This window comes from Panthera leo, chromosome C2, assembly GCF_018350215.1.
Source record: "Panthera leo isolate Ple1 chromosome C2, P.leo_Ple1_pat1.1, whole genome shotgun sequence".
Lineage (NCBI taxonomy): Eukaryota > Metazoa > Chordata > Mammalia > Carnivora > Felidae > Panthera > Panthera leo.
The window spans coordinates 117,129,109-117,263,477 of record NC_056687.1 but is presented as its reverse complement, the minus strand read 5'-3'; the positions used below and the strand labels follow the sequence as shown (position 1 = coordinate 117,263,477).

General features: G+C 37.2%; 2 protein-coding genes across 2 annotated transcripts; both read right to left on the bottom strand.

Annotated features, from left to right (window-relative positions):
• Positions 1 to 37,726: 37,726 nt before the first annotated feature.
• On the bottom strand, positions 37,727 to 69,315 carry LOC122230221 (phospholipid scramblase 2-like). Its single transcript, XM_042955968.1, has 7 exons — positions 69,228 to 69,315; positions 56,153 to 56,312; positions 52,155 to 52,197; positions 48,735 to 48,955; positions 46,710 to 46,871; positions 42,456 to 42,617; positions 37,727 to 37,798 (listed from the first exon to the last, which is right to left on the bottom strand). Exons 2-7 carry the CDS (start codon positions 56,255 to 56,257, stop codon positions 37,769 to 37,771), a joined length of 723 nt encoding a protein of 240 aa, XP_042811902.1. The 5' UTR covers positions 56,258 to 56,312; positions 69,228 to 69,315; the 3' UTR covers positions 37,727 to 37,768.
• An 11,416-nt stretch (positions 69,316 to 80,731) lies between these two features.
• On the bottom strand, positions 80,732 to 111,200 carry LOC122230220 (phospholipid scramblase 1-like). Its single transcript, XM_042955967.1, has 9 exons — positions 110,744 to 111,200; positions 105,248 to 105,271; positions 101,951 to 102,031; positions 97,140 to 97,447; positions 95,453 to 95,495; positions 92,335 to 92,555; positions 90,697 to 90,858; positions 83,475 to 83,636; positions 80,732 to 80,857 (listed from the first exon to the last, which is right to left on the bottom strand). Exons 2-9 carry the CDS (start codon positions 105,258 to 105,260, stop codon positions 80,819 to 80,821), a joined length of 1,029 nt encoding a protein of 342 aa, XP_042811901.1. The 5' UTR covers positions 105,261 to 105,271; positions 110,744 to 111,200; the 3' UTR covers positions 80,732 to 80,818.
• Between the last annotated feature and the right edge of the window lie 23,169 nt (positions 111,201 to 134,369).

Genomic DNA, 134,369 nt, shown 5'->3' with positions numbered 1-134,369 from the left:
AGGGCAAGTCGACGGTTGCATCTAATCAGAGACGCAGGTTCCACAGCCTGTGAGGAAGAGTTTTGCTGACCGAGATTACAGAGCACGAAAAGGAAAAACAAAAACAAAAACAAAAACACCCACTTCGCCCGAGCCCTGTTAATTTGACTCTGTTCCCACCACCAGACCCTTGGCGCGGGCCCAGGCATTTTGTTTTCTTCCCCCAAAGGGTTGGAGGAGGCCAACTTGATTTGAGAGGCAGGAAGGGAGGGACTCCGTGGGTGAAAAGGGAAGAAGTAGGGTTGCCAGTGTTTCCTGACACGGGTGGAGGGGGGATTGGGGAATGCCGTTGGTTAATTACCACCGTTCAGCACAAATGCTTTTTTCTAACTCTTGGGTTTCAGGTCTGTGGTGGTCATTGGGGAGGAGCACAATCCACCGATTGGAGCTAGAGGAGTCTAACGGCCCCTGACATTATACAAAAAATCAGAACTGGACAGAAGTAAATTAGATTAGGCACTGAGGCGTACTTGGCGGTGCTCCACTACGGGAGAAGTTTGGAAAGGGGAAGGCATATATGGGAGTGGAGTTCTGGAATTTTCCTTTGTATGTGTGCTATTTGTTAGCATGCGTGTGAGAATAAATTTTTAAAATCCCGTTGTATATGCCGTTAGCACAGGACATTTCTCAAATGTAGAGATGGCATGTTAATGTATAAAACTAAAAAATAAGCACCAAAGCTTTGGCGAGCCAACGTCAAGTCTTAAGGACATGATACGATGATGTTCCTACTTGAATATTCAAGTCAGGTGATAACTGCATTACTTTTTAAAAACTATTTTATTTTACTTGATGCTTTTTAGGTACATCTTTTCATATTTGTTGTTATTTTTAACTGGTTGCTTTTATGTTGCCACAATCCACTTAAAGTTAATATCACTTAGTAAAAAAAATAGAGATTTGCAACAGTGCATTTCATTTCTTCAATCCTTTGTGTCACTGTTCACATATTTTATTTATACATAAGATATAAACTCCATGTACATTGTTAAAATTTGGCTTTCAGAGTGAGTAGTCTTTTACAGATATTAAGGGAAGGGGGAAAAAGGATAGCTTTTATATTTACCCCTATGTGAAGGGAAACAAAAATAATATAAAAACAGGGAGGGGGACAAAACATAAGAGACTCTTAAATATGGAGAACAGACAGGGGCACCTGGGTGGCTTAGTGGGTTGGGTATCCTACTTTGGCTCAGGTCATGATCTCATAGTTCGTGGGTTCGAGCCCCCAATAGGATTCTGTGCTGACAGCCTGCAGCCTGCTTCGCATTCTGTGTGTGTCTCTCTCTGCTCCTTCCCTGCTCACACGCTCTCTCAAAAATAAATAAAATTATTTTTAAAATTAAAAAAAAAAATAGAGAACAAAAAGGGTTGTGGGAGGGGGTATAGGCTAAATGGGTAAGGGGCATTAAGGAATCTATTCCTGAAATCATTGTTGTACTATATGCTAACCAATTTGGATATAAATTAAAATTAAAAAATAAAGAAAAATAATAAAATATATTTACCCCTATGTGCACAATTCCATATGTGCTTCATTCTTTCTTGGACATTTGAGTTTTATATAGTGTCATCTCCCTTTGGGGTGAAGAATTTCCTTTTGGAGATCTTAAAGTGCAGGTCTGCTGGCAATAGATTCAGCTTTTATTAATCTGAAAATATATTTATTTTGCCTTCATTTTTTTTTTTTTACATGTTTATTTATTTATTTTGAGAGAGAGGGTGAGTATGAGCAGGGAAGGGCCAGAAAGAGAATCCTGAGCAGGCTCCTTGCTGCCATCACAGAGCAGGAACTAGGGCTCAATCCCAGGAGCCATGAGATCAATTCCTTGGGCCGAAGCCAAAAATCAGAGCTTAACTGACCGAGCCACCCAGGTGCCCCTTGCCTTCATTTTTAAAGGTCATCTTTACTGAATATAGAACTGTAGATTGGCAATATTTTGTTTTAATTCCTACCACGTTAAAGACATCATACGTTTTATCTCCATTTTTATCTGATGGCAGTAGGATATCACTGCCTTAAGATATCTTTTTCTGTTTGGTTTTGTGCAGTTAGTCTATATTATTTGGTTTCCTTTGTATTTTTCTAGTCTGGGGTTCTCTGAGATTCATGGATTTGTTTATATTTCAACTGTTTTTCTTTTAAATTTCTTCTCCATTTTTTCCCTTCTTTCTAAGGAATCCAACTGTATGTATGCTAGAACTCTCGGTATTGCCCAACAGATCACTGAGGTTTGCTTATGTTTTCATTCTTTTATTCTTTTCTTAGAATTGGATAATTTCTATGGTTCTGTCTTCAAGTTATTGACCTTTAAATCAATCTGCTATTAAGCCTGTCCCATGATTTTTCCATTTCAGAAGTTATATTTTTTAGTTCTGGTATTTCTATTTGGTCATTTTCTCCCCCAAATTTGTAATACAGTTTGATTGACTGTAGTTGCCATGCTTTACATTACACCTGCAGGACTCATTTATTTTATAACTAGAAGTTTATACCTCTTGATCACTTCCCACCATTTGGCCTACCCCTCAACCCCTTCCCCTCTGGCAAACACCAGCCTATTTTTTTTGTATCTATGTTTTGCTTTGCTTTGTTTGTTCATTTGTTTTCTTCCTTTAGACTCCACATATAAGTGAAATCATGTGGTATTTGTCTTTCTCTGACCTATTTCATTTAGCATAATACCCATAAGGTCTATCCGTGTTGTCACAAATGGCAAAAATTCATTTTTTATGTGACTGAATAATCCATTGTGTACATAGACCACATCTTTATCCGTTCATCTATCAGTGGATGCTTAGGTTGTAAGTAATGCTGCAATGAACATGGGGTGCATATATCTTTTCAAATTAGTGTTTTCACTTTCTTCAGATTGATGCCTAGAAGTGGAATCGCTGGGTTGTATGGTAGTTCTATTTTTAATCTTTTGAGGAACCTCCTTACTATTTTTCATAGTGGCTGCACCAATTTACATTCCCACCAGCAGTGCGCAAGGGTTCCCTTTTCTCTATATCCTTGTCAACATTTGTCATTTTTTGTTTTTGGATAACCACCATTCGGACAGGTGTGAGGTGATATTACATTGTGGTGTTGATTTGCTATTTTCATGATGATTAGTGATGAGCATCTTTTCATGTACCTCTTTGGTGGGCAAATGTCTATTTACATCCTCTGCCTATTTTTTTTAACTGGAGTTTTTGTTATTACTGAGTTGTATAAGCTCTTTATATATTTTGGATATTAATACCTTAACAGTTCTATGATTTGTAAATATCTTCTCCTGTTTAGTAAGTTGCCTTTTAACTTTGTCAATGGTTTCCTTTGCTATGCAGAAGCTTTTGAGTTTGATGTAGTCCCATTTGTTTATTTTGCTTTTGTTGTCATTGCCTTTGATGTCAGAGCCAAAATATATAAATCACCAAGAGAGATGTCAAGAGATATTTTCTTCCAGGGGTTTCATGGTTTCTGGTTTTATATCCTTTAATCCATTTTGAGTTAATATTTGTGTATGGTGTAAGATAGTGATCCAGTTTCATTCTTTTGCATGTGGATGCCCAGCTTTCTGTATATCATTTTTTGAATTGTCTTTTCTCCCATTGTATATTCTTGCCTCTTTGTTTTAAATTCATTGACCATTTATACTTGGGTTGATTTCTGGACTTTCTCTTCTGGTGTATTGGTCTGTGTCAATACAGATAGCTTTGTAATATAATTTACATCAGCAAATGTGATGCCTCCAGCTGTGTTCTTCTCTCTCAAAATTGCTTTGGCTATTTGGAATTTTTTTTGGTTCCAAACACATTTTACGATTGTTTGTTCTATTTCTATGAAAAATGACACTGGAATTTTGATAGGGATTGCACTGAGCCTGTATACTGCTTATAGTTGTATGGACATTTTAGCAGTATTAATTCTTCCAATCCATGAGTACTGTATATGTTTTCATTGATTTGAGTCTTCAGTTTCTTTCATCAATATCTTATAGTTTTCAGATTATGGATCTTTCACCTTCTTGGTTAAATTTATAACAAGATATTCTATTCCTTTTGATGCAACTATAAATGGGATTGTTTCCTTAATTTCTCTTTCTGATAGTTTGTTGTTAGTGTATAAAAATGCAATAGATTTTGGGGTGCCTGGGTGGCTCAGTCGGTTGAGTGTCCGACTTCAGCTCACGTCGTGATCTCGCAGTTTGCGAATTCGAGCCCCACGTCGGGCTCTCTGTGGTGACGGCTGGAGCCTGGACCCTGCTGCGGATTCTGTGTGTTTGTGTGTGTGTGTGTCTCTCTTCCCCTCCTGTGCTCATGCTCTCTCAATAATAAATAAACGTTAAAAAATTTTTAAAATGCGATAGATTTTTGTATATTGATTTTATACCCTGCAATTTTTCTGAATTTGTTTTTTTAGCTCAGGGTTTTTTTGGTGGAGTTTTTAGGGTTCCCTGTATATATGATCATTCATCCACAAATAGTGATAGTTTGCTTCTTCTTTCTAATATGGATGACATTTATTTTTGTTCTTGTATAATTGCTCTGTCAAGGACTTCCACTACTCTGTTAAATAAAAGTGACAAGAGTGGGCATCCTCGTCTTGTTCCTGATCTTAAGGGAAAAGCTTTTAGGTTTTTGCCAAGAAGTATGATGTTAGCTGTGGGCTTGTCATATATGGCCTTTATTATGTTGGGGTACGTTCCATACATACTCACTTTGTTGAGATCATAAATGGATGTCAAATTTCGTCCAATGCTTTTTGTGTATCCATTGAGATGATCATATGATTTTTATCCTTCATTTTGTTAATGCAATGTGTTACACTGATTGATTTGCAGATGCTGAACCATCCAAGCATCCCTGGAATAAATCCCACTTGATCATGATGTATAATACATTAAATGTATTGTTGAATTTGGTTTGCTAGTATTTTCTTGAAGAGTTCTATATCTGTGTTCATCAAGGATACCAGCCTGTAATTTTCTTTCTTTCTTTTTTCTTTTCTTGTACTGTCCTTAATTGGTTTGGGTATCGAGTTAATGCTGACCTCAGAAAATGAGTTTGGGAGCGTTCCTCTATCTTCAATTTTTTGCAAGAGTTGAAAAAGATAGGCATTAATTTTTCTTAAATGTTTGGTTGAATTTACCAGGAAAACTATTTGGTCCTAGGCTTTTCTGTATTGGAAGGGTTTCATTACTGATTCAACCTCTTTATTCTTTATTGGTTTGTTTAGATCTTCTATTTCTTTATGATTCAGTGTTGGTAAGTTGGATGTTCCTAGGAATTTAACCATTTCTTCCAGATTGTCTAATTAGTTGGCATATAATTGTTCATAGCTGTCTGTTATGATTCTTTGTATTTCTATGGCATCAGTTCTAGCTTCTCAGTTTTCATTTCTGATTTTATTTCCTTGGGTCCTTTCTCCTTTTTTCTTCATAAGTCTGGCTAAAGTTTTACCAATTTTGTCTGTCTTTTCAAATAACCAGTCTTAGTTTCATTGATCTTGTCTGTTGTCTTCCTAAAGTATTTCATTTATTTCTGCTCTAATCTTTGTTATTTTCTTCCTTCTACTCACTTGGGACTTTGTTTTTTATTCTTACTCTAGTTCCTTCAGGCGTAAACTTAGGTTGTGTGAGATTTTTCTTGTTTCTTGAGATAGGCTTTTCTTGCTATACACTTTGCTCCTTGTACTGGTTTGCTGCATCCCGTACACTTTGGTATGTTCCATTTGTCTCATGGTATTTTTTAATTTCTTTTTTGACCCATTGGTTTTCAGTAGCTTGTTTGATCTCCACATATTGATAATTTTTTCAGTTTTCTGCTTGTAATTGATTTGTAAATGTATACCATTGTGGTTGGAAATGATATTTGATTGACTTCAGTCTTCTTAAACTTACCGAGACTTGTTTTGTGGCTTAATATATGATCCATCCGATGGGAATGCAAGCTGGTGCAGCCACTCTGGAAAACAATATGGAGGTTCCTCAAAAAATTAAAAATAAAACTACCCTACGACCCAGCAATTACACTACTAGGTACTTATCCAAGGGATACAGGTGTACTGTTTCGAAGGGACATATGCACCCCAATGTTTATAGCAGTAGTATCAACAATAGCCAAAGTATGGAAAGAGCCCAAATGTCCATTGATGGATGAATGGATTAAGAAGTGGTATATATATACAATGGAGTATTACTCGGCAATCAAAAAGAATGAAATCTTGCCATTTGCAAATAAGGAATCTACTCCTGAAATCATTGTTGTGCTATATGCTAATTTGGATGTAAATTAAAAAAAATAAAATTATAAACAAACAAACAAACAAAAAAATACCCCAGGGACTTAATAAACTGATTTGTATTTTTTCAAATTAAAAAAAAAAAAACCTTAAAAAAATTAACAGTAGTGGAGTTTTTAAAGCTTGAGAGATACTTTTGGGTGAGGCTAGAAATTTGGCACAATGAATTTGTGCAAATAAAATATTGGAATAAAAAACAATGAAAATTATGACTTATGTAAAATGTGTACATACAGAATTTTTGAGAAGCACCATTAATGACTGTAGTATTTTGCAAGAACTGCCAACACATAGTAGATTAAAGAAGACAAATTACCATGATTGCAACAAAATATTGTCCCCACCCCAGAAAGCAATAAGAATTTAGCTGTAGCCTCTTGTCTATATCATTGAATTAAATAAAGGGGGGGGGGGTATTGAGAGTCTTTTAAAAAATGATTTGTCTAGTAATGTATATCTCTAATTATTAAAAACTGTTCAATTTTGAAAGCTATGAAATGACTGAAAATTAATTTTACTTCTAGCTTTAAGTTATTTTCTGTAATTTAATAGATAAGGTTCTATCCAAATTTTAAGAGATATCACATAATTCAATTACTGTAGTCAATGTCATTATTCCAAAAGGAAACTCATTTAATATAAATGTAAGGGTACTACATGCTTGTGCCCACACAGATATATACATCATAATTTGTTATTTACATCTAAATTAAGCCACTCCTTTGAACAGATGTTAGCAAAAGTATTGATATAAAATATATACACATATGCTGGCAATGAGCGATTTTCTAAGTTGAAGAGAAGGAATTAAGTAACAGGCAAAAGCTTTTCTTTCTAAATTTTGGAACTACAGTTTAACTTCTGTACAACTTAATCACATTGATATAATATCAATCACATTGATATAATATACAGATTTGGTAATTATTAAACAGTGTCAATAAGCCAAGAGACAGATACAACTGAGCTAAAATAAAATACTCTGATTCTCTCTGAAAAAAAGAAATAAATATGAATGTCCCTTTTTTATATTTACAATTTAAAGGGTATTTGTATTGGTTAATTAGTGAAAATATCTGCATTTCACTCATTAATTTAAGAATTTTAGGGAGGCAATGTTAGTTTTCAAAAAAAAAAAAAAAAAATAGAAGTCAGAGAGCTGAAGTTTCAAGTCCCACCGTCGTCAATTCAATTCACAGAATTCAAAGCCCTGTGAATTTTGGCAGATTCTTAAAACCTCACTGATGTCATTTCATTTAAGAACATACATCTAATAGTACTAACTCTATAGAGTTTTTAAAGAAGCAAATGTGTAACACTTTAAAAAAATTTTTTTAATTTTATTTAAAACCAGGTTGGTTGGCATGTAGTGTAATAATGATTTCAGGAGTAGAATTTAGTCATTCATCACTTACACGTAATACCCAATGTTCATGCCAACAAGTACTCTCCTTGGTGCCCATCACCCATTTGGCCCATCTCCCTGCTCAACACGCCTCCAGTGGCCCTCAGTTTGTTCTCTGTATTTGGGAGTCTCTTGTGATTTGCCTCCCTCTCTCTTTAAAATGGTGCAGGGGACACTGTTTATCTCTTAGCAAATTTTGGACATGTATGCTTGTGGAGTCATGGTTTTTTGTTCCAAGATGTTAATTCTTTAAATATATATAAACATTGATCAAGGTAATAAGCCTTAGTAGAATTAAAGAGTAAAATTAACAAAATAATTTATAAATAAAACCATACTCCAGGTATCTACAAATTGTTCTTTGGGCACAGACTAATAAGTTAAATGCTCAGGAAGAAGGTTGTTGCCAAAAGAATAGCTACCTGCTAATGAAAAATTAATCTGCTTTGTGATAATGTCTTTAAACATTTAAGCAATAACTTCATTAAGATTTCTTGATGGCCATCGTGTTCCTACCTTAAATATTGGAGCAAACATTCATCTTCTTAATTGGATTGACTCCTGTATGATTCTGTAATGCTCATTTTTGTCTTTTATTACAGTCTTTGTTTTAAAGTTTGTTTTTTCCTAAGTGAATCTACCCCAGCTTTCTTTTCATTTCCATTCGCGTGAAATGTCTTTTTCCTTCCCTTCTTTTTCAGTCTGTGTGTCCTTACATCTGAAGTGACTCTTTTTAGACAATATGTAGATGGGTCTTGTTTTTTATCCATTTAGCCACTCTGTATCTTTTGACTGTAAAATTTTGTGTATTCACACCTAATTTTTGTAGAGCTATATACTTATTGACATTATTTTAATTGTTTTCTGGCTGTTTTGTATTTTCTTTCTGATTCTTTATTCTTTTTTTTTTATTAAAAAAAATATTTTTTAACGTTTATTTATTTTTGAGACAGAGAGAGACAGAGCATGAACAGGGGAGGGGCAGAAAGAGAGGGAGACACAGAATCTGAAACAGGCTCCAGGCTCTGAGCTGTCAGCACAGAGCCCGATGCGGGGCTCGAACTCACGGACCATGAGATCATGACCTGAGCCGAAGTTGGATATTTAACCGACCAAGCCACCCAGGTGCCCCTGATTCTTTATTCTTCTCTTGCTTTTTTCCTTTATGGTTTGATGACTCAGTGATATTATGCTTAGGCTCTTTTTCTCACTATCCTTATTGTATCTTTTATAGGTGTTTGTTTTGTGGTTACAATGAGGTTCCCATATTCCAGCCTCTGTACACACATACATACGTCTTTTTTAAGTTGACAGCAAGTTAAGTTTGAATGCATTCTAAAACAATGCATTTTACTCCCTCCCTCCCATTTTTATGTTTTTGATGTCACATTTTACATATTTTTATTTGGTGTATGCCTTAACTAATTATTGTAGTTATTGTCATTTTTACTACTTTTGTCTGGCTTTAAAAATGATTAATGTAATTCCTTTACTATATGTTGACATTTACTAGTGAGTCATATATCTATATATATCTATATATATATATCTATATATATATCTTTTTCATATATATGTATATATACATATACATATATGTATATATATATGTACATATATATATATATATATATATATATATATATATACTTACATATATTTTCTTGTTGCTAATTACTACCCTGTCTTTTAAGCTTAAAGCAGTCCCATTAATGTTTTTTTGTAGGGCTGGTTTTATGATGGTGAACTCCTTTAGTTTGTATTTGTCTGAAAAAAATTTTTTTTTTTTTTTTTTTTCAGTTCTGTAATGGTAATCTTGCCAGGCAGCATATTCTTGGTTGGAATTTTTTTTCCTTTCAGTATTTGAATGCCACTCCCTTCTGGCCTGAAAAGTTTCTGCTTTGAAATCTGTTGATGGCCTTATGGGAGTTCCCTTATATGTAACAAGCTATTTTTCTCTTGCTGTTTTAAGATTCTCTTTTTATCTTTAACTTTTGATATTTTAATTATGTGTCTTGGTGTGGGTCTCTTTGGGTTCACTTATTTGGAATTTTCTAGAATTCCTGGATCTATATGTCCATTTCTTTCCCCAGGTTTGGGAAGCTATCAGCCCATTATGTTTTCAAATATGTTTTCTGCCCCTTTCTGTCTTTTTTTTTCTGGGAAAACTATGATACAAATGTTATTCTGTGTGTCTTCCCCTAAGTCCCTTAATATTCATTCATAATATATTCATTTTTTAAGATTCTTTTTCCTTTTGTTGCTTTGTTTGGGTAAATTCCACTGCTCTGTCTTCCAAATCACTGATTCTTTCTCTTGCTTCATCTAGTCAGCTGTTGGACCCTTTAGTGTATTTTTCAGTTTCATTATTTTATTCATCAGTTCTGTTATCTATGTTTCATACTCCTATATTTTTGTTCTCTTTGTTGAAGTTCTTGCTGTGTTCATACAGTTTCCTGACTTTGATTAACATCCTTATGACCATTACTTTGAGCTCTTTGTCAGGTAAATTACTTATCTTCATTTCATTTTTTCCCCCTGAGATTTTATCTTGTTCTTTCATTTGAAATATATTTCTCTGTTTCTTCATTTTGCTTGTCTCTCTGTTTGATTCTATGTGTTAAGCAAAACAACTATCTTTTCCAGTTTTGAAGGAATGACCCTGTGTGTGAGGTAAATCTTACTCTTTAACCATGCCTTAGTTCTTGGTTATCTCTCAGGTTGTCTCTCTGTTTCAGACCCCTGGGCTCCAGAAATGCATTCCTTCCTTCCACCAAAACATGGTGCTCAGGAGGTATCCCCTGTGTGGGCTACATGTGCCCTGTGACTTGGGGGGCATGGAGACAGGGTGCTCTCCCTTCTGTCCTGGGAGAGAGTCCCTATAGGCTTTTGCCCTTTTGGTAAATGCTTTAAGATTAACAAATGAATTTCCTTCACATGTGGTCTAGACTTTTCAAACTCTTGCTTTTGCACTGGGAGCCAGGATGAGTGATTCTACATATGAGCCCTTTATGAGAAGAATGTCTATTCCTTACCCCTTGTGGTTCTCTTGGGTGCAAGCTTGTTGGTTCTCAAAACTAGACATTTTGGAGGCTTATCCCTCCAGTGCAGGTCCCAAGTGTTGGGGTGCCTGCTGTGGGGCACAGACCCCTCCATTCCTCAGGAAGAAATTCTATATTTGTAAGATCCCTCTTGCTTGTGGGTCACCACGACTACTGTGGGTTTTCAGGAGATTATGTGTCTGCCTCTCCTATCTGTCTTGATATGGCCCTTCTGTCCTTTGTTGTGGAGAAGCTGTTTAGCTAGTTCTTGGTTCTTTTCAGAGGAAATTGTTCCATACGTAGCTGTAGATTTTTTTTTTGTCCATGAGAGGAAGTGAGTACAGGATCTTCCTGTGCTGCCATCTTGAACCTCTTCTTCTGCTTGGTTCTTTTTTGTATCTGCCATGTCTCAGCTGAGATTCCCCATATGTGTATTTAGCATGAACTTCTTTTCGTTCTTGAACATACGAAAAGTTTTACAATCCTTATTTGTTTTTTCCACATCTAAGTCATCTTGGCTGTATTTCTATGGGTCCTTTTTTCTTTTTCTAGATGACAGATCGTAATTTCTTGTTACTTATGAGGTATATTGAGTCAACTATGTGATGAAACACTGTTTGATATTAATGTATACTGTTAATAGACTAATTTACAGCCCTTCCCCTATTGCTGCCAACATTCCTCCTCCCCAAAAGCAAACCCACCCCCCACACACCCCCCCCACATCCCCCCCCCCCACAAGCCAGAGGTAGAGAAAAGGAATAGGAAGCTTAGACAGGTGCATAGATAAATGATAGATCAATAAATTCTTATGTGTGCACTGATATATTTGCCAGAATATTCAATAAAAGAAGTGATTGGCTAGAAGATCACTAGGAATAGAGGGATAATTTTCACTCTATGCCCTTATCTATTTTTAACACCTTTATTGAGATATAACTCAGGTGCACAAATCAGTTGCTTTTAGTATATTTTCAGGGTGGTACAACAATCACCACAACCAATATTAGAACATTTCATTACCTTCAAAGGAAACCCAGTATCCCTTACCTTTCACCCAGATGTTTCCCATTTTCCACCACCCCCAGCTCTAGGCAACTATTAGTCTACTTTAGATTAGTCTCTGTAGATTTGCCTATGCTGGACTTTATGTATAAATGGGATAATGCATTATGTGATCGTTTGTGACTAGCTCCTTCAACCTTCATCTGCCTTGTTGCATGCATCAGTACTTTATTTCTTTTTGCCGCTGAATATTTCATTGTATTGATATATCACAATTATTTATTCATAAATTGATGGATTTAAAATTTTTTACCATTTGTATGTATTATCTTTCAAAAAAATAAGGCATTATTATTGAAACCCAAGTAGTACAATGACTTTTATAATTATACTTTAAGTTTATGATCCATGAGCTTAAATTACTAATATACGGAACTCTGCAAGCTTTTAAACATTAAAAGCTGGGGGCGCCTGGGTGACTCAGTTGGTTAAGTGTCTGACTTTGGCTCAGGTCATGATCTCACGTTTTGTGGGTTCCAGTCCCGCATCTGGCTCTGTGCTGACAGCTCAGAGCCTGGAGCCTGCTTCAGATTCTGTCTCCCTTGCTCTCTGCCCCTCCGCCACTCATGATCTGTCTCTCTCTTTCTCAAAAATAAACAAACATTAAAAAATTAAAAAGAAAACATTAAAAGCTGAATGCTGCAATGAATGTTCAAGTGCACGTATCTTTTATCAAATGTGTGAATATAAGTGTGATGGTTAATTTTATGTGTCAACTTGACTAGCCTTGGTGCCCAGATTAGACATTTCTGGGTGTGTCTGTGAGAGTATTTCCAGATGAGATTAGCAGTTAAATTGGTGGATTTAGTAAATTTTCCTCCTCATTGTGGGTGGGCATCGTCCAATCACTTGGCTTGAATAGAACAAAAGACAGAGAAAGGAGGAGCTTGGCCTTTCCCTCCCTATCCACCCCCCCCCTTCATTACTTGAGCTGGCACATCTCATCTTTCTTTGCCCTCAAACTAGGATTTACACAGTCTGCTTCCCTCATTCTTCGTATAGATGGAATTACACCAGGAGCTTTCCTGGGCCTCCAGCTTGCGAATAGCTGATTATAGGACTTCTCAGCCTCCACAATCATGTGACTCATAATAAATCTCTGTCTCTCCCCTACTGTCTCTCTCTCTCTCTCTCTCTCTCACACATATCATTGGTTGTGTTTCTCTCAAGAACCCTGACTAATATGTATAGGATAAGTTTCTGATAGTTTAATGAAATGCAGTTGTATTGATTAATAATTTAATTCATCTTTAATTCATTCATATATCCACATAATGGGAACCACATATATCAGAAGGGAGCTTCAACACTTACCTTTATTAGCTTATGATAGTTTTGTCATTATTTGGTTCACATAGAGGCAGAAATGAAGGCAACCCAATAAGTTACCCTGGGCAAAAATGTGACTCTTCTTTGAAGTATGTGCTTCAAATATTTCCAGCACTTTTTAATGGACTCGGGTGGTAATGGATTTTAAATCACTTCTAACTTACTTTCCAAACAGTTTGTCAAAACTGAGTCTTATCTGAAAAAAACTATAGAAACACTTTTTTTCATTTTCCCATAATTTTTATTCTCCCTTCCATTTTCTTCAATTTCTTGAGCCAGAAAATTTCTTGGTCATATTAGAAGGCTTACAACTTGAAAGATACAATTGACCTTAAAACACAATGGGTCTGAACTACTCAAGTCCACTTACACATGTATTTTTTTCAGTACACTACTTTAAATGTATTTTCCTTATGATTTTCTTAACATTTTCTTTTCTCTAGCGTACTTCATTGTAAGAATACAATATATAATACGTAAAGCATATATGTGTTACTCAACTGTTCAGTGAGATTTTTGGTCAAGACTAAGCTATCAGTAGTTACTTTTTGAGGAAGTCAGAAGTTACATGTGGATTTTCTGCTGTGCAGTTAGTTGGTGCCCCTAACCCCTGCATTGTTCAAGGGTCAACCGTATAGTACTCGCTTATTCCCTTTAAAGTGTGCACCACGGGGCACCTGGGTGGCTCAGTTGGTTAAGTGTCGGGCTTCAGCTCAGGTCGTGATCTTGCAGTCCGTGAGTTAAATCTCTGCGTTGGGCTCTGTGCTGACAGCTCAGAGCCTGTAACCTGCTTTGCATTCTGAGTCTCCCTCTCTCTCTGCTCCTCCCCTGCTTGTGCTCTGTCTCTCTGTCTCTCAAGAATAAATAAATATTAAAAAAAAAAACAAAACAAAACTTAAAGTGTGCACCAGGTGTTACTTGGTTTTGTTATTTTGGCTAGACCATAACTATGTGAAATAATAGAAAGCTATTGGTAAGAAGCCAGCGAAAGCAACTGCTATATTTCATTATAGTTGTGGCTTACGTTTTTACTACTTGATCCTTCACTTGACAAATTTGTTCCATTTGTGGGCTTTTCCCCAACAACTTCCTGGCTAGCCCTTTCCTAATCCTTTGTTTATCTTCAGACTAAATGTGGGCCTAGATATTCCTAAAGTGATTCCTAAAATCTGTTCTGCAGATGGCTTTTCTAAATATAGTCTTCATATTTAGATTTTAAATTGAGCCTGGAATCTTTTATTTCATGTACATTTTATATTTCACCTATGTATGTACTGAAATATTGTACCGTGTACAATATAATCACATTACTGTATAGCAAGGGAAAAGATAACAGTTGTTTCAACTGAATATGTAGGGTATTTTGCAAAGAGGAAGTATCTAGAACTAGAAAAATGAAGTCATGGAAAATTCAAAGCTGAATTTATACAACTGAGAATATCAGCTAGGTCTTAGAATATGAAAAGTTAATAAATTCAGCATTTAGAGCTCTAATGGAATAAGGAAATTGAAGCATATCAGGTACCTATTCTGATATAATTTCATTCACCAGATAGTTTTAAGTCTCTGCTATGAACCATGTATTTAGGTTCCTTGGACATCACAAAGAGGATGAATAGTGAATAGTGTCTTCTTTTGAAAGCACAAACTTAAAAACATTTCTTTGGATCTGTGAAACAAAAATGAGTAACAAAAACTGACTCAGTAGCATGTGATCTCTTACACGCGTGAAGATCTGATTTATGGGCTGGGCTGGGTTCAAGTGATATACATTCTATAAGCAATAATTGCTGCCTACCTCCCTAGTAGCCACCACCTGTTCCCACTTTTAAACTGATTTTTTAAAGTTTATTTATTTTGAGAGAGAGTGAGAGCAGCACATGTGACTGGGAGATGGGCAGAGAGAGGGAGAGAGAATCCCAAGCAGGCTCTATGCTGCCAGTGCAGAGCCCATGGGGCTCAAACCAATGAACCATGAGATCATGACCTGAGCTGAAGTTAAGACTCAGATGCTTACCCGACTGAGCCACCCAGGCACTCCCTGCTCCCACTTTTAAAGATAAACAAAGCTGGACACTAGTTTAAGTGGTAAGATCAAATTTTAATTAGTAATATTCTATTGTAATAGGGAAAAGAGTTTAACATGACTTTAACTTCAATTTGTATAGAGGGAGACTGGGTGATACAAAAGGAGTACGAGGGAATAGGACAGGAAATGAGTGAGGCCTCAGTGAGTCAGGGAAGTCAAAATTACAAAAAGTTGGAGGGGGGATTGGTTTAGTGAAACCCCCTTGGGTTTGATAACCTGTGACTATTGACGTTAGGCTCCTAGTCTCCCACAGAAGCTAGAATACCATATCTCAAGTCTTGACCAGAACAAACAGTAAGTTCTTTTGGCAGCCTTGACTTTTCTCAGGCAGGTACTTTGAGGGGGCTGAGGGTCATCATCCTAGGGATATGCTCTTGGGCTGTTAGAGTTTTGCTCAAGTCTTTGCAGGCCAAGGTTGTAGTCCCATCAGGAAGAGGGCTGAGCAGAGTCTGGCTAGGGTTTGGCCAAAGAGAGAGTTTGTCATCACTGCATCTTGATATTTCAGGTGCTTTGACTCTCACTACGAGTTCCCAGTTTTACATCTCTTCCACATTATTACTTTGCCTCCCGCATACCGAGCTGCAGGATGAACCCACCATGTGTAGAAACAAAAAGATAAAAAGACATTCTTGATGTTGAAAGGAAAAATAAAAGAATTGTCATTATTACCTTCCATTTTTTGCCCATTTCTCAATCTTGCCACATGTTGAGGGTGGAGAAGAAAGGGAGAAGGTCAGGGAGTGAAGAGACGATATAAGACAGGATAGTGTGATGGGGCACCTGGGTGGCTCAGTCTTGAGCATCTGACTTCAGCTCAAGTCATGATCTCAAGGCTGGTGAGTTCAAGCCCCACGTCGGGCTCTGTGCTGACAGCTCAGAGTCTGGAGCCTGCTTCGGATTCTGTGTCTCCCTCTCTCTCTGCCTCTCCCCTGCTCATGCTCTGTCTCTCTGTCTCCCTGTCTCTCAAAAATTAACAAACAAACAAAAAAGACAGGGTAACCTGAAAATATTAAAATTCATCTGGCAACAGGACCCATAGCAATGTAGTAGGTGCTTAGAAAGCATTCTAATGAGGAAATCTAATCCTTTCTTTATGAATCTTAAAATGTCTTGGAAGGTAAAAAGTAATGCAGTTCATGATAATGTAGATATGGAACTCAATTTCATGAACCTAAGGCTCAGATTGGTATTTTGACATGTTCGCTACATTGTGTGAAAGAGGGTTTGGAGTGGGTGGGTAACAATTTTACAGTGGAAAGGAGATAATATATTTATATTGGGCCAAAGAATGGCTATGTCACCTTGTGCATGAGAAGTAGATTGATAATGCCACAGAACTGGGGACACTATAGCTTCAGAAAGGCAAACCCAACAGAGCCTGTGGCATGCAGCTTAGTTAGGATGGAATGTTGCTGTCAGATGCTCCAAGAGATGAAAACAGGGAAAGGATTTAGCAGAAAGAATATCCAGCTGGGTTCCAGACAGGCTGTACTGGTTCTTTCATTATCCTGGAAGAGGTTGCAGTACAGGCAAGCATAGTATATTTATTTATAAATTAATTATTTATTTGAAGAATGAAGGCCCCAAGTTTCCAAGTAGGGAACAATGGATTTTTTGCTTGGAGAAGAGATTGCTGCAAAATAGGCAATCAAGTTACATTAATTCAGAGTATAAATTACCCAAGTGAAAGGAATGAAAACAAATGATTCCATCTGTTTTATTTTCTTTCTCGGTTTATTCTTAATATCTTGATAGCATGGCTTTTTAAAAATGACAATAAGATTGCATCTTTATATATGAAAAAGCCCCCAAAAGGAATATGGAGGTATGAGTTCCAGTTTGGCCATGGACAAGACATTGAATCTTTATTCTTATGTATTATTGACATAATAATGCCAACTTGCATGTTTTAAATAATCTTTGTGAAGATTAAAAGAGAAAGGGCTGCAAACCCCATGAGGGCGGCTTTTTCAAATCTGTGTCCAGGGATTAGTACAGTTCTGGCACAGAAGGTAATTAATAAGCACTTGGTGAATATTTCACAATTGAATAGTTATTCGAATGAAGGCTTTTTTAAAGTTTTCTTTATTTATTTGAGACAAAGACAGCACAAATGGAGGAGGGGTAGAGAGAGAGGGAAGAGAGAGTTCCAAGGAGCAAATTCAATGCAGAGCTTGGACTCATGAAACCGTGAGATCATGACGTGAGCCCAACAAGAGTTGGACGCTGAACTGACTGAGCCACTCAGCTGCCCCTGAATGAAGGTTTCTTAAAATAACATTGGAAAGAACACTTTTCTTTTGGATTTTTCAGCCTGGCTAGTTTGATACTTCTGTGTTTTATTTGTTTAGATTACATGGTGATTGTTTCTCAGCTAATAGAGTCAATAATTTCTGCAATATAACACTTTTCCTCCAGTATAAGAACATACTAAAATCTTCCTTATCTATATATTTTGGACAAGTTCCAGGCTATTTGAAAACAGTGAATCTGTTTATAAGAAGATGAAAGAATTCCCCATCTGTCAATGTTTACTTCTCTAGCTCTTGGAAAATAAACATAAAGGTTTGCAGAAACTCATAAAGCTACTGACATATTAAAATTTCATCAAAAGACAAATTTCAACTCTTGGAAAATAACAAAAAAAAGTGGTATATATTTTGGGATATAAATCATTAGAATGAGGCAATGAAACAAAATAATAGGAAAACCAAAAGCCTTAGTTAGTCTATGCTAAAGAATTTTTCACATGAAAAGTAAAGTGGTACATTAGCCCACTATTGTGTTCTAAACAACCTTGAGAACTGAGAGAAAATTTTCCTTTGCTGTTATTCATGGAAGCTTCAAGAGAATTGAAATGCGATATTTAAAAACAACAACAACCAACTAAACAAAATGTACAACAACCGTATTTCAAGAAAGAACTGACTGTGATGATCCTGATTTCAATGTACAACATGTCGTAGAGAAAGTTGTTTAGTTATATAGACGGATAGATACACAGAGAGAACCTTGAAGGAGAAAGTAACTGGTTTCTTTGTCAACATGAGAAAAATTCACAAACTCATTAAACAATCAAGGCGTGGTGATATTTTTTATTGTTTGAATTAAGGAGATGTTGGATTGACTTACTATACCAGTATGATTATCTTCCAAACCCAGCAAATTGGTGGATGTAGACACAGTCTGAACTCTACGAAGATTCCCTTTGCGTGTATCACTGTAATTCGTCCTCAGCAGGGAAAGAGGGAAGGTGAACTACAACAAAGCTGAGTGATGCAGTACTGCACCTTCCTACTTTGGATGCAGAAAATTCTGGAACAACAGAAGGAGTTTATAAAAATAAGATAAAGAGAGATTGTGTCAAAACTGATTAAATCCTCTAGTGTTTATCAAAAAGCTAGAGCCAATGCCAGAAGAAATATATGACGCTCATCAAAGAATGAAAAAGATAAAAATTTGGCCTAAGGCTTGAAAGGGAAAAAAGAAGCCAAAAGAAATTTTCCAGTAAGTGTGACAAAATCAACACTTGGAAGATGATTCTTTTCAGAAAAGAGGTACATTTTAAAATAAATTTCTGATGTTCATTTCCCCTTAAAGTGTACTCAGTGAGAGTGCACATGGTTCCCAAATACAGGGTAGGTAAATTTGATGAAAATATGAGTTTCATCCACATCTGGGAAAGCTAATCACATGAAGCAATGATTGGCATTGGTCTCTGGAGGAAATATCATACTGTCTTCTACTCACGGAGAAAGCAGAAATGAATCGTTGGGGGAAGAGTCTCAAACTCTCTCATCTGTGTTGAAATTCCTTGGCGACAGATGCTCAGAGGGAATGAGAAAAAAATACTTGAAATTGCAGCTAGACAAGGATGATGCAAAGTGTGAAGGATAAAAGGTAGCTTTAAGATCCCATATATTTTAAATATATCTAAGTTTTTTTCCTAAGTTTATTTCTTTATTTTGTGTGAGTGAGAGCATGAGTGGAGGAGGGACATAGAGCAAGGGAGAGAGTATCCCAAGCAGGCTCTGCACTGTCAGCATGGAGTACGATGCGAGGCTTCAATTTCCCAAACTGGAGATCATGACCTGAGCTGAAATCAAGAGTCTGATGCTTAACCAACTGAAGCACCCAGGTGCCCCTATTGTATATATATTCAAATGAAGAGATATACAAACACTTTGTTATTAAAAAATTTGGATCAGATAAAATAGTATACATGAATGTATTTTGGAAATATATTGAGCCAAGACAAATTTGGATTCCTCATAGTTTATATAATCTGAAGCTGAATTCTCTGATGAGCTAATAAGGACCAAAGAAAATTCTTTTATTCACCTCTTGGCTCTTTGTCTCCTCATTTAACATTATGGCAAAGATAATGTGGATAGTGAATAAAAAAGCAGATAAAAATGTTGGTAAAAAATAATACAACACTTTCCCCAACTACTTATTTGCTACAACAGCCCAGTAAGGTAAAAGGGTTTTTGTTAGGACTCTGCCATTAACTTCTATTCTGTAAGCAGGCTTTTGTTTTGCTTTGTTTTGTCTATAACAATGAAGTTTAGCATGCCTTAGGCCTGAAACCTAGACTTCTAAAGAAATTCCATTATATGGACTACAAGGTCTTTTTCCTTGTTTTTTAAAACCTCTGGTCAAAAGAATCACACTGTAGGTATATGACAAACTTCTTTTTGAACTAACTTCTTAAGATGTAACATTGCATTAAAATGGTATATATTTGGGGCCCCTGGGTGGCTCAGTCGGTTAAGGGTCCAACTTCGGTTCAGGTCATGATCTCGCAGTTTGTGGTTTCAAGCCCCATATTGGTCTCTGTGCTGACAGCTCAGAGCCTGGAGCCTGCTTTGAATTCTGTGTCTGCCTCTCTTTCTGCCCTTCCCTCGCTCGCTCGCTCGCTCTCTCTCTCAAAAAAATAAACATTAAAAAAATAAATAAAATGGTATATACTTGCCGTTTGCTTTGCTATCTCTCTGCAGCACTCATGTTACATTCTAAAATTTTGGCAGAAGAACTATGTTAGTTAACAGTAATGTACTGAATGAATACTGAGGTATTTTCCAGGCTCCAGATGGGAAATGCGTTTGAGCTTCAGAATCTATCTAGAATCATTATTCTCAACCCTAGCTGCTGCTTAACTTAGTCTGACGGGAGTTTAAAAAAATCCACGCTCCACCCAAAGAGACTCTCACTTAATTATTCTGGGGTAGGGACCAAAAATTAAGTATTGCTTCTAGCTGTAGTATTTGATGGAACCATTATGTCTCCTCTTTCTCTTACTTGCCTCTCTGTATGGTATTTGTTTCTCATTACAGCCTGGCTTCCCTGATTTCGATGGTCCCTGAAGCAACTGACTGTGGAATGAGGGGGTGGTCATCTTGTAAAAGCCTGGCTCCCTCTGTCATAACCTCTAGATGAAATGTGGTCCATGTCCACGAGGGGATATGCAGTGTCTAGAAAAAGGGACCCGGAGCAGCTAATATAATAGCACCCGGTTATAGAGGAATTACCTACGGCTTTTACCTCTCTTTCCCATGCTGACATGTTAAATAGGGAGTTTCATCAAAACTCCTCTAACTACATTTTTTAAATAATATTGTTGATTGATTGTTTTCACTTTCCTAATGAAATTATTTTTCCTCTGAAATGATTCAGTTTTGTGTTTATTAGTTTTCACGAAGACTTTTTTCCTCTTCTATGCAGATACATGTATCTGCCACATGGTGGCAGCCAGCATGTTCTTGAACCTTAAGTTCATCTGCTGGAAGGGACTGCAAGGGGTGAAAAGATGGGGAGAAGGTGTGGGAGTGTTGGTGAATGGGATGGGGCATGATTTTCTTTTGTGACTACCTGGTAGGGAACCAAGAGAGCAACAAAGCCTCTCTAAGAATAAGCTCGTTGATCGTTCAGCAAGAATTTCATAATCTTTGAAAATTGACGACTCCCAGACTTAAAGTGGAATCACCTGCTTCCTTCTGTTCTTGAAACTAGTCCTTTCTTACCTTTTCCCCATCATGAAAAATGTATTCACGTTTAGCTGTTTAAAGCTTTTGAAGCTAAGACTTGTCCAGTTAGGAAAAAATAAACAAATATAATGTTTCGGGGGCGAGTTGTTTGGTTCTTTGCTACCAGGTGTGTTTTATCCCGCATATCTCTGCATTTATCACTCAGATAACGGGCTTGTCTGATAAGGGAGAGGGGGGTTTTGACAGTGTCTCTTCAAAAAAACATTGGAAAAAGGCTCATTTTGACATCAATTTGGGTCTGTGCTAACTCATAGCAGAAGTCATCAGGTCACAGGAGATTGGCGCTCCCTGCAATGTCCACACTTCTCAAAACCGCTAAATTTTGCTGTGATAAACAGTACGTGCTGGTTAGAACTGCAGCCCTTGGTAAATAAATTCAATGCACTGAAACCTTTTGAGAATGTGACACACCTTGACCAATAGGTCTAATTCTCATAATTTGGGGCCACTGTTAAACTAAGAGAATTACCACACCACTATGAGCCCATTGACACACACATTTATTTAAGAAACATTAACTTGATTTGAAGCATTTCTGTTTATATATAAGGCACACATTTTTTCCCACAGTCTTCCTCTATTAAAATTAAAATTAATTAAGAAAATAACAGGATAATAATACACAATGTCTGTCTCTATGAAATCCAGAGTGATGCTAATGCTGTCAGTGTGGGGATGCAGGATTGTGTAGTTTGATAACAGACTTTGTGTTTAGATGGTTCCAGGTTCAGATTTCAACTCTATCATCATGCAACATTGGGAAAGCTACATAACAATTCTGAATCTCACTTCTTGCATCTAAGAATGATATTGTGGTTTTTGATAAGAGTGTTTTATACTTTAGATGGGTTACTGAATGTGGCCAGGAGGTAACACTGGGCTGGGAGAGTTTTTATAATGGTATTTCTCTAGCAGCAATCTGATGCCTAACTTGACCTCAGAGTTCCTGTAAGGAGGCTCTAGGAGAAATATTTACACAAATCGTTTAAAAAAAATTTTTTTAATGTTTTATTTATTTTTGACAGAAAGAGAGACAGAGCATGAGCAGGGGAGGGGCAGAGAGAGAGGGAGACACAGAATCCGAAGCAGGCTCCAGGCTCTGAGCTGTCAGCACAGAGCCGGACATGCGGGGCTTGAACCCATGAACCATGAGATCATGACCTGAGCCGAAGTCGGATGCTCAACCGACTGAGCCACCCAGGCGCCCCATACACAAATCATTTTTAAATGAATTTTATTGAGATAATAGATTCACATGCTTTGTAAAAAAAATAATATAGAACAATCTTTAAAACTTTCACCCAGTTCTCCTGCTAGTCATTTTGTAAAACTAGTTTAACACTACATCCAGGATATTGGCCTTGATACTATTGAATCTTACTTAGATTTCTCCAGCTTTATTTACACTCCTGTGTGTGTGCATGCGCACACGCATGTGTGTGTGTATATGGGGGGATTTAGTTGCATACAATTTTATTACAATTGTAGGTTTGTATATCTAGTACCGCAGTCATGATACCGAACAAGCCATTATCACAAATATCCCTCATATTGCCCCCGTATAACTACTCCCACCTACTTCCAGTTGTCCCATATACCTTATCCCCCTCACTACCACTAGAAACCAGGAATCTGACCTCCATTTCTAAAATTTTACTTGAAAGTGTTGTATAAATGGAATCATGCAGTATGTAACCTTGGGGATTGGCTTTTTTTACTCCATGTAATTCCCTGAAGATCCACCAAAGGCACATGTACCGATAGTTTGTTCTTTTTATTGCTGAGTAGTATTACTTGCACGCGTACCACACACTTTGCTCTTAACTATTCATCTGTTGTAGGACATCTGGATTATTTTTAGTTTCTGGCTGTTATGAATAAAGCTGCTATGATTTTTTTGTGTGAATATACATTTCTTTTTCGTTGGGACACATGCCTGAGATTCTGTGGTAGTTGCATGTTTTTGTTTTATGAGAAACTGCCAAACTTCGAGAGTGTCTGTATCATTTTGCATTTTTTACCAGCATTGTATCAGTGAAACGTTTTCTTGGATCTTTGCAACATTTCATGTGGTAACCATTTTTCTTTTGGCCATTTTGATAGGTATATAGTAATGTCTCATGGTGGTTTTAATTTATATTTCCTAACGGCTAATGATGTTGAACATCTATTTTTTCATAAGCTTAGTTGCCATCTGTATATCTTTAGTGAAATATCTGTTCATGTCTTTTACCATTTTCTAATTCATTTTTTTTTATCTTACTGTTGAGTTTGGAGAATTTTTAAATATATTATATGGGTCTTTGTTGGTTATGTGGTTTGCAGTTATTTTCTCCCTGTCTGTAGCTTGTCTTTTCATCTTCTACCTTCCTTCCGCTTGCCATTAGGCTTACCTTGCCCCCTTTTATCTAATTTCCGATCAGATATATGATTTGCACATATTTTCTCCCATTCAGTAGATTGCTTGTTCATTTGGTTGATAGTTTCCTTTGCTGCGCAGAAGCTCTGGAACTTGATGTCGTCCCACTTGTTTATTTTTGTTTTAGTTGCTTTTTTTTTTCTTTTTTTTTCTTTTTTTTGGTGTCAAATCTAAAAAATCATCACCAAGACCAGTGTCAAAGAGCTTACCACTGTTTTCTTCTAGGAGTTTTACAGTTTCAGGTCTTACATTCATGTCATTAATCTATCTTCAGTGATTTTTTGTACATGGTATCAGATAATGGTCCAGTTCATTCTTTTGCATGTAGCTGCCCAGTTTTCCCAGCACCATTTATTTATTAATTTTTTTTAACATTTATTCATTTTTGAGAGAGAGAAAAAGAGAGAGAGAGAGAGAATAAACAAGGGAGGGGCAGGGAGAGAGGGAGACACAGCATCCGAAACAGGCTCCAGGCTCTGAGCTGTCAGCACAGATCCCTATGAGGGGCTCGAACCCACAGACCATGAGATCATGACCCGAGCCGAAGTTGGACGATCACTCGACTAAGCCACCCAGACGTCCCTTTCCAGCACCATTTATTGCAGAAACTGTCCATTGTATATTCTTGGCTCCTTTTTCATAAGTTAATTGACCTTATTTGTGTGGGTTTGTTTCTGGGCTCTCTATTCTGTTCCATTGATCTATGTGTCTGTTTTTATGCTAGTACTATGATGTTTTAATAAGTAATATTTTAAATTGTTGAATACAATGTAAATTAAATGACTATGAGTCCCCCAAATAATGGTGAAATGTTACAATAATGAATATAATATGCAGAATATATAATTCACATGATATTATGTTCTTAATCCTAACTCCATAACTTATTTAAATATCATAAAATCTGGTCTTAAAATGATTTTTTAGTGATCTAACTTGTAATTGGTAGCTCACAACCAAAATGAAGGATGTCAACAAAAGGCAAGGACATTTTTTAAAAAAGAATGGATTGGGGCTCCTGGGTGGCTCAGTCGGTTGGGTGTCCGACTTCGGCTCAGGTCATGATCTCATGGTCCGTGGGTTCGAGCCCCGCGTCGGGCTCTGTGCTGACAGCTCAGAGCCTGGAGCCTGTTTCGGATTCTGTGTGTCCCTCTCTCTCTGACCCTCCCCCATTCATGCTCTGTCTCTCTCTGTCTCAAAAATAAATAAACATTAAAAAAAATTAAAAAAAAAAAAAGAATGGATTGTTTTAATAATTATTTTTCTAAAACTAGTAGCAATACTGTAAAGCCACTAATTTGCACAAACTTTTTATAATACTTTTAATTGTTTGTAAAGTCACTAGAAGAAAATGCACACGTTTATTCATGTATATTATTAGAACTTGCAATGGAAGTTTTCATGGCCACATTTTAGTGAGGAACATGGAAAATTTCATAACTTGTCCAGCATCTAGTAGGTAACATGTGATGGAAGTAGTATTCAGACCCACACTTGCTGCATTTCAAAGCTCATGGTTTCTCATTCTAAACCAAATGACAAAGATTTAGCTTGCTCCAGTACATAAAGTGATACTGCCCTTCGGTCAGGACTGGCTTCATGGGCTTGAGAACTGTGTAGTAATACAGAGCCCTGTACTGGGTTTAATGTGCAGCTACTGCCATCTTGAAATTTTACTTGTGTTTGAACAAGTGACACTGCATTTTTAGTTTGCACTGGGAAAACTTTAGATATTTCTGGAAAATATCTCATCAGCTCTTTTAACAGTCATCATGTATAAAGATATGATAAAACCTATCCTAATCGATAAACAAGATTATTTTGGACAATTCTGAGACTGCTCCATTTCTTATCATTAGAAAAACAACTTCACCTTTCAGATATCCATTGTCTCTTTCCTAGGAGAATGGTATTCATTGACCATGAATGTGCTATGCTCACTTGTTGCTGAGGAGCTCTTCAACAATAGTAATGTTTCTGGAGTTCTCCAAAGGAAGATATCCCACTGGGAATGAATGCCCCTTTATTTGACTTGAGCACCCCTTTTAAAAGCAAACAATAGGACTTGGAGCAAAAGTAACTTCCTCTGGTTTACGGAAGGGATACTTTGACCCTTCTTTATATTTTTTTGGTTACTTAAATTTTAATTTATTTTTTATTATCATTATTACTTTTTAAATTTACATCCGAGTTACCTAATATATAGTGTAATAATGATTTCAGGAGTAGAATTTAGTGACTCATCTCTTACATATAACACCCAGTGCTCATACCAAGTGTCCTCCTTAAGGCCCCTTGCCCATTTAGCCGATCCCCCCCAAAAAAACCCCTCCAGCAACCCTCAGTTTGTTCTCTGTATTCAAGAGTTTCTTATGGTTTGTCTCTCTCCCTGTTTTTGTATTGTTTTTGCTTCCCTTCCTCTATGTTCATTTGTTTTGTATCTTAAATTCCACATATGAGTGAAGTCATATATTTGTCTTTCTCTGATTTTGATTAACATAATGCACTCTAGTTCCATCCACATTGTTGCAAGCATCAAGATTTCATTCTTTTTGATTGCCGAGTAATATTCCATTATATAATTTTATGCGTGCGTGTGTGTGTGTGGGTGTGTGTGTGATAGTACTGCGATAAACATTGGGTGCATGTGCCCCTTTGAAACAGCACTCCTGTATCCCTTGGAGAAATACATAGTAGTGCAATTTCTGGGTCATAGGGTCATTCTATTTTTAATTTTTTTTTAATGTTTATTTATTTTTGAGAGAGTCAGAGCACGAGCGGCAGAGGGGCAAAGAGAGAGAGGGAGACACAGAATCCGAAGCAGGCTCTAGGCTCCGAGCCATCAGCACAGAGCCCAATGTGGGGCTCTAGCTCACAAATCGTGAGATCATGACCTGAGCCGAAGTCTGATGCTCAACCTACTGAGCCACCCAGGCACCCTTCTATTTTTAATTTTCTAAGGAACCTCCATACTGTTTTCCAGAGTGGCTGCACCAGTTTGCATTCCCACCAGCAGTGCAAAAGTGTTCCTCTTTCTCCACATCCTTGCCAACATCTGTTGTTGCCTGAGGTGTTAATTTTAGCCATTCTGACTGGTGTGAGGTGGTATCTCATTGTGGTCTTGATCTCTATTTCCCTGATGATGAGTGATGTGGAGCATTTTTTCATGTGACTGTTAGCCATCTGATTGTCTTCTGTGGAAAAGTGTCTGTTCATGTCTTTTGCCCATTTCTTCACTGGATTATTTGTTTTTTGGAGGTTGAGTTTGAGAACTTCTTTATAGATTTTGGATACTAACCCTTTATCTGATGTGTCATTTGCAAATATGTCTTCACTTTCCATCAGTTGCTTTTTAGTTTTTCTAATCATTTCCTTTGCTGTGCAGAAGCTTTTTATCTTGATGAGGTCCTATGAGTTCTTTTTTGCTTTTGTTTCCCTTACCTCGGGAGACATGTCACCAAAGCTGGAGGCATCACAATTCTGGACTTCAAGCTGTATTACAGAACCAGAAGAGACCCCTAATAGCCAATGTAATGTGAAAAAGAACGGTAAAGCTAGAGGCATCATAATTCTGGACTTTAAGCTGTATAACAAAGCTGTAATCAAGATAGTATGGTATTGGCACAAAAACAGACACAAAGATCAATGGAACAGACAGAGAACCCAGAAACAGGCCCACAAATGTATGGCCCACTAATCTTCAACAAAGCAGGAAAGAGTATCCAATGGAAAAAAGAGAGTCTCTTTAGCAATAGGTGCTGGGAAAACTGGACAGTGACATGCAGGAGAATGAAACTGGACCACTTACTCATACCATGCACAAAAATAAATTCAAAATGGATGAAAGACCTAAATGTATGACAGGAAGCCATCAAAATCCTAGAGGAGAAAACAGGCAACAACCTCTTTGATCTCAGTTGCAGCAACTTCTTACTTTGACACTTTTTTTAATTCATCTTCAAAATAGTTAATTTGTTGATGGGGAGCAGTGTGGGAGAGAAAAAGAGAGAAACAGACAGACAGACAATAACACTATCAATAGACTTTGTCTCCCACCTAGAAAGAATGTATTGGTCTCACATTGTGTTCCTATAGCACTTTTTATAAATCTCATTAATTGCCCTTATCACCTGTTAGTGTTGTTATTAGTTTAAATGTGTTTGTTCCTTGCTAGGTTCCTGAAGTAGTGGAATACATTGTTGTTCATCTTTTTTATTTTTTGGACCCCTAAAGTTTAGTCAAATTTTGATGGAATGTTTGATGAAATGAAATGCCAGATTTCCCTTGTACTTATATTTTGGTAATTATACATCTCAATCACAATTATGCATTTTTCAGTTGAGTTATATGAAAACTTCCCCAAACTAACACTTAATGAATCCCCCAAATGGATGCATAAGTGCTTCATTACCTAAAAGCAATGTTTCCAATTAGTTTCCACCTCTGGATTTTATTTTCCCACTGTGATTTAGCTAATGTTTTAGCTAAAGAGAAAGTCAGCCACTGATTAAACTAGTGTTTTAGCGTAAAACAAAATGAGCCATTATTAACATAAATCTTTCTCCAATAGCATTTGACAAAATCCACTGCTAATTATTTAGCCAACTACAGATGTCCTTGTCAGGTAGTAGGATCATAAAGATTCGTTTTGCTTTTTGCTTCATTTGATTTTCTTTTTCCTGGAATATGTCAATATGTCATTTACATACTAACTATGCACTTCTCTTGAAAGACACAGTGCAACTGATGATATGGTCTTCACAGAAAAGGGCAATTTTTTTTTTACATTAAGAAAAAGAAAAAAATATATATATTTCAGGAGTCATAAGACCAAACTATTCAAAACCTTGTGACCAGTAAAAAAAATTTTAAAGCAGACTTGGAAATACCAATATTGCACCAATTATCGAGTATAAAGCATGACAGAACAATTCTGAACTTTTTTTTTTTTTTTTTTTTTTTGGTCAGAGCAGTGGAATGCTGGAGCCAGCTTGCACAGGCTAACAAGAATGAAGTATGAACTTGTCTTCCCACCTGTTCGTTCAGTGACATCACATGATAGATTGAAATCAGCTGTCATGGGACTTTATTCACCAAGGTAATCATCAACTGCTATAAACCAAGGCCTTTTATCTCCCTGGAAAGCTAATGATTGGACATTTACCAGCAGACCACTGGGTAAGATTTGGCTTGATTTCACAACAAGAAAATTACAAGAAGATAAAATTACAGACTAAAATCACTCATGAACATAAATGTAAATATCTTTAACAGAATATCAAATAATTAACCCAGCAAAAACAAACAAAACATTATGATTGATATCATCCCACATCAATCAATGTGGTTCACCAGCCTATCAGAATAAGGAGAAAAACCATATTACTTTATCATCAGATGCATAAACGTCATATAATTAAATTTAAACTGGTAAAAATCTCAGCAATTTAAGAATAGAGTCAAACTTTCTCATTATGACTGAAAGTATTTACCAAAACCATAAAGCTAACAACACATATGAGTGAAATATGAAAAAAAATCTCACCTTAAAGAAAGTTGGGAACAAAGCAAAGGTATCTACTGCCAATACTTTTTTTTTCAATTTACTTAATTATTTTAAGAAAGAGAGAGAATGTGAGCTGGGAGGAACAGAGAGAAGGAGAGAGAGAGAGATTCCCAGCAGGCTCTGTGCTGTCAGTGTGGAGCCTGAGGTGGGGCTCAAACTTATGAACCATGAGATCATGACCTGAGCTGAAACCAAGAGTTAGATGCTTAACTGACTGAGCTACCCAGGCGCCTCAGCTGCCAATACTTTATTCACTATAATATTGGAGACCCTATCTGATTAAAAAAAGCAAGGGGAAAAAAGCAAATCCATAAAGACTGGGGATTATAAAATATAATTATTTTTATCTGCCAACAACAATTGTGTGTACAAAAAACTCAAAAGACTTTACAAAGAAACTACTAGAACTAATAAGTAAATTTAGCAAGGTGATAGTATACAAATCAATATGCACAAAATGAATTGTATTTCCATATACTAGAAACAAGAAAATAGAAAATAGAATTTAAAAGATGCCATGTACAAAAGCACCAAAACATCAAATATCTAGTAAAACATGGTTATGAAAAATGTGTAAAAGCTCTCTACTCTGGTAACTATAAAACCTAGATGACAGAAATTAAAAACATAAAAGATATACCATGTTCTCAGATTGGACGTTTCAATATTGTTAAAATATCATTTCTCCACAAACTGATTTATAGATTCAACGAAATTCCAAACAAAAACCCCAGCAAGTTTTCCTTTACTTGTTTTTGTCGAAAATGTAGAGTAGCCAGAAACCTCTACGTGTTTTAGCTGTGTTTGGCTTTAGTGACTTTTCACATGCTGTTCATTAATACATTAAAAGTTAATTTTTAAAAATTCTCCACGTATCCCCAAATTTCCTGCTATGTGACAGCTAGATAGTCCAAAAGAGAACCTGCAATGTAAACTTGAGGAACATCAGTGCATAAGGAATGGCACAGGAGGAAATCTAATAGACTGGGAATGAGTGAGAAGTGGGGAATCAACCCCAGGGATTGGGTTGTCGGGAAAACAATGAAAGGGAAGAGTTCAGAAGTTAGCACCAAATGCCCAGAGAAATCGAGTAAGGTAAGATCTAAAAGGATCTCTTGTTGAAGATAAGAGAATGGTGGAAATGCAGAAGAAATCACAGTGACTGGGTGGTAAAAGGAGGTGGGTAAGTGGAGAAAGAAAGTAGGGAATAGTCAAGCTTATAAGTGAAAAAACAACAAAAATTTTAGACGTAGATATGCAATTGAGAGGAATTGGAAGAAAGTAAGAAAATTCTATTGAAGTACTGATAAGAAAAATATTTTGGAGAGTAGTTCCTAAAGTTGGCTGCACATGAGGCTCACCTGGAGAGCTTTTGAAAATTCCTGTGTGTATTTAAGTGCAGAAGGTATACAGGAAATCTCTATGCTGTGAACCTAAAACTGCTCTTAAAACTAGTCTATTTAGGGGCGCCTGGGTGGCTCAGTCGGTTAGGCGGCCGACTTCGGCTCAGGTCACGATCTCACGATCCGTGAGTTCGAGCCCCGCATCGGGCTCTGTGCTGACAGCTCAGAGCCTGGAGCCTGTTTCAGATTCTGTGTCTCCCTCTCTCTCTGCCCCTCCCCTGTTCATGCTCTGTCTCTCTCTGTCTCAAAAATGAATAAACGTTAAAAAAAAAAAAAAAAAAATTAAAAAAAAAAACAAAAAAAAAACTAGTCTATTTAAAAAGAAATCCAGTGCCCAGGCTGTATCTTAGAGGAATGGAATCAATCACTGGAGATAGGACCAAAGCATCAATAGCTTTTTTTTTAAGCTTCCATGTGATTCCAATGTGTAGATAAGTCTGAGAACCACTGCACTATTCTAATGCTTCTCATACTTGTGACAAAATTATCTGAGAATTTGTCAAAACAGAGAGGTCTAGGGTGGGGCCTATGAGTTTGCCTTTTCTAAAAACTCCCAGATTGTGTTGAGGTTCATGACTCATAAACCACACTTCCGGGAACATTCTCCTCCAGGGAGAGAGATTGAAGATAGAGAGAAAGGAGTAATTGAGTGGGCAAGATGCTTTGGCGGGGGAGGTGCGGGAGAAGCATGTAGATCACCAGTGGCTTGGTTGCTTTTCGGATGGGAAGAAAGGCAGGTGCGTGTGACAAGGAGAAAAAAAAGGAAGTGTGAATGTGAATTCAAATAAATTTGTTGGTGGATTAGCAGAAAGTGAAGGAAGTTCTGCTTTCATGACTCCAAGCATTTTAGGCTAGTACTGGGGGTATAGAATGGTCAGATGTATCTAACACATACATAATCATGAAATGATCATTTATAACAATTACTCAAGTGGCGTCAAAATTAAATTCCAGACAACATCCAGGTTACATTGATGTATGTATGTACATTGATGTATGTAATCAGGACACATTAGCCCAAGAAAGTGTGTGCAGCTGTAACCATATTGACTCTAGCATTTGTTTTCTCACATAAAAACCAAGAAAGCAGTGCTGTACTACCAGTATTCCCAATATCTGCCCAAAAGCAAAGATGACTCTTTTGCTTAGAAAAAGGACAGTCATTCAATAGATTTTTTGGGTGTAAATGTATGGAATCCATGCTAGACCAAACTAATCCAAACCCAAAACTTTTCTAGTCATCCAGTAGTTTGAACACTAATTGTCCATAATTATCCTACAGGATTTGTTTGTGGAACAGATGCCAGCTGATCCAATTGCATTGCTAGTTGCACCGGGAATGATGGTTTTACAGGATGGTTGTGGAACAGTTCTGAGAACACAGTCCTTCAAGAATAGAAAGGGCCAGGGGCGCCTGGGTGGCTCAGTCGGTTGAGCGTCCTGACTTTGGCTCAGGTCATGATCTCGCGGTCTGTGAGTTTGAGCCCTGCATTGGGCTCTGTGCTGACAGCTCAGAGCCTGGAGCCTGCTTTGGATTTGGTGTCTCCCTCTCTCTCTGCATCCCCCCCCCCCCCCCCCCCCCCCCGCTTATGCTCTCTCTCTCTCTGTCAAAAATAAATAAACATTTAAAAAAATTAAAAAAAAAAAAGAATAGAAAGGGCCAGCAAGGTTGACATCTCACACGCACTTTCAAGGGCAATAAATACTGAAGTTTGTGGTAGAGATGGGAAAGTTCTCAATGACAGTTCTTGTGAGTTGACAAAAATGTTATGGTTTTATTCCATCGATGATGCATCCTGCAGTATGTACCAGAAGATACCACGATGTTTAACCAAACAACCATGATGTTTAAAGATAGGGCCATTTGGATGACTCTGGTGGTCCTCTAAATTTTTAATAGGCCTTTATGATCTGCTCAATTTGGTCCCTTCAGCAACTCACAGAATTCTAGCTGAAATCTGGTAACGTATTCCAGTGCAAAGGTTCTCAAAGTGTGTCCTCATTAGCAATAGCAGTAGTGTCACCTGGGAACTTGTTAGAAATGCAAATTATTACCAAGACTTATGGAATCAGATACTTTGGTGTTGGGGTACAGCGATCTGAATTTTAATAACCCCTCCAGATGATTTTGATGCATGCTAAAGTCTGAGGACCACTATTTTAGTGAATGACCAGAAGTTAATAACCAGGAGCCCTGGGGTTTTCCAAAAAATGTCAGCACTCACTTGTCAGTGAACTATTTTGGTGGAGGACTTGGAAAACACTTTCTAGCATAATCTACTTTTCTCAGAGAGTGATAGGGTGTCATAGCCACCTACATAGTTGCGGACACTAACAGGTAATATATTTTTATAACCTTCTATAACGTCTTACTTTGGAGCACATTTTAAAATTCCAGTCGCCTTGTTCTAAAATTCTATTGGATTGGTTCTGTCAGGCAATTAAAAATCCCGTTTGCTCCCTATCAGATGTACTCCCTGGCTGGTCATTGTGTGAGCATATGTGAGTCCCACATTTTCACATATTCAATATTTTTTTCAATAAATAAATTTTTTCAATAAATTTATTCAATACATAAATTCACTAAATTTCAATAAATAAATTTATTCAATAAATTTAAAACATTGAAAAAAAAATGAGGCACCCCATTAATGCTGCTTCTTGGCCGTTTCACATTCAGAAAACAAATACACAACAAACTCACTCCAGTTTATGTAGCTGTTATCTTCAATAATTGATAGAAATCAGGTACTCTTGGGGCGCCTGGGTGGCTCAGTCGGTTGAATGTCTGACTTCGGGTCAGGTCATGATCTCACAGCTCGTGAGTTCGAGTCCCTGTGCAGAGTGTCGGGCTCTGTGCTGACAGCTCAGAGCCTGGAGTCTGCTTCGGATTCTGTGTCTCCCTCTCTCTCTCTAACCCCTAACCCACTCGCATTCTGTCTCTGTCTCTCCCAAAACTAAAAATAAACATTAAAAAAAAAAAAAGAAATCAGGTGCTCTTTAACGTGTTAATAACAACGACAGCTATACTTAATACAAATACCCGCTGGCCTCAATAGCTTCGTCCCTGCTATTAGCAGCAGGGCTTCGCTACTCCCCCAGCCACTCCTCATGTCATCATGTCATACCAGACGCTATACTCTAGAGGTACTCCATGTGTTTTCAAAAGGCAGTCTGTGCCTGTTAGTTCCCCCACTGCATGCTGTTCTCTGGTTCCTGTGCTCTCGCTTCCATTTATCCATCTCTAAAATCATCTGAAAAAACCTCAACTACTCCATAACATGTTACGAGAGTGTCAGTGTTCATACCAAGGACACTGGGTGTAGGTGCTATCAAAGCTTCCAATCCTCAGGGTGTTAGAAGAGCATCACATCATCGATAAAAGTAGGTGTAAACTTTGTCCCGGGAACTATTTCACCTGTGTCAGAATGCCTACATGGTCTCTTCTTGATCAGCTTTACCAGATTCTGGCCCCCAGTGCCAAAACCAGAAAAGATGGGACGGGAAAGAGACGCCATAGCTTATACATCTTTCTCCTTCTCCTGTAACTCTTTTATTGCCTGAGATGTATTTGAGAAGTTGTGAGCTGAAGACAGATTTATTTTTTCCAGCATATCCTACATAAATAGTTTAGAATCTTGTACTGGAATGTGAGCATTGAAATCTTAATGTTTTTTGCTTAGTCTTCGGATGCCTGACCAAGGCAAAAGCAGATATATTCAATTTTAGCATTCTCTTAATAACTTCAGACAAAACTCCTTCCTCCTCTAAAAAACTGTTTATATCTCTATAAATTGAGGCAAACAAACAAGATACCAGTTTGTGAATAGTGTGTTAGTATTTCTTCATGTTTTGTTGTGGATATGTGGGTATCTGAACTATCAACATTCAGTTAAATGTGGCTCTAATAACACTGTCTAACATATACTAAGCATTCAGTATGTATGAGGCATTGTGCTAAAAATTACCTAATTTTGGGGTGCCTGGGTGGCTCAGTTGGTTAAGCGTCCGACTTTGGCTCAGGTCATGATCTCGCAGTGCGTGGGTTTGAGCCCCGCATCGGGCTGTGTGCTGACAGCTCGGAGCCTGGAGCCTGGTTCAGATTCTGTGTCTCCCTCTCTGCCCCTTCCCCACTCATGCTTTGTCTCTCTGTCTCTCTCTCTCTGTCTCTCTGTCTCTCTTTCTCTGAAAAATAAACATTTAAAAAATTATCTAATTTTATGTTCCAAACAATGCTGTAAGTACTTTTCCACATAGAAAATTTAGACGGGCTGAGTACCTTGCCCCACTGATGCCAAATGCTGATCCAATCAGACCTAGATGAAGAGGGAAAACTGGATGTGTCTTCCAGATGTTGCGGGCAGGTAAGTTCACAGAAGAATTGTGAATGAGACAGATAATGTGGAAATGAAATTGCTGCACAAAATTTTGGAGTAAAAAAATCATGTTAGTTTTTCTTCTTTAAATTAATTTGCTTCCAAGTTTTTCTCACTAAGAGAATTCAGTCTTATGTATTTTTTCCCTGAGGGTGTGTGGGCTATCCTCCCGCTAAAAGGTCTTTGTGAAGACTACCAGGGAATGTAACAAAGAGAAACGGGAAAAAGTTCATAGGCCAAGATCCTGTAGTCCTCTATAAAGCAGGAAAATATGATGTTCTATATGTGAATCTCCCAGGCCACAGCACCAAATAAACATTTTAGATGTACGTGTGGGTCCATTTACCTCAGAAGTGGAGTGCATGACTATTAGATGAGCCATTTTTGACTCCTTCACATTTTTTATTTCATCTTTCTAGAACGATCTAGGTAACATCTATTCGAAGCATGAGCTTTTGCAAACAAAAAACTGCTCTTTTCTTCTGCAGACAGAGATCCCTACCACCTGGACAGGATTTATCCAGAGCATGAAATGGCAAGCCCTAGTGACAAGGGCTGCCCTATCCAGATGCTTTTTGTAAGGAAAAGTAACCTTCATGTGGAAATAGTCAAGCCTCATTTTGTTAGATTTCACTGAGTCTCTATCCCTTTTGGTTCCCTTCAGAAAGTGTCTGTGTAGTTCTGATGTAGGGTGACCTGTTCTTTGGAACTTACTGTTCATCGAAACCAACCATATTTAAGAGGCATCATAAATAATTATTAGTTAATTACACAGTGAGGTAGAACTGAAAAATAAAATCACATAAGAAAAACTGTTTCATAGGTAACACCGTCTCAGTTTATTTGGGCTATTATCAAAGAACACCATAGACTAAGTAGCTTATGAACAACAGAGATGTATTTCTCACTGTTCTCAAGGCTGGGAAGTCCAAGGTCCAATTACTGGCAGATTAAGTGTCTGGTAAGGGTCCACTTCCTGATTCATAGTTGGCTGTTTTCTTGCTATATATTTATTTTATTTTATTTTATTATTTTTTTTAATATATGAAATTTACTGTCAAATTGGTTTCCATGCAACACCCAGTGCTCATCCCAAAAGGTGCCCTCCTCAATACCCATCACCCACACTCCCCTCCCTCCCACCCCCCATCAACCCTCAGTTTGTTCTCAGTTTTTAACAGTCTCTTATGCTTTGGCTCTCTCCCACTCTAACCTCTTTTTTTTTTTCCTTCCCCTCCCCCATGGGTTTCTGTTAAGTTTCTCAGGATCCACATAAGAGTGAAAATATATGGTATCTGTCTTTCTCTGTATGGCTTATTTCACTTAGCATCACACTCTCCAGTTCCATCCACGTTGCTACAAAGGGCCATATTTCATTCTTTCTCACTGCTACGTAGTACTCCATTGTGTATATAAACCACAATTTCTTTATCCATTCATCAGTTGATGGACATTTAGGCTTTTTCCACAATTTGGCTATTGTTGAGAGTGCTGCTATAAACATTGGGGTACAAGTGCCCCTATGCATCAGTACTCCTGTATCCCTTGGGTAAATTCCTAGCAGTGCTATTGCTGGGTCATAGGGTAGGTCTATTTTTAATTCTTTGAGGAACCTCCACACTGTTTTCCAGAGCGGCTGCACCAGTTTGCATTCCCACCAACAGTGCAAGAGGGTTCCCTTTTCTCCACATCCTCTCCAGCATCTATAGTCTCCTGATTTGTTCATTTTGGCCACTCTGACTGGCGTGAGGTGATATCTGAGTGTGGTTTTGATTTGTATTTCCCTGATGAGGAGCGGCGTTGAGCATCTTTTCTTGTGCCTGTTGGCCATCTGGATGTCTTCTTTAGAGAAGTGTCTATTCATGTTTTCTGCCCATTTCTTCACTGGATTATTTGTTTTTTGGGTGTGGAGTTTGGTGACTTGCTATATTTTTATATGGTGAAAGCACAGGGGAGTTCTCTGGTGCTTCTTGTAAAAGGGCACCATTGTCATGAGGGCTCCACTCTCATGACCTAGCCATATCCCAAAGGCCATTATCAAATACAATCACACTGGGGATTTCAACATATGCATTTTGGGGAACGCAAACATTCAGTCTATAGCAAACATAAATCAAGAAACATCACCTGTTCTGTTAATTGTGATATTATACAATGTCACAATAATATATTGTGCTGCAAATAAGTAATATTTTGCAGTGACTCCCATAAAGAAATTGAGTCTATTTTTCCATTCCTTGAATCTGGACTTGGCTGTGTGACCTGCTTTGTCCAATGGGACATTAGTAAGCATAACTGAAGCAGAGGCTTGAAATGAGCTTGAACATTGAGCTTGCGTTCCTGATGCCTTTGTAACAGAGTTAGTCATCATGTGTAGAAGCTTTGGCTAGCCTCCTAGATGATGTAAAATATGAGGCTTGGTGCTTCTATGGTCTCGGACAACATATGAATGAGGCCACCTGGGATGAGACAGTCCCCAAGCAATCTGTTAACTGAATGTACACGCAAGAGTGAACAAGGTCTTGACCTAGAGAACTGTACAGCAGAATCCTGGGCTAAATAAAATGATCGCTTCAGGTTCCTAAATTGTGGTGTGGTTTATTATGCAGAAGAAATTTATACAAATAATTATAGTGAAATAAAACTTTATTTAAATATTCTCAGTGAAAGTTGTTTAATTTTGCTGAAAGCTGGCAAAACTTATGGCCAGTGTTCAAAGTACATGTAGTCCTAGAATAAAATGAAAAAGGAATGTAATTAGGTTGGTTTTTAAGGTGCAGGCCTTAGACATGAGAGTGATTTTAGGGTCCTGTGTTATAATAACGTGATTATAAAACCTATTAAAGGAGAATTCTGAGAATCAGACCTATAAGAAAGCAACTTCTAAGGGAATAAGAATATTTGTCTACTCTCAAACACACCAAAATAATAAATTTGAATATAAAGGCCCTTAGAGAACAGCAATTAATTCTACTTCATTTTTTGTATATTTTTTCATCGTGTATACTTAATATAAAAAAGTGTAGGAATAGAGAAGGGAAAAAGTTGTATTTCCAATCCTTGCAAAACTACCACTAATATTTTGATTCAAAGTCTTTCCAGACATGCACAATTGGTATAATAATATGCTTATAACCTATTATTTTTACTGCATAATATATTCTGAGTATTCATGCCATTAAAGTTCATTTATTGAACGTTTAGTTTGTCTTTAATGTTCTGTTTTAGAGATGTCTCATAATGTGTTTTTAATAAATCTCATACTGTATATTTTAGGTTGTTTTAGCTTTTTAATTTATTAGAGTGATGTTTGCTATATAGAATATACATTGCTATTTACTAGAGTACACATAATTATTTTTCTGCATTTGTATTAGTTTTTTTAATTTTTTTTTTTTTTTCAACGTTTTTTATTTATTTTTGGGACAGAGAGAGACAGAGCATGAACGGGGGAGGGGCAGAGAGAGAGGGAGACACAGAATCGGAAACAGGCTCCAGGCTCCGAGCCATCAGCCCAGAGCCTGACGCGGGGCTCGAACTCACAGACCGCGAGATCGTGACCTGGCTGAAGTCGGACGCTTAACCGACTGCGCCACCCAGGCGCCCCTTTTTGTATTAGTTTTTTAGAAGAAAGTAAAGCATGTGAAATATATGAACATTAAAAATTTTAATGCAAAAAAAAATTTTAATGGATGTTTTCAGTTTGTTCCCCAAAATTGTACCTGTAGCTCATGACTGCCTGATTTCCTAAACTTTCATCAGCATTGAGACTTTGTCATTAGAAAAAATGAAAAGGGGTATTTCATTGTTTTCTTTTTTTGCTTCTCTTCATATGTTTTTGAAAACATTTTCTTATGATTATTGGTTATTTGTATTCTCTGTTTAATGGTTGTATGAATTATTTTTTATATTCCTTTTCCATTTCTGCTGGGAATTTGATATTTTTTTCTCTTTTAAATAAAATTTATATTAATATAAGGATATTATTTATTCCTTGGTCATATTTGAAGCACATATTTCCTTTATTGTTTGCTATTAAATATTTAATATTATAATTTGTTTTAAGGTACAGAAGTTTAAGGTATTATAATTTAGTAGTTTGTTACTTTGTGATTTATTTACTTTAAAAATTCTTTCCATCTAGAGACCGGGGGTGGGTGCTGTTTGTTCATTTATCTTTGGTCAATAATTCACCATCTCCTTCCTTGTGTTTGGTCTGGGTTTGTTCTGTTCTTTTACAAACCTTTTAGAGATGAAAGTTAGCTCATTAATTTTCCACTTTTCTTCTTTTCTTTAGCAAGTATTTACAGTTATACATTGCTCTTTAACTTTACTTGCATCCCAAAAGATTTGGTGTGTAATATTTTAGTTAGTATACATTTTGATATTTTTTGAAATGTTATTATGTGTTACTTTTTACCCCTGAGTTATGTACACATTTCTATATATACAAAATATTTTAAAATGTGTATCTTTATCAATTTCTAATTTAAATTTTTGTTTTTAATGTTTATTTATTTTTGAGACAGAGAGAAACAGAGCATGAACAGGGGAGGGGCAGAGAGAGAGGGAGACACAGAATCCAAAACAGGCTCCAGGCTCTGAGCTGTCAGCACAGAGCCCGACGCAGGGCTCAAACTCACTGACGGTGAGATCATGACCTGAGCCGAAGTCAGACGCTCAACCGACCAAGCCACCCAGGCACCCCAATCAATTTCTAATTTAATGTTATTTGCTGTGACACCAAGGTCCAAGTGACACCAGTTCCCTGAAATTTGTTGAGACTTATTTCTTGGCCCATTATGAGAATAATTCTTGTAAAAACCTTTTTTTGAGAACAACTTATATTATCTACTTGTTTAACACAAAGTTCTACATGCATCCATTAAATCAACCTTACTTTTTTTGGGTCAAATTTTAAATAATTTTACTACATTTCTGTCTCCTACACCAAGTAAAAATCGAAAGGGGTGCATAAATTTCCCACTATGATGAACTTGTCATTCTCTAACAATATAACATTTTTCTCAATGTTAAACATTGATAAACATTGTATAACATTGATCTTAGGGGCACAAAGTCAAGAATTATTATATTTCTTTTGAATGGAATTTTTATTATAATGTAGTTACCTTCTTGATCTCTGTCCCTAATGTTTTTTTGTCATAAAATAAATTTTTTTTTTGTATTAGCTTTACTAGCTTTTGTGGTTAGTATTTTTCTGTTATACATTTACCCATATTTTCTTTCTTTACATTTTTTTTCATTAATTTAGATTTGTCACCCAATAATAACCTGGGGATAATTTAAAAATCTAATTTAGGGGCTCCTGGGTGGCTCAGTCAGTAGGGCATCTGACTTCGGCTCAGGTCATGATCTCGTGGTTGGTGGGTTCAAGCCCCACATCAGGATCCCTGCTGACAGCTCAGAGCCTGCAGCCTGCTTCAGATTCTGTGTCTCCCTCTCTCTCTGCCCCTCCCCCACTCATGCTCACTCTCTCTCTTTCTCTCAAAAAGTGAATAAATAGTAAAAAAAAAAAATGTTAAAAATCTAACCTAACACTTTCTATTTTTTAACTTGCAAGTTTTCCCCATTTACATTTATTGTGAATATTGTAAACAAAATTGTATAGAACATATTTAATTGATATCTTGATATAACTGAATAATTATTTTCTACCATTTCAATTTTCTATTTCTTTTTGCCCCAACTTTCTCCATGCTTTTCTCTCCTTTTTCCCCCACTGTGGGTTTTGTTTGTTTGGTGGTTTATTTGCTTTCTGGTATTTTATTCCCACTTTTCCTCTATACTAGTTTCAAATTTCCAGTCTTTTTGTTATTTTACTCATTACCCATGACATTTTAACATGCACATTTAACTTATCTCCTGAACAATACAAAGACCTTAGAACATTTTAATTCTAATAACTTCTCATAACTCATATATTTTTATTAGCTAGTATTTGTTTTGGGTTTTTTTGACCTCACAAATTAGATATTTGCTATTATTTTATTTTTAAAACATGTTTACATTAACAAATGTGGCTAGCATTTTATTTGCTTATGAATGTTATTGAACCTCAGATGATCGTTTTCAGAGCATGCTCCTTCTTCCTGAAGTGTTGTATACACTTTACAATAATCTAGGTGTTGTAAAAATCTGGGTTTCTTGATATGCAAATTTACTTATTTTACTTTCATCTTTAAGATAGTCTTGAAGCAAATAGAATGTGAGAGTTAAGATTTTTTTTTAATGTTTATTTAGAGAGAGAGAGAGGGAGGGAGCGTGAGTGGGGGAGGGGCAGAGAGAGGGAGACACAGAATCAGAAGCAGGCTCCAGGCTCTGAACTGCCAGCACAGAGCCCGATGCAGGGCTCAAACCCACAAACTGCGAGATCGTGACTTGAGCCAAAGTCGGACCTTAACCATTGAGCCACCCAGGTGTCCCAAGATTGTTTTTTAATCAGTACCTTGAAGATACCATTCTACGGTCTTCTGGCTTCCACTATTTCTGTTGAGAAGTCAGTTGTCAGTCTCATTGCTTGCAGGTGATTTGTCTTTTCTTTGTGGTTACTTATTTTTCTTTGCTATTCTGCTTCACTCTTAACATCTATATTTAGATGTTAATTTTAAATTATATTACTTAGGATATTTGTCCTTTATGTATCACTGAGTTCATATTTCTTGGTTCTGCAATTTTTTTTAGGAGTTACCTGTTCTCCTATCTTATTTGGAACTCTTGATTTTCATATTGATTTGTCTCTCTACTACGTTATGAATCATTTTCTCTACTGCATTTCTTTGTTCCCTTTTTCTTCAGTTGTATTCAATCTACTACTTAATCTGTTTTTTTTTCTGTTTCTCCAAATTTTTAATACTATTTATGAGGCATTGTGTGACCCAGACCTGCATATGTCTCTTGCCATTTTTTATCATTTCATAATATTTAGAGAATGAAGGTAATTTCTTATGTTCATTTGGCTCCAAAGACCCTAATATAATCAAGAGCAATATTTTCCTTCTTAAAATGTCTACATATCTATAGTTTCCAAATTAACAGTGATTACAAAAAGAAACTTATAACATTTTTAAGTTGTAGGAAATAACAGTAAGTTACAATGAACAAGCCATTTTGTTCCTATTTTTAGCAATTTAGTCTTATTTTTCATCAAGGATTTCAACTTTAGTGATCATGTTTACAGGACACTCTAGTTTTTACACCCTTTGCAATGGGAAAACTAAATCCATGATATGATTTTGGGGACTTAAAACTAGACCAAAAAATACAATTTGTGGTCAATCTAGATTTGAGCAAAAATATTAGCAAAGGTGCAATGGTAATCTCAAAAAATATGATTTTAAGCTAAATAAAATAAAAATAGCCTCACAATGAGGAAACTTGCTCCAAGCATCAGTGCTTTTATCTTAACATCAAGATTCAATGGAAACTGGATTCCAAATTTATCAGCATTGGTGAATAGTTCCCTCATAAATCCAGCCCATTTTTTTGAAATTTTGCCAAGAACTATTTCTTCATCCAGAGACAATAACTAAAAGAAAAAAAATATATATATATATGTATGTATGTATATATATAATCTTAGATGAAAGATCTGAAATAAAAATAGGTATTCCTATCTCGATTTTAGTAATTAAATATAACCCATATGAGTTATAATCATGTTGGTCGTTTCCTGCAATAAATAGAATGTGCAATATGACACATAATAACTTGGAAAAACACCTACAGACAATATCTATCTAAAAGAAGATGTTCAAATTATTGTACACAGCTGATTATACAGTCCACCCTTGAATAACACAGGGGTTAGAGGTGCTAAGACCCCTGGGCAGTTGAAAATCTGTGTATAACAATGGATCCCCCAAAACCTTAACCACTAATAGCCTACTATTGACAAGAAGTCATACTGATAACAAAATTAATATATATTTTATGTTATATGTATTATATACTGTATTCTTACAATAAAATAAGCTAGAAAAAAGAAAATGTTATTAAGAAAATCGTAAGGAATAGGAAATATCTTTACACTACTGTACATATATTTATTGGCAAAAATCTGCATATAAGTGGACCTGTGCATTTTAAACCTGTGTTGTTCAAAGGTCAGCTGTATATGATACATATGGTATTTTATATGTGATAACTTTATATTACATATAAATTATATCAATATATATGCTTAATAAATATAATTGCTTAAATTTGACTTGAGAATCAATTTAACTTTAAAAGAAAACCACTAGTTTTTCATCTGTTTTACACAGTTAGCTCTTTATTGAGATCTTAATTTTCTGAATCCCTCTACCCTTTCTCATCCCCTTTTCTCCCTACTTATCTAAATTCCCTAGAGCATCACTTCTCATACCAACTAATATTTATTTCTCAATATAAGAGATATTCATATAAGATAATATTTATATAAGAAAATAAAGTTATCTGTGATAACTCCTACTACTTGTCTGGTAATGAATGCCATGGAGGAAAAGGCAGGCTGATGTAATGGAATACAGTTGGGAGATAATAGGCAGGCTTAAAGAATTGGGGCGGGGGGTGATTTTACAGGAAGCCTCCTAGGGAAAGCACCATTTAAGTTGAGACTTAGAGGATCAATAGGAATTAGTGAGCAGGGTAGTAGTGAGAGAGTCAGCAACATGTGAAAAGGCCCTGAGTTGGGAGGGGCTGGAGCAAAGTGAAGAATGGGGCTAGTTGCAGAAAATGAGAAAAGAGAGGTATGCAGAGATAGATCATACATAGCCTTGTAAGTAACATTAAGGAATTTGGGAAAAGAAAGATATGGAAGAGTTTTGTGTAATCTTGTCAAAATTTCTCCAGCGTTTTCATAACTAACTGGCAATGCCACTCTTCCTCATCCTTAGCCTAATATCTTATATTTTACATTGCAAAGAAAATGGAAACTACTTGACAGGAACTTACTAATTCCTAGAACGTCATCTTCTCTAATAACATGAATAGTCAATTAACACATATTTTGTATGTTATATATATCATATACTGTATTTTTTTTTATTTTAAAAAGAGATAGTGTGCACATGTGGGGGAGTAGAGCAGAGAGAAAGATAATTTTTTTTTAATGTTTATTTTTGAGACAGAGAGAGAGACAGAGACAGAGTGCTAGCGGGGGAGGGGCAGAGAGAGAGGGAGACACAGAATCCGAAGCAGGCTCCAGGCTCTGAGCCATCAGCACAGAGTCTGATGCATGGCTCGAACCCACAAACTGTGAGATCATGACCTGGGCCAAAGTTGGATGCTCAACTGACTGAGCCACCCACATGCCCCAAGGGAAAGGGAATCTTAAGTAGCCTCCATGCCCAGTGAGGAGCCTGATGTGGGGTACAATCCCATGACCCTGGGATCATGACTTGAGCCAAAATCATGAGCCAGACATTCAACTGACTGAGCTGTGCAGGTGCCCCTCCTATATATATTTTTACAACAAAGTAAGGTAAAGAAAAGAATATGTTTTTAAGAAAGTCATAAGGAAAGTACATTTACATTAATATATGTGTGTGTGCGTATATATATATATATATATATATATATATATATATATATATTGAAAAATATCTACATGCAAATGGACACAGACAGTATTGTATCCATACCAACACTCCCTACTTCCTGTTATGGTGAATATGATGAATAAACTATTTCTGCTCCCATTTGAGGCTTATTTCCTATACGTGCATTAGGTCCCATACCAAGTAAGAGCAGAATTCATCAAATATTTAACATCTGCTGTTTCTCCACACTTTCCCTCCCATTTGGAGCCTTTCCTTCAAAATCAAAACAGGCTGAGGATATACCTTTCAAAAATACCTTCCTATCCACCTTGTGCCCCATTCAGCCAGGAATAGGATTAGGGTAAAGCAGTGAGATAAGTCACACAAGTGCATAGTCAGTTTCTGTCTTAAATTTTTGTTTATAAATTTGTTCATAATGGATATGCATTATGATTTTAATTTTAAAAAAGATTGATTTTAAAAAAGATTATATTCAAGTTATCACTTGCCTGAATTATTCAGTTTTTTGGTGTTTTCTTAAATTTTGTACCCAAGATGAATGGCTGACTTCCCTTACCATAGTCCCTGGTCCTGTAACTCATTCCTCCTTTATCTCTTTCCTACTCTTCATAACCAAAAGTATTGAAAGGGCTGCCCACATTCATTCACAACATGACTTTTTCACAGAATTGTACTTCCCTTTCTTGCTCATTCTTAGAGTTTACCCAAAGAGTGCCAGCTATAAAATCACTTTATTTCACGCTTAGAAGAAAGAGGAAGTATTTTATACAAAACCTTAGAGAAGGCTCCGAAGATATCTGAATAAGGTAGGATTTATTATATCGTGTAAGATATAAAACAACACACGGAAAGCATTTTGTTTTTTTATGTCATTAATAATGAACCACTGTAGCTTTGGCTTCTAGAGTTTTATGCATAGGCCACTCTGTTCCATTGGTTTTCAACTTGAAATACAAAAGAGTAGAATCCTGTGTGTTCATTTTATTCATTTTTGAAACTAACCATGTTATTGTCATAATTCATTTGCTTAAATATGTTTTACTTAATCAGTACATGCAGGTGCCAATCAGATCAGTAATTACTAAACTGAATTAACATAATTCTAGAGAAGGAAAAAAAACGGAGACATGATTTCAGATTAAAAAAACAAGCAAACATGTCCTTAATAGAAGACTGAATACTTTTTTCTAATCAAATATTTTATCAAACCAACAGTATTCTTAGGAATATTGCTTAGGAATGTTGCTTAGGAAACCAGATTTAACTAAGTGTAGTTAGCCGGTTGCTTAGTTTTGTTAACTATATTTAGTATTTTTAGTAGTTAACCTCTCAAATTATTATCTGAATGTTGGCCATAATCTGAGAAATGTATCAGTAAACACATAAAAATTTAACAAAATTGTATCATAAGAGTTTCAGAATTTTATAAAAATTAACATAAATATTTATATAACATTTATATATAATTTATTTATTATATTATTATATTATTTAAAATTTATAATTAATGCCCAATTTATGTCATTGTTCATTGCAATAAAGCTTAATTTTCTCTTTCACTACTCCTTAAAATATTAAATACCATACTTGTTTAATAACTACATACTTGAAATACAGCTTAAAAAGATGCCCTATGGGCACCTGGGTGGCTCAGTTGGTTGAGCATCTGACTTTGGCTCAGGTTGTGATCTCACAGTCCATGAGTTCAAGTCCTGCGTCGGGCTCTGTGCTGACAGCTCAGAGCCTGGAGCCTGCTTCAGATTCTGTGTCTCCCTCTCTCTCTGCCCTTCCCCTGCTTGAACTCTCTCTCTCTTTCTCTCTCTCTCTCTGTATCTCTCAAAAGTGAATAAATGTTAAAAAAAAATTAAAAGAAAACTAAAAAAAAGAAGGCTTATAATCACAAGTGTGTAAGCCTCAGTGAAGCAAGGAAACTATGTGTTAGAAACTCAATTTAAAAAATAGTCAAATAGTTATAACATCATGATAACATTTTTATCTTATTTTAATCAGATTTATTAATATATTAGAAAATAGTCAAACAACTAATTTGAACATGATTATCTTATAATACTCACATTAAAATCTAGATCCTTGAGACAGCTGGAAAGCATACATGGCCCTCTAATTTTCATTACATCCTCCTTATTCTCATTTTTTATTTTAAACTTTGGCAAAAATGGGTGAAAGTATTGATACACATATCCAATTTTTTCACCAGGAGGAGCTTCAACTTTTAGCTACAAAAGATTGAGAAATGTAGTATTGGTCAAATGAGATTTATTTTGATTTGTAAGCAGCAAATTAGTTTCATGCTACCTATTAGTGTTTTGTATATGTGAACAGAACTTTCTGTGTTTAAAGCATGCCTTATGTTTGGGAATGGACGTGGAAGTGAAAAAAAACTAGGATGTAGATATTGAAACCCCCAAATTGAGACCTGATGCTGCTGTTCATTTACTACATGAAATGTGGACATGTCCCTAAACTCTCTGTAACTCATTTTCCATTTGCAAAAGGGGGATAATAACATTTTTTAGGTGTTTATGAAGATCACTTTTTAAATTGCCATGCTCATGAGACATGTCTTAAACCCCAGTCACACCAACAACTGTTCTATTACCAATATGTGAAGGACTTTTGTCCCTCTATGCAAATGTAAATTTGAATTCACTAAAGCACTTTAAGTTGATTGTGATTTAACGCCCAGTTCAGGGCGACTGGGTGGCTCAGTTGTTTAAGCACCTTAGGTCGTGATCTCATGGTTGGTGAGTTCCAGCCCTGCGTTGAGTTCTGTGCTGACAGCTCGGAGCCTGGAGCCTGTTTCAGATTCTGTGTCTCCCTCTCTCTCTCTCTGCTCCTCCCCCTCTCGTGCTCTGTCTGTCTGTCTCTCTCTCTCAAAAAATAAATAAACATTAAAAAAATTTTTTTAAAGTAAAGCCCAGTTCAGAGATTGGTTGTATAAATTATGGTGTACCATCTACACGATGGGTTATTATCCAAGCATTTTTAAGTGTGGAGGAAGCTCTGTACACACTGATGTAATCTTCAAGTTACAGTGTTTTGTGTTAAAAAATTAGAGAAGAATATCTGCCAATTTTGTTAAAAAGACACATGTATGGCATACATATGTGCATATTACACAAATATTCATAGAATAATGCTGGTAGAATAAACTTGTAATACTAGTTCTTTCTGAAGAAGAATACAGGTGGCCTAAGAAACAAGAGTTTGAAAAAAAAAAAAAAAAGAAACGAGAGTTTGAGAGGCATTGTTTCTCTGGAATATAATTTTTTCTTTCTCTCTCTCTTTTTTTTCTTCCTTCCTTCCTTCTTCCTCCCTTCCTTCCTTCCTTCTTCCTTCCTTCCTTCCTTCCTTCCTTCCTTCCTTCCTTCCTTCCTTCTTTTCTCTCTGTCTCTCTCTCTGTCTCTCTCTCTCTCTCTCTCACCATGTATAAGTATTCCTCAGACTGCTAAGTCAAGAAGGTGGCAGTGGTGATGTAGCTTGTGAATCTTCTCAAAACTCTCAGAGAAAAGGACAGGACAAGTATGATAGCTAAACAAACAAAACCACTGTCAAATTCTTTATCAAAAGTAGATGCAAAAATTATAGCTCCACATCTCAAAATACAAGTGGATGTAGTGAGACAAGTGACAACAACAAGATATTCCTGAGATCCTAGGAATCCAGATATCACTAACGAGAAAGGAAAGAAAGGGATCCCACTCAGTGAAAGCTCAAGGGACCAGTCTGAGAAACACAGCTGAAAATGGGATGAGACTTCACAGCCCCTAATTCATTGACACTCCATTCAAAGGCTGAGAAGTACATGCAGAAATATGCAAATAAAAACCACACTATTTTAGAATAGAAAACTTTGATAATAAAGATCTTGTGATCTTCATTGCCTGAAAAATATTTACAGTATTGTGTATTATTCTCACTCTACAGGTGTGTGGTACAAATACATAATTCTCTAACATATTTCATTCTGGAAAATTTTGTGTAGCCAAACCCAATGTTGTAACATACTGCTCAGTGTTGAGGCTTTTTTGAAAGAATTCAGATACATTCTCAATCATGTAGAAACAATATTTACTGACCTTTTGTACATAGCAGTTTCTCCAGCAACAGCTACTTCTTAGAGTTCTATGCATAGTAATGACATCACGGCCTACATTATCATAAATTGTCATGGTAAAACGTCTTGAAGGTCCACAGAGATATCGGAGGAAACAATTACTTCTTTCTTCTGCATAATAAATTCTGTGTCCTTGATTGTTCATGACTTCATATTTTTTACTAGTTGCAAAACAACCGAGAACTAAAGAATGAAACAATGTGGTGTTTTATTAGTGATGGGAGACATGTAAATTGCCTATTAAATTACCTTCAAATATGCAACTTAGGTTTGGTAATAAATTACTTGACTCTAAGTCACTTATCTTCATCGGTGTCTTATTTTTGCCTTACAAAAACTAAAACAGATATAGCTACTCTCTGGTCCCTTTCACTGCTAAAATTCCATAATAGCTTTTTTTTTTTTTTTTAATCATTTTTGAATTTCTGAGAAATTAACTCTATTTACTGTCATGTTACTATTATGTTTTGAATTATGTTAAATGTTATTCCTCTTCATCTTTTTCTTCCTGAGGATATGAAAAAGACATTCAGTCTTTAATCTGGATAGTAGAACCCAAGAAAAAATATTTTACTGATGCTAAACTGGAGACAGTAAGCACTTTTATATATTATCCACATAAGATAATAATTAAATTCATCTCTTTTGCAAGCAAATGGAAATGTTATCTTTTGTCCTAATAATTTTGCTTCTGTGATCATACAGAAAAAACAGTCCTAAATTTGTTTAAGTGATTTCTATACCAAATGTTCACTTCTGCCCTACTTAGAAAAGTAAAATGGAAACAAAGAAACAAAGTAAATACCCAACAAGAGGCAATAATAGTATCCCCTTTGAGGATTATTGTGTTGCTTTTAAAAATGTTGGGTTTTAAGTATGGAGGGTCCTGAAAAAGCTAAAAATAGAACGACCTATGACCCAGCAATTGCACTCCTGGGCATTTACCTAAAGGACAGGAAAATACTGATTTGAAGGGGCACATGCACCCCAATGCTTATGGCAGCATTAACAACAATAGCCAAACTATGGGAAAAGCCTAAGTGTCTATCAACTGATGAATGAATAAACAAGATGTGGTGTGTATATACAATGGAATATTACTCAGCCATCAAAAAGAATGAAATCTTGCCATTTTCAATGACACGGATGGAGCTAGAGGAGTTTCTTATGCTAAGTGAAATAAGTGACTCAGATAAAGACAAATACCATATGATTTCACTCGTATTACAATTTAAGAAACAAAGCAGATGAACATAAGGGAAAGGGCAACAAAAAGAAAGAGGGAAGCAAACCATAAGAAACTCTTAACTATAGAGAACAAATTGAGGGTTGATGGAGGCAAGTAGGTAGGGGGATGGGCTAAATGGGTGATGGGTATTATGGAGGGCACTAGTTGTGATGAGCAGTGGCTGTTACATGTAAGTGATGAATCACTAAATTCTATGTCTGAAACCAATTCACCATGTATGTTAACTAAGTAGAATTTAAATAAAACCTTGAAATCTAAAAAAAAAAAATGTTGGGTTTTAAGATAAATAAAACCAAAAAAAAACCCCATTAAGTGAATAACTCTAAAAAAAATTGCATGGACAATGATTAAAAGTGATTTAAAAAATTCATCAAAGGAATATTTTTAAAAAGCCTTCAAAGGAAATATAGCAGTAGTTGTACAAGGATGATGTTTTTTCCTACCTTTAATTAAAATTTCAGATGTTCTTGAATGAGTATGTTTAATAAGTATATGGTACACTAATATACATTTAGCATTTCATTTTAATGTTAACCTTGGAAACAGGTATTTACAGAATTTCTTCATTTTTTAATGATTTTGGTGGCCTATGAACATAATTGTTTTCATATTACAAAAACATTTAAAAGATATTCATTTTTATTTAATATTCAAAGATAAATCCTGATTCAGTATTGATGAAAAAGTATTTTGACTGCCTTTTAAATTTAATTTCTTCTTATGAGTAGGAATTACATAGGCATGGCACGAATTTTAAAAATTTTAAAATTAAAAAAGTTTTAAATGCACACACACACATACACACACACATTATTATATGCACTACTTTGTAATTGTTTTTGATACTTAGCAATATATCTTGGAGCTATTCCTGACAATTCTGTAGAGCTGTCTCATTCTTTTAAATAAATGCACAATGTTAAATTATATGAATGTATCATTTAGAGCAGTTTTTAGCCTGCATCAGAACCATCTGGAGGGCTTGCTAAAACACAGGTAGTGGAACCCCACCTCTAGATTTTGTGATTTAGTAGGTCTGTGATGAAGCTCGGGAACTTGATTTCCAACATGTTCCCAGATGATGTTGATGCTGGTGGTCTGGCAACCATACTTTGAGAATAAGTAGTTTGGAAAATTAGTTCCCTATAACATAGATGGTTAGATTTTTCTCAATATTTTTGCTATTTCTGTGACTACTTAAATTGTTAAGTATTATAAGTACTATAAATTATAACTGTGGCTTTTTTCTGTCCTATAAATTCTCACAATTGGTTTTTCCTTCTCTCATTAATTTTATGGCTCCATACTATGTATTTTATTTAAGTATATTCATCCACATTTCAGGGAAAGCCCAGGTCTGACTCTTTGATTTTCTCAAATGGCTACCATTGTGTCTTGTTCATTATAGGTGTTCAGTGGGCATTCTGGAATAAATGGTCATTCATAAAATGAGTCATTTAGTGCAGGGCAGCAGCAGGAAAAAAAACAAAGAAAACATTCATTTTTGAATGCCAAAATTGAAAAGTTTTTGTGAATAAAACCAAACCATAAATGTCTATTTTAGTCTTAGATTCTCTAACGTGAATACAAAGAGTCACAATGGTGATAATTTTTTTAAACTAAACACTGATTTAATTTTATTTACATCTATCATAGCCTCATGTACATGAAACAAATACTTGTACTAAGTTGAGGAGATAGAGGTAAACAGTTGCATTCTAAAGAACAATTTCTCAGGCTTGGGAGTGGAATTGAACTGCCCAGAAACTTACCTGGATTCTGCTTCTCCTAGCAGAATTCCTGAAGGATCTGCAATCACTGCTTCTCTGAAATACCTGTATTTGAGGAATTTAGGATGGGAAGACTCTTTTAGGAAATAGACCTACTGTTTAGCAGGACTAAAAGTGCAGACTAGAATTTTTAGGAGCAATCTGGAGTCAATACCTTTGTCCTTTTCCATGAGAAGACTACTATTGTATTTATCTATCATTGACTATGGACTTCTGTATATTCTCATATTTCAAGGTTTCTTTTTGCCCAGTCACATGAAGCATTTTAATGTATAGGGAGTGGCTGAGCTACAGCACAAGTTATACATTCAAGAGTGAATATATCTGTGTGTTTGGTACATACCTTCCAGAAGATCGAAACGTTGACACACTAGTAACTGATTTATCTAATAGAGTAGAAAATAAAGATAGGTAGTATGAAGTAATTAAATTAAACTTAAAGTACCTACCAATAAACATATACGTTAATACCTATATTTAGGACATTTAAAGTAATTGACCTATTATTGACATCTCTCTATTTTCTGTCAAATGTTATATACTAGTCTAAATGTGAGGTAGGGTTTTTTTGGCCATCCATATACAGTATACTCTAAAAATGTTTTTGTTAAGTATTAAACAATTACAGGTACAGTCAGACATTTATCCAAAGCACAATTACGAGTTAAATATAATTATAAAGATGTCTTAAATAGAAACCCAAACCCATCATGCAAGCAGGTAATGTTCCTCAATGCTCTCTTTAGGGAAGTAGAAGATGTGGGAAAAAAGGTCTTCTGTTCCATGTGAAAGATAGTGAAGACTAGAAGACTTTACATGCTGTAAGTGAAATTCCGTGACCAAATTGATAGGGTTGCTAGATTTAGTAAAACAAAATAAAACAAAGCAAAAACACCAGAATGCTCAGTTAAACTTGAATTTCAGCTAAATAATGAATAATTATTACCATAACTATATGCCAAATAATGCATGAAACATTAACCTAAAAAATATTTGTTTATCTGAAATTCAAATGTAACTCAGTGTCTTGTATTTTATCTGGCAATTCTACAAATAGACAAAAGCAAAAAAGAAAAGAGGGACTGGAACTCTCTGCCACTGGTGGGTCACACAGAGACTAAAAATAAAACAATATATATGTACCCTTATACTTATCGCAGCATTATTTACAATAGCCAAGATATGGAAGCAACCTAAATGTCCATCAATAGATGAATGGATAAGAAAAATGTAGTATATATACACAATGGAATATTACACAGCCATCAAAAGGGATGAAATGGTGCTATTTGAGACAACATGGATGGACCTAGAAGATTTATTCCAAGTGAAATAAGTCAGACTGAGAAAGACAAATACATATGATCCCACTCATAAGTGGAATCTAAAAAACAAAACAAAACAAAAAACAAATGAAAGCAGAAATCAGACCTATAAATATAGAGAAAAAACTAATGGTTGCCCGAGGGGAGTGGGGTGTAGGGAGCTGGGCAAAAAAGGTGAAAGGGAGTGGGAGATCTAGGTTTCCAGTTATGGAATGAATAAGTCATGGGAATAAAAAGCACAGTGTAAGGAATACAATGATATTGTATTAGTGTTGGGTGTAATGGGACATATGTTAGCTATACTTGTAAACATAGCACAAAGTACAAACTTGTCAAATCACTAAGTTACACATATGACATTAATATAATATTGTGTGTCAGTTACACTAAAAAAAATAATGAACCCAAGAGTCACTACGTTGGTTATTTACACAGACCAACATCACAGTGAGAAAATACAATTACTAATCCAAATGCTGATGCCAGGAAAAATCTAGATTTCCTCAAAGCTAGTTCTGTGAATGTTTTTGAGAAACCTTGTTGATAAAAGGACCTTTTTAGTTTGTAGTATCAAACACGACTACCACAAAGACAAAAAGATAAATGAGCTTGAAACAATGGAAGCAGAAGCAGGTGTTGCATGCACATGAGGAGTTTAAATATTTTGTCTAATGAATACAATGATGATAGAGTCAAGGTCATCTTCTAAGTGGTGGCTCTTAGCCTCAAAGATTTAGATTCCTTTCTAGTTTTTACTGTTGTGTTTTCCAGCTTCTCATCTGGAACATTGGAAGGAGGCTGGGAGTGTGCAAGGGATACCTCACAACCAGAGCTTAACTGCATTTCTCTGAAAACATTCTGAATCAATAAAGGGCTTGCAGGGCTGTCTGCAGAAATGTGTAGACAGATACAAAATAACAAAATGATCTGAATTCTGGAGCATGGGAAATCTGAAAACATGGGAGGCAGTGTGGCTGTGGAGATGTGAAAACAAAAAGCAGAAAAGAAAATGTGAACCAGGAGAGAGTCTAAATGCAATCATCTGTGCAGTGTGAATGTTATTTCAAAGGAGGCAGGACCCTCTGGTGTATGTATAAGACTGGTCACACAGGGGCACCTGAGTGGCTCAGTCGGTTAAGCATGACTCTTGATTTCAGTTGAGGTCGTGAGCTCACGAACCAAGAGTGTGGAGCCTGCTTGGGATTCTCTCTTTCCCTCTCTTTCTGCCCCTCCCCCATGCTCGATCTCTCTCTCTGTCTCTCTCTCTCTCTGTCTCTCTCTCTCTCTCTGTCTCTCTCTCTCTGTCTCTCTCTCTCTAATAAAAAAATTAAAAACAAAAAATAATGGGTCACACCATGAAACAATTTGGTCTTATACAGTGAATAGCATCTTTAGGTTTCAACTGTTCTTCACTTATTACCATGACTTATATTTAAAAAATTAAAAAAAACAGCTTAGGCAATACTCAGATCCTACATGGTATCACTTTATGAGTTGTTGCTGTGTCCCCACATACACAACACTTACTAGGTTTTGAAATCATTCTAACATTTCTTTAAACCAGATGATCTGGTAGCTGAGGAATTTCGGAGAGAAATTGGGAGACTGATAAGATCTACTCCTTTGGATGTAAGGGAGCATTGCTTATGAAATAATACCCCCACTAAATGAGTTTAATAAGTATGAAATACATGGATGGAGACATACGCTAAACACTAAGAAGTGGAATTATGGGGGCTCCTGGGTGGCTCAGTTGGTTGGGCGTCTGACTTTGGCTCGGGTCATGATCTCACGGTTCGTGAGTTTGAGCCCCGCAATGGGCTCTGTGCTGACAGCTTAGAACCTGAAGCCTGCTTAGTATTCTGTGTCTCCCTCTCTCTCTGCCTTCCTCTGCTCGTGCTCTCTCTCTCAAAAATAAATAAACATTAAATTTTATTTTAAGAAATGGGCTTATAACTTTCAGTTTATTAGGATAGAAATATTAAGAAGATTTGCCATAGTTAAGGCTTTCTTAAGGAGAAACATTTGTCAATTAATTTAAATGTGAAATTTTAACTTTTTTTTTTTTTTACCACAGGAAAAGGAAATGAAGAGGGGTGGGTTAAATAGATGTTGGGTACTAAGGAGTGTACTTGTGATGAGCACCAGGTGTTTTATGGAAATGTTGAATCACTGTATTGTACAGTAATACAACACTGTATGTTAACTGACTGGAATTAAAATAAAAACATAAAAAAAAGAAAAGGGAAATGAAAAACTATCAGTCTGTAAAGTAGGTTCACAAAATTTTTTAAAGACTTATTAAAAATATTTTTTTAATTCAGAGAAATATCTATGCTGTAATTGAGAATAAAAAATTTAATGTAGTTTTTACCCTTTACTTATATTCAAAATTGAATCTTCTTAGATTGATATCATTGTTTGCGACAAGTTTATAATTAAGCACTGAAAATGTAAATAACCTTTTTAAGAAGGAACATACTCTTTAGCTTTTAAAGTATCGAAAACTAAGATGAGGCCAGTGATTAGTCATGTGAAATGCCAAACTTAATTATTCAGAGACAGCATTACAGGAAATTAAATCAGAATTGATTGAATAAACAAGATAGTAATTCAGTGTCACTAAATCTGGTAGAGAACTGGAGACAATCTTCCTAGTAATATTGCACATTTCACGATTGCATATCGGGCTTCCCATACCTAAGTACATAGATGAACTGAAGATTCCTGAAGCCAGTTTTTACTTACATTCTCAAATTCCAATTTCCTACTTTAAAAAGCAAGTATTCATTTTTAAATGGGCTTTTCAGGAAATACATTTGTAAATGACCATGTTATAACGTCTACAATGTAAATTTACTACTTCACTCAACATTTTAAATTAAATGTAAAAATCTTAATGTTACAGGTAAAATACTTCAATCCGCAGTCAAAATGCTTTCCTGTAACACACATTGTATTTTGAAACCATCAGATTCATATTATTGCCATTCCAACCAGAAGCACATTACCATACCTGAGTCAGATATTCCAATCCAGGTGGACAATTGGGTATTGTCCCTGGTGTTTGCATCCATTGTATCAGGGACTGACGATTACGAAAAGCCATAGTCAAGATCATATAAATACTCACGCATGTGACAGATTGAAGAGATTTCTCTTTTTATCTCTAAAATCTAAAATGAAAGAAACATTAACCTCGTTTGAGACAAGAACCAACTTCAATTTCAGGTTCATTTTTCTTTATTTAATGGTATAAACATCACCCATACTGATTTTTTTAAATTGGTTTCAACTGAAATATTTAGAATTTTATTCTCAACTAAAACCAAAAAGGAATCTCAGGCATACAAGAAATCCCAGTTGATACCAGTATCATAAACTGTGTAATTGTTACGCACATTCCTATGTGGCCCTTGATCTTTTTAAATACACTTAATTCTTTAGGTTCAGAATCAATTGACAATGATTAGATGCCTTCTTTCTCTTCAATGTTGAAAGACGTGTTATGGTGGACATGATAACAGTTTGTTCTGCATAAAGATCAGACAAAAATTTTTAAATTGAGGTTTGGAGAACCATCTATCTCTAGTTCTGTGATTCTGACAAACTTAGAATAAATATATATGGAGTCAAATTTTTCTTTCTGGCCCTGAATAAAGTCTCATTATTCTCTGTATTTTCCTCAGGTTGTATCAGAATTAAACTTACAAAATAAATGCACAAACCCGTGCTTCTAGCTCAAAATTTAGGAGGATGATTCTAAGTGCTTATAAACACATTTAAGGTATTACAGAATTCATTACATTGTTTTGAGGCAAATATTAAAGTTTACTTTCATTCAGGTACATTAAAATAAAATAAAATAAAATAAGAAATAAATAAGAGATAAAAAAAGTAAAAGAAATAAATAAGCAATGACAACATAAATGCAAGAGATGAACATCAATCATGGTAAGAGAAAGATGTGTTTTGGAAAAACATTTACTACAGAATATAAGAGTGAGTTTTAAATAGATTGCATTCCAAATAATCAGATTATGAAGTTAGAGCTAAGATAAAGAGAAAGGAAGAAAAGATGGTAGCAAAAGAGAGAAAAAATGCAAATTGAGATTTTTTTTTTAGTTTAGCTGTTTATTTACATTTTTATGATTAAAATTTTGAAGAACAGCAAAATGTCTTACAAAGTGGCTAGCACATTTTACATGAACACTGGCCATGTATGAGAGTTCTAATTTCTCAGTATTCTTGCAAACACTTGTTATTTGTTTGTCTTTTTAATTACAGGTACCCTAGTGGGTTTGAAGACATATCTCATTGTGTTTTTTACATGTCCCTAATGACTAATTTTAGTGAACAACTTTTCATGTGTTTTGGCCACTTATATATGTTTTTTTGAAGAACACTGTCATCAAATCCTTTGCCCATTTTTACCTATGTTATTTGTCTTTTTATTGCTGAATTATGAATGATTTTACATGTAATGCCCCCGATTTCGAATCCGAGAGACCACCAAGGAGCAGATACCGATGCAAAGGCATGAGGGTTTATTTGCAAGCTCGAGCTTGGGCCCAAGTATACCCGACACAGCAGAGCAGGGACTTGGACCCCTAGGTTAAGAGGCGTAGCACTTTTATAGGGGCCAGTGGCCAATGAGATTGTAACACACACAGAAAGTTGCATAGTCATGTCAGTCCACACGCAGGTGGCCAATTGCATTACAATTTACCCTGTAGTAACTGTTTGAACTAGCCTATCACTCTGGTCAGAATTGGCACGCAAGTTTGGTGGGAAAAAGGCGGGTTTAAGAATTGGTGCGCGTTTGGCGGGCAAAAGGCAGGGTTTACATTCTTTGGTGGTTAAGGGTTCCACATTCCTATATGAGTGCTCAGTAAGGTTTCCAGTAAGGGTGTGCTCAGCGGCTTGACTAGGGTGGGGGAGTGTCTTAAAGCAATAAGCAGGTCATGTGGGGGTTATACATGAGATGGTGGGTGTAGCACAAAATGGAGTTAGTCTTGCTCTGCTTGTCCAGGGGTAGGGGGTTTTTGTTAAATTCCTTGGATCCCACATACACATTTTGGATTAAGTCCCATTATAATATACACACATATTTTTATCTCATTGTATAGGTTGTCTTTCCACTTTCTTGATGTCCGTTGAAGTACAAAAGTTTAAAATTTTTTATGTATTCCAATTTATCTATTTTTGTTGTTATTTTTGTTTATGCTGTAGGTGTCATATCTAAGAAACCATTTCTTAATCCTAGGTCACAATGATTTATACCTCTGATTTTATCCATAGTATTAACGTTTTAGGTCTTACATTTGGATCTTTGATCCCTTCCAAGTTAATTTTTGTATATTCTGTGAGGTAGGGGTCCAAATTTACTCTTGTGCATGTGGATGTACAGCATCATTTGCTGAAGAGATTGTTTTGTTTTTTTTTTTCATTGAATTGTTTTGGCACCCTTGTTGAAAATCAATTGGCCATAAATGTAAGGGTGTATTTCTGGATTCTCATTCTGTTCCATTCATATATGTCTATCTTTCCTAAGTACCGGTGTCTTTAGTTTGTAGAGGTTTAGAAAGGGAGAAGAGTGAGTTCTCCAACTTTATTTTGCTCCAAGATTGTTTTGTATACTTTGGATGCCTTGAGTTTCCACATAAATTTTAGGGTCACTTCATCAGTTTCTACAAAAAAAAAGCTACCTGTGATTCTGATAGAGATTAATTGATTATGTAGGTCACATTAGGGAACATTGCTATCTTAATAATATCAAGACTTCTAATCACAAGGATCTACAAAATTTCATTCCTTTAGATGTTCTTTAATTTCTTTCAATAATATTTTCTGTTTCAGAATTTTGTGCATCTTTTAAAATTTACTCCTAGATATTTCATTTTTTTGATGTTATTGTAAATATAATTGGTTTTTTTTGGGACAATTCACTGCAAGTTTATAGAAATATAATTGATTTCATTTCATTTATTGTAAATACTGCAAGTTTATGGAACTCATTTTTTAATTCTAATAATGTTTTAGTGGAGCCCTTAGGGTTGCTATAGAAGATTATGCCATCTCCAAATAGAAAAAGTTCTATTTTTCTTTCTAATTTAGTTGATTTTATCCCATTTTCTTGCTTCATTGATCTGACAAGAGCTTTTAAAACAATGTTGAACACAGACACACCTTGTTTTATTGCATTTCCCTTCATTATGCTTTGCACATATTTCATTTTTTACAAATTGAATGTTTGTGGCAACACTGCATCTAGCAAGCCTATCAACACCATTTTTCCAACTGCATTTGCTCACCTCATGTCTCTGTCGCATTTTGGTAATTCTCACAATATTTTAAACTTTTTAATTATTACTATCTTTATTATGGTGATCTACCATTGGTGATCTTTGATGTTACTATTGTAATTGTTTTGGGGTGAAACAAACATTAATTGAGTAATGTTTTTTTGTGTTCTGACTACTCCACCAACAGGCCACCCCCCTCCTTTTCTTTCCTCTCCATTGGTCTCCCTATTCTGTGAGACATAACAATATTGAAATTAGGACAACTAATAACCCCACAATGACCTCTAAGTGTTCAGGTGAAAGGAAGTGTCACACATCTCTCACTTTAAATTAAGAGCTATAAATGATTCAACTTAGTGCAGAAGCAATGTTGAAAGCTGAGGTAGGCCAAAACTTAGGCCTCTTACACCAAACTGCCAAGTTGTGAATGCAAAGGAAAGGTTCTTGAAGGAAATAAAAGTCCTACTCCAGTGAACATAAGAATAAGAAAGCAGAACAGCCTTATTGCTGAAATGGAGAAAATCTGAGTGGTCTGGATTGAAGATCAAACCAGCCACAATATTCCCTTAAGCCAAAGCCTAATCCAGAGCAAGGTCCTAACTCTCTTCAATTCTACGATGGCTGAGAGAGGTGAAGAAGATGCAGAAGACAAGTTTGAAGCTACAAAGATTGGTTTATGAGGTCTAAGGAAAGATGCTGTCTTCATAACTTGAAAGTGCAAGATGAAGTAAGTGCTGATGTCGAAGCTGCAGCAAGTTATCCAGAAGGTCTAGCTGAGATCATTAATGAACATGACTACACCAAACAACAGATTTTCAGTGTAGATGAAGCAGCCTTCTGTTGGAAGAAGATGCCACCTAGGACTTTGTTAGCTAGAGAGGAAAACTCAATACCTGGCTTCAAAGCTTTAAAAGACAGGATGACTCTCTCATTAGGGGCTAATGCAGCTGGTGACCTTAAGTTGAAGCCAGTGCTCATAGATGATTCTGAAAATCCTAGGGCCCTTAAGAATTATGTTAAATCTACTCTGCCTGTGCTCTGTAAATGGAAGAATCAAGCCTGGAAGACAGCACATCTGCTTACAACATATTTTGCTGAATATTTTATGCCCACTCTTGAGATCTACAACTCAGAAATAAAAATTCCTTTCAAAATATTACTGCTCATTCACAGTGCACCGCTAACCCAAGATCTCTGATGAAGATGTAAAATGAGATCAATGTCATTTTCATGCCTGCTACCACAACATACATTCTGCAGCCCATGGGACAAGGAGTAATTTTGACTTCAAAGTCTTAATATTTAAGAAATGCATTTTGTAAAGCTATAGCTGTCACAGACAGTGATACTTCTGATGGTCTGGGCAAAGTAAACAAAAACTTCTGAGAAGGATTCACCATTCTAGATGACATTAAGAACATTTGTGATTTATGGGAAGAAGTCAAAATATCAGTATGAACAAGAGTTTGGAAGAAGTTGATTCCAACCCTCATGGATGACTGTGAGGGGTTCAAGACTTCAGTGAAGAAAATTACTGCAGATGTGAAAATAACAAGAGAACTAGAATTAGAAGTGAAACCTGAAGATATGAATTGCTGCAATCCCATGAAAAACCTGAACAGATTAAGAATTGCTTTTCATGGATGAACAGAGAAAGTGGTTTCTTGAGGGGCACCTGGGTGGCTCAGTCAGTTGGGCCTCTGACTTCGGCTCAGGTCATGGTCTCGCTGTTTGTGAGTTTGAGTCCTGCGTCTGGCTCTGTGCTGACAGCTCAGAGCCTGGAGCCTGCTTCGGATTCTGTGTCCCCCTCTCTCTCTGCCTATCTCCTGCTTGTGCTCTGTCTCTCTCCTCTCTCAAAAGTGAATAAACGTTAAAAAAAAAAAAGTGTCTTTATGAGGTCCCAATAGTTCATTTTTGCTTTTAATTCCCTTGCCTTTGGGGATATGTCAAGTAAGAAATTGCTACAGCTGAGGTCAGAGAGGTCTTTTCCTGTTTTCTCCTCTAGGGTTTTGATGGTTTCCTGTCTCACATTCAGGTCCTTTATCCATTTTGAGTTTATTTTTGTGAATGGTGTGAGAAAGTGGTCTAGTTTCAACCTTCTGCATGTTGCTGTCCAGTTCTCCCAGCACCATTTGTTAAAGAGACTGTCTTTTTTCCATTGGATGTTCTTTCCTGCTCTGTCAAAGATGAGTTGGCCATACTTTTGTGGGTCTAGTTCTGGGGTTTCTATTCTATTCCACTGGTCTATGTGTCTGTTTTTGTGCCAATACCATGCTGTCTTGATGATTACAGCTTTGTAGTAGAGGCTAAAGTCTGGGATTGTGATGCCTCCTGCTTTGGTCTTCTTCTTCAAAATTACTTTGGCTATTCGGGGCCTTTTGTGGTTCCATATGAATTTTAGGATTGCTTGTTCTATGACCCAGCAGTAGCACTGCTAGGAATTTACTCAAGGGATACAGGAGTACTGATGCATAGGGGCACTTGTACCCCAATATTTATAGCAGCACTTTCAACAATAGCCAAATTATGGAAAGAGCCTAAATGTCCCTCAACTGATGAATGCATAAAGAAATTGTGGTTTATATACACAATGGAGTACTATGTGGCAATGAGAAAGAAGGACATATGGCCTTTTGTAGCAATGTGGATGGAACTGGAGAGTGTGATGCTAAGTGAAATAAGCCATACAGAGAAAGACAGATACCATATTTTTTCACTCTTATGTGGCTCCTGAGAAACTTAACAGGAACCCATGGAGGAGGGGAAGGAAAAAAAAAAAAAAAAGAGAGAGGTTAGAGTGGGAGAGAGCCAAAGCATAAGAGACTCTTAAAAAATGAGAACAAACTAAGGGCTGATGGGGGGTGGGAAGGAGGGGAGGGTGGGTGATGGGTATTGAAGAGGGCATCTTTTGGGATGAGCACTGGGTGTTGTATGGAAACCGATTTGACAATAAATTTCATATATTTTTTTAAAAAAGTGGTTTCTTGAAGATCCCTTGAAATGGGATCTACTCTTGGTGAAGATGGTGTAAATATTGTTGAAACAAATATGAAGAATTTAAAATATTACATAAACTGAATACAGCAGCAGAGGGTTGAATAGATTGACTCTAATTTTGAAAAAAAAAAATTCTACTGTGGGTAAAAGCCTGTCAAAAAGCATCACATACTGCAGAGGAATTCTGCCTTCATGAAAGGAAGAGTCAATTGATGAAGCAAACTTTATTTTTGCCTTATTTTAGAAATTGTCACAGCCAGCCATCCCAACCTTCAGCAAGCACCACCCTGATTAGTCAGCAGCCGTTAATATTGAGGCAAAAGCCTCCACCAGCAAAAAGATCAGGACTCACTAGAAAGCTCAGATAACTAGCATTTTTTAGCAATGAAGTATTTTTATTTTATCCATATCCTCTCTAGCATTTGTTATCTTTTATCTGTTAATAGCTATTCTAACAGGTGTGAGGTGGTATCTCATTTTGGTTTTGATTTGCATTTCTCTGTTGATGAGTAATGTTGAGCAGCTTTATGTGTACCTTTTGATCATTTGTATTTCTTCTTTGGAAAAAATTCCCCTCCTCTTTTTTTAATGAGATTTTTTTTCCTGCTGTTGAGTTGTGAGAATTTGTTATATACTTTGTTTGTTAACCTTTATCAGATGTGTGATTTTTAAATATTTTCTATTTTCTACCATTGAATAGATTGCCTTTCCATTTTGTCGGTTCCCTGTGCTGAACAGAAGCTTTTTAGTTTCATGTACTCCCACTTGTTGATTTTTCCTTTGCTTTTGGTGTCAAATCCAAAAAATCATTTCTAATACCAGTGTCAAGAATCTTAACCCCTTGCTTTCTTTTAGGATTTTATGGTTTCAGGCTTTACTTTCAAGTCTTTCATTCGTTTTGAGTTAATTTTGTGTATGGTGTAAGACAATGATCCAATCTCATTCCTTTGCATGTGGCTACCAGTTTTTCCAAGCACCATTTATTGAAGAAACTATCATTTTCCACTGTATGTTATTGAAAAATTAACTGACCAAATGCTCATATGGGTTTATTTCTGGGCTCTCTTCTATGTGTCTGTTTTTATGCTATTACCATACTGTTTTGATTAGCATTGTTTTGTATACAGTTTGAAACCAGGATGCTTCCATTTTTTTGTTCTCTCTTAGCATTGCTTTGGCTATTGAGGGTCTTTGGGGGTTAAGTTTGAATTTTAGAATTTTGAAAATTTTGTGAAAAATTGTTTTTGAATTTTGATAGATGACTTTGGGTATTATGGCATTTAACAATATTAGTTCATCTGATCCAAGAATATTTCCATTTATTCGTCTCCTTCAATCTTTTCATTGATGTTTAATAGTTTTCAGTGTAAAGGTTTTTCACCTCCTCAGTTAAATTTATCCCCAAGTATTTTATTGTTCTTGATGCCATTGTAAATGAGATTGCTTTCTTAATTTCTTTTTCAGATAGCTCTTTGTTAGTATGAAGAAACAGAACTGATTTCTGGGGTACCTGGGTGGCTCAGTCAGTTGAATGTCTGACTCTTGGTTTTAGCTCAGGTCATGATCTTGTGTTTCATGAGTTCTAGCCCCACATAGGGCTCTTCACTGACAGTGTGGAGTCTGCTTGGGATTCTCTGTCTCCTTCTTTCTCTGCCCCTACCCTGCTCATGTGTGCATGCTCTCTCTCTCAAAATAAACAAATAAAAAAAAAAGAACTGATTTCTGTATGTTGATTTTATGTCCTGCAACTTTACTGAATTTGTTGATTAGTTCTAACAGTTTTTTATAGAAATCTGTAAAGTTTTCTGTATATAAGATTATGTCATCTACAGAGAAAGTTTTACTTGTTTCTTTCCAACATAAATGCCTTTTATTTCTTTTTCTTCCCTAACTGCTGTAGTTATTATTTCAAGTACTATGTTGAATGGTACTGGTGAAACTGGGCTCTATTGTCTTATTCCTGATCTTAGAGGAAAACCTTTCAACTGTTCACTGTTGAGTCTGATGTTAGCTGTGGGCTTGTCATATATGGTTTTTAAGATGTTGAGATAAATTCCATCCATACCCAGCTAGTTGAGAGTTTTTATCACAAAAGTATGTCAGATTTTGTCAAATGCTTTTTCTGTATCTGTTGAAATGATCATATGATTTTTCTTTTTTATTTTTACTAAGGTGGTATATCACATTTATTGATTTGCACATGTTGGAACAGGCTTTCATCTCTGGGATGAATTCCATTTGATCATAGGATGATTATTTTAATATGTTGTTTAATTTGGTTTGCTAATATTTTGCTGAGGATTTTTGCACCTATATTCAGCAGGGATATTGACTTCTAATTTTCTTTGTCTGTAGTGTCCCTGGTCTGGTTTTGGTATCAGGATAATGCTGGCCTTATAAAATGAGTTTGGGAGTGTTCCTTGCTCTTCAATTTTTTGGAAGTTTGAGAAGAATTGTCACTAATTTTTTAAATGTTTGGCAGAATTTACCAATGAAACCATCTGACTTTGAGCTTTTCATTGTTGGAATGTGTTTGATTACTGATTCAGTCTCCTTTCTAGAAATTGGCTAATTCAAAGTTTCTATTTCTTTATGATTCAGTCTTGGTAGGTTGCATGTTTCTAGGAATTTATCCATTTTAGGTTATCTAACTGATGGCATATCATTATTCATGGTACTCTCTTATGATTTTCTGTATTGCTGTGGTATCAGTTGCAATGTCTCCTTCATTTCTGATCTGATTTATTTGTTTTCACTTTTTTTTTCCTTAAAAGTTTGTCAATTTTGCTTATCTTTTCAAAAACCCAGTTCAATTTTGCTGATATTTTCTGTTGGTTTTCTGGCCTCTATTTCACTTATTTCTCTCTGATCTTTGTTATTTTTTTTTTTTCCTTCTAACTTTAGGCTTAGTTTGTTCTTTTTTTTTTTTTTTTTTTTAGTTCCTTTATGTGTATAGTGGGGATGTTTATTTGAGATTTTTTTTTTCCTCATGTAGCTGTTTATTGCTATAAACTTCCTCTTAGAACTGCTTTTGCAGTTTACAATTTCATTTGTTTTAAGATATCATTTGAACCCTCTTGATTTTTTTGACCCTTTGGTTAAATAATAGTATTTTGCTTAATATTCACCTATTTGTAAAATTTCCAGGTTTTCTCCTATTGTTGATTTCTATTTTCATACTATTGTCATTAGAAAAGATATTTGGTATAGTTTCAATCTTCCTAAATTTGCCAAGAATTGTTTGTGGCCTGACATATGATCCATCTTGGAGAACGTTCCCTGTATACTTGCAAAGAACGTGTATTCTGCTGCTGTTGGATGGAACGTTCTGAATGTTTTTTAGATCCATTTGATTATAGTTCAAGTTCAGTGTTTCTTTTTTGATTTTATAACTGGATGACCTAGCCAATGGTGAAAATGGAGTAGTGAAGTCTCCTATTATTATTGTATATGTTCCTTCTGATTTGTTTGATTTGTTTGATATATTTAGCTGCTCTGATGTTGGGTTCATATATAATTGTTTTATCCTCTTCATGAATTAAACTCTTTATCATTCATTATATAATTACCACCTGTCTCTTGTTACAGGATAAGTCTATTTTGTCTGATATAAATATTGGTATCTCTGTTCTGTTGGTTTCCATTTGAATGGAATATCTTTTACCATCCCTTCACTCTGAGTCTCAGCGTGTCTTTAAAGTGAGTCTTGGGGTGCCTGGGTGGCTCAGTTGGTTGAGTGACAACTTCAGTTCAGGTCATGATCTCACGGTTTGTGAGTTAGAGCCCCACGTCAGGCTTTGTGCTGACTGCTCAGAACCTGGAGACTGCTTTGGATTCTGTGTCTCCCTCTGTTTCTGCCCCTCCCCCACTCCTGCTCTGTCTCTCTCTGTCTCAGAAATTAACATAAAAAAATTTTTTTTAAGTGAGTCTCTTATTGGCAGCATATGCTGAGTTTTGTTTTTGTCCTTTCAGCCACTTGGTGCTTTTTGATTGGTCACTTTAACCATTTACATTTATACTATTGATGGATAAGGAATTTCTAATACCATCTTATTGTTTTCTGGCTATTTTATACTTCTCCTCTTGCTGTCATCCTTTGTGAATTGATGATGTTCCATAGTGCTTTGCTTTGATTCCCTTTTCTTTATCGTTTGTGTATGTCGTGTAGGTGTTTGCTTTGTTGTTACCATGAGGCTTACATAAAACATCTTATAGCTATACTAGTCCATTTAAAACTGATAACAGCTTAACTTCAGTTGCATACAAAAATTCTACCCTTTTATTCCTCTCCCTCACATGTTTTTGACGTCATAATATACCTCTTTTTATATTGTGTATTCATTAACCAATTAGTTATTTTTAATCCTCTTGTCTTAACTTTTATACTGGAGTTAAGTGATTAACACACTATCATATTACAGTATTAGAGTATTGTGAATTTGATTATATACTTACCTTTACCAGTATGTTTTATATTTTCATAATTTTTCATGTTGCTAGTGTTCTTTCATTTCGGTTGGAAGAACTCCTTTCAGTTATTTCTCCTTCATTTCTGAAGGACACCTTTTTCAAGTAAAGTATTCCTGGTTGGCAATATTTTTCTTTCTGCATTTTGAATATATCATCACACTCTATCCTGGGTTGCAAAGTTTCTGCTGAAAAGCTGTTGATAGACTTATGGTGGGGGTGGGGGATTCCCTTATGTATGAGATTTTTTTCTCTTGCTATTTTTATAATTATCTTTCAAAAAATGGACAGTTTTTATGGTAGTGTGTCTTGGAGAAAATATTTGGAATTGGAATTTGGGGGGAACCTATGAGCTTTATGAACCTGGATGTCCAAATCTGTCCTCAGATTTGAGAAGTTCTTGGCCATTATTACTTTAAATAAGGAGTATGTCCTCTTCTTCCTTTCTTATATTTCTGGGACTCCAGCAATATTTGGAGTGCACCTTTTAATGGTTTCATATAGTTCACATAATCTTCTTTTATTCTTTTTTCTTTGTTCCCTTCTGACTGGATCATTTCAAATACTTTTTTGACACCACAGATTCTTTCTTCTGCTTGATCAAGTTCTCTATTGATGCTTTGTATTGCATCTTTCATTCCATTCACTGGAATGGATTCTTCAGCCCCTCGTTTCTGTTTGGGTCTTTTTTATGTTTCTGTCTTTCTGTGAAACTTCTCATTTGTTCATGAATTGTTTTGCTAATTTCATTGAATCATCTTTGTGTGTTTTCTTGTGGTTCACTGAGCTTCCTTAAAGCAACTCTGTTGAATCTTCATTAGGCAAAAAACAGATCTCTGTTTTTGAGCATTTGGTTATTGGAAAATTATTGTGTTCCTTTGGTGCTCTCATGTTCTCTTGATTTTTATGTTTCATGAAGTTTTGCACTGCTGTCTTTACATTGAAGAAACAATCAACTCTGTAGTCTTTATTGCCTGGCTTTTGGAAGAAATACATTCTGTCAGCCCAACTAGGGCAAAGCCAGGCCAGGTGCTGAGAGCCTCCTGTTTGCTTTCCCTAGGACAGAGCTGAATGCTCAAGTCTGTGCAATTTTTTCCCCGTTCCGCATAGTTGGGCCTGCAGAACCAGCCATCTGTTGGGCGTATGAACACAGAGATGGCCATGGGGAGGGAATATGTATTTGTGAGGCACACGGAGTGTTACGGGTGCCTGTAAGCCAGGTGGGGGGATCTGCAGGGGAGGCATCCCCAGCGGCTTATGGATGGTCTACAGATGGAGTCTGTGACAGAGCTGGTAGGATCCATGTCCTTTGATGCCCTCCCAGAGCCCTAGATGCATTCTCTGAGCTGTGTCCTCATCGTCCCATTCAGTATTCAGGGTAGAGTGAGAAAGAAGTGGGTCTCTTCTTCACATCTGGGGAAACTGATACTCGCCCACATATTCAACTTCCCTCCATGCAGAGATCATGAACCAAAAAGGTGTCTTGGCAATGAGCTCTGCTGCCTTGGGGGAAGGGGAAGGGTGATGTGGATAAAGTGAAGCTATTGTTCTTACCCTCTTTAGTGTGTTTAATCTCTGATTTTTTTTTTTTCTCCAGAGGTATGCTGGAATATCTCTGCTGGACCCCTGGACTTCACAAAGGTACTCTCATATATAGGGGACTGTCAAAACCAGTCTTCTTTGGGGAATGTGGTAGAAAACTCTGGTTTTGTCACTGAATAATATTATTCTCCCTCATCACAGTTTTACAGACAAAAAATATGAGCCTTAAAAAGTTTTGTTTTCATTAAGATTTATAAATAGAGGAGCTAGAAAGAGAACCCAGGTATCCAGAAGACAAATAGCAAGAGTCATTGAGATGGATCAAGGAATGGAGTGGGTAGTATGGATGGAGAGAATGCATCAGGGAGAAAAGAGGTGGCTCATGGAGAATCAGTTATATTTTATATATGTGGCTAATTAGAAGTCAGAAATAAAAGATTTGTTACTCAGGAGCTCTGATGTTTATTTTCCTGTTCTCTAGATAGAAATATAAAGGTCTGCTTCCTTCTTTGGATACTGAGCACCTCAGTGGGATCTCAGAGATTTGTCCTAAGCCCAGGAACCCAGGCATCCTCTCCAAAAAGGCAGCCATATTTTCCCTTATATCAGAAGAGCAGCAGTAAAGCCTCAGCAAATTTATAGATCCCTTTTCCTAAAGACTACAGTTTCCTAATATGTTATAACATCTCTGTTGGGCCACAAAGGGGACCATAGACATAAAAAGAGGGCAGAAGTCATTTATGGTGACTGAGAACTGGAAACTGCACGTGAAATTGCTACCTGGGAGGTGAATTAGAAGAGGCTTGATCCTCTGTGTGGCCCCCACATCCACAGTCTCTCAAAATTGTTGTGAGGAAGAGATAGGATGCCCGAGCAGTCACAACAAATAAACCTTCCATTCAGAACTTTGAAGCTAATTAGTTCTATGAATGCTTAGATGTGTACCAGGATATAAAGCTGATGGTTCTCCCACATTGCTGGTCCCCACAGTCCCAATATTGGTTTATTTTTTGCACCTTGTGCAAGGGGATGCTGTTGAGAAGTCCCCCTTAATAAGCCTTCATCCTGATTAGCACACTGAAAATCTCTCCGTTTTCTGGGTCAGGAAGGTGCCAATGAATATCCCAGAACTATACCCTGTTGGCCCTAGTAACCTGAGTCATAGGTTGCAAAAAACTGAAACAAATAAATGATTAAAACAAATATAGAGACATTGTGTCTGACTTAAATTCTAGTATATCCAGTTTTGAAAGAGACATGTTACCTCTTCACAAACCCCTTTATCCAGAGCCGCCCTCTTAATTTCCTTCTTTTTCAGTCATTGAAAACAATAAGCCATGTTTCCTACTTATATAAAATTATCATGTATATAGAAACCTCGAAAACCAAACTTGCTAAAGGGCTATCTTCATACCATGAGCTGTATCTTAACCATCTTAAAAACATTAGAATCTCAGTTTTCTTACCTATAAAATATACTTTCGGGTCTCATCTAGTTATACAATTCTACAGGTGTGCATATACTCTCAAATACTGCTTTTTGAACACTAAAGGAAATTCAGTTATTCCTGTGTTGGTATGTAGAAATCAACCTGAATTAAAAATATGAGTTCACGGGTGCCTAGGTGGCTCAGTCAGTTAAGCCTCTGACTTCGCTCAGGTGATGATCTCACAGTTTGTGAGTTCGAGCCCTGCGTCGGGCTCTGTGCTGACAGCTCAGAGCCTGGAGCCTGCTTCGGATTCTGTGTCTCCCTCTCTCTGTTCCTCCCCTGCTCACTCTCTGCCTCTCTCTCTCTCTGAAAATTAAAAACTAAAAAAAGCAAAAAAAACCCAAAAAAACAAAAAAAAAACTTTTAATAAAATTATGAGTTCACAATTTTAGATAAAACTTTAAGACAAGTAAAATTGAGGAAACAAAAATACGAAAGTGAAACTATGGCGTGTGTAAATTGTTCAGTAAGTATACACATATACATAATTATCATTTGAATCAAATATCAAAACCTAAACTTATGTCACAAATATACATTGTAGTATAGGAGAGCACTTATTTCCTCAATGTGGGAAACACTAGTATATCCAATACCAAGACTGAGTAACATTACTTTTTTTAATTGTCTCAGAGCATTTTCTGCAGCATCTGAAATTCACAAGAAATGCTTACAGTGTAACATCATTCTGAGTTGAGAATCAATGGTGCATTAACAATAAACAGTAGTAATGGTAAAACATGCTTATTTAATCCTGACAAAAACCTTAAAAAGAAGTAATTATTAGCCTAATTATAGAAATAGAGAAGTCAAAGTTTAGAGAGGTTTCATTAAGGTTTTTTCCAAAATCACACAGCTAGAAAATTCAGGAGCTGAAGTCAAATCCTGATCGTATTTTGATTTGAGAAGCAAACTGCTGTAGTTTTACCTATGTCTTACATCTCCTCATGTGACTGAATTTAATTATCTACCAGTAACGCTGAATTCCATAAGGCTACACGTGTTGCAGCAAATACTCGGCGCCCAGAAGAGACAAATGACAAGCACTTGGGGAATCAGAAAAGATTTTATTTTGCACCGATGCCGGCCCAGCGGAGTGACCTCCAAAGGCTGAGCATCTGGCTCGGGTTTTACTGATCTTTTATAATATGTGCTTGGGGGTTGGGCAGACTAGTATCGTGGAGCTTCTGGTTCCTGGCTGCTGGCTGATGCAAGAGGCAAGCAAGATTGCAGAACCCAAAAGCATGCAAGGGGAGTAGCCGGCCTCGGATGTCTGGCTGCCCCTTTTTATTTGCGTTTACCAGCTTTCCTCCTCACAGAAGTCAATTATTCAGGAGACTTCTGTTAATAGATTGGTATGATGAATTCTCTAAATATCAACTCCCATAAAACTGAAGAGGCATGGAGGTAAATCTGGCATGATTTAACTGAAAATTAGATCAGTTCCACCCTTCACACATAGAGATTTGTGACCTATACAATAAAACAGAAGAGTGCCAAAAATCAGGTATGAAAAAAAAATAGGCCACTCATTAAATTACGTTTCATGGACCTTTGTTACTTTAAGCTGGAATCTTGACCTGAGTTTTATCACCTGGGAACACTGTCTGATCTTTTGGCAAAATTCCAGAAGACTTTGTTCCATAACTTGACCACAAGAGAAGACCTAGTTCATTTTATGTCTTTGGACATTATATAATTAACAAAGCATGATAAGAGTCAACTCTTTCTCTTAAGGGTATGGTTGCTTTAATTATATACATCAACCTTTTCAGCAGGATAAGAAAATGTAATAAAATCAGCTATCAGTTTAAATCTGTTTCTATTGCTGGGAACATCCAGTTTTCTTACTTCAAATCCCATTCCTTGCCTATAGTCATAAAAAAAAAAAAAAAAACCATGATAAATACTGTTCACAAATATGCCAGGTATGGCAAAACTAGAGAGTCAATAGCCCGCATATGAATACGTATTGCTACTTTTACAACAGCTGGCAGAGCAATTTTTTCCATGTGATCCTGTTAATGTGAAACAAATTTAAATGAACAAACTCATTTATAAAATACAGGCTTATTATTGTTTCAGTTGACCTTCTTCTTCCTTAAGTTATTGTCTACTCTGCAACTAACATTTATTAAAATTTCAACATCAGATAGCTTTAAAAACTTCATAATTACACTTTCTCAAAAAGAATGCCACTTAAAATTTATTTTTAATGTATATTTATTTTTGAGAGAGATTGAGACAGAGCACAAGCAGGGGAGGGAGAGAGGGGAACACAGAATTGGAGGCAGGCTCCAGGCTCCAAGCTGTCAGCACAGAGATGCACGTGGGGTTCAAACTCACTCGGGAGCTGCCAGATCATAACTTGAGCTGAAGTCGGACACTTAACTGACACCCCATCTAGTAAAAATAATGTTTTAAGAAATTACAAAAAAGAAGAATACAAATAAAATTTTCTCTTTCTGTATCCAAGAAAAAGAAAAGGAGAAAAAGAGAAAGAAGAAGAAACAACGAAAAACAAAACAAAACAATTTAAACAAAAGCAAAAAAAGCAAAAAAACCCCTAAACCCAAAGAGATGAACTACCAAACACAATAATGAAACCCGAATAAAGTTACATCCAGTTTCCGCTGGCATTCAAACTATAAAGCACTCTATATTCCATACACTAAGCAGGTGAAGAGACTTGCGGTGGTCTTCTAGGGTGCTTGGAGGGCCCAGTTGGGCGGGGTGTGGTGTAAGGGCTCCATTCTCCACTAGGTGGCACTGGTGAGCTTACCGGGTGGTTAGATGTGTCGCACGCACGCATCTGTGGGCATGTGCAGGAGAGGTGAAAATGGTGTCACCCAGCTTCCTGGTTTCTGACTCAGGAACTCTGAGCTCTCATTGAGCTGCAATCAAGCACCCATCATTTGTCTCGGGCTTCTGTCCACTCTCCTCTTCTCCACTGTCCAGCCCAAGGCGTCAGCCTGCCAGGTGGCACTCCCTCCTGAATTTTATCTCAGATGGAGCTATGTTTGCAAACTCCTTGTTTCTGAGAGTCCTGCGGCTTGGACCTGCTCCAACCCTCTGGGGAAGGGTCTCACTGAGCAATGGCTGGGTGCTGACCAGCCCTAGAAAACTTCCTGCGATTGCACAGAGGCAAATTTTAGAGATTACGGTGAATCATAACGCAGAGCAGGCGCCAGGTTTCACTGCATTCTGGCATCTTTGCTCCAATACCAGCAAACGTGGCTGTTCCCCGCCCCTGGGTCTGCCGTGACCTTTGCCTATGGGGAGCCCATAGGCCTCTACCAAATGCCCTCCAAGCAGGGGAACCGCTTCTCCCCATGTGGCTCCCCCCCCCCGCCTGACCCCTGGGACTTCACTGCCTGCTCCTGGGGATTTGCCCCTTCCTCCCCACCAGAGCACCGCCAGGTATTGAGCTCCATAATTTCTGACTCTGCGGTCCCCTGTTTATAGAGTCCTAATGGTATTGAAACCCTGTCCTTTCTTCCTGTCAGTGGTTTTGGAGAACACATTTCTTGTTCAGTCCCTTGTGTGTGTTTCCATTCTTTTTCTTTCTCTCTAGCTACTTTCCAGGGGAGTGCTTTTCCTGTATTCTCCCAACGTGCTGCACTCTACCCCCACCCCCTTTCTCTGTCCTCTCTCTACAAAACAGCTCCCTACCCTCCACGGCCTCTCTCTCCCCCAGTTCACCTCTCTGCACCGCATACCTACCACATCCTGTGTCTCAAGTAATGCAGATTGTTGTATTAGTCCTCAAATCCCTAGGTGTGCAACACTTTTTGCTGCTGATCCGGCTGTATTTCAGGGATGAGAGAAAGATGAGAACTTCCATGCTGCTCTGCCATCTTGGCCCCTCCCCCCCAAATTTGACAAACTTCTAAAGTTTTATTTTGACATCCATGTTTCTTGTTACCGTGATTTAAATTGTTTGCTTCCGGGGCGCCTGGGTGGCGCAGTCGGTTAAGCGTCCGACTTCAGCCAGGTCACGATCTCGCGGTCCGTGAGTTCGAGCCCCGCGTCAGGCTCTGGGCTGATGGCTCAGAGCCTGGAGCCTGTTTCCGATTCTGTGTCTCCCTCTCTCTCTGCCCCTCCCCCGTTCATGCTCTGTCTCTCTCTGTCCCAAAAATAAATAAACGTTGAAAAAAAAAAATTTAAAAAATAAAAAAATAAAAAAATAAATTGTTTGCTTCCAAAACAAAACAAATAAAAAAAATCTAAAATAGATAAAGATACCTGGTAATACTAGAGACTAATTCATTTTAACAAGACATTAAATGTCCTGCTGTGGCATGCTCTTCCCCATTGCCTGCTGTATGGTCCATGGTTAAAAGACACATATTAAAAGGCAGGAACCAAGTAAAAATAATATTCAAGAGAAAATACACTGTCAAGCAAATTTGAAAGGAATTTTTGATATGAAAATATTGAGCAATTTTTCACCCATATATGGGTTAGTAGACTAGGAGAAGCCAATAAACAGATAAAAAAATATCCATGCAAATGATTCTGGTAAAGGTAAGCATTACCAGCCAGGAAAAAGATAACAATATATTTTATTTTTAATTTTTTAAATTATTATTTACTTGTTGAGAGAGAGAGAGAGAGCGGGGGAGGGATAGAGAGAGAGGAAGACACAGAATCCAAGGCAGGCTCCAGGCTCCCAGCTGTCAGCCCAGAGCCCAATGCAGGGCTGGAACCCATCAACCATGAGGTCATGACTTAAGCCAAAGTCAGTTGCTCAACTGACTGAGCTACCCGGGTGCCCCAAAAGTTAACAATTTATTGCTATTAGAGTGCTTATTTATGTAAAATATAATTAGACATCTCTCACTCTATACTTAAAAAAAATCAGTTCCAAGTGGACTAATGACCTATGAAAAACAAACCTGCAAAACAAAAGCAAACACCTCAAAAATGCAGACCATGAAAAAGAATTGATAAATATGGCTATTCAAATTTCTGCACACACACAAAAAGACATCATAAATAACCTGAAATAAAAGCCCCAATCTGGGAGAAGATATTTGCAATGCATATAGCTTATAATAGATTGGTAACTGAAGGGGCCCTGGATGGCTCAGTTAGTTAAACTTCTGACTTCAGCTCAGGTCATGATCTCATGGTTCATGAGTTCGAGCTGGTGTCGGGCTCTGTGCTGACAGTTCAGAGCCTGGAGCCTGCTTCACATTCTGTGTCTCCCTCTCTCTCTCTCTCTGCCCCTCCCCTGCTCACTCTCTCTCTCTCTCTCTCTCTCTCTCTCAAAAATAAACATTAAGGGGCACCTGGGTGTCTCAGTCGGTTAAGCGCCCGACTTCAGCTCAGGTCACGATCTCGCGGTCGGTGAGTTTGAGCCCCGCGTCGGGCTCTGGGCTGATGGCTCAGAGCCTGGAGCCTGCTTCCGATTCTGTGTCTCCCTCTCTCTCTGCCCCTCCCCCGTTCATGCTCTGTCTCTTTCTGTCTCAAAAATAAATAAAACGTTAAAGAAAAAAAAATTTTTTTAAATAAACATTAAAAAAAAAGTAGATTGTTAACGGAAAATTACTCCAAATCAATAAGAAAAAAGATAAGCAAACCAATAGAAACAAAAGGCTCAAGTATGTAAAAAGATAATTAATATTACAGAAAATATGAACATTCAACAAACAAATGAAAATCCGTTTGGGGCACCTGGGTGGCTCAGTCGGTTAAACGTCGGACTTCAGCTCAGGTCATGAACTCACAGTTTGTGAGTTCGAGCACTGCGTTGGGCTCTGTGCAAACAGCTTGGAGCGTGGAGCCTGCTTTGGATTCTGTGTCTCCTTCTCTCTCTGCCCCTCCCCCACTTGTGCTCTGTCTCTCAAAAATAAATAAATGTAAAAAAAAATTTTTTTTAAAGTATGTTCAACCTCACTAGAAATCTCATAAATGAAAATTAAAACGATGAGATTCCTTATTAAAAATATCAGTTGAGGGGTGCCTGGGTGGCTCAGTCAGTTAAGCGTCCGACTTCGGGTCAGGTCACGATCTCATAGTTCGTGAGTTTGAGCCCCGTGTCGGGCTCTGTGCTGACAGCTCAGAGCCTGGAGCCTGCTTCACATTCTGTGTCTCCCTCTCTCTCTGTCCCTTCACTGCTCTTGCTGTGTCTCTCTCTGTCTCAAAAATAAATAAACATTAACAAAAATTTTTTTAAATAAAAAAAAATCAGTTGAGAAAAACCGACAATATCAAGATGTGGTGGGTATGTAATGCAATAGCACTGCTCATACAATACTGATAGAACAGTAAATTGGTATGACTGACTGGAGAGCAATGTTACAATATCTCATGATAATGAAAACGTTCGTACTTTTAATGTTTATTTATTTTTGAGACAGAGACAGGATGTGAGTGGGTTAGGGGCAGAGAGAGAGGGAGACACAGAATCCGAAACAGGCTCCAGGCTCTGAGCTGTCAGCAGAGCCCAACGCGGGGCTCCAACCCACAAGCTGTGAGATCATGACCTGAGCTGAAGATGGACACTCAACTGACTGAGCCACCCAGGCGCCCCAACACTCATACTTTTAGAACAACTAATTACTATTATTAGGAATAGCCCCAGAGAACCTCTTCCATATGTATACAAGGAAATATGCACATACATAAATATTCTGGAAGATTGATTGTAGAGGAAAGTTAGTGTATTAGGATTCTCCAGAGAAACAGAATAAGGGAGAGGAAGGGTGGAAGGGGAGGATGAGAGAGTGGGGGAAAAAAAGGGATTTTAAGGAACTTGGTTCACATGATCACAGAAGCTGACAAGTCCAAAATCTGTAGGGTAGTCTGACAGAGCGGAGACCCAGGAAGATATGATACTGCAGTCTGAGTCTGAAAGTGCTATGTTGTCATAATTCTCTTTTCTTTGAGAGAGCGTTGATCATTTTTAATTAAGGCCTTCAACTGATTGGATGTGACCCACCAATATTATGAAGGGTAATTGGCTTTAGTCAAAGTCTATCGATTTAAATGTTAATCTCACCTAAAAAATACCATCACAGAATCATGTAGAATAATGTTTGATCAAATAGCTGAGTACCTAGGCCTAGCCAAGTTAACATAATGTCAGCTATCATAGTTAAGAACAACCAAAATGCCCGTCCAGAACAGAATAGGTAAATACATGGTATTATATTCATACAATAGAGTTACTCTATATAACCAAAAGAATGCATAAACCAGAGCTACAAATATCAACATTGGCAAGGTATGAAAGAAAATAGTAATGAAAAATAATTTCAGTTGCAGAAGGTATATATAGCATGCCATTTATATGCTCTTAAGACACATGAAAAGTAATATTCTATGTTCCACACACACACACACACACACACACACACACACACAAAATGGGAAGAATAATGGCCCCACAGAAATGTCCATATTTTAAACCCAATGTTATGTTACACAGCAAGGGTGAATTAAGTTGCAGATAGAATTAAAGTTGCTAATCAAGTAACCTTAAAATAGGGACATTATCCCTGATTATCCAGGATGGTACAGTGTAATCCCCAGGGTCCTTTAAATTTGGGAGAGCAAAGCAGAATTGGAGTCAGAAATAGAAATATTGTAATGGAAGCATTTGCTGGTTTTAGATGGAAAGAAATTCTGAGTCAAGGAATCTCGGTAGCCTGTGAAGATGGAAAAGGCAAGGAGGATTCTACTCTAGTGCCTCCAGAAAGAAGGAAGCTCTTTCAGTATCAGTCTTGATTTTGATCTGGTATATGAGTCTGTTTAGGGTACTATAACAAAATACCACAGACTAGAAGTCTTAAACACAGAAATATATTTGCTCATAGTCCTCAAGACTGGAAGTTCAAGATCAAGGTGCCAACATGATTGGTTTCAGTTGGGAGCTCTCTTTCCGACTTGTAGATGTCCCCTTTTGTGTATGTCCTCACAAGGCCTTCCCTTGGTGCGTGTGCACGAGAAGACACTAATCCAATCAGATCAGCATCCTTTATGCTTATTTAACCTTAATTACTTCCTTAGAATAATTAAGTTATATTGGTGTTAGGGTTTCAACATGATTTTTGTGGAAACACAAACATTCAATTGATGCCTACTAAGACTCATTTCAGACTTTTGACCTCCAGAACTATAAGATAGCAAATTTGTATTGTTTAAAGCCCTTGAGGTTTTTTTTCAGTGGTTCGTTATAGCAGCAATAGTAGACTAATATCGGTTTGGGATCTGGAAGTGGGGTGCTACTGCCACAAATACCTAAAAATGTAGAAGTAGTTTTAGGATTTGGAAATGGGTAGAAGCTGGAAGAATTTTGAGGAGTGTGAGAAACAGCCAAAATTGCCTTAAGTAGATTGTTCCCAGAAATTTGGATATTAGGGACTCCACTGTCAGTACTCAGAAGGAAGTGAGGAACATGGTAGAGAAAATATGTACCATTTTAGAGAACATCTCCATAATCATGAACAGACTGATGGTAGAAATATGGATTTAAAGGCAGCAAAGGGGAGGGTTCAAATGAAAACAAACAATAGAAACTAGAGGGAAGGGGATATTTGTTGTATTATGTCAGAAAGCTTAGCTGAACTGTATCCTACAGTAACTGTACAGTTACTGTCTTTTCTTTTTTTTAATTTTTGAGAGAGAAAGAGAGACACAGAGCATGAGCAGAGGAGAGGGGCAGAGAGAGAGGGAGAGAATCCCAAGTCGGCTCCACACTGAATGGAGCTCAAAGTGGAGCTTGGTCCTACCACCTTGGGATCATGACCCGAGCCAAAATCAAGAATCTGACCCTCGACCGACTGAGCCACCCAGGTACCCCAGTATAAATTACTATCTTTTTTAAAATTAGTATCTCACAGGGAGTTACTTTGAGACAGTGTAATACAGTATAATACAGCAGCATAGGAATACCACAAGTTTTTACCACTGATTTTAGCAGCCGTTCATGTTTTCTTACGGGAATCGAATTCTTATGATGAGAACTGGCAAATGGTGATTTTCTAATTACATTATTTCTTCTACATTTTTTTTAAGTTGGCTTCTGCAAAAACTAACTTTCCTTCCTTCTTTCTCTCTTCCATTCCTTTCTTTTCTTTTTTGGAGCAGAAAAGTTCTTGGGGAGCCTTGAATCATAGTTAAAAAATGCCTTCTTACTCTAGCTACTGGATTAAATGGTGATTTTTGTTTTCATTGTCGTAGAATAATAATTAAAGGGAGTCAAGATAAACACACTAATGAACTTGAATTATGAGGAGGACATCCCTTATTCTGCTTCTAACTGGAATCATTAGGTATCTCTACTTGTTCGTTATCTTTTGACCAAAAGTTGCTGTCAGCCCTCCTCCCCAGCACCCTATCACCCATCAACTCCCCTCCCGTAAACACACCCAGACACAACAGCTCTGAGATTTCTAGCCAGTCCTGAGCTCTCTGGGAATGCCTGTGGTGCTTGATAGCTAGCTTGGAAAGCCCTCCCCTTCTGGACCTGGCACAAATAATGCCACTAGGAAACAGCGAGGCAAATCCCCTCTTTTTACCTGGGATGCTGTGTGTACCAATTCTAAACTGAACGTGAGCGTTTCGGTTACCTCTCATTGTTGGGATCCGACATGGGGGAATTATTTGGACTATAATGGCTAGTGGTGTTGTTAGGGTTCTACTGAAGATGAACAGGAATCCTTCCCCAAGTCCTTATTTTCCTAAACACACTTTTCCTTTGCAGCAGCTAAATTGTGGGCTGGACATCTCCTCTCAATCCAGGCTTTCTTACAAAACACAGTATGAAAATTTCTTTGTTTCGGACAGGTAGAAATCTTAGTTTATAGCCCTGGTATGAATTTATGCTTTTGCTCCTTTTAAAGGAGAATTTGTAAGGGTAGAGGTGGTAAATGTGTAAGGTTCAGAATACCATCGAAATTGATTGTTCACAGTTTGTTTAAAAACAAAAATCAAATATGCAAAGAAATATATCAATAATTTTTAATTCAGTTGTTTGATTGTTCATGTAAATAACAGACAGTTACTGCAGTTTCTACTCAGATGGAATATATATGTTCTAATACCTGAGTGCTCTCCTAACTATCATGGTCTGTGAAAGACAGAATGAATACAGGAGCTAAGCATTCCACGTGTAAATAATTACTTCAAAAATTATAACAGTCCTCCAGTTCTATAATGAATTTTTAAATGTGTCCTTCTTTAGGACATGTCTTTTTCAGAAAATCATAAAAAAATCAGTAATTTATTTTCTTATCAATAATGAAAATTTTTTTATAGTAGCAGATTAGCTTACAAAAGAAGTTTAATATACTGTGACTTGCTGAACAAAAGACAAATACATGTTTTATTTTTCTTTGGTAATATGAATATTAAGTGTTAGTTTAACATAACTGTAAAGGAAACAAATTATATTCATTTTTAACTTGTTTGAACATACATTATTTGGAAAATAACATAATTGTTATGTGTGAAATAAATTGGAACCATATTTAATAAAATGCACATTTATATTTTAAAATTAATAAGGACTTAATTTGGTGTAAAATTTGAAAATAAAACAGACTGTAGTTCAGAACAATTTGCCACAGGAAGTTTCGTGATTAAATGTAAAAAATTAACATGTCCTTTCTCTAAAATACACAAGGAAAAAGAAAATGTATAAAACAAAACAAAATGCATAAAAACATTTATAGGTAAGTGATATAGAAAATAAACTCTATAATTTGAAAAGTCATCGCATATACCAGGCATCACAGTAGAATTCACAAATGCTGGAAGTCATTTCAATAAAGAAGAGAAAACCAATTAGTTTTTCCTTGACAAAGTCCCAGTAAGGAGGCAGACTTCACACTTCCTGAGGCTTTCGTTGATCCCCTACCACACTCCTTCTTTTTATTCTGTGTTTCCACTCCTTTCAAAAAACATGAAATCCTAGATAAAAACAAAAATACAGAAATGAATTTTCAGCAACAAAGCACAGATCATAAATGGTAAGGGGTCTGGTGAAACATAACATATCTGCTTAAGAGAAAAATTGACCAAATAAGTAGATCTGAGAAAAGTTGATAGCTTTAGCCTTCCATTTTAACAGCAATTAAATCCTGTAATTCTATTCACTTATTGATTACCTGCATGCATTTACATTTAAAAAAAATTTTTTTAATGTTTGTTTTTGAGACACAGCGAGACAGAGTGCAAGTGGGGGAGGGGCAGAGAGAGCTAGAGACACAGAATCTGAAATAGGCTCCAGGCTCTGAGCTGCCAGCACAGAACCCGATGCAGGGCTCGAACCCACGAACCGTGAGATCATGACCTGAGCCAAGGCAGGATGCTCAACCGACTAAACCACCCAGGCGCCTTGCTCTGCATTCACTTAATTAATCCTCTGGTAATTTCTTTAAATTTCACTTTTTCACATGCCACTTAGAATATTCCTCTTTCAATCTTTCTTCCTTTCTCCTTCTCTAGTAATACAACTTTTCTTGAGAGCAGAATACACTGTACACATTTCAGATTTTTTTTAGAATGACAGCCATCTTAGAGGTAGCAGGCATCTTAGAGTTTTTGGGCCCAGTTTTATGATTTCTCCCGCAACCTGGTCCACCACGGTTTCTCCCAACTATCTCACTACATCAGTGTCTAACCAGACCCACTTCCCTATGATTTGCATCAAGTCCTATGGATTTTCTCTCATGTCTATCATTTTCCCTTATCTGTTCACAAAGAAAAAATTGAATTCTTATCACCATTCACTTGCAATTGCACTATTGCAATTTTACCTCTCGTCAATTCACTTCTCATCTAGGCACCAGGATTTATCTTCCTAATAAAATAATGCTTTTATTTATACCTAGTTTAAAACCAACCAAATAATTGTCAGTATCTTCCCAACAAGAAGTTGTCCAATATTTAGAAGTCCTTTAGAAGAGGCCCAATCTACCCCATAGTCATTTTCTGATAACCCCACCACAAATCCCAATCCCATTTTTCACCTATCCAAACACCCTGGACTAACCTCTCTTCCCTTCGCACACCAGATCTTTAGTGATGGTATATTTACCTTTGGTCAAATGGTTCCCTATGGTTAAGTTTTGATTTTACTTTTCATGTGAAATAAACAGTGAAAACACAATTTTTAAACAGAACTGTGGTTCTATTTTTAATTTATACAGAAAATATTGAGTCTATCCCCAATGAGATAGAATAGCAAAATAAAATCCCAAAGGCCACTCATCCAGCTTCAATAATTAGTTAACATAACCTATCTTGGTTCATTAATTACTCCATCCCCTAGATCCCCCTGCCCTCACTCTCTTTATTTAAAAGTAAATCTTTGATATCATACCATTTTATACTGAAACACACTTCAGTGTGAACCCGTAAAAATTTGGACTCTTGTTTTTATATAAGCCCAATATCATTAGGATATCTTGAAAAAAACAATAATCCATTAAAATATCATCAAGTAGCCAATGTTCAGATTTCTCTTAAGTCCTTCTAAATGTTTTTTCAAATGGTTTTTTCAAATGGTTTGTTCAAATCAGTAAATATGAGCTATAAATTACATTGAGTTGATGCCTCTTAAGTCTCTTATTATGTTATTTTTATCTTTTTATTTTCCCAACATTTGTTTGTTGAAATAACTGGATCCTTTTTCCGTATATTCTCTCACTTTCCACTTTTTGGGGATTGCATTCCCAATGTCAGTGTTTAAGATACTCATCGAGTGGCTCTAAAGCTTCCTTGCATATTGGAATCACCTGTCAGTTCTAAACAGATTGCAGGCCTGATCCCACTTGCCGAGATTTTGATTTACTATCTGGATGTAGTCTTGACCTACGGAGTTTGGAAGCCATTCAGGTGTTTCTATTATGCAGCTAGGGTTGGAAACCATTGTGAGCCCTTGAACTTGGCTGCATATGGAGCCACCTGGGGAGCTGTACAAACTTCTAATTCTGAGCTTCTAGTTTAGTTAAATTGGGCTATGGCCTGATACTTGTTTTTTGTTTGTCTGTTTGTTTTGTTTTTTTGTCTTTTTTTTAAGTTTCCTAGCTGATTTGATGTGAAGGTAAGTTCGGAATCACTGCTCTGTCGCACATAATTCCTCTCAAATGGCAGTTCCATCTAATGGCTTGACTAGTTATTTACTTCTTGCAGTTTACACTCCTGTAGTAGATGATTTAATCAATCAGGAGGAAATCTTGTTTTCCTGAGTCTATTCCATGTAAGCCCAGATTCAAGCCAAGTTTCTTTTCCAATGCACTGATTTCAACTTTTAAATAAAATTCCAAAGACCGAGGCCCTTCCTTATCACATGAGGTCCGTTTGTTATCATATGAAATTGCATAGACTCTCTAGAGAAACTAGTTACCTGTGAACCCAGAGTACCAGGAGAAAATGAAATTTAAGGGCTTGAATTAAATGGTGCCTCTTTGAAATAAAGCCTATAAACTTAACAAGGTCATTTAAAAATGTACAGTTTACCAAACCATTTCAGAATGGTACTAGAGAAACCACCTAAACCCAAGATTATTACGGATAGACTCACAATGAGGAAACATGCACCAAGCATTACAGCTTTCATTTTCACATCAAGGTCTAAAGGGAACTGGATACCAAAGTTATCAGCATCTGTAAATGCCTCTCTCACAAAACCAGTCCACTGCTTGGAAATCTTGCCAACTATAGTTTCTTCATCAAGAGATTTAATCTAAAATGGGAAAAAAAAAGATTCTTAAAAAATTCTAGAAAAATGAAAACTACCGTAAAAGTTGAAATAAAATGAAATACTCTATTAAAATTATGTACCATACTTAACTATGAACATTGTATCACTCATTACATATATATGGATTCCTGAATCTACTTTTACATGCATGAAAAACACCTTTGCTGTAGAGAACTTACATGAAAGTAGTTCTGCTTAAATATTTAACATTTCCTATTCTACATTATGATAGGTAGCAATAAATGAATTGATCTAAAACAAAATTTAGGCAGGAAAAGACACAGATATAAAATGTTTCTTAGATGAAATTTCTAGAAGCCATCAGGAAGGTACTAAACTAATCCCCCATGTTACTTTTGTTGTAAGAGAAGCACAGAGAGTTTACATAGGCTGAGCATTTAAATGTGAGGGAGGGTTCATCGCCACCATCAGCAGGAAAATGTGAAATGCATAGATCCTGGAAAAGAGGACTGGCAGTTTTGAGTAAAGGAAAAGTTAAGTAACCAATAAGTAACTTGATGGGATGCCCCGGGTCAAGGGATAGGTTAAGACTGGACAGTGGGGTGGATGGACAGTGAACAACAAGAAGGATACAAGATAAAAAGAGCTCTGAAGTAAAGTTGTTCTAATTTTACAATTCTGCCTGAGGAAAGCCCAGGGCCATTGTAAAGAGTTGAACAGATTGTAGCTGGATAAATGGACCTCACCAAGTTGGCATGTGGGCGGATGAACGGAGCCCACACTCACCATGGCATGTACATGGAGAGTTCTGTGAAACCAGAGGGGGAAATGTCCTTTTCAAATATGCACAAGGAACCACAAGTGCTAGCAACACCCACTGAAGCTCTAGTTCAGGTTGAGAACAGGAAAACAAATGTGGGGAAACTAAAAACAGTTGACTCATTTTATTTTGGTGTGGGTAGATGGGTTCTTTAAGATTTGAAACAAACATCTAATATGATAACTGTGATAAACTGTGATAAACTGTGATTACCGCTCAGCAAATATTCATGCACTACCCTCCCCCCAACAACTGTAGGCCCAGTATATATCCCTGCACACTGATAGTTAGGCTTGGCCATGTGACTTGCTTAACCAATGGAATGTTAGCAGATGTGACAAGAGAAGAGGGCTTCAACGTGGCTAAATGGTTTGGCTTGGCTCTTGCTCCCCAGTGATCAGCCACTAGAAATGCATGATCCAGGTAGCTGCATTTGCTACAGCTGCAGAATGAATATATCTGGTATAGACCTGAGGCCAATTTCCAGCCCAAATCAGAGCCAACTAGCAGGGTTGGATGGAGTCCCTAAGACAAAGTTGCCTTGCAGGTCCATAAGCATGAAAATACATACCACTGTTTTAAGCCACAGAGCTTTAGGGGTTATTTGTCATGCAACACTATTGTAGCTCAACAGACTAACAGAAATCCCTCTTGCCTACCTGTTGTATACACTACTAACTGTCATCAGCATTTGAAGCTAGTAATGAAACCTTACATGTATTGTTAAATTTAATTTCTCAAGTGTTTTTTAAATGAAATATACAAAAGATAAAATAGCAACCATCACAGTCCTGCCACTGGACTTAACTAATATTGACATTTCTCCTTTATATTCCTAGAGCAAGAAATTTAAAAGTTTACATAAGAAGTAGAACATATAATTTTTTTATGAAAAGGCTCAGAAATGGGAATGATTTACAAATGAAAAGTCAATAGGATCAGATAATTTTTACCTAAATTTAGATATTTAAAAATGGAAAATCTATATAATGAAATGGCTGCAACTTCTCAAAATAACGAACTAGTATTATATACCTATGAAGCAAAACTTGATAGAGGTATTCTAAAAATAGATCTATAGGTTCATCTTATAATATAAATATAAATGCAAAAAATTCAAATTGAACAGTAGCACATAGACCTCAGGTAAGTATCAAAAGAATATACTATAATAAATTGTATAATACTAGAAAATCATAGATTTCAAAACTTAGTGTATCAGACACTGAAAAAGTATTTTATTTACTTGCTAATTAAGCATTTATAGAATATTTAGTATATGTATAACATACAAATGCTTTATAAGTATTAGGTAATTTTTTTCTTCATATCTTTATAAGATACATATATTATTAAACAGTTTTCATATGAAAAAACTGAGGCAGACAGAGGTCAAGGAATTTGTCCAAGTTCACACTGATAAGAAGACATGGGGAGGTTTTCAAACCCAGACACTCTGTTTCAGAGTCTGTAGTCAAGACCATTGTGATACCCTGCTTTTAGAAAGTTAAGTATCAATTCTTAATAAAAATCTAGGTCAGGGTGAGCAAACAATGGTCAGTGGGACAAATCTAGCCTGCCCACTGTTTTTGTAAAAAGCTGTATTAGGACATAGTTATACACAGTATTCATGTATCGTCTGTGATTATCTTCATGCTACAATGGCAGATTTGAATAGTTGCACACAATGACCATATGGCCCATAAAGTCTAAAATGTTTTCTATCTCTTATTTTAAAAAGTTTGCGGATTCCTGATCTAGGTAAATAGTAATAGAAAATCACTATGAAAAACAGTAGCCAATGTCTTTCTAAATTATGAAACATTTGCTATTTCAATTGAAGTCATCAGCTTGATAGGTATTCACACAATTGGCATTATTATTCAGTTTTGCTGTGAAGTAGATTGGAAAGGAAAAGGAGCTAATTGGTAAATATGAGAAGAGCAAAAATGATTTCATTTACTCTGATTTTGTATCTAGAAAAATCAAGTGTAAATAAGCAAAAATGCTTCTTTTTTTTAATTAAAAAAAAACTTAGTGTTTTATTTATTTTTGAGAGAGAGATAGAGTATGAGCGGAAAGGGGCAGAGAGAGAGAGGGAGACACAGAATCCAAAGCAGGCTCCAGGCTCTGAGCCTGATGTGGGACTCGAACTTGTGAACCACAAGATGGTGACTTGACTGACTGAGCCACCCAGGCACCTGAGCAAAAATGTTTCTTGAAGTTAAATATGAGAATCCAATCAGAAGACTGGATAAAAGGTAAACAAAAAAAGTAGTCTTTTTTAATATTAACAACAAGAACCTAACATATACATTCCTGCTTAGTAGTGATAATGCCTATAAATTACTTAGGAAAATGTTAACATAAAAAAAAGACGGAAGTTTGGGCACCTGGGTGGCTCAGTTGGTTAAGCATCAGACTTCAGCTCAGGTCATGATCACCTTGGGCTCTGTGCTGACAACTCACAGCCTGGAGCCTGCTTCGGATTCTATGTTTCCCTCTCTCTCTGTCCCTCCCCTGCTCACACTGTCTCTCTCTCAAAAATAAACATTAAAAAAATTTTTTAAAAAAGGGTAAAGTTCTATATAAAGAAACCCATATGATCTTATGAAGAATATAAAATTAGATATGAATGAATAAAAAGACCTAACACTTCTGGGATGAGAGAGGTTTAGCATCAAATATGCTAATTAAAAAAACCTGAATACAAATTTAATATAATAGTAGGATTCTATCTTCTGAAAAATTGCCTTACTATTCATAGGAAAGGAAAAATCTGATAATAGCAAAAACCTATGATAAAGAAGAATAACAAGTGGCTGTTTGGCTAGGACTAGATATATAATGCAGCATTAAGTTACCATAATTGAATCATAAGGCACTTGAAGGAACAGATAATAAGATCAATGAAACAGAGACAAATCTAAAATACATCCCATTACTTGTGGGAATTTAATGTAATGTATTTCAATTCAGTAAGGAATGAATACTTTACTTAATAAATCATGGTGACATAGTTCTCTAGTCACCTGAAAGAAAAAAATGTTCAATCTTGTATAAATACAATTAACTCTTTATGAGTTAAAGATTTAAGTATAAAAAGATTTAAAAGAGGGATAAATAAAATAGAAAGTTGGGGGTAACTTCATAATCAAGACAGGAGAATCAGAAGATACTAAAATAGATATATGTGACTATATGTGACATAAAATAAATAAATGTATATAATAAGTTCCACAAAGAAAGGGTTGATTTGTGGAAACTAAGATCAGAGGACAGATGCAGGATCAATGTCTTCAACACACAAATTACATTTATTAATTGATAAGAAAAAAGTAAACAACCCAGTAAAAATACAGGCAATGGATATGAATAGACAATTCAAAGAGAACAAACACAAATAGCAAGTAAAATGTTCATAATCCCTAATTGTCAGGGAATTACATATTTGAGATAACCTTCCCCCCCTCCCACTTGCTGATTTTAGATTTCCTTTTTAGTCTAAGTTTACATTCTATCTAAGTTGTCTCTGGGTGTCATTTCTTTTTCTTACCCATAACTCCTTGCACTTTTTGATTCTGAAAATCCATGGCATCTAGTCTACAGAATTCGTATCCATTTATCTCTTTGGATATCATCTCAGTACATTTTCTGTATTCTTTTTCTGTGACTCCTCTTTGGCATATGCAAGAGTAGTTTATTCTAGCTTTCACATACGTTCAATTTTTTTTGGTCCCTTCAAAAATTTTTTTGTTTTAATTTATTTTTGAGAGGGGCAAGGGGCAGAGAGAGAGAGAGGGAGGCAGAGAATCAGAGCAGAGAGGAGAGAGGGAGAGAGCCTGATGTGGGGTTCGAACTCACTAACCCACTAACCATGAGATCATGACCTGAGCCAAAGTTGAATGCTTAACCAACTGAGCCACCCAGTCTCCCCATCCCTTCAAATTTTTATCTTTTCACCTCTCCTATTTATTTTCCTCCTATAGATTGTCCAGTTCATTAATTCCCTCTTCACCTGTATCTAATTTTCAGCTCAACCTTCCCAATGAGGTTTCATCCATGAGTGTTCTTATTTATGGAATTTCTATTTGGTTTGTTTTCAGATTCTCCTGTCCTTTTTAAAAATAATCTCCTTCTTCTCAGTTATTGGAATAATATTACATCAGAATCCTCTCCAAATTTTCTTTCATGCTCAATTGACATCAAATCCATGAATCAGTTTCCCCTTGGTACACTTGTGAAATGTCTCTGAATTATTTCTTCCTTTAGCATGGCTCCTGCTCCTGCTGTGTTCAGGCCATTACCTCTTTCCTACTCTAAGTATCCATGACATTAACACTTTGATGGAGTCCATGTTCCATAGTGGCTCCTCATACTGATAATTCCTGCTTTCAAACTTTCCATTACCTAGCTTATAGAAAATGATTCAAGGGACTATTTTCTCAATCCCCTCAAAGATGTTACATAGTTAATGCCACCCTAGATGCACAGGAGAGTAGTTAATTTATTACATGTAACAGATGGTTTAAGGCATCCACTGAGAAGGGCTGCTGGTTAGTTTCTAAATTCCTTAGCATTAAATATAAAAGTTTCACAGTCCAGCTTGATTTGTTGCACCAGTATTTTCACTTACTTTCTACAAATATGTCAGCAAAAATTCTGTAATATTCCCTGAAAGAAAAATTACCTCTCAGTCCTCTGGCTCATTCATAGGAATGATAACCCCTACATAGAGAACTATTGTTATACAAAAACCTATAAAGTCTTTACACATGCATGGTATATATCCCCCCTACACTATGTATATGGTTTTGTAAGAGTCCTCATAAAGTCTCTACTGTATCACATGTGTTTCCTCAAAACTGCCAGTCTCTCTCATTCTATTCTGAAGTCAGTAAAGGGAAGGATTCACTTTTATACAACTAGGGTCTAACAGAGGAATTGAAAATCATATGACTAGGGAAGCCAGGCAGATAATATAAAAGAATGAAGCTGGACAGTGGCAAACTTTCAGAAGCCAGGGGACAGTGGCAGATTTCATATATCTTATCACAAAGGGGCAGCCCTCCTCAGTTTTAGATTTTTGCCCCTCTTGTGGAAAAATGTTGGTGTAGCTTAACATATTTTGATTTTCCATGAGAATCACGAGAGCAAGATTAAATTATAAAAATCTCCCTATTAAAAAATTTTTTTTAACCTTTATTTATTTTTGAATCAGAGACAGAGCATGAACAGGGGAGGGTCAGAGAGAGGGAGACACAGAATCTGAAACAGGCTCCAGGCTCTGAGCTGTCAGCACAGAGCCTGACGTGGGGCTCGAACTCACGGACCGCAAGATCATGACCTGAGCCGAAATTGGCCGCTTAACTGACTGAACCACCCAGGCGCCCCAAAAATCTCCCTATTTTTAAACATTTGCAACTACATTAATTTGGGCTACAAGGCTAGGACATCTATTGGACAACTGCTGTAACGAAATTCCTCCATGTAATAGATACATAGATTATCATGTGGTTTATAGTGATCTAATTTAATAAAAGGAGAAGGAAAGACATAATTGGGAAGTATGTTTTACACTATCTTTCTTAAAACTCTCTCTGTATCGTGAGCATTTTGTAGGAACTCAAAGATGTCAGAACTTCTGAAGAAGGGTCTAGAGCACTGGAAACCTGTATTTCAGACTAGGGAAGGATTCATATGCTTTGGCACTCAGATCTAGATGACAAGGTTAGCATTTTTTTTTAATGTTTATTTATTTTTGAGAGACAGAGTGTGAACAGGGAAGATGCAGAGAGAGAGGGAGACACAGAATCCGAAGCAGGCTCCAGGCTCTGAGCTGTCAGCCCAGAGCCTGATGTGGGGCTCAAACTCACACACAGTGAGCTCATGACCTGAGCTGAGGTTGGATGCCCAACCAACTGAGCCACCCAGGCGCCCCACAAGGTTAACATTTTATCTTAAATGCATAACATATGGAGCCTGCATATAGAAACTACCATGGTCAAACGTTGGATGTTTTGCATACATTTATTTATTTGACTAAGAAGCTCTGCTTCTCTTTTTTCCATTTAGTATAGTCAACACTGATGCGTAATCAGAGCAAAAATCACCTCTCTGACCAAAGTTAAATATATAAGCACACTGACTTCCTCTTGAAATATCAGGATACACAAATTTAATGTATTTATAACATCCTCCCAAATTATATTATTCTTATATGAGGAAAGCAAGACCTATAAATGTTATCACATCTCTTACCTCAAAATCAACATCTGCACAACAGCTGCACACGACACATGGACCAATAATTTTTAGTACATCCTCTCTCCTCTCATTTTGAATTGTAAACCTTGGCAGGCATGGATGCCAGGTCTGAGTAACATAACCTACAGGTACACCAGGAGGAGCATGGACTTCAATCTACAAAGGCAAAAGAATATATATAAATCATAATAATTATGATGCCTGGTAATAACTCATTTATTGATACTTTCTAAGTGTCAGACACTGTTTAAAGCACCACTTAATTCATAACACATCCCTGCAGGGTTGGTACTATCATCCCTATGTATAGAGAAAGGAACTGAGGAAGAGAAGTTAATGAACCTGTATCAAGATTCCCAACTACAAAGTGGAAAAGATGAGATACAAACTTGAGGAGGCTACACGTATAGCCTCCACTCCTAAGCTTTGCTTTACTGGTCTCGTACATTTTTAATCTCCCCATTTATGAAAAATGTCCAAATTGTTAAGGAACTCTTTTCTTAAACTTTAAAAAAGAATGGTGGTTTAGATGTAGGAACATGGGTCTGATCGGTGGTGCAATTTTCAAATATGAATAGCAATGGCGCCAAAATGGAAAGAAAATGAGGCTTGGAGTCTTGGCTCTGCTACTAGGGAGGTGACCTTGAAAGGGCCTCAGTGTGCTCATCAGTAAATGATGACTTCCTAGGTCCGTTTTTTACCATCAAATAGTATAATACATGTTAATGTACTATTTATACTGTAGAGCATATCCCATCAATTTCTCAGTATTTCCTCAGAGATTCCTATGGATAAATATTACTCTATCTAACCTAAAGGACATGGAGAAAAAAATAATTCAGTATGAACAACTTCGATTATCTTCTTAAAATAGGTACAGTATTAGACTTCAAATATTCATGTGCTTGTCACTCTGTCTTTCATGCTGGCACAGGTACCTGTATGGAATGACTGAGAGACCCCAGCAGAGCTGGTCTCAAGCCAATGGGGACACAAGCAAAACCCCACATCCCTGTAAAGTCTCTGTGCCCCGGCATCTCCCCTGAGATCCACATTCTCCATCATTGGGCTGCCAAGTAATATGAAACAGACACTTGGTCTTTCTGGAGGTAGGTACTCACAACTAGTATACGCCCCTTATAGGCAACTCAAACGCATTAACTTTTTTAGGGATTCATAAAAACACAGGCATTGGTATTTTTCAGGGAGGGCTCCTCCTAAGTTTGTTTCTTACGTAGGTTGGCCAAAATTGTGAGATGAACACACTTAAGATATTTTGGGATATTTTTCTATAGTGTCCTTGCTTTGGCTTTGGCCAGGCCTTTCATGTTCATTTTAGGTAAGGGACTTGTCCAAGGTGCCCTACCTTCTCAACTCTCCATGAAGATCAACAAGACTGGTCTCTGAGATCTCTGATCACAACCCCATGAGACACACTACTCATGCAACATGGGGCTAACTGCTCAATTGTTTTTCACCTGCCTTTCTTCTTGAATAATTCACTTTCAAGTATAAACCAAGACCTTATGGACCAACTGTCCTTTAAATCTCTTTTGATTACATAAGTTCAATGAGAGGGTAAAAATTCTTTCTGAACTACTTTACAAATCACTCTGGTAATTGCTCACGGACCTCCTGAAGGCAGCAAGGGCAACAACAGCTGTCACACCTTAGTGGTCTCTCCAGAGTTATAACTTCTTGGCCCATATTATCAATAATCCTCATGGTAAAAGGCCGAGAAGCCCCACAGCAATTCCGGGTACAGCAGTCTGTATCCTCTACTGCAAAGTAAATCTTCTGTCCAAAGCTGTTCTTAATTTCATATTTGTTATTAGTTTCAAAACCTGTTATGACTAAAAACATAAAAGAGGGAACCATTATGACCATTATATAAAAAGAATTTGGATCTATCCTAAGATCCTACAATAGGTAGTTACACCATTTTTGGATTATACTTCTAGTAAAACAGGGAGAAAGAAAAGGAAAGGTGTTTAGCGATGATCTAGACAGAGGAAGAAAGGGAAAGGGAAAGGAGAGTTTATTAAGGAATAGAAATTAAGCATCTGTATGTGAAACATGGGAAAGAAAACAACTCACATGTTCCTAATTGCATAGACTTCTTCCAGAAAGACAGACTGCTCCTAAGGGATGGAGCAATGCTGTAGAAGATAATAGTTGTGCTAGGCGTATGAACAAAATATCCATCTGTTTGCTATAGTTTTCTTACATTCAGTTATGTAGGGGAATATGAGATGGTTGCTATGTTTATCCTCTATGATATATTTTATCAAATTAATTGGTTTGAGATTATATATTTATGTATACACACACACCCTATGCATGGCTTATCTTTTTTTGCACTGTATGAGGGAAAGTGATGAGAGAGCTTGCTCTTAATGCATACATGTAGGAAGGGAGAGGGTGAAAATGGAAGGTAAATTAGAACATCACATTGGGCCCAGAGGACCCTTGTTTAGCTTAGCGGTAGTTGTTCAGAAGTGGGAGATGAATATTCGACAAGGGGAAGAGGTGCTTGGCAACCAAGGTTGCCACTCACAGGATGTCTAGACCAGTGGCAGCCTAAGTGAGCTCTGTACCTCAGAGGGGGCTAATGTCTTCACAGGGAAACAGAAGTATGCTGGATACGGACGCTCAAGTGGTATCTTACCAATGGGCTTCCCATACAGAACCACACATTGCAAACCTCTCCTTGCTTAGAGCCAGGAAGGAACAATTAATGGTCTTGCTTGTCTATAATTCTTGTTAACATGGGTCATAGCAGGTCAGAAGCCACGAAAATAACGATTAGAAGATATACAGAGAGACAAAAATCACTCTCTAATATCTGAGTGATTGACTTTTAGTCAGATAGAGATATCCTTCATAAATTCCATCATCTTGACCTCCCTTCAGTCCCTTTGCTCTGGCTCAGACAGGCTCTGGACTCTTCCTTTGTAAAAAACACCCTTGACCTGACAGTTAAATGTTATGCGAGAAAAAAAATAAACTGATTCATAACATGGAATTCAATTATCTAAGTGTTTTACTAAGTAGCTTAATCTCAAAATTCTTCAGCTTGTTCATCTATGAAATGAGATCAATGAGTTTATACAATCTCTAAATTACTCAAAAAATGAGAATAAAACAAAAGAATTCTATGGCTATCATTGTTTATAAAGTTCTGAAATGGGAACTATTTAAGTGCCTGTCATAGACTCAGATGCTAAAAATAAACGGATTAATCTTCATCGCTCTTTAAATTTTTGTTTAGTTTTGAGAGAGAGAGGGAGGGTGCATGCATGCAAGACTGGGGGAGGGGCAGAGAGAGAGGAGAGAGAGAAGTCCAAGCAGGTTCTGCACTGTCAGTGCAAAGCCCAATCAATGTGGGGCTCGAATTCACTGTGAGATCATGACCTGAGCAGAGATCAAGAGTCCAATGCTTAATGGAATGAACCACCCAGAGGCTCCTAAGCTTTATATCTCTTTATATTGTCATAATGTTACAATACACACTTTCATTGAGACAAGAAAACAGGACAATTAAAGACATCTCTTAAAAAAGAGAAGAATTAGTAACTACTAAATTTGGAGCTTACTTTATTTACATTTCATGATTAACACATACAAATTTCACAAATATATATAAAACTAACACATTTAAAAACTATAAATGGAGTGCTATATAATGTACAGTATCTGTTTTGTTTTGATGTCATAACCTCAAAAACAAATTTCTTAAGATAAAGCATTACAAAATTCAGGGCACAAGTTATCAAACAACAAAGAACTCCTTTCTAGAGAAAGCTTAGTATATACACACTAGCAAAACAAGAACATTATAAGTATCTAACAATGTGCATTATAAGCAATTTAAATAAAATAGGCAACAACTGTATATTCTAACCAAATCTATTACTCTGCTTTTACAATTCATGTTATATTTCTACCAGCAGAAAGGGACTTTGCAGAGAGGTGAAGAAGGACTTAACAGACATATTCTAAAAACTAGCCAAATGTTCATTAGACTCTTTATATCTAGAAGAAAGACACGGGTTCATGAATCCATCCAGTTCTCTTTCCCCTGGCAAGAGTCCTGAAACATCTAACAGCTTAAGTTTATCTTGCATCTCAGGAGTGCTGTACCCAAGGAGATATTTATTGAGGTTAGGTCCCATTCACAGGAGCAGGAGTGCTGTTCTAAGAAGCCAAGCCTCCAGGCTTGCTGGTCAGCATCCTCCAACACTCCAACAGAAGCCTTGCAAACCCAAGGCAGGAATACAATTTTCCAAAATATACCCATCCAAACTGAAGAAGTTTACTTGCTTTAGAAATGTACTGAGGTAACTGAACTACTGCATGTGACTCTGTGTCAATCTCAAAAACATCACAGACTGGGGAGAAAACAGCTGAAGTGATGAAAGTCATGTAAAATGACAGAATCACTGGAGTGATTTCTAAAGAGCAGGGGGAGCAAAAGTAAGTTTTGTTTGGTTTCCTTCTAAGGTAAGGTCTGTATCATGAGGACAGATTGTCAGAGTAACAGTATTTTACTAGTTGACTCCTAATTTCCAGAAATGAGCTACTGATAATTGTCATCATTTTGTTATCATGAAGAAGAGAGACATTTGTAAGCAACTAGATTTAACTGTTCCACATCAGTGAAAGCATTACATTTGTGGTTGTTGATATGCGTTTATCTGCATAAATATCTTCTCTTTCTAGAAATATGATCAATACAATGAATACATACCTTCCAGAAGCTCAATTTGCTGATGAACCAGTATCTGATCTATCTATTATAGTAAAAAAAAAAAAAAAAAAAAAAAAAGCTGTAAGTGTATTTCCATGTTTTCTATGCCAACTAAATTAACAATAGTGTTTTTATATTTTAAGAAATGCACATAATCACTTATCAATATTTATCAATATTTAATAATATAACTTTATACCTAAAAAAGTATAAAATTAAAGTCAATATATCTTTAATTGAAAATCTATTGAATGTGTTCACTATTAATGTGGGTAAATCCAGGTCAAATAAAACTGACTTACTCTGGAATCCCTCTAAAAATTAAAAAAAAAAAGTTCCTTCTTGAAAAGGCTTAAGAGATATTAAGATTCTTTATTCATTTAAAGAGCTTCTGTCCAAATCTAAAAAAAATTTAGAAGTGTGCTTGATATCCTTTGGAGCAGGTAATAATTTCCTCTATATATTTTGTAAGGTCTTGATTTAAAAAAAATGTTTAAGGTATTTCTTGGAAAATGTATGAACTACTAAGAGTTCTTACAATACTTGCTGCCCAAGTGCATTGTGGGAAACTAAATTAGTACAGAGAGTACAAGAGAGATAATTCATTTACTGAAAACTGGATGGTTACCACAGGGATACTTGTTTATAGATTAGACATATAGAATTTCATATTCCTATTCTACCTACCAGATTTCTAACACTAAACAAATACTAGCCCTCACATCGCTGGGATATGGTATCATGCAGTACATTATAATCCAGGATTTTTTTCCCCCTTACTGATGGCATTAATAAAATTGGTTCTTTCAAAGCACAAAGCATCATAAAATACACTTTCATTAATTATAATAAAAAAGTGACTCATGTTATACACAAAATATGAACTTTTTTTTTTTTTTTTTTTTGGTACCACTATTGACACTCAACACTAAATTTAGTTTAATGTTTCTTTCCACCTCCTTGGATGTTATTTGGTGTTGGGATTAAAGAGAGTGAAATCCAGAACCAAGATTACAGTAGCAAAAAGTCATTCCCTCTTCCTTAGTGTTTTGACTATATAATTTCTCTGGACCTCAGGTTCCTCTTCTGTAAAATGATGGTAATTAATAGTACCTATATTATAGGTTTCTAAAAGGATTAAATAAGTTAATACATATGTTACACTTAGGGACAAAGTCTGGAAAATAGTGCTTAGTAAAGGTTTGCTATTGGTCATTACCATGGATTATATTCAAGATCATAGAAAACACAATTTCCTAAGACATTTGTACTTTGCTTTAAAAGTTAACTTGACCTAGAAGAATTATAGCAATTTGTTAGGGAAAAATGTTTTGCCATTTCAGACTTTTGTGAATTAGTCATTTGTTAATTTCATTAAGTAAACTATAAGCACAGTTTTATTAAAAAATAAAATGAGTGGGGGCGCCTGGGTGGCTCAGTCGGTTAAGCATCCGACTTCGGCTCAGGTCACGATCTCGCGGTATGTGACTTCGAGCCCCGCATCGGGCTCTGTGCTGACTGCTCAGAGCCTGGAGCCTGTTTCAGATTCTGTGTCTCCCTCTCTCTCTGACCCTCCCCCATTCGTGCTCTGTCTCTCTCTGTCTCAAAAATAAATAAACGTTAAAAAAAACATTAAAAAATAAAAATAAAAAAAAATATAATGAGTATTTCATTTATTTGAAATTACCTGACTTAAATATTCCAATCCGGGTGGACAGCCTGATGGAGGTGGTGGTGCTGGCATCCATGGTACCCCTGCAGGTCCACCTGGCTGATTATACACAGGCTGGTGTTGGACAGGAAACCCTACTGGGCCAGCACCTGAATAACCAGCTGGTGGAATTGAGTAGCCAGCCTGGGGGCCAGGATAGCCAGCCTGGGGGCCAGGATAGCCAGCCTGGGGGCCAGGATAGCCAGCCTGGGGGCCAGGGTAGCCAACCTGGGGGCCAGGGTAGCCAACCTGGGGGCCAGGGTAGCCAGTATGTCCTGGAGGTCCTAAAATAAAAACAAGTGAAATAATTTGTAACTGCACAGAAAAATGGAAACATGAACTCTTTTGGGATTACTCCTAAAACTCTACAAACTCAAATTGCAGCTCAGATATCTTGTTTCTACGAAGCTTAAACTCTGTGTTTTTATCCTTCAGTGACTTTTCAATGAAGTATCTGTAGTTTCATATCCACTCTTACAGGGTTTGGGGCTGTGAACAGAGTTGGCCCAAGACTTACCCACCATTCAAATCTCAGTTGCAAAGATACTTGAAACCTAAGAAAGTGACAGAAAATCAACAATGGTCTAGAGTCAGCTTTATAAGGATTATGGAATGCCTTAAGAGAAACGAAAGATGGCAAGAAAGAGTAAAAGGCCCAAAATAAAGGCTTTGAGTCAGCATTTCTAAAACCAAAGCACTCTATTTTTTTAAAAAAAAGATTAATTTATTTAAAAAAGATGATTGTTAGAAATGGTACCTCCTTTATGTACAGAACTGGGGGTGGTTTTGCCCCCTCAAGGAATTTTTGGCAAGCTCTGGAGACATTTTTGGCTGTTTATAGCTGGAGGGAAGAGTGATACTGGCATTTGGTAGATAGAGGCCAGGGAAGCTGGTAAATATTTCCTAAAATGCCAGAATAGTATCCTGAAAAAGAAGAATTATCCATCTGAAAATATTAGAGTGCTGCTGTTGAGAAACTCTGGCGTAGAGGTAAAGACACATCCTTATTTCCAGAACTGTCCAGAGGCTTATCTGGGTTAACAATTTGCCTGAACTTTTACCCCATGGTGCATTCCTATCCTAAGACTTCCTACATGAAAAGCAAAAAGAAAAAAAAAAAAAAAAAGAAATCATTATTGATAGTTAGGTTACAAATTTAAATTTCATAATTTACCACCCTCAGCACTCTGGAAAATACAGTTAGAGAACCAAGGAAGATAAAAAGTTACAACAGGCAAACTTGCCTTGAGTATTTAATAAGCACAGGAGAAGAATAAATTTACTAAGTGTATACTTTGTATTCTATGTGAATTTGTAATTACAATGAAGCTTCATAAGCTTATATGAATAGTCCACAGAATAGTAATCCATAGCAATGGAATACAATTTCAAAGGAATGTGTTCCATAATATTTTAACAGAAAAGGCTACGTAAAATTTAATACTTAGATTATACAATTTATAAATACTTAAAAAAAAACCACTGATGGCAAGATACATCCACTATTAAAAAGATTTCTGGGGCACCTAGGTGGCTCAGTCGGTTGAGCGTCCGACTTCGGCTCAGGTCGTGATCTCACGATTCGTGAGTTCGAGCCCCACGTCGGGCTCTGTGGTGCTAGCTCAGGGCCTGGAGCCTGCTTTGGATTTTGTGGCTCCCTCTCTCTCTGTTCCTCCCCTGCTTGCGCTCTGTCTCTCTCTCAAAAAGTGAATAAAGATTTTTTAAAAAATTTAAAAAAAAGATTTCTTAGGAGATTAAACCTCCTACTAGTATCTTTTAAATATAGTTTTTATAATTCATTCTTTCTCACAACAAATAAATATTTACAGATGTTCTATAATGTGGGTGGCTCTGTTCTAGAATCAGAGGATTCAGTTCTCAACAAGGCAACCTGCCCTCAGGGAGTTTACAGGCTACTTTTGGGAGAGAGGAAATAAATTTTTTTAAAAAGATTTCAGATTGAACTCACAGAGAAAATGCATGGTGGAGAGGGAAAGGTATCAACTAGGTACTTCAGATAGAAAAAATTCTGTTGAGATCTAAGATATGAGAAAGGTAAAGCTTTGTGTAAAGAGCTGGTAAGAAATGTTGCGGGAGGAAGGAAAACCAAATGCAAAAATCCCTGATTTCAGGAATGAATTTGGCATGTTTGAGGCAGAGAGAAACATCATAAGGGAGAGGAAGAGTGGAAACTGTTGTCAGTGAAAACCTAGAAACAGTTCATCTAGGGAGCCCATTAATAAGGAGCTTAGATTTGATTCCAAGTGTGATCGACAGGCCTTTGAGGATTTTAAGCAGACAAGTGAGTTCCATAATCTGATTTATATCTTACAAAGTTTGTGGGAGTGCTGAGCACTGGGATTTAAAATAAGAAATGCAGATGCCCTCACTGCCTAATGGGGAAGATAACTTCATATTTTATCCTTTACTCTAGGGATCTACAACACCAGTATGATCAACTGATTAACTAGAATCGAAGACAAGCTCTTTGAAAGGAGGGACCAGATTTTTATGACTATATGCCAGAGGAAAGTGATGGGATGGGGAGAAAGAAAAGGGAGGAGTTGGGACAGTTTCCTTGAGGGCTGCCTTTGAGCTGAGATCTAAAGGATACAAAGGAGTAGAGAAGACCAGGGGCACAGAGAAAAACGTTCCACAGACAAGCCCTGGGATAGTAACACATACAGCGTTCCTAATAATCTGTAAAAAGCCAAGTCGACTTGAATAGCAGAGAGCCAGGCTTAATAGACAGGTAAAGAGAAGGCAGGGGAGGCCCTGTCTGGTGAACCAAATTAAGCCTTTTGGCCTTTATCCTAAAAGCAATGAAAAACCAATGATGTACACACTGAATACTGTCTGTAATATGGACAGATAGGCATTTTTAAAGATCACTGGCTACAGTGCAAAGATCAGACCACAGGCAAGCCAATGAGGAGGACATGTGAGTTCACATTAGCATTATTTTAATCTTCTCAAGACCCTTGGAAAGAGAGGATAGTTGATTATTTCCAAAATAACGGATTAAACATATAGAATTACCTGAAATTTGGATATTTTCATTTGTATAAGGTCTAACTGATTTAATAGATTCTTCACATAATTGCAAATATCTGTCACTCAGTATTTGTAAATCATTATACCAGGCGCTTTACGTATACTCTCATTTAATCTCCAAGCTAACCTGAATGAGAAAATGTTATTCCTGTTTTATAGCTAAGAACTGAGACTTGCAGGTATAACGAGTTGTATGAACCACCACACAGCCATTTAGTGCAGAAGCCAGAACTTGAAATCTGATACAGCCTCTCTTTGCCTTTTTCCCACTTGCACACTGGGTACATGATGCTATTTACCTCCTAAGATTGACAGTTAAATGAGTTTATTCACATTATGCACAGTAAGCTCTCAATTTTAAACTGTCACTATTGTTAGCATCATTGTCATATTAAGACCTGCACTATATATGGCCTTGGACTTGTGAAATAAAATTAGGCTATTTTTCTCACAAACTCTCAAGTCTGATTATAACTGAATTTAATTATGTATCACCTCATTTTAACTAGCTGTGGGGTGGATTAAATCATTCTCCAAGTGCCCTGGATGAATATTCCAGCTTGCTAATAATTCATCAAACCACCATAAGAATTTACGGCAGCGGTTCTCAGCCCTGGTTGCACATTACAACTAACTGGGTAATTAAAAAAATTACCAATCCCTGGGTCCCGTGACCTGAGCTTCTGCTTTAATTCTCCCGGGACAGTGCCCGGGTACAGTGTTTTAAAATCTTCCATGTAATACTTAAGGGCAGGCACCCTTGAGAACTATCTCCTTAGAGATATTCTAGCTCAGATTCTTCTAACGGCAAACACCTGGATGTGATCCAGGCCCCGCTGGGAAGTTTCTTGGCTACACAATTAAACAGGCCATTGAGTTCCCAAGCAGAGTTATTCGCTCAGAGTAGAATACAAAATGGATACACCCATCTACCCAAACCGGATACCTTTTGATCCTAAATCTCCAGAGTGGTCTCTCGGTCTCTCAAGAAGGAAGTAGCCTGACTACTTGCAAATCTGGGTACACCATCAATTTTGCCATATAGTGAAGTTCTAGTAATTTTGATAACTGCATTTGTCTACATGAAAATCTCTGAGGTCTTTCAATCACTGGTTCAAAGGGAAAAATGTACTCCCTAGAATGTAGTGATAGGACTCGATTACTTTTCTTAGATATAAGGCATGATTAAGCATGCGTACAAAAAGCAAAGCTTTCATATATGTTACAAAGTGAAAATGAGAATGACCCCCAAGCACTACACTTTTATTACCTACAGCTTCCAGTTTTAAGCACTCACGTCTTTTCTGTGACTCTCACTGTACACGATTACCCTCAGCTAATATAGGACTCAAAAATACCCAGGGATAAATCTAAATGTGATTATGTGATGACAATTTTCAGAACAGATGAAGGATCAATTAAATATTTTACTTCTAATGTATATTTTGATGCAAACTTTATTTTATTTGCTACATGTAAATGGACTGTTTTTGTTAACTCTATATCTTTACTATCTTGCATAAGTAAACATTACTTTTATGATATTATTTATGATAATATATAGTCAGACAAAAAAAAATCAAGAACTAGGCTGCCAATTTCATTATTATACTTTTAATAAAAGACACTACTAAAATACACAAACAAAGGCAGACACACACCCATACATACGCCCTTTGGGGAATATCAGTAATTGAGTACTTTTGGATTTTTATTCTTAGACAAAGTTTTACCTTGGAGTGTTGCTGAAGGATATTGAGGGGGATAGTCAGGTGGTAAATTCGTTCCTGGGTGAGGAGCATTCATTTGTCCGTCTGCAATTTAGGGAAAGGTAAACATATTTGCTTTAATGAAATATATATTAGAAAAAATAAGGGGCGCCTGGGTGGCTCAGTCGGTTGAGCGGCCGACTTCGCTCAGGTCACGATCTCGTGGTCCGTGAGTTCGAGCCCCGCATGGGGCTCTGTGCTGACAGCTCGGAGCCCGGAGCCTGTTTCAGATTCTGTGTCTCCCTCTCTCTCTGACCCTCCCCTGTTCATGCTCTGTCTCTGTTTCAAAAATAAATAAATGTTAAAAAAAATTTTTTTTTAAAAATAAAAAAAATAAATATGTATTAGAAAGAAAAATACATTGTCCTTAGATAATTTCCATTGACATGATCTTTATATGATCTTGTGCTGTACTAAAATAAAGTGATTTCTTCACTTAACAAAAGCTGTTTGTTATCAGACTTAATTGGCAGGAGCATCAGTTTCAAACAAATTCCTTTTTGGATAAAATGAGACAGCTGAGTTACCGGGGCTGAACTTCTAGCTTTCAAACATGCCTGATGAGTGTTCCATATTTGGACGTGTTCCAAGTGTTAATACCTAATTCCATGTTGGTATTAGGGGAAAAAAGTGTTTTAGAACCACATACAGACTGTAAAGGAAGAGAGAGAGAAATGAAACTACTTGGATATAGGGATGATGATGGAAATAGTATGATGATTTTTAAAGATACCTAGTTATTGCTATACGAATTAGCCTTTTCCTTTTATCTTTGAGAGGGAGAGCACATGCGCACTTGTGCAACCAGGGGAGGGGCAGGGGAGGGAGGAGAGGGAGACCAAGAATATCAAGCAGGCACAAAGTCCAGCGCAGAGCCCAACATGGGGCTTGACCTTACAACTATGAGATCATCACCTGAGCTGAAATCGAGAGTTGGACGCTTAACTGACTGAGCCATCCAGGGGTCCCAAAGAATTATTTTCAAAATATTTAAAATAGTGCATATATTTCAATATTGAATATCCTTTTTATGCTTACTCTGCAATTACCCAATAAGGTTGAATTCCCAATAAGGAATTCAAGAATATCCAATACCAATAAGAATACCCAATAAGGAACTTCCTAGTATCTGACTGATTTTGCCCAATAAAATCATAACTGACTGAATAACAATAAAATACATTAAACTTTGAATATTCTTAATATACGTACAAATGGTTGAACCTCCTAGTCCTTCATATTTGTGTTTCCTAGTCACTCGTTTAGCAGCCGCCCCAGCCAGACAATAAATACTTGTTGGCCATCTCCTGTATTGCCTCTGAGCTAAGCTCTGAGGCTATCCTGGCCCTGTCTTCATAGAACTTAAGGTCTAGTGGACACTGCATTTGTCCCATGTCCTCCTCTGGCTCATTATGGCTTGCTAACTATAAACCCAAAATAGTTTCTTATTGAATGATGAGCACATGGCATCAATACAGAAGAAAAAGTTAGTCAAACTTTCCATCTGATACATTGTCTACACACTTCTTTATCAGAGGCCTTCAAAGGCTACTCAACTCATGTGGTTTCAGCGGGAAAGCTGGGTTGTGAGCCAGCCTTCTCCTTCACGCAATCAGCTTCATGGTAACTTCAGCAGAATGGAGTCCACAGAGCTGGTGCATATTCCGGTAACAGAACCCTCTACTTTCATCAGGGCTTTTCCCTAAACAGTTGCCACAACGTACCCTGACTGATTGCAGATCTCTCAAATACCACAAAAGTCATTCCATCCCAACCATTCCCTTGTTTGTTGGCTTCAAGTGAGTGGCCGAGTTCCTAGTTCTCTAGCTCTCAAGGCTTTGCCCACCGCTGCCACTCCCCACCTGAGCTGGAAACAACCGGATCACGCTTAACAGATCTCAAGGAAAACACTGCAAGTCTGACTAACATACCTACTCTTAAATGATAGGGCACATTTTGGCACCTCTAGGTACCAGTGTTTGAACAATAGTAAATACATATACATATCTAGGAGCTGACAGATTCAAGAAATTAGAAGCTCATGATCTCTGGGGTTTTGGTTCCAGAGTGTTAATCCTGGTTTTAGGAATTTCAGCAGGAATTCATACAGAGGGAAAATAAGCAAATAAGCAAGTGGTCAAATATACCAAAGATCATATGAATTATGAATGGATTTCTGCATTTGTGAAATGGAACTTAAAATAATTTATAGATACCATAGGACTGTCACATTAATATAAAGATATTTTTTTACTTCTAATGTATTTATATACATGTATACATTTAATTCGTATTTATGCACATACACACAGATATACAAACAATTATGTATATGAAGATGAAGAGTTAAAAGGTGACTATGACCGTGGCAAAAAGAATCTTTCTATGGTGATCTGAAGCATCCTAATGCTTGTAGCAGATAGAAAGTGTAATACTGTATCAATTTACATTTAAGAAGGCTTGAGTTTTGTAAGTAAAATTAAATTCATATAGCAAACATTAAGAGATCATGAAGCTTCATGAAGGAAAGCTGAGGTTTCTAGTCCTAAAGAGTATCTAATACAGCTAGTAAGGCTGACATTATGGTGAGAGATAAACATGTCTTCAGTATCTAAACAAAAGTAAACAGATAATGTAAATCTTCTCATAAAACAGGATTTTTTTTTCATATTTTCCCCCACATACATTGCTTTTCTCTTCAGAACTTTAGATTAAAAAAAACAAAAACAAAGTCTTTTATTATATGCTTGGTCGATATCCATCTTATTTAGAATTTTCTTGATAGGAAAAAAGCCAGAACGTAATCATTGGTATTTATTAAACCTGTTCATGTGTGGATGTTGGGAAATATATAGCAGGGATATATCCAAAGATTTTGTTACAATGATCTGACATATTAGATTTATTATCTGGTTAATTTGAGTTGAATGATGTTTATGTATGTAAAATGCACACAAAAAGGGGAAAACTGACCTCAATGGAATATAGTATAAATTATATAACATATTTCCCAGTAAGACTAAAATTCCTTAGGCTTATCTAAGGTTTTATTTTTACAGGAAAAACTAGCAGTAGTGGATATATATGTACATTGTCTTTACAGTAAAAAAAAAAAAAAAAATGACCTAGACTTCGGGTTCTGGAGCATAAACAAAGTAAATTACATCCTTTCAGAAACTGAATACAACATCATATAAGACAAAGAACATATTAACAACAGATTTAACATTATAAAAGGAAGTCAACACTTAAATTACTTACTTTGCTTTTCCATGATTTAGAGTTCTGAAAAAGAAGACCTGATATTACTACATTGTCTACAAATTTATAGGTCAAATATGACTGTTGTAACAAGATATTATGAAACTATACGTACACATAGAATATTCCTCTATTCATCTAGCCTACCAGAATCTGGTTATTTAAACCCTTTGGTCTTGATGCCATCCCCTGTTGATGTGATTCTGAGTATGACTTAAGAAGTTGTGCGTCACCCCAGGATGGTGGACGTTTTCCACAAACCTTGGCGGGGATAAGGTCCTATAAGGCAGAAAGCTGAGAGGAAAACGCTGTAAACCTAAGACCCCACCTTGTAACCAAGTCAAAAACTGAAGCCTTCCAGGCTACGCAAAGGAGGCTGGGCTCTAGGTTCACGAGGACAGACAGATGGGTTAGCTATCAGACCACACTAATGCAAATATCTCTGGATTCCAGATTCTATGGATAAGTTCTGCCCATCTTGAACAGCAAATTTGAAAAGGCCTGACTCTTTGTTATGTTACAAGATATACTTTTAGCCAGAAAATCCACTCTCAGGGGTTGTCATAGTTGTAGCACCATCACAATCCAACCAAAACTTTGTGTTAGGTTATTTCTATACAAAATAATAATTAAAAAACCCCAAAAAACCATTGTACTCGGCACTTCTGATGAGGTTTTTGGGGTGACAGTGGGGTTCGTGGGATCCGGAACTGACGGCCAAGAAAGAACTCTTGGAAATGTTTTTGGTGCAAAAAGGTGATTTTATTAAATAAAGCACGGGGACAGGACCCGTGGGCAGGAAGAGCTGCCCTGGGACTTTGAGGAGAGACTGGCTATATAATAGGGAGTTGGGGGGGTGGTAAAGTCCAGGGAAAGTTTCCAGTGAGATTTGCATATGCTAAAGAAGACTCCCAGGATACTGGAGGCCTAACTGTTGTCAAGCTAAGGTTGTTTTCCCTCTAGGAAAGCATTAGCATTAAGACAGTAGGGACTTCCTGGAGAAACAGTTTACTAGGCCAGACTCAAGTATTTGTCAATGGGCTGCAGGTTACAAGGAAATTTAGTTCTATCTGCCATTTCCTTCTGTTTTTGTCTTCCACAGCACTAAGGAGGGGTGATGCTGAGGCTCCAGGAAACGAGGTCCATCGGTTTCTGGAGATTGGGCTATTGATATTTGTAAAATATTTGTAAATAGATGGGAGGGAGACTCAGGTACTGGGCACAATGATCTCTATCAGTTAACCATTTCTTTTTCCCCTTTCCTTTGTTCTTGGGCAGCCAGGAGTGCCTGAGGAGAATCACAGGGATTCCCCCCGGGGTGGGGGTGGGTTGCAGCCTGTCAGCTTGCCTTATGCTCCCTCACCACTTCTGCCTTCCAGTTCCTTGATTCTTTTCCCCCTGATCTCTCCACTTTTAATCCCAACCCCCTTGATGCCTGTTAATTGCAATTAAGTCATAAGGCAAAACCTCTCCCCAGAGACCCCAGGAAGTGAAACTGAACAGACTCTAAAGCAGAGCTTATTTGTCCCTATTTGCTCTTTTCTTTCCAATTTGGTTACATTATTTTGAGTCTTAAAATGGCACATGTGTGAGAATAAGTCCCTAATGGCAGAACTACTGCAGAACATAATCTGGGTCCTCTCTTTGCTGTAGGTTTTAGTATTTTTGCAGTTACATAATATCTCAAGCACAAAACGTGGCAGGTCATAAGTTCTGGTACAAAATATTAAGTGACAGTTGTAGTCACCTGTGTGCCAGGTAGAATAAAGCACTTGTGGAATAAAGATGATACCACAACACCCTGTCCACTCCTGTTTGCTGTTTTAAAGATCTTTTGATATTCTCAAACTTAAGGGTCTATTAACAAGAGGTAATGTCACTCAGTTTTGGAAATGACTAGGCTGAGTCCTGGGTGATTTCATTAATTAATTAACATGATAACTTTTAAATAATATTTTCCACTACTCTTTTTGTTTTAAATTTATTTATTTTAAGTAGGCTCCACACCCAATGTGAGGCTTGAACTCACAACCCTGAGATCAAGAGTCACAGGCTCTACCAACTGAGCCAGCCAGGTACACCCCTGCCTTCCACTACTCTTAATAAGAAAAATATCCTAGAAAATTTTCCAAGAAAAAGAACATCATATTCATCCTGTACTAAAAAAAAGTCTCTAAGAAAGTCATATATGTTGTACCACTGGAATCTTAATTACTTCAAGACAAATATATAGTTTCAAATTATAATCTGATTACTATACACTCCTCCCTAACTCTGCTAAATGAGAATTTCTGAGATTTAACACATCATATGCTATATACAAGTAAGTACATCTCTGGTAAAAATTATTCTATTAGACACCATAAGACCTGATGCAATTTGAAGTGGAGTTCATAAGCAAATGGCTAAGAAAGAATTCCTGAGACATGTTTGGTGCAAAAATATGATGTTATTAAAGCACAGGGTCAGAATCTGTGGGCAGAAGAGCTGCTCTGTGACTGTGAGGAGTGATAATGTATTTGAAGGTTTGTGGAGGAGGGGACATAAAGTTAGTTTCTAAGAAATTTCTGTATGCTGAAATCAGGGTCTTACAGGACGAAGATTTAGCTACTGTCAAGATAAGGTTGCTTCTAGTTTTTAATGGAATGTAAACATGAAGGCCTTAAGGCAGCCGTAAATTCCTACGGAATGTTACAGACTGCAGGTCTCTGGTATCACTGGGCTTCAAGCTGTAAGGGGATTTAATTTAAACTACATTTTTTTGCCTTTGTTTTCCTCATCAAGACCCATTGCTGCTCTGGGCTATTTGAAAATGATAAACCTCTTCCATCAGGCATAAGGAGAAATGATGCCGGTGACATCAGTCATGGTTCCACAGTTCACAGGACAGTGACATTCTTGACCCATCTATCTCTTGGGGTCCTGAAATTTCTATCTTATTGCTTTCCAAAAAAGTTATTGATGTAAAATCTGGAACCCAAGGGAAGCATCCATAATTTTGGAAGTTCCTAAGACTACTATGCCTATAAACTAGGCATAAACTAGATTTGGATTCTTTATCCACATTTACTTCTTAATTAAGAACAAACCACTTAAATTTTTCTGAGTCCCAAGAGGCAGACACATGTTCTTAATTATTTTAGGAAAACGTTACTGCTCTAATGACAATGGTAGAAATCTATATCCCTAAACTTCCTTTGAATCTGAGAGCCAAAGGTAGTCTAAAATCCACCAGGCCATGGGCTGGGGGTTGAGACAGGTAGTTAGGCATTATACACAGAGGGAACTGTACAAGTCCTGTGGCTACAGAGAGCTTGACTCATTCAAGGAAATGAAAGACTTGTGGATTATAAAAAAAAAAAAAAAAAAAAAGATAATCAGACATGAGAATAGAGAGGTATATGGGACACAGTTCGTACCCATTTAATGTCTCTCTACCTGCATTCTATGCTCTCAAAGACCAGAATATGGCCTGTCTTGTCCAGGACAAGAGACTTAACTGCTGCTTGTTGACTGAACAATATGTGCACAGTATGATTTCACTCCTTTTGTTCATAAAGAACAGCTCCCTTACTAATGGGAATGCTGCTGAATCTCTGACCCAGCCACTAATTTTACATGCCACTTTTCGGTTTTTTTTTTAATATATTAAATATAATTTATTATCAAATTGGTTTCCATACAACACCCAGTGCTCATCCCAACAGGTGCCCTCCTCAATGCCCATCACTCACTTTCCCCTCTCCCTCACCCCTCAGCAATCCTGTTTGTTCTCACTATTTGAGTCTCTTATGGTTTGCCTCCCTCCCTCTCCATAAGGTTTTTTTCCCCTTCCCCTCACCCATGGTCTTCTGTTAAGTTTCTCAGGATCCACATATGAGCGAAAACATCTGGTATCTGTCTTTCTCTGCCTTACTTCACTTAGCATAACACTCTCTAGTTCCATCCACGTTGCTGCAAATGGCCAGATTTCATTCTTTCTCATTGCCAAGTAGTATTCCATTGTATATATAAACCACATCTTCTTTATCCATTCCTCACTTGATGGACATTTAAGCTCTTTCTATAATTCGGCTATTGTTGAAAGTGCTGCTATAAACATTGTGGTACAAGTGGTCCTATTCATCAGCACTCCTGTATCCCTTGGGTAAATTCCTAGCAGTGCTATGGCTGGGTCATGGGTAGATCTATTTTTAATTTTTTAGGAACCTCCACACTGTTTCTCAGAGCACACATGCCACTTTTTGTATCCACTGCAGAAATCCACTCGTTTCCCTTTTCATTTTAAAAAAGGGAAAGATGAGGGGCGCCTGGGTGGCGCAGTCGGTTAAGCGTCCGACTTCAGCCAGGTCACGATCTCGCGGTCTGTGAGTTCGAGCCCCGCATCAGGCTCTGGGCTGATGGCTCGGAGCCTGGAGCCTGTTTCCAATTCTGTGTCTCCCTCTCTCTCTGCCCCTCCCCTGTTCATGCTCTGTCTCTCTCTGTCCCAAAAATAAATAAAAAAAAAAAAAAAAAACGTAGAAAAAAAAAATAAAAAAGGGAAAGATGAGTAAACCATATTTCTCAAATTGCTCAACTAGGAGAAACAATGCTCGCCAGTTCCTGGAACTGAGAAGTGGCCATTCCAAGATTTACTGGAATAACCCTAGAAATAAAACCATGTGGGAACCAGACTCGTGAGTTTAGAAGCAGGGATTTTGTCAAGTATCAAACATAATAAAAGCTAACCTTACCGAGTACTCTTGGGGCTAGCACAGCTCCCACAGCTTTACACTAATACACGCCATACTGTAAGTCTTGTAACTCTTTTTTGACCATCGCACAATTTCAGAGATGAGGCCAGGAAAGCACAAGGATGAAGAAACTGGTTCAGAGTCCACAGCAATTAAGTAGTAGAGGTAGGATTCAAATCAGGTGGACTCCTGAACTAATTAATGGTCTTAGCTTCTATGCTATAAACCAGCTCTATCTTTCCGATTCGTCTGGTGTTCCAGAGTGACTAGCACAGGTTTAGGGTACACCGTACTCCTAATGAATACATACTGTTTTATGACAGCTAAGAGGCCCCACTAATCATCTCTTCTAATCCTCCCAGCGCGACAGCAGACACCCACAGTCCTGGTTCTTGCCGGGTTCTTCAGCGCGGCCAAGAGGTGGGCAGTAGTAGTAAAGGGGCGCTGAGCACGCAAGGCAGTTTCGGGCAAGAAACACCTTACCAGTGGTGCCGGGTGGTGGGGCCTGGGGGCCAACTGGGGCCACTCGCGAGTCGCAGCTCCGCTTCCGGGGGTCGCTTCCCCGGGACTCTACCCCCTCCCCCCCCCCGCCCGCCTGCCCGCCTCCTCTACTCAGCTCACCCCGCACAAACACAGCTGGCCGGACCCCGCGCCCCGCCCCCGCTAGCTGCCCCCAGCGCCGCGCAACCGGCCCCGGGAACCCACGCGAGTCCGGCGCCCGGTGCGCGCGCGGGGCCCAGGGGCGAGAAAGGCGCCCGCCCACCTGGGCTGCAGGTGCTCCGCGCTGCCGAGAACCTCCGAGGTGCGGACACGCTCTCGGTTTCGTTTCCCGGATCCTAGGTACACAAAAGGGCTCTCCCACCGGCGCGCCCGCGTCGCTGCCGGAGGGCGTGAGAGCTGCAGGCCCCCGCCCCCTTCCTCGCTCCCCGCAGAGATTCCGAAGTCAGTTCAGTGGCGAGGGCGACGGAGAGCTAACTAACTGGGAGGTGGACGCCCGCTCCGACACGTTAAGTCCTCCGCAGGGGAGTGGCTGCCGTGGGGGTGCTGTCGTGGGCGCCAAACCGTAGGGAACTTCCGTTTCTCGGCTCTCAACCTGCATCACTTACATTTCTGTTACTTGCAAAGCTTGTGAGCAGCGCTGGTCCCGGGGACAAATGAGGACGGGTCCGGCGTGTTTGTCTCGACGGGGCTTTTTCTCTGTAGCTTTCTGACTCTGTCTCTCTCCCAATGTCTCTGTGTCTCATTGTCTCACCCTCTCCTTCTTGCCGGTTTTTCCCTTTCTCTGCCTCCCTCTCTCCTCTGCCCTCTCCCCCACCCCACCCCACCCCCAACGCCATGAACAACTTTTAACAATCACCCCGACTAGACGTGTTTAGACTGTTGAATTTTTCTTCACCACCGCCGCCCGACCGGCAAACAGACTCAGTGAACAGATATTTGTTGAGCTGAGCTAAAGGACTCATTGAGTTTTTTTTCATGAAATTATTTTATTTACAAAAGGAACCTGTGATCTTCCACACAATAAAGATGAGTGTGGAGAAAAGGTGAAGCAAACTTTCTCCACCTCCCCTCCCCTTTTCTTCTTCCCATGACTCTGTTGACAGATACTTGAAGGATTACCAAGACACCTCCTTGGAGGAAGGAAGAGGGTACTGAAAGGGAGGGGACTAGAAAGCGAAATTGAGAAAAAAAGTAAGAAAGGAGGGAGGAAACCAGCCGCTTGAGTTTGAATCCCTTCTCGTCTCTGTGACTGTGCAAATTAGAATCTCTGTGCTTCTTTTTTAATCTGTAAAATGAGGGTATTTTATCTACCTCATAAGATTTTTATGAGGATTAAGGAAGTTAAAATACGCAAAAAGTTTAAGTGATGCCTATCACAGAGTAAGCACTCAATAAATATCATTAATCTACCACTGTTCTTCTGCCAATCAAGTTTTACCACCTCTCCACTTCCTGAATATCAATTCTAAATGTTTGCTATTCTAATTGGCAAGTAGGACCTTGTTATTGTTTTTGTTACTTCTGACTGTTGGTGATATTCAGTAATCATTCAGAGGGTTACTGAACATTTTAACATTTTATTCTGGGTTATGTCTGACATTTAATACAGAGTTTTCTGTCAGATTGGGATTGTTTATTTTTGAGACAGAGAAAGAACATGAACGGGGGAGGGTCAGAGAGAGAGGGAGACATAGAAACTGAAGCAGGCTCCAGGCTCTGAGCGGTCAGCATAGAGCCCGATGTGGGCCTGGAACTCATGGACCGTGAGATCATAAACTGAGCCAAAGTCAGACGCTTAACGGACTGAGCCACCCGGGCGCCCCAGATTGGGATATTTTTTGCACTTGCTGATTTGTTGTGCTCTTTACATTTTGTGGACTGAATCCCTCATTTAACAGAGGCCTACTTACTGGGTCTCTGGATTATAATCTTATTTAAAGTTGCTTTCACAACTCTTTCATTTTTAAATCATCTTTTACTGTGTTTTTTACTTTTCACCTCTGGGCTTTCTCTCTTATTTTCAAAAGCCTACTGTACGTTAGGACATCCAATATGATTCCTTCCTTACACCTGTTTATTCCTAATTGCCAAGAAGTTAGTATTTTCTAGTTACCTTATTATTTATAGTTGTATTGTGGTCCATGAATATACTGTGAATAGTTTTAATCATTTGAAATTTTTTGAGACTTGCATTATGGCCCTTCAGTACATAGCCAATTTTTGTACACACTTTATAAATACTTGAAAAATAGGTATACTCTTCAGTTGTTGAGTATGGTATTGTATTTTTTTGTGTTAGGGCAATTTCTTTTAAAATGTATTTTTTTTAATGTTTATTCATTTTTGAAAGACAGAGAAAGATGGAGCACAGCAGGGGTGGGTCAGAGAGAGAGGGGGACACAGAATCTGAAGCAGGCTCCAGGCTCTGAGCTGTCAGCACAGAGCCTGATGTGGGGCTTGAACCCACCAACCGTGAGATCATGACCGGAGCCAAAGTCAGACGCTTAACCGAGGGACCCACCCAGGTGCCCCATGTGTTAGGTCAATTTCTTAATTATGCTGTTACCTTAGCTGATACTTTGTTTATTCTACCAATTATTCAGAGGAATATTAAAATTTCTCATCAGAATGATAGATTTGTTTATTACTTCTTGTTTTGACTTTTTTGCTTATAGTTTTTGGTTTTGTGATTAAGCAAAAACTAAAAGGAGTTCTATTATCCTGGTGAATTGAACCTTTATCAATAATGAAGTGATCTTTATTTCTAGTGATGCTTTTCCTTCAAAGTCCATTTTGTCTGAAATCCATGCTCTTATTGTAAGTTAAGGAGTTTACAATGATACTTAGATCGATCCATCCATCCATCCATCTTTTTGTGCATCCATCTTGGTGCACAACTGGCACCAAGGCCCAGAGGGTAAGTTTTCTCTGTGCCCTTCCCTCCTACATGGTGGAGTTTACTTCTCTTTCATATTACAAGGTGGTAATTCTATGAGCAGAGATTTTAGTGGGGCGTCTTCTCTTAACTTTTCCTTCTTGATGGGCCAAAATTTATCTTTGGTTTTAACACTTTTATGGGAGTCAAAGTAGATGACCAAAGTCTCCAATGCTTGCAGAAGCTTCTCCTTAGGATTTAGCTTCCTGACTGCTGAACTTCTGCTATAGATGGGGCAGGAAAACTGTAGAGATCTAGTAGATAACACTTTCAATGTTATTTTTCAACCTTTCCACCTTGATGAATATTATTTTTGAATCCCTAGATATTTCCATTCTGTTTTAAACAGAAGTCTCCTGTATCTTGCTTAGGGTGGTACATACCATTTCCATATTCAATCCATGGGGTAGGTGAATAGGCTTCTTAATTCAGGCTTTCAAACATTCCTCCCTTTAATTTCTAATTTTAAACTTTATCCTCTCTTTATTTGTCATCACTAAGTGCTCTGTCTCTCTGGGAGTCTGTGGAGGTAAATTGAATCTCAATTATTCTTACACATTTTATAACCTCTTATGTCTTACAAGATAGTTACCACATCTGACTCATCTAATTTCTCAAATTTGTTGAAATCTTGTTCCGCCTGTACGTTATTACCTTTTTGTAACCCTTGTGGTTTTTACATATTTTGTGTTTTTTTATTTTGTTTTGTCTTGACTGTTTTCTATTTAGTTTTATTATGATCTCCAAAAAAGAGTGCCATCTTTAATTAGAAAATATTTAGGTAGGGTATAAACTATTAGTGGCCTACCCAAAACTTAGTATTTTCTTTTACAGGGTAAAATAGTGGTTCTCAAATTTTAGCATGCAACCAAACTACCTGAAATTCTCCTTGAAACTCAACTTGTGAAGCTCCACCCTCAGTTTTTCTGAATCAGTAAGGCAATAATGGACCTGGAGGGAATCCTACTTTTGTAAGGTATTGGGGAACAATGTGTTTATGGAAGGAGGGTCCTAAAGCAAAAGATGCTTTTTCATTACTAGAAAATCAGCTTCTTTCCTTATGATTGGTTTGCATGTGGGCATATAACACAGATTTGGCTAAGGAAAAATCTTCTAGAGGACTTCTAGAAATCTGCTTTCTCCTTACTTGTATGAATGTATATATGTGTATGTGTGCATATATATATGTGTGTATGTTTACACATACACACATACATGTAGGCAAACATATACATGTATACACACACATACATATAGGTATGTATATGCCTCCTTCTCTATATATGGCAATGATATGTGGAATTGTCTTGAGACTGTGAGGACAGGTCTTGATGATGATAGAATCAAATTGTGGAAAGAGCTCAAGAACTTGATGACACTGAAGAATTACAGCACTTATCATGGACTTACATAGTTCCAGACGACTTGTTCTGTGAAAGTTAGCTGGTGGTTATGGACTCTCCAAGGACATTTATATTTGTTTTCTGTTCAGTTTCATACTCAAAATAAGCAAGCTTCTTTATTGTTGTTCTCTTCTGCATGGTGGTGTGTAGGATTTTTTAATTTTACACCTCGGTTGTATCTCTTAGTGTTTCAGGCTTTTTATTTAAGCTATTTAGGGTTATTTTTAGTCAAAAGCATTGTACCCTTGAGAATCTTGAAGGTATTCTTTCCAAAACTCTCTTTATTGCTCTTAATCTCTGTTTTCTCGTCCAGGCTAACTGCTGTAGATATTAGCTCTAAGAGTCCCACAGCTCCAAGGTAGAATTGATATAGTAGGGCTTCATGGAAACAGCATGAGAAGGTCGTGAAATCTGGGTGCCTTAAGTTTACTTGCGTATGACAAAATTTTCTATGTTGAAATACTAACCTTAGCAAAGATTTTTAACTTTCCAATTAGATTATCAAACGCAAATTCTTTAGTCATCAACATTGGTCCATATTATTTGGGGGTACTGCTGGTGGCATTATCAACCTCCAACTCCAAACTTCAATGACATACCAGAAAGCTTGTTTTTTTTTCTTTTTACATGATGTAACAACCAATGGAGGTGTTCCTATGGTGGGGTAGGAGCTCTGCTTTACAGCATGGCCCAAGGACCCAGGCTAATGGATGCACTGACATCTTTAGTACATAGCTTCCATGATTTTTCTGGGCTTTGACACTGAGTCTGCAGAGAGGAGAAAGGAGAAGTTGGTTGCATAGGGGAGGTTTTTATGGGCCAGGCCTGGAATTGACACACATCATTTCTGGTAACATTTCCTTGGCTGAGCTCAGTTGTATGGCCACACTGGACTGCAAAGCAAGCTGGGAGATGCTATCTGGTGTCTTCCCAGAAATATAAAGAAATACTTTATTATTAAGCAAGAGATTTTTAGATTTTTATATCATCTTCTACAGGTTTTTCTGAAGGTAAAAACAAACCAAAAGCTCCTCTTTTAACAAACTATCTATTGCCAGATGTATGATCACAACTGTTTATAAAATCTTAAGTTCTGTTACTTTACCAATAATATTTTCAGAAATTTGTCAGTGTGCCTGGGTGACTCAGTTGGTTAAGTGTCCGACTCTTGGTTTTGGCTCAGGTCATATTTCATGGTTCCTGTGTTCGGGCCCCATGTCAGGCTCTGTGCTGAGAGCTCAGAGCCCGCTTGGAATTCTTTCTCCCTCTCACTCTGACCCTCCCCTCCTCATTCTCTCTCTCTCTCTCTCTCTCTCTCTCTCTCTCTCTCTCTCTCAAATAAATAAATAAATAAATAAAAATGAAAAAAAAAAAAAAAAAAAGAAAGTTGTACCAAGAATTGCTCCAAATAAGTCAAGTTTCATTTTCGATACTCATAGTTTTCCCGTCCCACTGAGAGGAGAAATGGTCATTTTTAAAGTAAAAACGTATATAACTGAGTCTATCAAGATTTTCCAAGCACCTGTTACAACAGGAAAATAAAGAATGTATAGAGAGGATATTCACCCAGAAATAAGAATTCTGTGATGGCTTTCTCTATAAAAAGATTTTTCAGCTAGATTTTGAAAGAAGAGTAGAAAATAGCCATAAGCAAAAAGCAGCAGCATATGCAAAGTGAGGACATATATCTTTCAGAAATACAAGTGGTTGAGTATGCTGCAGTGTAAGAGGGGGCAAGATAGGGACTTGAACTTTTGATGTTGAGGCAAAGACAATGACCTGTTTGCCAAAATTTGTGTTTTCTTTTTCTTGGTATAGAATTGCTGCTGAGAAGCGGTCACCTAACATGTGGCAATGTGGCAAAATTTTAGCCAATAGAATGTGAAAAGGAACAAAGCCAAGGTTCTTAGGAAGTACGTGAACCTTCACCGTGCTGTTTCCCTCCCATTGACCTGATGCAGAAGATGATGAGACCCTATGAAATGGTGGACCTACAAAACAGAAGGATCCTGTGGCCCTGAAGCACCATGTGAATAAAAGCTGCCCACAGACTAGAAACTCCAACCTTGATAAGTAAGTAAGAAATAGCCTTAAATTGAGAAATGCCATTGAAATTTGTTACAATAGTTATGAGGATCTAAACCCATCAGTCCTGGAGAAGGTGAGCAGCAAGCCACAGGGAGAAGTTCATACACTACGCTAAAGAGATGGTGTTTGATGTCGGAGGGTGGATTGATGGCATAATTTTAAGTATGAAAAGGACACTGTTAGGTTCTTGCTTTAGAAAAGCTAAATTAGTGTCAAGAATGATTTGTAGGATAGGAAAACCAAAGTAGAGCATTTTAGTGACAATTCAGACACAAGATAATACAATATTGAAAAATATAGTGAAGTGTGTTCAGTGAAATTGGAAGGAAGGGGATGTACTCCAGGGATAGAAAGAAAGAAGGAATGAAAGAAAGAAAGAAAGAAAGAAAGAAAGAAAGAAAGAAAGAAAGAAAGGGAATAGGTTTTGCTTGGTGACTGATTTTGGGTAGGGAAAGGGGACAGAATTATTTTAAGAATGTTTTCATCTTGAACAATTGAATGAATGGTAATGCACACATATAAATAGGGATCACAGAATAAGATTAGGATAGAGTCCAGTTAAATTAATTGAGTTTAAGATGCCTATGGGACAAAGGGCAGACAACTGGTAGATTGTTAAAATATTCCTACTTACCTGTTGAGAGAAACAGAAATATGCACAATAATCAAATTTTCAAAACAGGTAGACTCCCATCATTGAAACTTTGCAGCATGAGGAATGGGTCAGGTATGGAAATAAGAGACACCAGTATTTAGAGATCATGGGCTCTTTATCTGTTGCCAAAACAAACAAACAAACAAACAACAACAACAAAAAAACAGGAATGGCAAACAAGGATGTGTAAAAAAAAAGTGTGATAGTTCTGGGGCACTTGGGTGGCTCAGTCGGTTAAGTGTCCAACTCTTGGTTTTGGCTCAGGTCACCATCTCCTGGTTTGGTAAGTTCGAGCCCCGTGTCGGGCTCTGCGCTGACAGTACAGAGCCTGCTTGGGATTCTCGGTCTCACCCACTGTCTGCCCCTCCTCTACTCACGCTGTCTTTGTCTCCCCAAAAATAAATAAATAAATTTAAAGAAAAAAAAAAGTGTGGTATTTCTAAAATTGAGGTGGGAGAGACTTTTAATGAAGTAATCTCTGGTGTCAAAATCTGCAGGAAGGAAAAGGAGTTGCAGCTGTGGTGCCGAGTGCTGTATGTAGGTAAAACATCATGTTCTTTTGCTTATATCCAATGACCGGAAGAAGTGCTCACACATAACTTCTGGTTAAACACAATGCCTAATTTATTACGCCTTCCACTTCCCCAGTTCTAGTAGGAAAGGGTGGTCACTAAACAGAAAACATATCCCATAATCTCATACCACAGTCTGAAGCCTAGTAGGTGGATATAACCAGAGTGGAAAGAAAGTAGGATCTCACTCTATTTCAGGTCCCTCTAATGTACTAGTTCCCATTCCTTTTCAGGCAGGAGACAGAGACACAGAGTGGGGTGGGGGTGGGGATCCTGTGTTCAGTCGGCAGAGTGAGATTAACCAATGCTGCTTTATCAGGTTGTCCTGGCAGGGTTACAGGGCTAAATTTTTTCACGAGTTATACCAGTTGTAGCTATGGTCTATCAGTCACCATCTGATAAGCTTATCTCTTTTAGTTCTTCACTTTGCAAATATCAGTTTTCACTTACTCAAAATCCAAACCAACAAAACAGAACAAAATGGTTGAATTTAGGGCCTAAAAGTTCCCACTTATTTAGCCAATATCAAATGACTGTATAAAGGGAGAATTATTCAAAATCTATAAAGAACTTATCAAACTCAACACCCAAAAAACAAAGAATCCAGTGAAGAAATGGGCAAAAGACAGGAATAGACACTCCTCCAAAGAAGACATACAGATGGCCAACTGACACATGAAAAAATGTGTCATCATCAGGGAAATACAAATCAAAACCACAATGAGATACCACCTCACACCTGTCAGAATGGCTAAAATTAACAACTCAGGCAACAACAGATGTTGGCGAGGTTGGAGAGAAAGAGGATCTCTTTTGCATTGTTGGTGGGAATGCAAGCTCATGCATCCGTTCTGGAAAACACTATGTAGGTTTCTCAAAAAATTAAAACTAGAACTACCCTCAACCCAGCAACTGCACTACCAGGTATTTATCCAAGGGATACGGGTATGCTGTTTCGAAGGGGCACATGCACCCCAATGTTTATAGCAGCACTATTGACAATAGCCAAAGTATGGAAAGAGCCCAAATGTCCATCGATGGATGAATGGATAAAGAAGAAGTGGTATATATATACAATGGAGTATTACTCAGCAAACAAAAAGAATGAAATTTTGCCATTTACAACTGCATGGATGGAACTGGAGGGTATTATGCTAAGTGAAATTAGTCAGTTGAGAAAGACAAATATCATAGGACTTCAATCAACTGAGGAATTTAAGAGACAAAACAGATAAACATAAGGGAAGGGAAACAAAAATAATATAAAAACAGGGAGGGGGACAAAACAGAAGAGACTCATAAATATGGAGAACAAACTGAGGGTTACAGGAGGGGCTGTGGGAGGGGGGATGGGCTAAATGGGTAAGGGGCACTAAGGAATCTACTCCTGAAATCATTGTTGCACTATATACTAACTAAGTTGGATGTAGATTAAATAAATAAATAAATAAATAAATAAATAAATAAATAAATAAATAAATTTAAAAAGATAAAGGGAGAATTATAAGGTTTAGAAAAAAAGGCCAGAAAATCTAAGCACAGAAGCGATTTTTTAAATATACATTTGTTTTGGCTTTCAGTTAAAGAATTAATAGTTTTCATGAAGTCTATCAATTAAAAGGCCATTGCCAACCTTAGCAAGGGCAACTTTATTGGAATGGTGTGGGGGGAACCATATTTCAATGGTTTGCAGAATAAAAGTGAAGACAATGAAATATAAAGTTTAGGATTAAAAGTAAAACAAACTATAATTACTGCTAACCATGCTTACTTAAAAGTAATTATGAGCAAATATCAAGATTACTAACACCAGGTTATAATGAAAGACCCAAAGGAGAATCAAGTTCATTGGACTAAACCTTTTTTTTAGTTGAAAACAAACTTTCCTGGCTGTATCACAAGCAAAAACAAGAGAAGAGATATTTTAATGAAACTCTAAGAACAATTTGAAAACTTGCTAACTGGAGAATTTAATATTCAGATTCTAAGGTTCATGCTTATGAAGTACAAATATTTGGTTACTGAGTCAGTGGCTGAGCTTGTATGTCATACTTTTTTTTTCATGAGTGCTAAATGTAAAAAACAAAGTAAAACATTACAAACAGAAACCCATAGGTCAACAGTGACTTCAGCTCCTCAATAAGTCATGTCAATAAGGATGTCATATGTCAACCTGAGTTCACCGTATAGATTATATATTCAAAAAGGTCAATGGATAAAACCTCAATTATTATTTACATTGTATCATGTTTACCTTCTGCTTGCTCTCTCTTCTGTACTTATCTGTACCACCTACAATCAGGTTGCCAGTAGAATCAAACACTGACAACAAATAATAACACGGCAACCATGTATCACAGTTTGGTTAGAGATTAGTTCTACCTACACCAGTTCAGTACTGTTGGTAATTCAATATTTTAACTGCATTTGAAAAAGAAGAGCACCTTGGGGCACCTAGGTGGCTCAGTCGGTTGAGCATCCGGCTTCGGCTCAGGTCATGATCTCACAGTTTGTGGGTTCGAGCCCCGCATTGGACTCTGTGCTGACAGCTTAGACCCTGGAGCCTGCTTCGGATTCTGTGCCTCCCTCTCTCTCTGCTCCTCCCCCACTCATGCTGTCTCCTTCAAAAATAAATAAAAACATTTAAAACATTTTCTTTTTAATAAAAAGAAGAACACCTTGAACTTTCCAGTAATGATACGTCTTTTGTGGTAAAAAGAAGAAATTGCTTGTTATTTGATGTTCAGTGTAGGTTTGCAAATACAGATGTGAACTAAATTCATTTGCAAAGTAATCTTTTAAATGTATACCAGAGAAGGAATGATATTTATTTAGTCATATATTCATCTGTAAAGAGATAATAGTGAAGAAAAACTTTCATAGCCATGTGTGATAAATAGTGATATTAAAAAAAATTTTTTTTAATGTTTATATTTTTGAGAGAGAGAGAGCCCACGTGTGTGTGCACACGAGCAGGGAGGGGCAGACAGAGGAAGACACAGAATCCAAAGCAGGCTCCAGGCTCTGAGCTGTGCTGTCAGCACAGAGCCTGATGCGGGGCTCAAACTCACCCACCGTGAGATCATGACCTGAGCTGAATTCGAGCACTTAACCAACTGAGCCACCCAGGTGGCCCTAAATACAGTGATATATTAAGGAATGTGATTTGCACTTATTAGCCTGGTAAACAGATTCCAAACCATCCCTTCACTGGGTACTGATTTCTAATTCATTCTTTAGGCTTATAGGATTAGTATATATTGGGGCATTAACAAATAAGGTATAGTCTAGGTTGTGTAGGTGAGGAATTCAAACAATCAAGGATAGATGCTGGTTTTTTTAAAGCTAGTATTGGAAGAAAAAATTTTAAATGAAGTTAAATATTCATTTATTTCTTTTTCTTTTGAATCATTTTGTGAACCTAAATTTCCATGTAAATTTTATAGTCAAAGGAATTGATCATTTTAATTGTTTTTATATATCTTGCTAAAATACTTTTCAAAAGGATTATACCAAATTTATTTCCACCTAGATGTTTATTTATATTTCTACTTATACAATGAAATATTTTTTAAAAAAGGATAGCTTTCCTAAATTAAAACTGATATACATAATGTTTATTAAGCTTTGAGTTAGATGCTTAAATCTAATTTTTTAATTTTTTTTTTTTTTTTCAACATTTTTTATTTATTTTTTTTGGGACAGAGAGAGACAGAGCATGAACGGGGGAGGGGCAGAGAGAGAGGGAGACACAGAATCGGAAACAGGCTCCAGGCTCCGAGCCATCAGCCCAGAGCCTGACGCGGGGCTCGAACTCACAGACCGCGAGATCGTGACCTGGCTGAAGTCGGACGCTTAACCGACTGCGCCACCCAGGCGCCCCTTAAATCTAATTTTAATGACATAAAATAGTTTTGATAAATGTAGCCTCTTTATATATAATCATTAAAATAATGAATTCAGTTAAAGATTCTTTCTTATGAACATACATACGAACCTTATTTTATTATGTCAAATGTTACTATAAGGCAATGATAAAAGCATAAATGTTTTGAAAAGTCACAGAACAATCTCTGTGTTTGTCATTTACATAAGAATATTACTTAACATCACAATCCCAGACTTCAAGGTATACTACAAAGCTGTAATCATCAAGACAGTATGGTACTGGCACAAGAACAGACACTCAGATTAATGGAACAGAATAGAGAACCCAGAAATGGACCCACAGACCTATGGCCAACTAATCTTTGACAATGCAGGAAAGAATATCCAATGGAATAGAGACAGTCTCTTCAGCAAATGGTGCTGGGGAAACTGGACAGCGACATGCAGAAGAATGAACCTGGACCACTTTCTTACACCAGACACAAAAACAAACTCAAAATGGATGAAAGACCTAAATGTAACACAGGAAGCCATCAAAATCCTCGAGGAGAAAGCAGGCAAAAACCTCTTTCATCTTGGCCACAGCAACTTCTTACTCAACACGTCTCTGGAGGCAAGGGAAACAAAAGCAAAAATGAACTGCTGGGACCTCATCAAAATAAAAATGTTCTGCACAGCAAAGGAAACAATCAGCAAAACTAGAAAGCAACTGACAGGATGGGAGAAGATATTTGCAAATGACATATCAGATAAAGTGTTGGTATACAAAATCTATAGAGAACTTATCAAATCAACAGCCAAAAAACAAATAATCCAGTAAAGAAATGGGCAAAAGACAGGAATAGACACTTCTCCAAAGAAGACATCCAGATGGCCAACCGACACATAAGAAAATGCTCCACATCACTCATCATCAGGGAAATACAAATCAAAACCACACTGAGATACTACCACACACCCGTCAGAATGGCTAACATATTTACAACTCAGGCAACAACAGATGTTGGAGAGGATGTGGAGAAAGAGGATCTCTTTTGCATTGTTGGTGGCAATGCAAGCTGGCGCAGCCACTCTGGAAAACAGTATGAAGGTTCCTCAAAAAACTGAAAATAGAACTACCCTACGACCCAGCAATTGCACTACTAGGCATTTATCCATGGGATACAGGTGTGCTGTTTCAAAGGGACACATGCACCCCCATGTTTATAGCAGCACTATCAACAATAGCCAAAGTATGGAAAGAGCCCAAATGTCCATTGATGGATGAATGGATAAAGAAGAAGTGGTATATATACACAATGGAGTATTACTCAACAATCAAAAAGAATGAAATCTTGCCATTTGGATTGGATGGAACTGGAGGGTATTATGCTAAGTGAAATTAGTCAGAGAAAGACAAAAATCATATGACTTCACTCAACTGAGGACTTTAGGAGACAAAACAGATGAACATAAGGGAAGGGAAACAAAAATAATATAAAAACAGGGAGGGGGACAAAACAGAAGAGACTCATAAATATGGAGAACAAGCTGAGGGTTACTGGAGGGGTTGGGGGAGGGGGGATGGGTTAAATGGGTAAGGGGCACTAAGTTACACTATATGCTAACTAATTTGGATGTAAATTTAAAAAATTAAAAATAAAAATGAAAAAAAAGAATATTACTTAAAATAATCTAAAGATAAACTAAGGTAGCAATTTCCCAATGCTTTGTGTTCGTGTTTTTATTATCTTAACTGTCTTCAAAACTCATGTGGTAGTAGGATGGAAAACAGAAACATTTGTTTTGATTTAAGACATAGCATACTCAATGTCCAGAAAATGCTCATGAGGGATGAAAGTAACAGTGACATGAAGGAGAAAAAAGCAACTTGAGGGGTGTGTCAGTGGTTCAGGCGGTTAGGCATGTGACTCTTGATTTTGGCTCAGGCCACAATCTCAGGGTTTGTGAAATAGGAACTACAATTTCCAGCCCCAGATAGGTCTCTGCACTGACAGCAGTCCGGAGCCTGCTTGGGATTCTCTTTCCCTCTGTCTCTTCCCCTCCCTTGCTCTCTCTCTCACTCTTTCAAAATAAGTAAATAAACTTAAAAAAAAAAAAAGAAAAATAACAAAGTGCCAAATATAAGTGATGACCCTAGGGAGATATATTATAAACCTAGGGTTTTCTTGACACTTCTGTATTTAGATATTCTTAGAATTTTTATATTCAAAGAGATGTTAGGCCCTTTGGGTCGATTTATTTTGGGAAATGAGGAAACCAAAGTGCTAAAAAGTTAATTTGTCAAAGTAATATATAGAATTAATGGCATATGTGTACATAGCAAACTAATTCTACAGAGTAATATTTGCTTTAAGATATCAAATTGTAAAAAATATGTAGACATTTTATAAAACATATAAATAAAAACATGTAAGAATTACTAATAACTCTACCACATATTAATGACCTCTATAGCACAATGTATTCCAGTCTTCTTTACAATGTGCAAGTATTTTGTGTTTATAATAAAATTAGACTCAGTGGATACAATTTAGTATCCTCCTTTCATTTAATATATAGTAATCCTTTCCTTCAAAAATCCATGGAAAGACTGCATAATATTTCATGTAGTAATTGTGCCATAATTTATTAATATATATAATGCTGTGAACAATCTCTTCCATCAAATATGTGAGCCTCTACAATTTTTTTTTGTTTATGTATATATTTTGAGAGAGAGAGAGAGAGAGAGAGAGAGAGTGGGAGAGGGGCAGAGAGAGAGAGAAAGAGAAAATTCCAAGCAGGCTCCACACTGTCATTGCAAAGTGCAATATGGGGCTCAAATTCACAAACTGAGATCGTGACCTGAGCCAGAGTCAGATGCTTAATTGGCAGAGTCACCCAGCACCCCTAGAATGCTTTGAGTGGGTTATAATCCTAAACATAAAATTATTAGATATCAGTGCTATTTTTCCTTGGTAATAAATGTACAAAATGGGATTATTCTGCATAGAGAAAAAATATTCAGGCATTTCGTTTTGTGTTATTTAATTGTAGATACAATGTAGGAGCCGATACGTAGCACACAACTTGCTGTATTTCAGCCGTTAGCTGGTTCAGGTAAAACATTACATGGCATGGCCAGGTCTGGTAGTTAGCAGTTGCTTGACTGCAAGCAAGTTGTACTGATAAGTTGGGTGTTTACAGTGGATTTGTATTGCTGCTGTTAACAAATGACCACACATTTATCAGCCTAAAATAACTTCACTTTGTCATCTCACGGTTCTGCAGGTCAGCAGTCTGGGTTGGCTTGTCTTGGTTCTCTGATCTGAGTCTCACAAGGTTGAATCATCATCTCTGCCCCTTGGGCTTTTAACTGGAAGCTCTGGAAATAACCCACCTTTCAATTCATTCAAGTTGTTGGCAGAATCCACTGTGGTTGTAGACTGAGACCTCAGTTTCCTTGTTGGTTGTCAGCTGGTGGCCTGCTCGAAGCTCCTCAAGGGTCCCCATACCTCAGAGCCAGTGACTTTCCTTTGAATTCTTATGCCCGGAATCTGTCTGATCTCCGTCTTTGCTGCACCTTTCCTGTCTATCGCCCCTTCTGCTTTTTAGTCCTCCTGTGATTCCATTGGACCCACCCAGACAATCCAGGAGACTAGCCCCATCTAAGGTCAGCTGATCAGTAAATTTCGTAACTTTCACGGCAGGAGCTAGACTGGTGTTTGATCACGTAACCAGAAAATGGCAAACTGGGGGAAAATCTTTAGAATTATATCCACTCCAGCACCTATCTTGATTGCTTGGGCCCCATGCCAGATGAGTTATACTTTTGATTTTAATTCCTGAATATAATCTACTGCTGATAGCAGTGAGCTATGGGCTTCACCTTGGGTGTCAGCCCTCTTCCTTACTCACAGTAACTGGTTGATGGAGCACCAGTTATTCCTGGAGTCCGAACCTTGCAGTTACAGCTGTTTCAGCTTGTGGACCAGTCCTGATTTCCTCTTGGCACTCTACCAGGGGTTCTGCAAAGCTAACTTCCTCTCCAGGGGGACAGCCTCTCAAGGATAAATCAAGTTAAACTTTACCATCGGTTGTGCCTATAAAAATAGTTTAAGCTTTGAGATTTGGGAAAAAGCTGCTTGTTTATTTGGTACTTATCCTTGGGCTCATAGATAATAAGAAATATAGGGCTGCTTTAGCTCCAAATGACAGCAGTAGGTCTCAGTATGATGTGTTGTGGAAAGACCTATTTTTGATTGGAGTGAAAATTCAGAATCCATTCTTCAGAGAAGTGTGAGGCTGCAATAACCATAGATTTGGCTCGGAGCATTTGGGATACAGAGAGATCTCTGAAAATAAGAGCATTATCTCCATTTATAATTAGAGCTGAGCCATTCTTTGCAAGTAATACTTAGAAGGCTCTCTCACACACGTCTGGAATTTTCCTTCGCAGACAAGCTGGATCATTTTACTTAAAAAAGAGTACTCGTGAAATGTGAAACAGAACACATAAATTCAGGAAACAAGCTTCAGTTATCCTCTGCCCTCTACCCTTCCTCCATTCTTGGGAAATGAAAAAAACAACCACCCAGGTTAGCTTCCTCTGGACCAGAGCAGCCTGCTTTTTCTGTGAGTCTGATACCAGTTGCAAATATTACTGCTCTTTCAAATGGCCAAGGTAAACCAGCGTTCCTCTCCTAAGAGGGTGTTCAATTTCACCTTTTTCTCATTTGCATTCTTCTTCCTTTCCCTCCATCCTCTCCTTTCTCTTTTTCCCTATTGTCTTTCCCATTTTTTGCTTGTAAAATTTCTTAGATTTTCTCAATTTATCTTTTGTACCCTAACTTAATTGAAAACTTTTCCCTTGTGAAAACTTTTCCTATTGTTAAACACCCTCCCCTCCGCCCCAAGCATGTCCTGCCTTATAATTTCCTATCCTTCCTTCTGTACATTGTTTTTTCACGTCTGAGAGGATATTAATTATGGGGTTTGGGTTTTGTTTTGTTTTGCTATTTTTTTTCAGCAGTGTATCTTTTTTTTTTTTCCAAGTTTTGCTTTTCCTTTTGTTTGTTTTTGTCTCTTGTCTGAGGCCGTCTCCAGGTTTTGGTGATTTTTAGACAGCCCCCTTACCCAGATGCCAGAGAAAGTAGAAGAACAGCACGCCTTGCTGATTGCTTTGCCTCACTGGATGGTAAATGAGTAGAAAGCTGAAATTTTTTTTTCTTTCAGGTGCCCCCCACATTTAGTTTTCTTAGGCTCTTCAATTTCCTTGATCCTTTGTTAATTTTGTGACTATCTGCATGTTGCAAAACTCTTCTAGCTTTCTTGCATCCTAATGAGAAAGAGTAATTAGCAAGCTCAATGTATGTACAATATAAGAGAGAGAGTCTGAGAGAGGAAGAAAGAAAGGAAATGAAAAAGAAAGGTAATTTTGGATATCCTGTTAGGAGAGGACCACAGGTTTGCCTTGTTCATTAAGAACAGAAGTAACCTGGGGCGCCTGGGTGGCTTGGTCGGTTAAGCGTCCGACTTCGGCTCAGGTCATGATCTCACGGTCTGTGAGTTCGAGCCCCGCGTCGGGCTCTGTGCTGACAGCTCAGAGCCTGGAGCCTGTTTCAGATTCTGTGTGTCCCTTTCTCTCTGCCCCTCCCCTGTTCATGCTCTGTCTCTCTCTGTCTCAAAAATAAATAAACGTTAAAAAAAATTAAAAAAAAAAAAAGAACAGAAGTAACCTTTGCGACCAGGTTTGGACTCACCGACTAGTCTCCCTAGTTCAGAGAGTACTAACCTCTTTCTGTAGGCAGCAGTTTAAAGTGGAAAAAACTAACTTCTATGTAGGTTCTGCTCTTTGAAATCATAGCCAAACAAAGCCACCAAGGAACACAAACTCAGTCACACACTGCTTCATCCTGAGCAACCACCAACTGATTGAAATTCTCCCATTTTCTAGGACAGGTAAGTGTCTCTAGTATGAGCCTTTATCAGCCATTTACCAGGTTCAGCGTTATTAGACATGGAAACAGCCATAGACCCTCTCTCCAACATCTGGCTGGCACAACAGGATTTTTAGAGACCTGTCACTCTGCAAATGCCTTCACTCTTTCCTGCATATTCCCACAAATATTTCCTCTGAGTATACGGGAAACATATGCATCTATTTCCACTTTAAAAGGACCACCTCAGACTCCAATGCCTGGCACAGTTAACTGGAGAGTGAGAGAGACAATGATCCAAATTTTTAGATTTGTGAAAGGGCAGCAGTTAAACTACTACTTCTATTAAGACTCCTTGGGGTGTCTGGGTGGCTCAGTCAGTTAAGCTTCCGACTTTGAGTAGTCTTTCAGTTCTTGAGTTTAAGCCCATATTTGTTTATATGTTCTAAAATTCTACAACCACGGTTTATATATTTTTCTATTGAAGTAAAAATTTCTTTGAAAAAATCATATTCCTAGACCCTGACATTCTTTTTTTAAATTTCTTAAATTTTTTTAATGTTTGCTTATTTTTGAGAGAGAGAGAGAGAGAGAGAGAGAGAGACAGAGCACCATCAGGAGAGGGGCAGAGAGAGAGGGCTCCAGACTCTGAACTGTCAGCCCAGAGCCTGACATGGGGCTTGAACTCACGAACTGAGAGATCATGAGCTGAGCCGAAGTCGGACGCTTGACTGACTAAGCCACCCAGGTGCCCCAATTTATTTTTTAATGTTTATTTATTTTTGAGAGAGAGAAAGAGAGAGAGAGAGAGAGAGAGAGAGAAGGAGTGGAGGAGGGGCAGAGAGAGAGGAGGCAGAGGATCCGAAGCAGGCTATGCCCTGACAGCAGTGAGCCTGATGTGGAGCTCAAACTCACCAACCATGAGTAGGACCCGAGCCAAAGTCGAATACTCAACTACCGAACCTCTCAGGCACCCTCTAGCCTGACGTTCTTAAAGCCAAGTAAGGAAAATTATTTTTACTGAAAGTCTTTTAAATGTCAGAAATTATCGCAACCTTGTAAAATCACAAGTAATCTACATAATATTTTTTTTCCTACAGATTTCAAAAATATTTAGATAGGTCATCATAAGTCTAATATGTCTAATAGGTATGATATGTGACACCTTCTCATAGACGTTCCTTGATGAATGCTGAATCATTTACCTTACTCAGAGTATTCCTTGGGTAACATGAGATTTAATGGAGAGTAATTCTCTTTGGAACACTGGAAGAGTTGAGACTGTTCAAAGATTTTTGAGTACTGGTATTGGTCAGCTTTGCCATTCCAGATATAGCCTTGCTAGTACTAAAATTTGGTGCAAAAATTTGGAGAGCTTCATGTAGACAGTCTCTTAAATATAAACAGCTAACTTATTAAAATGAATTCCTTCTCAATGGCAATGTAAGCCCATGTCTAAAAAAGTAGTGGCAGAACATGAATTTGATATCCTTCCTAACGGCCATGATCCTATGTGAATGGAGAGCCTTAAGGAACTAATGCTGGCAACAGAGCTAGCAAAAAGACATCAAAAGACAGGTGTCTGTATTACTTAGAAATGTCTTTTTAAATTCTAAACATTTTTTCTAACTTTTTGGTAAAGTATTGCCCTCCCTCTTTTTACCTTTTATTCAGTATGAAATTAGTTTTTAATTTTTTTAATCTTTATTTATTTTTGACAGAGAGCCTGAGCTGGGGAGGCGGAGAGAGAGAGAGAGAGAGAGAGAGAGAGAGAGACAGACACAGGATCTGAAGCAGAATCCAGGCTCTGAGCTATCAGCACAGATCCCGACGCAGGGCCGAGGGATGAGATGGTGACCTGAGCCAAAGTCAGACGCTTAACCAACTGAGTCCCCTAGGTGCCCCTGAAATTAGTTTTTAAAATAGTTGTCCAGGTTCTTTTTGTTACAGTTTGATAAATATTTCATGTGTGCTTCAAAACAATATTTATTTTTTATCTGTTGCATATGGGCACCAGTTCTAAAAATGCGGTCAAAACTATTTCCTGTATCACTTAGATGTTATTTGTCTTTTCCACTCTCTCTCATATGAGAGTACAGTGGAAATTTCCAAAGAGTTGTGATAATGGTGATAATATCACCACTCTGAGAGCTAATGGAATGTGAACTTGTGCTTTTTGTTTTTAACAGTTTCTGTTTTAATCTCTAATTCGGGTAGATGTCACTAGATAAAACCCACATAATCAAAAGCTCTGTGGGGTCTTCATTTAATCTGGCTTCTATTGTTAGATTTTCAACGGCCTTAAATAGCTGATGTACATTCAGTGCAGGTTTTAATAGTGATATTAAATGGGGAAGACAGGATGCATTGTACTTAATCCATATTACCTGGATCTGGAATCTTTGATTCTTTTCTGAATTCTATTCTTTTTATGTTAAACTGCATATTATGTATGTGTATATATATGAACATTATGAACTGTGAATCATATAATGTAGTCAGGATTAATTAGTTACAGGTATATTAAGATTTGACATTTGTGAGCAATTAATATTTTGATAATCTTTTTTTAAATATTTTGCCATATTTACTTCAGATCCTTAAAAAATTATAAACTATTTTAGAAAAAGTACAGAGAATAATCTAACAGACACCTATATATTGGGGCAGTTAAGAGCTCTCATTCTTGAGCCAGGCTGCCTGGCTCTGTAGTGTGGCATTATCAAGGTTACTTAACCTCTCTGTTCCTCTTTCATTTTTTCCCATTATTTTCTGAGGTCAGATTAGACAAACTTAGGGAAATAAGGAGACATGACTGATCAGTGAAGTCACATCTGAAGAATGATGAGGCCATCACCACGCAGGATAGATGTACTTGGAGAATTGCCATCTTTTCAGAGCGAAATAATATTCCTCTGTGTGTGTGTGTGTGTGTGTGTGTGTGTGTGTGTGTGTGTGTGTTGCATTTTCTTTATTCATTCGTCCTTCAATAGACACTTTGGCAGGTTCCATGTCTTGGCATGTAAATACTGCTGCAGGAAATATGTGAGTGGAGATTTTGATTTCATTTCTTTTGCATATATACTCAGGAGAGGAATTGCTGGATCAGATGGTAGTTATATTTTTAATATTTTGAGGAACCTTTATATTATTTTCATTAGTGGCTCTACCAATTTAGGGTTCCTCTTCACATCCTCACCAGCACTCATTTTAATTTGTCTTTTTTTAAAATAGCCATTCTAACAGAATGAATATCTCATGGTAGTGAAGTAATATCTCATGGTGAAGTAATATCTCATGGTGGTTTCGATTTGCATTTCTCTTGTCATTAGTGATATTGAACACTTTTTTATGTACCAGTTGGCCATATATATATCTTCTTTTGAAAAATGTATATCCAGGTCCTCTGACCACGTTTAAACATTTATCTACACGAAATACAGAATAAGTCATTCCATTCACTACAATAACAGTATTCTTAGCTAGTAACTAGTGTAGCCAATAACATTCTTAGAAATATGTTAATTAAATGTCTTTAAACACTTGTCTATGTGCTTTACACAGTCATCAGCACATCCACTCACTGAAAAACCACTTTTCTAAGTATGGCAAGTAAGAAGCACATTTAGAAATATATACAACGGGAGGCACGTCTGTTCACTGATATAACACTGTTCTCAAGTGCCGAGCATGAAACACTCTTTAGAATCATCTCTTACATATGTATTTAATACTCTCTACATACATTACAAAGGAGTCAGCACATCCATTCAACAACCAATAAAGTTCCATTCCAATCAAGTTTCTTACTTACCAAGCAACTGGAAGCACTGTTATTTTTTCTCTTAAAAAATTTCTTTCTTGGGGCACCTGGGTGGCTCAGTCAGTTGAGTGTCCGACTTCGGCTCAGGTCATGATCTCACAGTCTGTGAGTTCAAGCCCCGCATCGGGCTCTGTGCTGATGGCTCAGAGCCTGGAGCCTGCTTCCGATTCTGTGTCTCCCTCTCTCTCTGCCCCTTCCCTGCTCATGCTCTCTCTCTGTCTCAAAAATAAATAAAAACATTAAAAAAAATTTCTTTCTTTTTTCTTTTTGCTCCTTTCACCTATTTTTCCCTCTACCACTACCACCTGACTCTGGCAACCAGCAATCTGTTTTCTGTATCTCTGAGCTTGGTTTTTTGTTTGTTTTAGATTCCACATAAGAGACATAGTATTCGTCTTCCTATGTCTTACTTATTTCACTTAGCATAATCCCATTCAGGTCTCTGTCCACGTGGCAAGATTTCATGCTTTTTATGGCTGAATAATATTCTTTTGTGTATATATATACCACAATTTCTTTATCCATTCATTCCATCAGTAGAGACCTGGGTTGTTTCCATTTCTTGGTTATTGCAAATAATAATGCAAGAAACATGGGTGTGCATATATCTTTTTAAGATACCATTTTGGTTTTCTTCAGATAAATACTCAAAGTAGAATTTCTATATTATATGGTAGTTCAATTTTTTAACTTTTTTTACTATACTGTTATCCATAATGGCTGCACCAATTTACATCCCCATTAATAGTGTATGAGGGTTCCTTTTTCTCTACATCCTTGTCAACACTTGTTATTTCTTGTCTTTTTTATAAATGCCACCCTACAGATGTGAGGTGACATTTCATTGTGGTTTGATTTGCATTTCCTTGATAAGTGATGTTAAGTACTTTTCATCTACCTGGGGGGCATCTATATGTCTCCTTTGGAAAAACGTCTAGTCAGATCCTCTGCCCACTTTTTAATCAGATAGTTTGTTAATGAGTTATATGAGTTTTTTTATATTTTTGGATATTAACCCCTTATCAGATATATGACATGCAAATATTTTCTTCCATTCAGCAGGCTGTCTTTCATTTTGTTGATGGTTTCCTTCTTGTGTAGGAGCTTTTTAATTTGGTGCAGTCCCACTTATTTATTTTTGCTGTTGTTGCTTTTGTTTTTGGTGTCAGATTCAAAAATCATTACAAAGACAGCCCAAGGAATTTACCCCCTATGTTTTTTCTAAAGGTTTATGTTTTTATGTTTTACATTCAACTCATTAATCCATTTTGAATTAATTTTTGTTTATGGTATAAGATAGTGGTTGAATTTTATTCTTGTGTATATGACTGTCCAGTTTTCTCAACACCATTTATTGAAGAGATTGCTCTTTCCCCATTGTACATTCTTGACTCTTTTGTCACAAATTAATTGGCTTTATATGTGTGGCTTTATTTCTGGGCTGTCTACTCTGTTTTATTAATCTATGTGTTTGTTTTTATGCCAGTGTCATACTATTTTAATAACTGTAGCTTTGTATTACAGTTTGAAGGCAGGAAGCGTGATGCCTCCAGTTTTGATTTTTTCTCAGAATTGCTATTCAAGGTCATTTCTGGTTCCATAAAAATTTTGGAATTGTTTTTCTCTTTTGGTGAAAACTACCATTGGAATTTCAAAAGGGATTGCACTGGATTTATAGATTGCTTTGGGTAGTATAGACATTTTAACAATATTGATTCTTTCTATCCATGAGCATGGAATATTTTTCCATTTATTTGTGTCTCAATTTCTTTCATTAATATCTTATAGTTTTCAATATATGGGTTTTTCTCCCCCATGGTTGTATTTTTTCCTAGGTATTTTATTCTTTTTGGTGCATATGTCAATGGGATTGTTTTCTTAACTTTTCTTTCTAAAAATTTTTTTTCTTTTTTCTGATGGTTTCTTATTACTATATAGAAATGCAACAGATTTTTGTATATTGATTTTGTATCCCCTGAATTTACTGAATTTGTTTGTGAGTTCTAATGGTTTCTTGATGGATTCGTTAGGGTGTCTATGTATAATATATTATTTATAAAAAGTGACAGTTTTACTTCTTCTATTCCAGTTTAGATACCTTTTATTTATTTTTCTTGCCTCATTGCTGTGGCTAGGACTTCCAACACTATATAGAATAAAAGTGGTGAGGGTGAGAGAGTAGGCATCCTTGTCTTATTCCTGATCTTACAGGAAAAGCTGTAAGTTTATCACCATTAAGCATGATGTTAACTGTAGATCTGTCACAGATGCCCTGTGTGGAGGTATGTTCCCTCTATACCCACTTTGTTGTGAGTTTTGTTATAAATCAATGTGGAATTTTGTCAACAGCTTTTTGTGCATCTATTTCAATAATGACATAATTTTTATCCTTCATTTTGCTAATGTGGTGTATCACGTTGACTGCTTTGTGGATGTTGAACCATCCTTGCTTCCCTGAAATAAGTCCCACTTGAGCATGGTATATGATCCTTTAACTGTATTGTTGAATTTGGTTTGCTGATATTTTGGGGAGATGTTTGTATCTAAGTTCAACAGGGATATTGGCCTGTAAATTTTATTTTCTTGTGGCATCTTTGTTTGGT

What these genes read in the sequence shown, in the direction of transcription:
- LOC122230221 (XM_042955968.1), bottom strand. Translation starts at nt 56,257, where the DNA reads ATGATCTTGACTATGGCTTTTCGTAATCGTCAGTCCCTGATACAATGG. An exon ending in ACGTTTCGATCTTCTGGAAG is followed by an intron (nt 48,956 to 52,154) that starts GTATGTACCAAA and finishes TTCATTCTTTAG; the next exon opens with TTCTCGGTTGTTTTGCAACT. An exon ending in TTGGAGCAAGTTTCCTCATT is followed by an intron (nt 37,799 to 42,455) that starts GTGAGGCTATTT and finishes ATTTTATTCTAG; the next exon opens with GACTACATGTACTTTGAACA.
- LOC122230220 (XM_042955967.1), bottom strand. An exon ending in GATTGGAATATTTAAGTCAG is followed by an intron (nt 95,496 to 97,139) that starts GTAATTTCAAAT and finishes TTACTATAATAG; the next exon opens with ATAGATCAGATACTGGTTCA. An exon ending in GTGCAGATGTTGATTTTGAG is followed by an intron (nt 83,637 to 90,696) that starts GTAAGAGATGTG and finishes TTCCCATTTTAG; the next exon opens with ATTAAATCTCTTGATGAAGA.